We start from the raw sequence: 129,293 nt of genomic DNA on the forward strand, positions 1-129,293 counted from the left end.
ATTTTCTTTATCTTGCCAAGCACTTTAAATCACCAAGGGCATGTATCATTCTAATTTATTGACTCTCCACCTCTTACATCTTTTCCAAGACATGCTGACCTGCCCTGGGTAGAAACTCCTCCTTGAGATTTTTATCAGTTCCTTTTACCGTGCAGTTTATATTAGCAGTGCAGCCCTGTGTCCTTTTCCCTTTTACACTGCACCTGCACATTGGGCTAAAGGCTTTAGGCACTTTCCTGCAATAACTCCGAAATCTCTTTCCCAGTCATTAGGGTCTGCAGCACCTTTCCGTTTAGCAGCTATTTCCTCTTCTGGTCCTTTGCTCTAAGACCTGCTATTCAACAGTCCTCTGCATTTAACCAGATGCTGAAATGATCTAAATCCTTCTGTAATGGGCTGCAGTGTGCTCTGACTCCTAATTTAGTATCATCTGCAGATTTGGAATCCCTGCTTTCATGACCATTATCCAAGTCATTCCTGTTAAACAACAAAACCAACAGCAGGGATTGCAACATGCCTCCCCCGGGACAGCCTCTTTCTAGCTCGCAGTGGTTTCACCGACATCCGTCTTTTGCTCCCTGCCTTTTCAGCCAGGGCTCAGTCTGCTGTGCCAGTTTTAATTCTGTGACCCTGCATCCTAAACACAAGCCCCGGATTGGAAGCTTTGTTAACTCTTTCTATGCTGAAGGGAGAAGGGCATATCGGGTGCACCTAGGGTGACCAGAGCACCACACTAAAATATCAGGACACATTGGGGTGCCGTCAGCCCCGCCCACAGTCCGCCCCCGCTCCTCTCAGGCTCCACCCCCACTCTGTCCCAGGTCCCGCCCCCTTCCCCACTTGGCTCTTCCACCGCGCCCTTCCTCATCCCCCCGCTGGTTTGCTGTGTCCCTCCCCAGTCCCCTGCCTGCTGCTCGCCTCCCCGCCCGGTCACTCGCCCGCCCGCCACTCTGCCTGCCCGCCACTTGCCTCTTCCCCCCCCCCCCGCCCACCACTCATCTCTACGGCGCCAACTTTCCCTCTCCCGGGTGGGTGCTCGCCCACCCCCCCACCTCTTCCCGCCTCTGCACCATCCTCGCCCCTCCCCCATTTCACCCCCTTCTCCCAAGTCCTCGCCCCTGCCCTGCCTCTTCTCCGCCTCCTCCCCTGAGTGCGCCGTGTACCCGCTCCTCCCTCCTCCCTCCTGGAAAGCGCTAAGCGCTGCCAAACAGCTGTTTAGTGGCGGGAAGTGCTGGAGGGGGGGAAGGAGTGGGGACACGGTGAGCTGGGGGAAGAGGAAGAAGAAAGCAAGGAGGGGGGAGCTTGGCTGCAATTTTTCCCCGTGGGTGCTCCAGCCCTGGAGCACCCACGAGGTCAGCGCCTCCCTCCCGCTGGCCTTCTTACCCGAATATCAGGACAAATGGTGTCCCAATCGTACATTGATCAGGACGCGGGACAAACGGTTAAATATCGGGACAGTCCCGATTTTATCGGGACATCTGGTCACCCTAGGTGCACCTAGCAAAGGAGTCTACCATGGTGGGCATATATTCTAACAGTCGATTGTGGTCTGGAGAGCTGCTGCAGGAATCCATCCGTGTACCAGCTTTTTAAAATCGAAGTCAGTGGAACTCCACCGATTTACACCAGCAGAGGTTCTGGCCCTAAATCTATGCTGTCCTGTTCAGCCTATTATCTAATTCAAAGACAAATGCCCTGATTCTCCCCTACATCTGAGAATGGCGGCCGCAGGCAGCCGGTTGCAGCAAACTGATTCAGAATTGTAGAGCCCCAACACCACGGGTAGGCCTAATTTACAACAATGGGCGTAGCTGAGTTCTGCTTCACCACACCCCCACCCTTCCTGCCCTGCCAATGTCCCGCCCCTAGGCCTCCCCTTCCCTCCGCTTATGATGGGGTGGGAGTGGGGTGGCTGGCATATGAGGTGGAGTGGCTGTTGGCCAACTCTCGCTTTGTGATCTTACACCAGAAAACCAAGGCCCAAACCCTTAGAATATTAATTTTCTCAGACCTGTTTATATATGTTTAGAATTGGGCTCAAGTTGCAAAATTCAGATCTGGATTTCAACCACCCCAGAATTCTGGAGTGTTAGGATTTGGAGTTTGGGTATAGGCTGTTCTCTGTTTTATGTTTCACAGACATATAGAGAGGCAAGCGCATGGGCATTTGGGACAGCATTTTTATGAGAACGGGGCCAGATATTTGTAAGGATGTCTGAAATGAGGAAAAACTTTGTTTCAAGCAAGAAATTCAGACCAGGTTCACAGAAGGACATTAACATTTCAAGCAAGTTTGGAGCCTGTTTTGAGTGAGTCTGGAACCCTGAATTCTGAGAAAAGTCTGAAGCCTGAGTTCTGAGTGGGGACTGAGTGAGTGGGACATATTGTCAAATGGCAAGACCTTGACCTATGTTTCGAGCAATGCCTGGGGCTGTGTGTTTTGAGGAGACTGGGACCTGAGTCCTAAGTGAGGCCTAGTGATTTAGTTCCAAACATGGCATAATTTCAAGGGGATCTGGTGTGAAAACTGGGTCTACAAATTGACTCTAATTGTAAAAAGTGAGTGTAAGTTTATAAAATGTCACAATAAACGATAACAACAAGCGTTGATGGGAAAAGAGGCAAAAAAGTGCCTGAAAGACTAAGTCAGTCTAAACAAAAAGGCCTCCTGATATAATTCAAGGACTATGTTAAGATCATGCCTGGTAAACGAGAACACTGTGTGACACCAAAAAATAATGAGCCAAAACTGGCGTGTCAGAAACTAGGCCTTATTTTGTCCACCAGTTATGTGGGAATGGGCTATTCTGCCCATCACTGCCATTTTAGGTTCTTAAAGAAAGACGTTGGGGGGAAAAATTGGCTACTGAGGTGAGCTTCACCATCATGGCTGCCACCCCCAACCATCTTCGGGACCCTGGACTTTCTTCATCCTAATCCTGAAAGATGTCCTGACCAGACCAACCCTGAGAGGGACCCAGACGACACCACTGCCTCCACCAGCTCCAGCTAAATCCCGAATACCACCTGGGATATGAGACTTTCTCCCCCTCCCCAACCCCCACCCCACCCCAGTGTGTCTTTTTCCTTCCCCACCTTATTTCTGCTCTTCCCTATCCCTCTCCTTTTGACTTCTGTCTAATATGAGTCTGGCTTAGCCAGCAAAGACTGTATATTTTGCAACACTGCTGTAAGCCTGTGACCAGAAAGAGGCAACTAAAACCAATGTCCTAAACAGCCTGATATTGGTATAAGTTTGACAGATCTCAAAGTGGCCAATTAAACCACGTGCTCTGCGTATCTTTCTCCAACAATGAGGGTGCAAGGGAAAGTCAACACCAAAGACAGACGTTGCATTTTCTAGCTTTGTCATTCTTTTCCCTTCCCTTTTGGGTTGTGTTTCTCTTGTTTTGGCTTCTAGGAAACAGGATTGGACAACAGCAACAACACCAGCTCTAGCCCATCTTCTTCTCTTTTCCCCAGAAAGGATAATTATTACCGCCTTTAATACCATCTAAAAGACTGTCAAACAAGGCTTTCTCCCCCTCCTTTCTTTCCAGCTAAAGGGCAAGGGAACAAGGGATGTTGTGAAAATGAAAACCTTATTCCATACTTCACATTTCAAATGCTTTACCTGTTTTTCCTTCTTTTCTGTATCTTTAATAAAAGGTTAAAAAGGATTTTTAATGGTGTGTTTGCTGTGATACTAAGCAGGCTGAGGTTTCTGTGTACCAAACCTTGAACTTTGTTTAAAAACTGTTTAATGTTGAACAGCAACTGGGTTATGTTAACACCTTCAGCCCATATAGTCCATCTAAATTAATACAACAGATCTAAGGTCCAACTTTCAGGTGAGTCCTCAGCCCGTGTTGCAAGTGGGATCTGGGCTGTTTCCTGTTCAGACTCCATGCAAACTCTGTGTTTCACATGGGTTCAACATGATGCTAGGCAAACCTTGGCGGTTTGGCCTGAATTCAGTTTTCAGTTTGGGGCTATCTATTCCTTACTGCCTCAGCCTGAGAATGGCATCATTCATATATTCTGCTGGGGGAGGCTCAGCCGGCCCAGAGATTTTTGTTTTCATTGTGGTCTTGACAAATTCAGAAAAGACCCCAACAAAAAAGCAAAGGTCTGGCATAGGGGAGGGCAAACTATGGCCCGTGGGCTGGATCTGGCCCGTCAGGGTTTTCAATCCAGCCCATGGGATTGCCAGCCCCATGGCGCAGCGGGGCTAAGGCAGGCTCCCTGCCTGCCCTGGCCCTGTGCCGCTCCTGGAAGCGGCCGGCACCATGTCCCTGCAGCCCCTGGGGGAGGCAGAGAGCTCCGTGTGCTGCCCTCGCCTGCAGGCACTGCCCCCCGCAGCTCCCATTGGCCAGGAATGGGGAACTGTGGCCAATGGGAGCTTCGGAGGTGGTACCCGCAGGCAAGGGCAGCGCACGGCGGAGCAGCCTGCCCCACCCCACCCCCAGGAGCCACTGCCGGACATGCTGGCCATTTCCGGGAGTGACGCAGGGCCAGGGCAGGCAGGGAGCCTGTCTTATCCCTGCTGCGTGCCGCTGCCACCCTGGAACTACTCGAGGTAATTGGCGTGGGCCCAGAGCCCACACCCCGAACCCCTCCTGCTACCCCGCACCCCAACCCCCTGCCCTGAGCCCCCTAATCCCCTGTCTTGAGTCCCCTGCCGCACTCCTCCTGCATCCTAACCCCCTGCCCTGAGCCCCCTCCCACACCCGCTGCTGCACCCCAACCCCTTGCCCTGAGCCCCTGCCTGCACTCCGCACTCCCTCCCACAGCCCCACTCCCTCCCGCACCCCAACCCCCTGCCCCAGACCTACATTCATGGCCCTGCATACAATTTCCCCACCCAGATGTGGCCCTTGGGCCAAAAAGTTTGCCCACCCCAGTCTAGCAGGTGTCAAAATTAGAGGAGGCCCAAGAGAGTTTGGTGAACTTGGCTCATTTCTGGTCTCAGCAGGGTTGATGCAAACCCGTTTTTCTGTATGGATGCTTAGTCCCAGAGCTCTGCTCTGAGCTTACGGTTTGAACCACAGGCACTGACTCAATGGGCGCTCCGGGGCTCAAGCACCCATGGGAAAAAAATAGGGGTCGCCGATCAACTGTTTGGAGGCTGGCAGGAGGCCCTCGAGAGCGGCGGACGGGCGGAGGGTCTGGAGTGGGAGCGGGAAGAGGCAGAGCAAGGGTGGGGCCTCGGGGGAGGGGCTGGAGCAGGGTCAGGGCCTTGGGGGAAGGGGCGGAGCTGGGGTGGCGCACCCACTAGGAAAAATAAGTCAGCGCATGTGGTTTGAACAATCCTACCCTTCACCCCCAAATTAACAGCAATTCTCTGCCAGAGACAGCATGTTTTTCCTAGGTTTCATCCCAAGTCAGAGCCCCCACACTGGCTCCTACTACTTCTCAATGTACTTGTGATGGCCGGGCTCCCTCAGTTACCTGCTTCTCCCCGAGCTAACCTCAGAGGCGATTCCACCCTACAGAAGAGATGCTCTGAAAAGACAATAGCAGCTCAGGCTGTATAACCTTTCCAGAAACTCCCTGGCAGCTGAGTGGGGGGCAAATACACATGGCGCACGAGACCCCACCCTGCATCTAAACTTTCCTCCTAATGTGCTGAAGCCCAGCTATGTGGAGGGCCTTGCTGGGATCTGGGGACATGGGCTAGTCAGTGCAGGAGAATCGGCTGACCCTCATCCTACTTGGCATGGGGAAGATCTGCAGCAGAAGGACAAACCAAGCAGTGAAGGCTAAGAGGCCCCCACCCTGACTGGACAGCTTCCCAAGGGAAGAGACCATCCTGCAGTATCTCCAAAGCCAAGCACACGGAGTACAAATCCGGTGTGTTTTTTTGCTTTCCTTTGAAACCTGCCTCCATTAAGCCACCCATTTGGTCTCAGTGTACAGGAACCCATTAATAACATACGGCCAAATTCTCTGCTGGTGTAAAATTGGCTAACCCCACTGAAGTCAATAGAGCTGCTCCAATTTACATCAGCAGAGAATTTGGCTCCTTCGCATATGCTAACCTAAAGCGAATATACAGGAGAGTTTAAAAAAAGGTAACACAGAGAAAGAATAATTCATTATGACAATTTTATGTATAAAGCGTACTCACCCTGCCCAGAACAAAATGTCAGAGCCATCAATCAAACAGTTAAAATAACGTACAGTTAAAACCATTCCCAAATAGGCAATGTGTTTGTGATTTACATTCATTAATAGCATACGGTATTATTTGTCCACAATCGACAATGGGTTTGCTTCTGTCCAAGACACAAACTGCAGACAGTCCCAGCCCCAAAGAGTTTACGGTGTAATCGTCAAACTGAAAGGACAGCATATGCTGGAAACCCAGAGGAAGTGTGAATTTGATTGTAATGTTACTCTGTTGTTGGTTTTGTCCCAAATCTGTTGGCACCATCTGTAAAGGCAGTCTTTAGAGAATTCCAGCCGCAGGAGTTGAAGTGAGATCTTGTATATCATAGATTCATAGATTCTAAAGCCAGAAGGGTCCATTATGACCTCTCATGTAGCACAGGACATAGATTTTCACTCAGCCGTTCCAGGATCAAGCCCAATATCTTGCGGTTGACCTAGAGTGTATCTTTCAGAAAGACATCCAGTCTCAATTTGAAGTGATGGAGAATCCACCACTTACCTAGGTAAATTGTTCCAATGGTTAATGAGCCTCCCTGCTGAAAATGTGTGCCTATTTCCAGTCTGAGCTCCCAATTCAGCAAGCTACTTTTAAGCGCAACTTGAAAGGAAGTTAATAGGAGTCTGTCTATTAGCTTCAATGGGAGTTAGTTCGAGCTCAGAACATGGCTTGCACCAGTGTAGCGCTGTTAATTTCAGTGGTGTTACTCCTGATTGATGCCCACGTGAGCGAGCTGACACCCAGCACTGTGCAGCTGGAATGCTACCCTGGCCACCTCTGAATTCTCACACTAGACAAGCCTGAATGATGTGGTGAGCCAGATGGGGAACACATAGAACCACCAGCAGCAGATTCTTCTCTTCTGGATGTTTAAAAAAAAACCAACCCAACCCAACACCTCACCATTAAAGCTGTTTGGCATCAGGACAGCTCAACACCTTAGGATTAAGTAGCATTGATCCAGCTTCCAAATCCTGTTCACACCATTCCCCCAGGCAACACCACTTGCAGAACTAATAAATAAATAAATAAATAAATAACCCTCACCCAGCCCTCCCTAATGAAGGAGGGTCCTGCCGACCCGCTGGAATTGTACTCTAGATTTATACAGCTGAACCCTCAGGGTTCGTTCTCTCCTGGGTGCTGTTCCAAAGCCGGCTGACATCAATAGGAGTATTTCCCTTGACGTCAATGGACTTTGGATCAGGCCCCCTACAAAAGGGATTGTGCATATTATAAGCTTTGGCGGCAAGTGGCGTTCAAACAAAACAGTCAGGTGACCTGCATTCTATGGCTGGCTCTGCCACTGATCTGCTGTGGGACCTCGGGCAAGTCACCTCACCTTTCTGTGACTGTTTCCCCTCCCACCTTTTGTCTGTCTTGTTTATTTAGACTGGGGCAGGAGCTGTCTCTATGAGCATGAACAGCGCCTAGCACAATTTGAACCCAGTCTCAGGAGGGGCCTCTAGATAATGTGGTAACACAAATAAATACAAATCATAAGTTAAAAATAAATATTAATAACGTCTTCTTTGATTATAGGGAGATCGCAGTTCTCCCTGCATTCATCTGGCTCGGAGATTTCACCATTTTGCTGATAAAACAGCGTCTGACGGTTTATTATGATTTTACCGACAGTCGGGTTTTGTTGCTGCCCGTGAGTTTGACCATAAAACCCTGAAATTCCTTTGTGTCAGTCAGCTCGGCCTTGTGGCTCTTGTTAAGATTATTTCGGGTACTTCTCCTAGCCAAGCTAACATGCTGCACAAAGTTAGTTCTTGATGTATCTTAATATATGCAATACTCCACGCTTCAAAAACATATATAGGCTGGTGCCTTGCTCCCTTTCCCAGCCAAATAGCAACCAGGCCCCTGGCTGCAGCCCTGCTCTGGCTTAGGGTAATGGAGATTGCAAACTGGAAGCTGAAAAAGCAGCTAGGGATAAACATAAAGGGCTTTCAGATTTTCTGCCAGTGCATTATGCAATGTACTACAGTTCAGCTAATAAAATGTCAAAAGTATGTCCGTGCTTAAAAAAAAGAGCGAGAGGGAGAGAAAAATTGGAAAAGAAGCTTCGATTGCAGCCAGGAGGTTGCGTTTTTTTAACCCAAGACCGGAGTTTTAATTTTGTGGGGAGGGGGAATTTGGAAGAAACGTTAAGATGAAGCAAGAGGAAATAGCAGTCTCTGTCAGTTTCCTATGAAGGAATCAGACACATCAAGGGCTGAGGTCCCTGGTACTCATTAACACCCTTCCCCACATGCTATCTCTTGAAATTCCTTCACCTCTTCTCCTGGGGCAGCCAGGACAGCAGCTGTGAGTGGCGGTCGGCTGTTTCCCAGGTATGATAATGTTCCTGCTGGGCTACATTTCTGCAGTGCAGTTTATCCATTGCATGCCTCAGAGCACTCCTTCTCCACCTCCTTCCTAACGCTGCACCCATTTCTGGTGCCCAGCTTCTGATCAGGGCCGGCTCTATGTTTTTGCCGCCCCAAGTAGCAAAAAAAAAAGCCACGATCGGCGGCAGCTCTACCGCTGCTTCATTCTACGGCGGTAATTCAGCAGCAGGTCTTTCGCTCCCAGAGGGAGTAACGGCCCTGCCACCGAATTGTCGCTGAACGGCCGGACGTACCGCCCCCCTCTTCATAGGCCACCCCAGGCACCTGCTTGGTACGCTGGTGCCTGGAGCCGGCCCTGCTTCTGATGTACCATTGCATGGGTGCAAAGAAGCACATGAAGCACTCACCCCACTCCTACCCCCACCTTCATTGCATGGTCAATAAGGTCAAACTATAATACGGGTTCCTGTGAACAGGGACTGCCCAATCTTCGCTCCCTCTGGGAAGCAGATCCCCTGGAAAAGAGCAGAGAGGGCCGCTCGGCATGTCCCTACACATTGACCCTCAAATCATTGGGGGAGCACTTTGCACCATGTTAATGGCTGGTGCAGAGCATGGTCTGCTTCTGCACTAAGCAGCTCTTGGAGAGACGGTACCACGGGAGACAGTCTCTCCTGGGGTTCCCCTGGGAGAACTGCAGCTCAGAGAGGCCCCCAGGCACTTTGTTGTGCATAAATCACACCGTTTAGCCCTTTGTGACTTACTCCCATGGCAAAATGGGTACCAGGTGTGCCAGTGCTACCCACATCCATGGCCTCCTTTCCATTGGCCAGGACCAAGCTGCTGGGGGAAGGGATTGAGTGTAAGTTTCCTCCCCATCAGGTACTGCTTTGGGAAGGGTGGGGGAGAGCGAGCGAGGGAGGGAGGGGGTGTAGTAAGATGAGGCCCTGAAACATAAACCCTTGTATCAGAGGCCCGGTATGAGGCCTAAGGCCTGAACTAAAGTAATGGTCAAGACTTTGCTAACATAAAGCAAAGTTAAATTGTGAGCCAGAGGCAGGCCCTGCTCGCAGAAGCTGGCAAGAAAAGGGCTGATGTTGCAAAAATACACATACCTAAAACGTACCAGAACACTCGGATACTTGCACATTCCACACAGATAACAAGGAACAGACTGACCCATCCTAAAGATGGGCAAAAGGGTAATATGATGGATAGAGTTGTTTTGTTTGACCCAACATGTACAAGGTGAGAGGCGGCACCTTACTGTGTAGAGCGGTTGTACCTTGCTACGTAGAGGGGTTGCACCTCAGTACATCAGGAATGATGTGTAACTTGTTTGTACCTGTGTATAAGAATACATCCCTGGCACGGTGTCTTTGTCCGGGCCAGGGGGCAGTGGAGTGTCCCGCCACTGACTGAGCTGGTCCATTGTCAGGGGGCACATATTCGTAGTATGTCCTGTAGAGTCTGCGGGGAACTATCACTGTGCTTCGTTTGACTATAAACCTGGCCGGGTGCCTTCGTCACTCTGTATCAGTGACCTGTTCTCCTTTCTATTGACCACTTCCCCAATTCTCGTGTCACATGCAAACTTTATCGGTGAAGAGCAACAAGAATGATTAAAGGTCTTGAGAACATGACCTATGAAGGAAGGCTGAAAGAATTGGGTTTGTTTAGTTTGGAAAAGAGAAGACTGAGAGGGGACATGATAGCAGTTTTCAGGTATTTAAAAGGGTGTCAGGAGGAGGGAGAAAACTTGTTCACCTTAGCTCTAAGGATAGAACAAGAAGCAATGGGCTTAAACTGCAGCAAGGGAGGTCTAGGTTGGACATTAGGAAAAAGTTCCTAACTGTCAGGGTGGTTAAACACTGGAATAAATTGCCTAGGGAGGTTGTGGAATCTCCATCTCTGGAGCTTTTAAGAGTAGGTTAGATAAATGTCTATCAGGGATGGTCTTGACAGTATTTGGTCCTACCATGTGGGCAGGGGACTGGACTCGATGACCTCTCGAGGTCCCTTCCAGTCCTAGAATCTATGAATCTATGATTTTATTTTTTCTTCCAGATAAAAGTGTTGCAGTTGCAGCTCTTAACACCTGGAATAGACTACACTGAAACAAGACCATTGGGGCCTGATGCTAAGAAACTTTGAAGCCCCGATTGTTAAGAAGCCTTGTCAGAGGCACACGGAGTGAACATTAGTCTGCAGCTCTACACCCAGTACTGAAGTCTGTCACCCGTTCCCCTCCCTTAAAGGAAGTTGATGCCCAATGATGAGCTGCGGCAGCAGCTACCACACCATCCCTGTTCATGTTCTAAATCACTAAGTGTCCTAGATTTGGGCATTTAATAGGGAAGTAATTCTATCATGGGTTTTCTGGGAGTCAGCGGTTCTGTGATCTTCCATCTTTTACTTACAGTCCATCTCTTTGTCTTGTTCTCTTATCCTACCAGAGTGGAGAAGTAACCCAGCCATAAAGGAAGATGCTGCTGCCTCTGCAGGGGGATGCATATTTTGCTGCTGCCTCATCCCTTGCATGGTTTGAGGTGTGAATATTTTGCCTCTCACCCCTTGCACTAGGGGGTGAGTCAGCTCAGCACCTGGTCCATGCTACCTCTGAAAGGACCTCTGGAGAAGATGAGTTGGCTGTAGGAGGAGGGCTAGGCAGCTCTCTGCTTTGCAGTCAGAGGCAGGGAGGTGTGGGTGAGCCCAGGAGAGTGTGGAGGAAAGACACCCCAACCAGCCATCCCAAGGAGAAGGGTACTGCCAACCCCCAACGTTCAAAAAACATGAGTAAGCCTCCCAAAATTATGAGATTGGCTTAAAAATCCTGAAATTTAAAAAAATAATACACTTGGGATTCTTTTTTTTTTTTTTTTGCCTTCTGGTTTCAGATCTGTTAGCATGGATTTGCTTCACGATTTCATGTGTTTCTCCACTACCACGAGGGCTATGTACCTCTTTTAAATGAAAGCAGGGATTCTTCTGTAGTCACATGACTCCAGGAGCTGAATCTTTATGGCAAACACTGAATAGCACCAGACTCGCAATAAAATCATGAGAGTTGGCAGCGACGGTGGCTCATGGACTGGAGGGTGGAGGAGCTGTCCGTTTGTTTCTCCGTGTTGTGCTGCTGGGGGAGTGACTGAAGCAAAGAGGGGAGTGTGAGGAAGATGAAGATTATTGTTTTGCTTCTAACTATATCTCCTGGTATGGAGGATGCCTGCTACTAAGAGGTGATGTAAGGAGCTGCACAGAGGAAGCCATTGGCAGTGCACAAGAACAAGTTTTATTGGCTCTAAAAAACCCAAGGTGAAGGAGGAATGGCTCATTGGTCTGGGATGGGGGAATTCTGGGTTCAAATCTCTGCTCTGCCACAGACTTCCTGTGTGTCCTTGGGCAAGTCACTTAGCCTCTGTATGCCTCAGTTCCCCAACACAGGTCCCAAAGGGGAGACAAGAATCATCAAGATAACCCCACCCATTGAAACATCATAAAGTGACACCCATATGATTGAGTTGGTTACAGGATACATAAAGAACATAAAAACAGACCAAAGGTCCATCTAGCCCAGTATCCTGTTTTCCAACAGTGGCCAGTGCCAGGTGCTTCAGAGGGAATGAACAGAACAGGTCATCATCAAGTGACCCATCCCGTTATCCACTCCTAGCTTCTGGTAGTCAGACGTAGACAAAACCCAGAAACTCTGTTACACATTATTTAGCACCACCTCCTGGCAGTTATCTATTAATTGTCTCTTCCCATATACAGATCTCTCCAATGTATACAATAGTTCTATAACACCCGTCACAAGGAACATAGTAACTCTGGCTGCAACCAAACTGTGTCTTGCAGGAGGCAGCAGGACTATTACAGTCTTTCCGTCTTCAGACCAAATTCAAGCTGATTTCAATGGGAGTGATACCTGTGTAACTGAAACCAGAATGTGGCCCCTAGGGATCAGTATACATGTTGAGGGATATCTTCACAATGGAAATGGCTGGAGACTGAAGGCTGAGAGCCTGACACAAAGCCCACTGAAGTCAACAGGAGTTGCTCGCTTGTTTTCTTAAATGAAAGACGAGATGCCTGAAAGGTTAAGCCACCAAATCATCAACGAAATATTTCACCACCACAGCTGCTCCCAAAGAATCAAGCAACTAGCAGGGGGAAAAAAACCCATTCATAACTTTTTTGGTTTTAGAACAATTTTCTTCAAACCTACCCCGGGTGTTCGTTCTGAAGAACAATTAAAAGCAAGAGGAGTTTGAACTCGTCAATCTGAACTGCTTCTCGTTATTTTCCTTTCAAAAAATGCAGAGACGTTATAGATACTTTTTCAGAAGTCAGGGGCTGTGTCTAATTTTCAAGCTCACCCAACCTGCTTCGGACTTTAAAAGCAGAATTCTTGATGGGCTCTGGAGGACTAAGCATGAAAGATTCCAGGAAAAAGGGGTTTTGTTTTGTTTTTTCAGAATCGGGATGGGGTTGTGTCGAAACCAGGACATATCATGGAAGCTGGGCTGCAACCTTAGGAGCTGACCTTCCTTCCATTGACCTCAAAACAAGTTTTTTTCTGCTGGCTTCAACGAGAGCAGAATTAGGTCCTTCACTGGTCTGATCTTGCGAAGTTTTGCCCACTTCCTGGAAGGCACAAAACTCCTTCTCCCACATTGGAAGTCAATGGGAATGGAGGACGCAAAGCAGGATTTTGCCTATATAATTACAGGGCTAGGACCAGGGCCTGAAAATATTATACCATATATATTACATACTGCGCTGCTCTATATAAGTGCACTGGACTTTTGTGACGCTTCAAGCTATGCAGAGTAAAGCAGGAGCTTTGGATTCTTCGGATCCAGACCTCACAGTCAGGGAAGCGAGGGCCCAGATGGAGCAGCGAGCAGAACATCAGGTGGAAGTACAGTGTAGCACAAAGCTGATTGCTTCCTGATGGACTGGGCTGCTCCACTCTAGATTAGGGGCTTACGAGTGGAAGTTGAGAGTCTATACGGCAGGGTCTCGGAGAGTCTATATGCCCTGGGGGAGGGAGAAAATCCTAGAAGGCCATGAAGTTTTCCTTCTGGTAGCAATATTTTGATCTGTCTGGGACCCATTTAGCCTTAATCCGCCACTGGCTTAATGTCCTGAATTTCATCGCCGAGTAGGAGCTATAGCTTCATTCCAATTTCATTACACGTTTCACAAATCCGTAAAGCTTCAATGATGATATAGCCATCAAAGGCTCCAGGGCTTAATGCCACGGCTTCAATGGAACATTAACATGAGCTTGCTTCTTTCCCTGCATTATTTCCAGCTGTTCTCCTGGTGCTCTATGGAGTGGAACCAGTAAAATCAATTCCATTTCTCTTTCACTGGCCACTGGGAGAGTGGGGGTTGGGAGGGGGGGGAGTTTGCTTTAGCTGGCCATAAACTGGTGCTTGCAGGGCTGCTAACCAAGAACATTTTATTTGATAAAAAAGAGGCCAGACCAAAAGAACATACAGTGGGATCCTTTAGCACCTGGGAGGAAAAGTGATCTTCTACCATTTCCAGAGAATATCTTATGAGATTTCACCGAGACCTTGCTAACAGGGGGCTCCTCATTTCTGGACTGATAATGGCAACCGTCCATCTCCAAAGATGATGGCGTAAACTCCAAAGCATTTCGGTTACTGTGTGTCGTGCTGTGCATCACAAGTGGCTAAAAAATCCAATTCTTGAGTGACGGTCCTTCCACAAATGGGGCAGGCGTAAAGCACAGGGCCAGGAGATGAAGCCTGGCACTTGTAGTGCTTGAAGCCTGCTGCGCTTTCCTCTTTGTTCTCCTCTGTCTCAGCCACCTCTCTTCAGTCTCCGTGATTCCCTGATGCAGCAGGGCCCTCCACTGTGACCCGTTGCTAGCTGCATCTTCCCAGCTTACAGTGTCAATGTGGCAAGTTTTCAATTCCTTGTTGCAAATGTCATTGAACCTGAACCTAGGTCGGCATTTCTCAAACTGGGAGTCCGGACCCAAAAAGGGGTCGTAAGACTATTGTAGGGGGATTGCCAAAGCGGCAGCTGCTGGCCGGGCGCCCAGCTCTGAAGGCAGTGCTGCCGACAGCAGCAGCGCAGAAGTAAGGGTGGCCTGGTATGGGACGGGGGGTGTCACTTTTGGAAGGGTCATCACAACCTGAAATATTTTCAAAGGGGGTCCCAGCAAAAAAAAGTTTGAGAACCCTTGGCCTAGATAGACCCATTCACTTTGGAGCATCTGCAAGTTCTCCATAGAGGAGAGCCTTTGGAATGCATCCAGGGTCCAGATGACCAAGCCAGCAGAGATGTCTGTATTTGATAGTAGTGATTACACTTGGTAATTTTGCTTCCTCAGTTACTTCAGTATTAGGAACTTTGGTTTCCCACTTGATATTGAGAATATATTGAAGACGATGTGGAAAGTGTTAGCCCTCTCTCATGCCTGCTGTACATGGACACACGGTGATGGGCACCTGTCTCTTTTCACTGAGGGCCTGGGCTGTCTCTCACAATGCTTTGCTAGTGACAAGCAGCAAACTCCTCCAGGTGTTATTATCATTCAGCCCCCAGCGTTCAGAGACACACCCAGCTAATTTGCATAAATGCTCTCTACTAAACCACTCGTGAACTATACAGAGGGAGACATCAGCAAATCCCCTTAGCCCTCAGTCTTTCACCCCAGAAATGTACCGTCTTACACAGCTCAAGATCTTCTCTTGAACAATGCAAGATATTAATTAGTTCACCACTTCGTCAAAGAATAGTGGATATGCACCAGCCTTTGTAATCTGAGCAGATTCCCCGAGCACTTCAGACAAACTCACTGGTAAAGATAAAACATTACAATAAGTTTATTAACTACAGAAAGATAGATTTTAAGTGATTATAAGTGGTAAGCATAAAGGTCAGAGGTAGTTACCTACGAAAATAAAAAGGAAACACGCATTCTAAATCATAAACTTTCAGACTCAGCGAGAGCTGAATCAAACAGCTTTCTCACCCCAATAGATGTTACGGGCAAGTTACAGTTCTTAATACACAGGCTGAGTTTCCTTCTCAGCGTGGGACCAATCTCCTCAGTTTGAAGTCTTAGTCTTCCCAGCGGTCTTGTTGCCTTCAGCATAGGTGGGAAAGGAGAGAGGTGGTCTCAGAACACCACTGTCCCTTATTTCAGGGCCAGCTCCAGGGTTTTTGCCGCCCCAAGCGGCGGGAAAAAAAAAAAGCCGCGATTGGCGGCAGCTCCACCGCGCCGCTTTCTTCTTCGGCCAGCAGGTCCTTCCCTCCAAGAGGGACAGGGACCCTCTGCCAAATTGCCGTTGAAGAGCCTGACGTGCCGCCCCTTCCCCTTGGCCGCCCCAAGCACCTGCTTGCTCAGCTGGTGCCTGGAGCCGGCCCTGCCTTATTTTATACTCAGTTCATGTCTCAAGGAAGATACTGGCCCAGACATGTCATGGTGGGCCTTGCTGAGTCACAGGCCATGTCTACACTGCCACTTTACAGCACTGCAACTTTCTCGCTCAGGGGTGTGAAAAAACACCCCCCTGAGCACTGCAAGTTTCAGTGCTGTAAAGTGGCAGTGTAGAGCCGCGCTCCCAGCACTGGTAGCTACTCACCTTGTGGAGGTGGGTTTTTTACAGTGCTGGGAGAGAGCTCCCAGTGCTGGTGCTGCGACTACACAGCCGTGGCAGTGCTTTAACGTTGCTAGTGAAGACATACCCACAGAGCTGAGCGATCCCCATTGTGTGGTGCTTATGCAACTGTCTCTTACAGAATTGTAAATCTCTTGTTTACAATTCCCTGGCTGGTCAATGTGCTCCTGATGGTCGCTTAATGCCCGTTTGGGTGTGGGTCACCACCTCTGTTGTCACTGGAGAGCTAGCAGTGGGTGTCTCCCAAACTCACAACATATTTCAATAACAACCATATAGAAAAATCTCATAACTTCATACACAATAATAATATACATATTGTGACAGAACAATTAGTTTTAGCAGATGACCTTTCATGTGGTACCTTACAAGAAATGCTTTGTATGAAATTAGGGCTGTCAAGCAATTAAAAAAATTAATCGCGATTAATTCCACTGTTAAACAATAATAGAATACCATTTATTTAAATATTTTTGGATGTATTTTACATTTTCAAAAACATGGATTTCAATTACAACACAGAATACAAAGTGTACGGTGCTCACTTTATATTTATTTTTTTACAAATATTTGCACTGTAAAAAAACAAAAGAAATAGTATTTTTCAGTTCACCTAATACAAGTACTGTAGGGCAATCTCTTTGTCATGAAAGTTGAACTTACAAATGTAGAATTATGAATAAAAAAACTGCATTCAAAAATAATACAATGTAAAATTGTAGAGCCCTTAAGTCCACTCAGTCTTACTTCCTGTTCAGCCAATCGCTCCGACAAACAAGTTTATTTACATTGGCAGGAGATAATGCTGCCCGCTTCTTGTTCACAATGTCACCTGAAAGTGAAAACAGGTGTTCTTATGGCACTGTTGTAACTGGCGTAGCAAGTTATTCATATGTCCCTTGATGCTTCAACCACCATTCCAGAGGACATGCATCTATTCAGACGATGGGCGCTACTCGATAACAATCTAAAGCAGTGAGGACCAATGCATGTTCATTTTCATTATCTGAGTCAGATGCCACCAGCAGAAAGTTGTTTTCCTTTTTTGGTGGTTCGGGTTCTGTAGTTTCCACATCATAGTGTTGCTCTTTTAATGACTTCTGAAAGCATGCTTCACACCTCATCCCTCTCAGATTTTGGAAGGAACTTCAGATTCTTAAACCTTGGGTCGAGTGCTGTACCTATATTTAGAAATCTCACATTGGTACCTTCTTTGCATTTGGCAAATCTGCAATGAAAGTGTTCTTAAAATGAACAACATGTGCTGGGTCATCATCTGAGACTGCTATAAAATGAAATATATGGCAGAATGCTGGTAAAACAGAGAAGGGGACATACAATTCTCCCCCAAGGAGTTCAGTCACAAATTTAATTAACGCATTATTTTTTTAACGAGTGTCATCAGCATGGAAGCATGTCCTCTCGAATGGGGCCGAAGCATGAAGGGGCATATGAATGTTTAGCATACCTGGCACATAAATACCTTGCAATGCCGGCTACAAAAGTGCCATGCAAATACCTGTTCTCACTTTCTGGTGACATTGTAAATAAGAAGAAGGCAGCATTTTCTCCTGTAAATGTAAACAAACTTGTTTGTCTTAGCGATTGGCTGAACAAGAAGTAGGACTGAGTGGACTTGTAGGCTCTGACATTTTACATTGTTTTATTTTTGAATGCAGTTTTTTTATTCATAATTCTACATTTGTAAGTTCAACATTCATATTGTTTTGTTTTTGAGTGCAGTTATGTAACAAAAAAATCTACATTTGTAAGTTGCACTTTCAGGACAAAGAGATTGCACTACAGTACTTGTGTGAGGTGAATTGAAAAATACTATTTCTTTTGTTTATGATTTTACAGTGAAAATATTTGTAATAAAAATAATATACACTGTGATTTCAATTACAACACAGAATACAAGATATATGAAATGTAGAAAAACATTCAAAATATTTAATAAATTTCAGTTGGTATTCTATTAGAACATAAGAACATAAGAATGGCTGTACTGGGTCAGACCAAAGGTCCATCCAGCCCAGTATCCTGTCTACCGACAGTGGTCAATGCCAGGTGCCCCAGAGGGAGTGAACCTAACAGGTAATGATCAAGTGATCTCTCTCCTGCCGTCCATCACCACCCTTTGACAAACAGAGGCTAGGGACAGCATTCCTTACCCATCCTGGCTAATAGCCAGTAATGGACTTAACCTCCATGAATTTATCCAGTTCTCTTTTAAACCCTGTTATAGTCCCAACCTTCACAACCTCCTCAGGCAAGGAGTTCCACAAGTTGACTGTGCGCTGTGTGAAGAAGAACTTCCTTTTATTTGTTTTAAACCTGCTGCCCATTAATTTCATTTGTAGCCCCTAGTTCTTATATTATGGGAACAAGTAAATAACTTTTCCTTATTCACTTTCTCCACATCACTCATAATTTTATATACCTCTATCATATCCCCCCTTAGTCTCCTCTTTTCCAAGCTGAAAAGTCCTAGCCTCTTTAATCTCTTCTCATATGGGACCCGTTCCAAACCCCTAATCATTGTAGTTGCCCTTCTCTGAACCTTTTCTAATGCCAGTACATCTTTTTTGAGATGAGGAGACCACATCTGTATGCAATATTCAAGATGTGGGTGTACCATGGATTTATATAAGGGCAATAAGATATTCTCCATCTTATCCTCTATCCCCTTTTTAATGATTCCTAACATCCTGTTTGCTTTTTTGACTGCCGCTGCACACTGCGTGGACGTCTTCAGAGAACTATCCACGATGACTCCAAGATCTTTTTCCTTATTCGTTGTAGCTAAATTAGCCCCCATCATATTATATGTATAGTTGGGGTTATTTTTCCCAATGTGCATTACTTTACATTTATCCACATTAAATTTCATTTGTCATTTTGTTGCCCAATCACTTAGTTTTGTGAGATCTTTTTGAAGTTCTTCACAGTCTGCTTTGGTCTTAACTATCTTGAGCAGTTTAGTATCGTCTGCAAACTGTGCCACCTCACTTTTTACCCCTTTCTCCAGGGAGCAGAATAGGCACCTGGGGAAGGGATCCCTGAGATAGGGTTTGTCAGTAGACCAAGATGACTTCAGTAGCCCAAGAGGGCAGAAGAATTGTTCAGTTTCATTTGGACTTGTTTACGATATCCTGGAAGGGGTTAGAACTTCACGTGACCTAGCTGGAGAGCTGGGCCACAGAAGACCTGGAACCAGAGGCAGGCGTTGTGCAGGAGCTGAAGGTATCAGCAACACCCCGCACTAACAAAAGGGGGCACTCCAAGGGTGAGTGAGCCCCACCACAAGGACCAGTCCCTTTATCAGACGAGAAAGGGAAGTGCAGGAGGGAGGGGGCTGATGGGAATTGTAGGCGCCTGCTTAGCAAATCCATCATATAGAACTTTCCTGTCTGCAGTCCAACAACCCATCTTTCTGTTGTGAGAAATTAATGGCTTCTTTGGTGCAGGACAAAATTTGTATTGACTTAGTGAGCTGTGAGCTAGCTACTTATAACCATCCATTTGAGAAAGAGACGTTTAAAAGAAACAGTGACTGGGATAGAAGAGCTCAGGGGACTGGTAATAAGCTAGCAAGCCAATCCCCTTGGATCAACAGTTCAAGTCCAGTGACCAAAACTTAACATCTGAAGGTGGCTGTGAGATGAACTGACTTCAGTCTGATTCCCAGTGAACAAGTGCCCCTGTCATTCCAAATCTGGCAGCCTTGTTGGCTGTCTCTGCAAAGAGGCCTGGGGTTGAACAGGTGCACACACTGAACCATCCTGGCCCTGCAACTCAGAGTCAAGCAACAGCGGCAGGGAAGTCTTGGGGGGAAGCTTAAATATTTACTATTGCTCATGCTGTCAGTGTATATTCTGTAGGCAAACGGAGAACTTCACTCTCTGGGGCTCACAAGTCCCAGACAGATTTTTTTTTTTTTAAATGTGGTCTGCATTCTCCAATAGATGATTTCATAATCCCTGTCAAAGGTTAGACCGTTTTAGCATGAAGTCATATCAGCGGATCTTGCCTACTGCACAGAGCCCGTCCCCATTGGTAGATTTCTGCACTAGTTGCCTTGTTTCATTGTAGCATATGGTTTTATTTTTGAGTGTTTATTATGGTATCTTGAGTATCTTATTATGAAAGAGAGGTAGAACTATTGCTTATGACCGTGGTCCCAAAATACAAGAAAAATATCTCTCTTTAAAAGGGATCTTATTACTTCGTAACATTGTATTTTAACATCATGTGCTTGCCTCTTTGGCAATAGTAAAGACACAGGCACAAACAATTTTCAGTTGTTTAAAACACAGAAATGAGTCAAGTGACCCTGATGACCCCATTCCATGGGATTCTTGTCAAGAGCACTTCACGTCTAATGATAGTAAAGGGGGGTAATCTAATTTTAATAATAACTATTATTATTATTATATTTCACTTAAACCGTACCTTTCATCCAGGGACATCAGCATGCTTTACAAACATTAATTAGACATATCTCCATGAAACCTGTCAAATATTATCATCCCCATTTTACAGAAGTGTAAACTGAGGCTGCAAAAAGTTACATTACTTAAGTCTTGATTGTATAGAGCAAAACCTACATTCACTTCAATGGAACGGGATTGGGCTCATAGAAGACAGCCTGGCTCCCACTCCTCTGCTTCTGCCCCCAGTTACACCCTGGCAATCCAATTGATGTCAAAGGAATTGTCTGGGTGTGACAGGGCAGAATTTGACCACTGACTATGAGACTAACTAGGAGCAATGTAAAAATGGGGGGGGGGAGAGGAACTTCTCAGAAGAGAACATTTCCCATTGACATCAACGAATGCATGGGATTTGGGGGATGGACACAGCTTTGAGGAATGAGATTTTTGTGTGTGTGACCCTTGTAGGTGAGAACAGGAAATGTTTTTGTGGATTTCATCCTGCTCCTTCAGGGGCTTGTCCCTACTGTCCTCACAGCAAGAGCTGTCCTCCCATTTTTTGTGTCTGAATGTCAGTCTCCACCGAAGAATCGAGGGCTTGAATAGTAGGGAGTGTTTCTACTTCGCACTGTGAAGGGCATTGATGGCTGCCACAGAAGACTGCTACCTGAATGATACATGGGCCTGAGTGGGGCCGTGAGTCCTTCATTTCATAAGCACTAAATTTCACCCATGAAAATAAAAAATAAAATTAATGGCCCCCACTCATATTACGTTTGGAAGGAAATTCAAACGTGCCCAAATGTTCCAAGAATGTTCTGTTTTCTCTCTACCTCTTCATCCAGTCATAACTGACTAAACTATTTTATATGCCTTTGGAACCTGGCCCAGAAAATGTGTGGTTTCTTAAAATATATATGTATATATTATTTTAATACCAGCCAATACCTTCTGAAATGTAGGTGGCCAGAAAGGCATTGGTTGGCCTTTTCTCATTTACCTATTTTTAAAATGAGTTGACGTTCTTATATAAATTCTGCATAAGCTTCATGGAGTTTTAGTAGTAATATTGAAAGGGCATGTCAACAACCCCTTAGCTACTTATATCAATTTGAGATAATAAAGAAGCTAGCCAGAAGAATCATATTTCCAGAGGTGGGTGCGGTGTTTTTTTTGGTCAGTTGTGCAAAATGGGACATGTTTTTTAAAAAAAATATTATATTTTTTTTTATAAAAGAACTAAGCATTCTGAGGTCAAAAGGAAATTTGAAAATGGAAGCATAGGTCCTAATTTACTTTAATATTTCCTGTGCAAAGCCTTAAAGTTAAAGATTGATTTTTCCAATAAGCATTACAAGCATAATGACCTGGAGGTATGATAACAGATCGCATACCAGATGCTGAGAAGTGGGAAAAGAGCTGCTATCATTAAAACACTTTGCTTGTCCTTTATGCGGGAGAAACATACAATAGTTCTGATGGAAAGGGGCAAATTCTGAGACCCTTTTTCCCGCTGACTTCATTAACATTAATCAGGATCTATTAGGACAGGACATTGGGAAAAAAAATCAAATTCAGTTGCAATTTCAAAGGGATTTCTTTTAGGCAGGATGTAGAATTCGGCCACAACATTGCCATCAGAGCTGGTCAGAAATTTTTTCTTGAAAGTGTTTTTCTACAAACATGCCATTTTTATCAAAACGTTTAGGAAAAAAAAATCAAATTCAACAACAACAAATTTTTTGGAAAAAAAAAAAATTCAAACAAACAGCATGTTGAAAATGTCAGAATGCCCCAGTTCAACATTTTCGGAATGAAATGTTTTGATTTTTCATTTTGAAACAACTTTTTGAAACAAAATAGTTTATTCTATAAAAAATATAAAAAGTTGTAAAAGGTCAACATTAGAACAAGATGGTTCAGTTTCATCAGAGCAAAATATTTCAATTGACCTGAACCACATTTTTTCTTGAATTTTATTTCATAGGAATTATTAATTAATTAATTTTTTTTTTAAATCACAGAATTCTCTGCAAGGTTGAAAATCTGATTCCTGCCCAGCGCTAACGACTAGTCAAAAGCCACAGTGATAATGCACTGGAAGGATTCCCATCCTTTGTCTTCAGTATTGCAAACTCTTAGGATATGTCTACACTGGAAAAATAGACCCACAGCAGTGAGTCTCTGTGCCTGGGTCAGCTGGTTCAGGGTTGTGCTGCAGAGCTAAAAACAGCAGTGTAGACATTCAGACTTGAGCTGGAGCCTGGGCTCCGATTGTGGGGAGGGGGTGGGTCTCAGAGCCTGGGCTTCAGCCCAAGTCTGAATGTCTACACTGCTGTTTTTAGCCCAGCAGAGCAAGCCCTGTGAGCCCAAGGCTCTGAGCCTCACTACCACAGGGTTTTTTGGGTTTTTTTTTAAGTGTAGGTGTGGGCAGGAACTATCTCTTACTCTGTGTTTGTACAGCACCTAGCGTAATGGGACCCTGATCCGGGTTGGAGCCTCTAGGCACTACCCTACTGCACATAATAATTAGATAGTCTAGCAAAAAGTGCCTTGATGACCTTTAAAGTTCCTTTAATGGCCTCAAAGGGGTCAGGACCTTCATTTCACATTGCATCTGAAAGACAGCCCCACTTATACCACTCCCTAATGTGGTGCTGGGGCATTGATTCCGTACTGACTCAGAAAGAGTGCTCCCTATTGAATCGCCAGCACCTCTGCCCAGCAGATCTTCCGTCTGGATCTAAATCTGCTTCATTTGTGATCCTGGATGAAATCACATTGGCAAGGTGGGATAGCATAAAGATCAGTGGTAGCCATGGGATGATCAAGGAGTGTGAAGCTCATCAAGAGTGTGGAAAGAGGGAGGGGGGAAATAAATGAAAACACATTAACATTTCCAATGAGCTTTGAAAATATTTAAAATGGAACTTGACTTCCTGTGAGAACCTCCAAAGCATTTAAAAATGGGAATCCGGTTTCTCACCCGCCCTATGTACCACAAAGCATGTAACAATAGGAACTCTGTTCCTACATGTTCCCCTACCAATGACCCCTGGAAAACCTCTACTGCTTCCAACAGGCTGCTACCATCATCCATTCCCAAGTAATATCTAAATCTGCTTTGAGATCGGTAATGATATTTCCTTAATTGTGCTGCAAGGTATGGTTTACATGTCTTCCATTCAGACTTCATTGCCCACCAATCAACAGATGGTTATTTCAAATTACATTCTAGGGACATGAGATTCTGATCTTTGGTGCAGCTTACTATCAATACAGGCTATGCTGAAGGTGATAACTTAATATAACTTTTCTGCATCCCTGTCATTACAGCTAATATGTATGCTTTGTTGTGGTTACTAAACAGTTTATGGTCTGCAGATTAGATACTGGTGATACCTGGAATTACCATAACTTCCCCCTTTAATATTTTATGCTAATATCTGAGATTTGTGTCAGGATGAAGTGGTAAAGAAACTATGCTTGGCTTCTCAGCTGAGGAGTGAATTTGTGGTTCCCTGTGGCAATGGGAGAGCCTGCTTTATTACATTTAAATCAAATCCAGTTTAGATCTTCCTCTTCTCAGGACACATCCAAGGCTGTCCTAGCTCTGCTGCAGAATATCTGGGCATGTCTACTCACAGATGGTGTGTGTGTGTGTACCGGGGCAGCGGAGCCTTCCCAAAAGTGGAGGTTAGGGGCCCCACCCCCTCCGTGGCCCGCCCCTCCTTCCCCTCTCGCCGAGGCCCCGCCCCCTGGCCAAGTCGGAGTGGGGCCGGGGAGCCACGGCCCTTCCACCTGCTCTGGGCAGGGGATCCGGGGGGCAGGGACATGGGCCGGAGGCTGCTCTTGCCCCCACTCCCCAATCCTGGGCAGGTGGAGGATCTGCAGTTCCGCATAGCTGCCTGGGCTGGGCTCCTGCTGCTGGCTGGCTGAGGGGCAGGGCTTTCGGGGGGGTGGGGGAAGGGGCAGGGGTGGGGTCCGTAGCAAAAAGTGGATGGGTGAGGCCTGTGCACTTTCAAAAATGGGAGGGCCATGGCCCCCTCACCCACCCACCCCCATTCCAGCACCCCTGGTGTGGACCCTCTTATCCCAGTTTAACTTGATCCCATCAGTTAACATAAATCAACTTCACATCAGACCTTTGGCTAAACCGTAGCAACTGTGTGTGTAGACTTGGCCTCTGAGTCTGCCCAGTTAACATAAGAACATAAGAATGGCCATACTGGGTCAGATCAAAGGTCCACCTAGCCCAGTATCCTGTCTTCTGACAATGGCTAATGCCAGGTACCCCAGAGGGAATGAACAGAACAGGTAATCATCAAGTGATCCTCCCCTGTCGCCCATTCCCAGCTTCTGGCAAACAGAGGCTAGGGATACCATCTCTGCCCATCATTGCTAACAGCCATTGAAGGATCCATCCTCCATGAATGTATCTAGTTCTTTTTTGAACCCTGTTATAGTCTTGGCCTTCACAACATCCTCTGGCAAAGAGTTCCACAGGTTGACTGTGCAGTGTGTGAAGAAATACTTCCTTTTGTTTGTTTTAAACCTGCTGCCTATTCATTTCATTTGGTGGCCCCTAGTTCTTGTGTTATGAGAAGGAGTAAATATCACCTCCTTATGCAGTGGGATAACGGACTAATTGAGAAAGGCAGAGAGGACGTCACTGGGCCAGGAGCCAGAGAGGATCAATGGGAATTTTGGGCATGAAACCTTCCACAGCTGGGGGACTCAGCACTATCCTTGGGTTCAGCAGGACTCCATGTGAAGTAAGAAGGGTGAGATTCATCCATCCAGTTCCCTCCTGGTGGGAGTCATGGGCAGAAGCTAACAGCAGGTACCCAGTAATACCATATAGCCACAGATCTGAGTAGGGCTGGCTCTTGGGAGATCCCTTCTCCCTTGCCACCCCATCTGTCCTGATAGGACAATAAGAAAGGAGCCTGTCCTGTAGCTGGAATTTCTCAGAGTATGTTGCCTCTGCAGATCCCCATTCTTGGCAGTGCATGACTTGATGCTGCGAGTGTGGGACCCGCATTAAAAGCAGTCACCATTAAGACCTCTTCCACGGCTCAAAATCTACTAAAGAAGCAGGGAAGGAGGATGGGTGAGGATGGAGTTGCAGAAGCAATATACCTAGAAAACTCCAGCTGAAGGTCAGTAACTTTCCTTTCTACCTGGAGAATATGGATCTATGACTTATCATGGAGCTCTTAGCTTTCATGTCACAAATAATATGGGGTTATTCAGTGAGGTATTCTAGCCTACTGTATTGTGTAAGTATTGCACAATTACTGTACATCATCTCAAAGGGTGCTGGTGTTTGTATGTCTACAGACTTTATTTTCTTTTGAATGTTCTTTTATTGGGCCTTTAACAGGAGTGACCTGAAGAAGAGCTCTGTGAAAGCTCGAAAGCTTGTCTTTCATCAACAGAAGCTGGTCCAATAAAAAGTATTATCTCACCCACTTGGTCTCTCTAATATCCTGGGACCAACAACACTGCAAACAAACGTTAACAAGAGGCATTTGAATTTGACTTTGAGTTAGGAATGAGAACAATCAAATTGCCTTCTCTACAATCAAAACAGAGTGAATAATGCAAAAGAAAAGCTTGCCCGGCATTTTTCTGCAGCTCTGGCATCGGTAGACCCAGTAGAAGTGTGATTTAGGGCAGTCGTGGCCAAACCGCAGCTCACGAACCACATGTGGCTCTTTTACCGTTGAAGAACTGCTCGCCGAGAAATTACAGTCCAATACACTTTGTGGCTAGAATTAATAGCACTACGAAATTTAAAAAAGCGATACAAATCATTGAAAGAATTTCAAAACTGGTTTTCACTCTTGAGTGAACTCAGTGGTGTGAGCGTGAGACCAACAGAAAGAGAAGCTCGAAAATGCGCGTGAGATCCGGAAATTGAGTCATTCTGCATTCAGAGGTTGTGCTGTGTGGACCTCCTGTGCTCGCAATCTCTCTGCATTCCACAGAATACAGACGTTTTTTACTGTTCCTAGGTTGCATTTGAATAGTTTTAGATTTAAGTGTAAACCCTATGTTAATTTAGTGGACGACAATGGCATCTTCAAATTGTAAGAAACGCAAATATGAAGAAGAAAACTGAAGTTTTAAGACAGAAGGGGAGGAAGATTTTGCATTCGCAGTTAAAGGTGGCAAACCCCTGTGTCTTATCTGCAATATATTGCTCACTCACTACAAAGTGAGCAACTTGAAATGTCACTATGAAATGAATCACAATGACTTTTCATTTAAATACCCTCTTGAATCAGTATTAAGGAAAAACAAGCTAACCGCATTAAAATTATGTTTACAGTCAACAGACACTACTTTCAGCGTTCAGTCAGGAAGCTGATACAATGACTGAAGCTAGTTTTGTTATGTCATGAAATATTGCTCATCCTAAATGTCCATATTCTAATGGAGAATTTGTTACGAAGAATATTGCAGAAGTGGTTGCAATTTTGGATCCAAGTAACACAAAACGTCAATGACTAATAAAGCAAATTCCAATTTTGCACCACACTATGGAGAGGCCTCTCTCGCAGACCAGTGCTGAAGTTGCAAGATGTAAATCATTCTAAAGAATTCTCTAGCATTCAGCCTACCTCTGAGCCAATCCACAGCTATACAAGATAAACCACAACTAGCGATATTGGTTTGCTATGTTTCTGCAGATGTAATTGTGAAAGAAGAAATATTGGACGTAGTGGCTCTAAAAGAAACAACACGCGGTGTTGACGTAAAGAATGCACTTGACAAAGCATTGAGAAATGGCGAGGTGCCACTGGATAAACTTGTCAGTGTTGTAACAGATGGAACAGCTGAAATGCTGGGGGGAAAGGTAGGCCTTATCGGACTCATTCAAATTGATCCCAAATTTCCAGAGTTGCTGTCTGTTCATTGCATCATCCATCAAATACATCTCTCAGGCAGATGCTTCAGGTATGAAAATGTTATGAAAACGATCCTAGAAATTGTCAATTTCATCCGCTCGAATGGGAAGACTCATTGACAGTTCAAAAATTTCATCGAAGAGCTGGACCTTGAAGACAAAAGTAACAACGTCTCTTTCTATTGTATTGTGAGGTGGTTATCAGCCAGCAATGTCTTAAATAGGTTTACTTGTGGCACCTTAGAGTGCCACAAATACTCTTGTTCTTTTTGCGGATACAGACTAACACGGCTGCTACTCTGAAACCTGTCATGAAATAGATTTGTGTAACTGTTGGGGGCCTATCAATGCTTTCTTTGAAGAAAAGGAAAAGTCCGATCCACCACTGGAAGATAAGCAATAGATGCAGGATCTGATGTTTTTCTCTGATATTATGCAGCATCTGCAAATTCTCAGCCTGGCACTCCAAGGGAAGGATAAGATTATTTCTGACCTTACTCAGAAAGTCTTCAGCTTCCAGAACAAGTTAAATCTTCCGCAAAGAGACATAGTGTCAAGAGACTTCAACCACTCTCCCCACCTCAAAAGTAGGGTAAACACAGTCCCTGAAATCGAAGTAGAAGATCACAAACTCGGGGAATACAGAGGTTAATTACAAGGACTGTTTGATGACTTTCAGACCAGGTTTGAAGACTTGCAGAAGTTGGGATCCTGCTTCACCTTTCTTGTAAACCTATTCATGGTTAATGGGATCAATGACGACTGTCTGATTCCCAAAACTGTGGTTACGGAAACATCTACTGTAGAAATGGAACTATTGGAACTCCAGGAGGACCAGACTCTAAAGATGGCTCTAAATCACAGCCTACAATCGAGTTCTGAAAGCAAGTGCCAGGAACAAAATATCCTCAACTCCAGAAGACTAGCGTGTGACTCATTTCAATGTTCAGCACAACATACTGCTGTGAATTGCTGCACTCCATGATGAAGTTTATGGAACATCGTGCAGTCTTTACAAATCAACATCTGACTGAGCTCCTCCTTCACAATGTATCAACCAGATTTCGGCTTATGACCAGGATGGTGACCCACAAGGCCTCTAGCTCTAGCAATATTTACCTGTGATATCATAGGCACCGACTGTGTGGGTGCTCCAGGGCCAGAGCACCTATAGAAAAAAAATTGTGTGTGGTCAGCACCCACCGATGGCCTCGCCAATCAGCTCCTTTCCCTGCCCCACTCCCCCAGTGCCTCCCACCCACCCGCTAAGGATCAGCTGTTCAGCAACAGGCAGGAGGCACTGCGGGGTGGAGGAGAAGCGGGGCAGAAAGAGGCAGAGCGAGGACAGAGTGTGTTTGGGGAAGGGGGCGGGGTGGGCCCTTGGGAAAAGGGGGGCCATGGGGGAGGGGCCTGGAGCAGAGCGGGGGTCGAGCACCCTCTTGGGAAATTTGAAAGTCTGTGCCTCTGTGTGATACCGTAAGTAGTATGTTAATATCTTTAAAAATGCATGCGTAAAGGTTATACGTGTCTTGCAGCTCTCGAATGTCTGAAGGTTATCATCTGCAGCTTGGAGGGTCAGTAAATTAGGTCACCCCTGATTTAGGGTGTTAAACATATATACACATTATTATAACCCTGGCTTAATCCCAGTGAGTTTGCTGCATTGATTTGGGGACCAGGAGTTAAAAAGTAATTTTGCATGCATGGCTATATCCTGGATTTACACACACATGCACAAACAGCATTTGTACGTGAAAAGGGAGCACATGCAAAAGGAGAGGCTGGGCTGAAAATGTAACTTTTGGGGTTTAATCAAAAGCCCATTGAGGTCAATGGAAAGATTCCTATTAAGATCAATGGGCATTGGATAAGGCCTTTAGAGTCTGCAAACCAGAACAAGAGAACTGGAAAGTGATTCCAAAAGTCTTAAAAAAAAAAAAAAGTTATTTAGTTCACGATACCATTGAACTTTTCAGAACTAAGACATTACAAAGAAAGGTCATTTCAAAGCAGTGGGATTGTTAGCAGGGAGTGTCTCTTTGGTCTGTGTTTGTACAGAGCTTGGCATAATGTGGCCCTGATCCATGACTAGAGTCCTTATGCACTACCATAATACACATGACAAATAGCTCTATAATAGAGTTGATGGGGAAGAAGCTGAAAGAAGCAGCTGGCATTTTAAATCACAGTGTAAGAAAATGTATTCTCTGAAGTTTTTAATAAAAACATCATGAGACTAAAATTTACTGCTATGTATACTAATATGTTGGTTTACTGGTTGAATAGCAAGACTAATGCAAAAATGTTTCTTCCCACATCTGCTCTTTCATCAATAGTTTAGGCTAGTCATCTTATTTGGAGCAGGGGAACAAGTCTCTGCTGGAGCAGAAAGACAAAATTTTAGTCGGACGGTTCAGAGTTTGTTTCTGTGTCTCCCACTTGATGATTGACGACCTCATCGTCATTATGTTCAATGTCCTCCATTTCATACATACTGTTACATAGGATGTAACTCTATAAATGTGGTCCTATTGTTAGTGAAGGCAAGTGATGCCATACTGGTACAATCCCAGCAGAACGGACGATTTACAGAATGGATCCCAAATGTTTATAAATTCTTCAGAATAACCTGCAGCCAATGCATTGTAGGGGGAGGGGTAGCTCAGTGGTTTGAGCATTAGCCTCCTAAACCCAGCATTGTGAGTTCAGCCCTTAAGGGGGCCACTTAGGGATCTAAAGCAAAATCAGTACTTGGTCCTGCTAGTGAAGACAGGGGGTTAGACTCCATGACCTTTCAAGGTCCCTTCCAGTTCTAGGAGATAGGATATCTCCTCTTATTTAAATGGCATTGGGTAGATAAATCTGCTCTATATTTAATTTGGGAAGCCACATGGTCCAGTGCTTATGGTACTGGACTGGGAGTCAGGAGACCTCTATCCTATTCTCAGTTTGACCTTAGCCCGTCACTTAACCTCTATGTGTTTCCATTTCCCCATCTTAATCAGGGCTGGCGCAACCCATTAGGCGACCTAGACGGTTGCCTAGGGTGCTACAATTTCGGGGGCGGCAGCCGCAGCGGTATTTCGGCAGCGGGACCTTCTGCTGCCTCTGTGGGGGGCGGCATTTCGGGGCGGGACCTTCCGCCGCCTAGGGCGGCAGAAAAGCTGGCAGCGCTCCTGATCTTAATCTTTCTTTGTATAGTGCCTTGAGAGCTACAGATAAAGGTCAAGTATTATTTAATCAATGACATTTAGATTAATAGAATAATAGAAATGCTGGGCTGGAAGGAACCGTAAGAGGGAATCTAGTCCAACTCCCTGCACTGAGGCAGGAACAAGTATATCTAGACCATCCCTAACAGCTGTTTGTCCAACCTGTACTTAAAAACCTCCAACGATGAGGATTCCACAATCTCCCTTGGAAACCTTTTCCAGAGCTTAACTACCCCTCTAGTTAAAAAGGTTTCCCTCATATCTAACCTAAATCTCCTTTGCTGCAGATTAAGCCCATTACTTCTTGTCCTACCTTTGGCAGACAGGGAGGAGTGAATATAGATTTCTTCTGTGCTTCAGAATTTGGCTCCAAATATTCATCTGCACAGCCTCCAACAGAGTTTGCAGAACAATTCTTTGTTCTGAATCAAGAAGTCTGATATTTGAGACTCGGTACCTCCTCTCCACTGGTCAGAAGCTAGTGGCTGAAAGCGCTGGTTGGCGGTAAGTCCCTGGAACCTGTGCTGGTGGTTATGATATAAAAGATTCTGAGAACCAAGCAGTGGAGAACAAGAATTTGGGCAGAGAGGTTAGTTTATTAGAAGATGTGGGAAACCCTAACCCTAGGCTTGTCCACACTTGAAAGTTAATTCAGATTATGGTAGAGTGTAAATGTAAAGTGCACTAGCTATTCTTGAATAGGTCCCTGTGTGGATACTCTTATTCCATAATAAGAGTGTCTTGTTCTTGTTTAGCTTAATCGACTTCCAAAGCAGATTAAACTAAACCAGAAGAAGGCACTCTGCATCAATGCCTGGAACCCCTGGACACTACAACAGTTATTGTTACTGTTTGCAAAGATGCAAAAGGGATTTCAAAGCCCAAAATGGGATTTTCAAAAGAGTGAAAGTGAAAATAAGTGATTCAGGAGCACAAGCCGCATTGATTTTCAATACGATTTAGGCTCTTTAGTAACTAGGGCCCAGATCCTCAAAGGAATTCAGGTGCCTAATTCCCACTGGTGATCTTGTAAATTCCACCTTCAATTCCTGTTAGAAATGAATGGGAAATGGGCATCCAAGCCCCCTGGCTGGCCTGGAAAATTCCACCCTTGAATTTTATTCTAGTTTTCACTTAAATTAAAAATAAAAAACCTGGCCCCTCGCCTTCTACCACACCTCCACACAAAGCACACACGTGCCCCAAAACACACACATGTATGCACGCACGCACACACACACACAGAGGCAAGCAAATGCCCACGCACATGAGGAAACATGAAGGCACGCATGCACACACACACCTTTCCTACCAAACCTGAATTCTAAGGCGCAGAGGCACCATGTGTGTGGTGGGGGGCCCTTTACAGAGGACCCTGGCCTCCTGCTGATCCATGCGGATACCTGGGTAGCTACCAGCTTTGTGTTCAGGCCCCGCAACCATTTCTGCAGCCGAAGTGAAACCCTTCCAGCCCTGCTGGGAGGAGGTGGGGTGGGAGAAGATCCCCACAGACTCTTCCCCCCGCCCCCAGCTGGCTCTAGCTGGAGGCAGTGAGTCAGGCCTCTGCTCTCAGTTAAGCCAATATAAATCGAGCGGCATCTCTCTAAGGGCAATGGCGCCAGTGTAAATGACAGCAGAGTCTGGCCCATGGGAAGGAAGCTGGTTTGCATTAGAGAGTGTTCCCAAGTGGAGCTAGATTTATTCAGTTACAGCCATGTTCACAGCAATCTGTGCAAGGCTAATTTCACAAAGCTCACTTAAATGGCTTTTTAAAGCAAACAAACCGCCTTTCAAATTTTCTTCTCCTCTGTCTCATCCCAAGCAACGCCGTCTCCTTAACAGCTTGACTGAGCAAAAAAATACGATCCCGTAGTGACTCCATTTTCCCACCGTATAGCCAAAAGAACAAATAAGAGACCCAGCTGCTAACCTCAAGCTGTTTCCTTGATTAGATGTAATGCTTTCTTTTAAAGAGAACTTTGCTTTTGGCTCTTGCTTTTCCCCTGGAGTCTTTCATGGGCAGGATCGACAAGGAGATGCAGAGAAGCATGTTCAGAGCTACCTTCTGATTTCACACTGGGCATGCAGAGACTTTGTTTTTCTCACCTCCATACTGACTGCAAGCCTCACATTGGGTCTACAATAAGAATATACTACTCCTGGGGGAATTCTGCACCACTGCACGTGCGCAGAATTCATGTCCCCCGCAGATTTCTTTGCTTCCCCGCAGAAAAATGACTTTCTGACAGGAAAGCAAACGGAAGCTGCAAGAGCATTCCCGCACCACTCCCTAGCTGAGCAGGTACACTGCTTCAGAAACCCGGAGCAGCCAGCGGAGAGGTAAATCACCACAGGGCTGGGGACACCCCAGCCAGTGGCTCCTACCCTGAGCCAGGATCAGCTGCGAGTCCTGGCTGGGATGGAGGCAGGAGAGGACAGGACTTCCTCTTCCCCTGCAAGGAGTGGCTGGGGCTGTGTCAGACCCACCCCAAGAAACTTCCCCCAGCTGCAGGAAGCTCAGCATCCTCCCCTGCTTCCTTCCCCCAGAGCTCCTCAGCTGTGGGGGAGGGGTCACTGTACGGGGAGCTGCTCCCCCATCTGCCCAACCCCTGTGCAGCCGGACCTCCCATACCCAGATACCCCCACCAAGCCTCACCCTGTACACCCAGAACCCCCTTTGCCCTCCATAACTGAACCACACCTCATTGAACCTAAACCCCTGCACCTGGAGCCCCCGGACGCCAGACCTCCTGCCTCCAGACCCCCATCCCTGCACCCAGACCACCCCGCACTTAAACCCCCACCCTGATGAGCCACACACCCCTGCACCACTCTGAGCCCCCACATCCAGACCCCCATGCCACTAACTCCCAATTAGCTGCCCCCAGATCCACACCCCACCAAGCCCCAATCCCACAGAACCCAACCCTCCCTGCTTAGACCCCCACACCCAGACCCCTCCACTGAGACCCAACCACTTTCACCCGGAAGCCCCTGCAGAGTCCCCTGCACCTGGAACCCCCCCCCCCATGAGCCTTTGTGCATTCAGATCCCCCCACACCTAGACCCCTGCCTGCACCCAGATTGTCCCACACAGAATCCTCTCACCCCACACCTGGATTCCCCCACACTGAGCCCCTTCACATTTGGATACTGCCTGGTTGAGTCTGCGTACCCCACACCTGGTGCACCTGGTACATAGGGGCAGGGCCCCAGGGTGTTTCTAGGGCAGGCCCAGGCTTTGTGCTGTGTCAGGATCAGGTGCAGCCTCACCACTGAGTCTGTGTCCCCAGGGTAGGGTGGGGAGGCTGCAGGGTGATCTCCCACCTACATGCAGCCAGTGGCCTGTGCTCCCCACTGCCATGCTGGAGACTCTACATTTATTTATTGACCCAAAAAAACTTTCAGAATTTTGCAGAATTTTAAAATATTGTGCGCCGCATTTTAATTTGTTTGGCGCATAATTTTTAATTTTTTAACGCGGAATGCCCTCAGGAGTAATATACAATACTCTTCAATAGGCAGCTGTAGCTTGCTGGCCATGCACTTAGCTGTGGTATCCAGGCCTCTGATCTTGCAACTACTTAAGCATGTGCACAAATTTACTCTTGGGAGTAGATCATGAATTTACCAGAGTGCAAGATCAGGGCCTAAGGTTACCCATTTGAAATCTACAAAGGCGCATTAATAATCAAATTACTGTGACACTGAAGCCACAGATCAAATCCAAGACCTTATTGCCAATCTATGGTAAATTACAACATAATCTTCAGCTCCTAATAGCCTAGTAGGAGTTCAAAACTGACCTTTCCCGTTTGCAAAGGGGCTAAATTGAATGTATATAGTAACAAATCCTTAGCCCCTCAGGACTTCACAGTTGTCGCTGTTCTACATGCCATGCCACTTTTTAGCTCCCCAGTTACAGTGAGGACAAACTTAGATGCTTCTGCTGTGAAAGCACAGGCACTACTACTCACTTGTAACTACTCAGGCTAAATGAGAATCTCCATTAGCTGACACCAGTACAGGGCCTATGTCATGAACCTGACCTTCTCTGTGGAACACATACACATGAGCCATTTCGCTGCGTTGTCATCAATGGGAGCTGTTGACTTCTGAAAATCAGCCCATGTATTGTGCCTAAATACGGATTCTGATGCCTACATCCATTTAAAAAATTTGGCTCTCTCTCAAAATGGAGCCCAGAGAAGGAACCCCTGCAAAGCAAAATGGTTCTCGCGAATCCTTATAAACTAGCGGCTGAGTTTTAGCATAGTTCTGATTTACTTTGCATTTAAGTTTCACCGGCATGATAGATGACAGAGTGAGCTTCATGGGGCATATGGAGTGAAAGGAATAACTCCCACTGGACAGCAGGAGATAACAGGTCTCTTATAATATTGGACCCAGGGGTCATATTCCTCTCTGGCATAACTCTGCTCAAGTCAGTGGAGCTATGCCAGGGATGAATTTGCCCCAATGGGCACAGAACTGCACATTAATCTCTGATGGCGGAAACATTATTTACAAGCAGTTCTGTTTTTCATTAGTTTCTGGATGATACAGTAGACACAACATCAGCACGAGAAGAGAAATTATAAGTGCTTTTCTTAATATCCTTTGATTCCTATCCTGCTGTCATACTGACATATTTAACTAGTCTCGTGAGATGATTAAGAAATCCCCTTTTGAAAATTTCTGTGGCCTCTCCCTTCCAATGGTATCTTGTCTGCCTGGTAACGTCTTGTCTTTTTCTTGTTTATTGCCATGCCCTTTTTGTTTTGTCTATTGTCTGTGGCATAGATGTCAGTGATTTGTTGTGGTTAGGTCATGTTCTGTCTTAGACAGGTCAGCTCCAGGCATAGGTGTATGAAACACATTGTTTGTTACAGGATTTATAAGGGAAATAAGAGCTGTATTATGACTGCACATAGGGCAGAATGTCTAATGGAAGCTATGTGTTCTGACTTGCATGTCTTTGGGTTTATCTACAACCCTGAACTCGATCAGTGTATCTGTGTCGGTGCAGATATTAATCTGACATTTTGATCAAGTATGCATTTCAATAAACCCTATAAAGAAGTGTGTGTGTGTCTTGATCTTGAATGTCCCTATATTTTGGAATGTGACTCATGCTCAGTCCTTCTAGCTCTCCCTCCATGCGCCATCCTAGAGACAGGGTCATATTAAAACCTCAACTATGAACACCTCAGATAGTTTGAGAAAATGGAGAGCCAGAGCCAAATTTCTCAGTAGACTGGCTGCCTCTTCAATGCCGAGTCTTTGGTACGGACAAGGACGGGACCCGAGCAGACTCATTTTTACCTGGGTAACTAGGGCTGCAATAAAATTTGAAAATCTCAGAACTGCATAAACAGGGCACATTTTCAATAATAATAAAAAAAGCTCTGTTGCTGAGCCAAAATCACAAGATTTTTAAATTTCAGTGTTCGGAAATGAAGATCAATCTTGACATCAAAACTCCATCTTGCAAAACTTTCACAAAAGTGAAATTTCACAGGCATAAAATTACCCCAAAATAGTTCACATAATTTTTCATCAAGATACATTCATGATGCTATACAGTGCTACTTTTATCCTAACAGAGCTCTCTACTCACTGTTCTTTATACACTTATATATATATATATATATATATATATATATATATATATATATATAGTAGGGAACAATTCTGCATTGTCAGGAGGCTGAATTAAGCCCTGATCCTGTCAAGACTCACATGTGCTTTACTTTGCACAGTGTAAGTAGCATTTAAGACAAAAGGTGCATATGACCATATGGTCATGGCACTTGTCACTTAGGCAATTTCCTAATGTCATTAACTAAGGCCCTGATCCTGCAAAGATCTAGCCCTGTACTTAACTTTATGCACTGTGAGTAGCCCCAGTCAAATCAATGTGGCTACTTACAATGCATAAAATTAACCGCATGCAAAAGTTAGGCATAAAAATTCACATGTGAGCACCATGTAATTCACATGGCCCATTTTACCAAGGTACCTAGTACCCCCAACCTGTCCTAAGGAAATATCATAATGCAATGGTTAATGTTGTTTATGTATGCCGCTGTCCTCTACTAGGCAAAATCAGGACTGTTCAGCTACATGACATAGGCCATGGACTGCTCTCGGCTATTGGAGGTTCTCATTTAACTCCAGTGGTAGGGGCCTCTGCTTTCACAGCAGGATTATCTGTCCCTATTGTCTCAGGGGAGATGCAAGTGGCATAGCATGCAGAACTGTGACAACTGGGAAGTCCTCAGTGGCTAAGGACTGGTAACTATATGGTGTGATTTAGCCACTTTGAAAACAAGAAAAGTCAATTTCCTGCTAGACTACTAATTTCCTGACAGACTATTAGGAGATGGAGCTCCTGTTGTAATGTATCATAGATTTGCAAGAAAGTCTTAGATTTGATCACCATTGGCTTCAACAAGCATAGGATTAAGCCAAAAAGGCATTTTTATATATTTAAAAAAATACAAGAAAGACTCAATCCACAAAAAGAACAGGAGTACTTGTGGCACCTTAGAGTGGATACAGACTAACACGGCTGCTACTCTGAAACTCAATCCACAGTTTACTTTTGATCTAACAGGCCATGGCATTGCATTTCACACATCACTTTACATGATCTAAATGCAATAAATAAATAAATAGGGTGAACTCTTTTTAAAGCTCCTTCATCAGTGACTTATTAACACACACAATTAAAAAAAGGTTGTTGGTTTTTAATTACAAATCCCATCCTTCCTCTTCTGAAATCTTGCCTACTAAATTTCAGGCTGGAGGAAATTTCTGTGTCTAATTTATAAACTCTCGGGGAGCTGGGTCTGTAAATGTAAACAAGGAGAGGACCTTAATTTCCTATTATACTGTTTGTACATTCTCAGCCAAAGTTTGAGTGAGCCTCCAGAAAACATGAGTGCACCCTGCCTGCACGCCTTAAACACTGTATTTATTTGCACATGCAAATAAGACATGTTAGCATTTGACTGCTCCCAGGAAAATTTCTGACCCACACCCACAAATGCCTCTGCATGTGAACGGGCATTATGGCACATGAGAGACTTGTCCTATGGACTGCACATGGGAGTGAGGGCCGCAGGCTCAAGCCTTAAAATTAGATCATCACATAGGATGGGCACTTAGCTGAGCAAGTATCAGTTTGTTCTCAACTCTGCACAGGACACACAGCCACAATGCAAGATTCAGAGGAGCTATGATTATGGGATGTCGCCCTAGAAGTATTAGCCTGATTGCAATTAAAGGACGACCCGGTTTTAGGATGTTGTATGTTACCTTTAATAAGGAAGACAAGTCACTGAGTGACAGCAAGCTGCATTCCCCCAGTTTAACAGCATGGAAGCAGTCAAATGCAGAGGTGTCTGTACTCTATCTGCATGTGCAAATACAGTGTTTAAGGCAGGCAAGCAGGGTGCACTCAGATTTTGCAAGCACGTTTTCTGGAGGCTCACAAAAATTGCAGTGAAAACGTACAAGTTGCAAATAAAAGCAGTGATACTGAGAGGTTTAACATGGACAGGTCCTTATGATACGTTTCAGGCAATGTAGACAGCTGGCTCGTTGGTCTAGGGGTATGATTCTCGGTTTGGGTCCGAGAGGTCCCGGGTTCAAATCCCGGACGAGCCCTTGTTTTGAAATACTTTTTAAGTCCCCTGCGGTGGGTGGCTGACAGTTTGCAAAACGCAGGAGCGCAGCGCTGGGGGTGGTGCCCGGCTGCAAACCCTGACAAGCTGCAGGGCGGCTCAGTCCCCCCAGCCCAGGCTGCAGCGTTGGGTGCTTGTGAAAAACAACTTTCGTTTTGGTTTTGGTTTTAAAACGCTTGGCGGGGCCGCCCGGACGCGCTGGGATCATACAGCGCCGGGGGATTTGAAATGTTCCCCCTCTCTCCCGGGGCAGCTTTAATAAAAGAGGGCTCGTCCGGGATTTGAACCCGGGACCTCTCGCACCCTAAGCGAGAATCATACCCCTAGACCAACGAGCCGCTGTGTATAAACCTTTCCTCCCCGCCTTCTATGCACATGTAGGCGGTAGCCGCACTGAACAGCGCATGCGTCTGTCCTCCCCCCCCCGCCCGCACTGGTGTCCGTGAGTGACAGGCCTCGGTCCCGGACGGGCTGAGGCAAGCGAGGGGAAACGGCCGGAGCCTGGCACGTGATGCGGGCGCGCGTGCAGTGGAGCTGAGTCCTCCCCCCCCCCCCTCTCTTGGTAGCTGGCTAGGGGGGCGCGCGCTGTCCGGTGCGAGAGAAGGGGGTCCCGCCGCTTGCACACTCACCTGTAGCACCTGTCCTCCCCTTTGCACACTCACCAGTAGCCCCTGTCTGCCCCCTTTGCACACTCATCTGTAGCGCCTGTCCCCCCCTTTGCACACTCACCCGTAGCCCCTACCCGCCCCTTTGCACACTCACCTGTAAGAGCTGCTTCCACTTCTCTTCCACGCGTACTTGCAAGAGGTGCCTTTCCCCGTGCACGCTCACCTCCAGAAGCTGCTCTTTCCCCCTGTCTTGCACACTCACCTGCAGCACATGCCCCTCCCTCTTGCACACTCACCCACGGGGGCTGCCCTTCCCCCTCTTTCTGCAGGAGCTGCCTTCTCTCCCTTGCACACACACTCCCAGAGAGAGGCCATGGGCTCACAAGCTTCATATATTAGATGCATAGAATTTCTGCTCCATGATGTGACTTTCCCTTGAATTTTCTTTAATTGTAATAATTTATTTTGTATGAGAGCTGGGATGAGTGAACTGCAATGCCTCCATCTTTCTGGAAATTTACAAAGCCAGCACAGAGGTAATTTTAAGCATCCTATTTTTTTACTCCCCTCCCAGTCTCCGTTATATCTCAAGTGGCAGTTTTTCCAGGCTGGTATGAAAAAAAAAAAAATCTCTGTCTAAATGTAGATTTGCCATACAGTCCTTTGCAGTCTGTCCTTCCCCCTTCCCCTGTCAACACCCCTCTGGATTAAGTTGTAGGCCCTGCTGATTATATGCAGGTCATCTTTAAGGGCAAGATCTTGCATTCCATTCTCATGCAAAATTCCCTTTGTCTTGAAGGCTCCTGAGTGGATTCAGTTTGCAAAAAAAAACAATTTGCTTTCCTCTACTTCCATAACAGGGCCCTGACCCACAACAGGCTGAGCACTTCTTGAGTGCATCCTCTGCCATCCCGTGGGTTTACCAGGTATTTTGCCATTTGCTCTGGCTGGAACCCATTGAGGAGTTCAGTGTTTTGCAAGATTGTAACGTCCGGTTGAGCCACTTAAGAGGATTTGGGAACCCATTCCCATTTTAGGCCAGCTTTGAAAATTGCAGCCTTGGTTTCCTAACAATTTGATGCTGCATAATTATATGAGACAAAAGTCCCAGCTCAAGTTGGCGTGCTCGAAGGAAACTATCCAGGCGAGTGCTGCCTGTGAATATGTGTGTGCTTATGCATGTACAACGTCAAATTAATTCAGAGTGTCCTTTCCCGTTGCTATGCATATGCACACATATGGGGGGTGGGGAATGTTAAAGCAATTAGAACTGGGCTTTCTTCTTTCAAACAAATTAGTTATGTACATACTTCCTGAGTAAATAGTATCATATAAATATTTATACCTCATATGTGGTCTCATAACTCAGGGGATGAATATAGATCCTACAGATGGAGAATAATTTGATTTATCCCAGCAGCCTGACACCATTTGTGGAAGAGGGAAGCATGAGCAGAGTCCAGACACATGAAAGGGAGCCAAAATAGACCTATCTGAAAGAGAGTGGGCAGGAAGCTCTGAAAAACTCTAGATCAAAAGCAGTATTTTTCTGTTTAAATAAATAAAAAAGTCACTGGGTGAGGGATCCCACTTGAGCTGCCAGTGATTCAGCCTTTTTAACGCACAGTCAACCCTTTATTTTGTATTTTTGCAAACTTACAAAATAAATTCTTTGCTGAGAGATTCGGTGGTAGGTTGTCTTCTCCACCTCTTTCCGATTTAACTAATTTGTGTGTGTCTACACACACACACAAATTTGTAAAGTTGTGAGACACACTTTAATATTTTTTAAAAATAAATTGAGTACCGTTGAAAGGTGCTGGGCTGACAGCCCTGGAAAAGGAAGCCCTCCGTTTTGTAGCCAGACAGGACAGGTACAGCAAGGAAGGCAGGGGTAATGCAAGCTTCCACCATGCTAACCAGCTTCCTGACCTGGAAGGACGACCTGTGTTGGTGGGAAAGGAGTTCATGCTACAGACTTGAAATTCCATCCTATGCAGGACTTACATTTGCATTCTGCATAGGACTGAATTTTACCTTTGGTCCTTAGATTCCTAGTTTTTAAGTCCAGGAGAGTCCATCATGATCATCTAGTCAGAGCTGCTGCATTATGCTGGCCAGATAATTTCACCCAGTGATTCCTGTATCAGTCCCAACAGCTTGTAGTTGAAATAGAGCATGTTTCTTAGGGCAGGTCTACACTACAGCAAGGATCCACACTTTGAGATTGATCCACTGACGGTCAATTTAGTGGGTCTAGTAAAGATTTCTGTCCAGTCGACCCCTGTACTCTATCCCTGACGAGAAGAGTAAGGTAAATCGACGGGAGATTTTCTCCTGTAGACCCCGCGGTAACTCGACCTAAGGTACGTCAACTGGAGCGATAGTGTAGACCAGGGGTCGGCAGCCTTTCAGAAGTGGTGTGCTGAGTCTTCATTGATTCACTCTAATTTAAGGGTTTGCGTGCCAGGAATACATTTTAACCTTTTTAGACGGTCTCTTTCTATAAGTCTATAATCTATAACTAAACTATTGTTGTATGTAAAGTAAATAAGGGTTTTAAAATGTTTAAGAAGCTTCATTTAAAATTAAATTAAAATGCAGAGTCCCCTGGACTGGTGGCCAGGGCCCGGGCGTGTGAGTGCCACTGAAAATCAGCTTGCATGCTGCCTTTGGCACGTGTGCCATAGGTTGCCTACCCCTGGTGTAGACATAGCCTTAGTAAGACATCTGGTCTCAATTTAAAGATTCCAAGTGATCAGGACTGGCTCCAGGGTTTTTGCCGTCCCAAGCAGCGGGGAAAAAAAAAAAAAAAAAAAAAAAAAGCCGCGATCGCAATTGCGATCGGTGGCACTTCGGCGGCAGCTCCACCGCGCCACTTTCTTCTTCAGCAGGAATGCGGCGGCAGGTGCTTCCCTCCGAGAGGGGCCCACCTCCGAATTGCCACCAAAGAGCCTGGCGTTCCGCCCCTTCCCCTTGGCCGCTCCAAGCACCTGCTTGCTGGGCTGGTGCCTGGAGCCAGCCCTGCAAGTGATGGAGACTATCGATGATGATCAATAAATTATTCCAGTGGTCATTTATTCTCACTGTTAAAAAATTTACCTTATTTCCAGTATGAATTTTATCGAGCTGTAACTTCCAGCCATTGGCTCTTGTCATGCCTTTCTCTGCTAGTGTAAACAATGTTCTGCTATCAGAATTCTTCTCCCCACATAGATACCCACAGACTGTGATCAAGTCACCCCATAACCTTCTCTAAAATAAGCAAAATAGATTGAGCTCCTTCAGGTCTGTCACTGTAAGGCAGGTTTTCCAGTCTTTGAATCATTCTTGTAGCTCTTCTCTGACTCCTCCAATTTTTATTGGCTCTGGAGAGGCTACCAACAAGGGTGCCCAGGTTTGCCAACTGTTAGTGGCTTTTGTGATTTGTCGTGTCCACAGGGCAAGACAACCAAATTGCTCTTCCTGATACGCCATGTCCCGTAAGCACAGTGAGCTACTCCCTGCTAAGTATTTATTGCTGACCTTTCCTCTTTAGAAGAATCAGTATGTTTCTTAAAAGCAAAAATTGAGGACAATAGAGAACATGCTCTAACACTGGAAAATGTTATGCTGTCACTGTGGAATGTAATTTCTTTTCTTTCCTCTTTACCCCTCTCATGTTAGAAGAATGCAGTGCTGAAAACGTGAAAATTTAAAACAAAAATTGTAGACGAGCTGCAGTTTGTTACACCCCCTTTCTTCTCAGCGCCGTTTGAACAAGCAGCCAAGTTTCTTTGGGCTGTTAAATGCTTTTACCTGCTGTGTCCAAGTCAAAAGTTAAATAATGTGTGAAAGGATGTAAAAGGAAAATAAGACACACAGAGAGCAAGAATCAGGGGGTAGCCGTGTTAGTCTGTATCTACAAAAACAACAAGGAGTTGGTTTAGGTGCCACCAGACTCCTTGTTGTTTTTACAGAGAGTAAGAGTTCCTCTTACGACAAGATAATTGTTACGCTCCTGGAAACAAATAACAAACTCCTCTTTTCTGTGCTTGTGTCCATGAAATCTTGGCAGACACAACTGAAGTTAATTACCTGCGTGTTTCTTTGTGCTTCTACTCTGGGGCTTGAGCCTGTAAATACTATGCGGTGTATTGCTTACTACCATGAGTGGCTGCTCTATTGAAGTTGAGGAGTTTAATCATGGGAGTAAGCACTATGGGCCAGATGCTTAAAGATGCAGGAAGGTCCCCAGATGCTTTTGAAAACCCCAGCAGGCGCCTATCTGTGTCTTTAGACATCTAAATACTTGTACAAATCTGGCTCTGTAGGCTTAGTCGTGCACTGTGGACGTCATTTGGAGAAATATCAGGCTATGTGTCCATTGGTAATTGTTTGTAGTATCAGGCCTTTGACAGCCAAAAGGAATTATATGGATGACATTGGGAAGATGAAAGGCCTAAGTTAAATACTTCCCAGTATTGAGTAGGGGTAGGGTTTCCAAAAGCACATAATACTGGACTAGCGTTAGGTCAGTGCTGGGCACTTCCCAAAATCCCACCCTAGTTGGGGCTCCGGAGCTCATAGCGATAGATATTTAGCTTGGAGCATTTGCTGTAAGAAAATATCTCAGTAAAAGTGTTTTTAAAAGACAAAAGTGATTGTGGAAATGACTTCTTGAGAAGGCTGGGAAATAATCCCACCCACCCACACAATGCTGAACTCAATGTGTCAATGGGCCTGCCTTTATCACATGCACACACACCAAAAAAAAAAAGTACAGGAGTACTTGTGGCACCTTAGAGACTAACAAATTTAGTCTCTAAGGTGCCACAAGTACTCCTGTTCTTTTTGCGGATACAGACTAACACGGCTGCTACTCTGAAACCTGTCAAAAAAAAAAGTCTATGGCTTTTGTGTACAGGAAGTAGCAAAGCAGACTTGCCAACAGGAGAAAGCTATATTAGTTAACTAAATAGTGTCATTGACACCTCTTTTCTTCTCAATGGTTGTTTGCTGTTCTTTAAGGTTAGAAAGCTTTTGCAGTTAAGTTCAGTAAGTTCCCATTCATATTCAGCTACCTAGTCAGACTTGCTTATTTATACCACAGTTGGGTCTCTTTTGTTGTTTGGAAAGTCAAGCACCTCAGGTGATGTTAGACTGTGGAGTCTATACACAACTCCTGCAAGCCCAGCTCCTTGGTGTCAGGTAACAAGTAATCTTTATTCTTCTTTTAAAGTGTTGTAAAGCCTTATCTTCAGATGAATTGGGTTAGTTTTAGTTGTAGTATTTGGGTATTTAATCTAAGCACTATACCCAGATGTACAGACACTCTTTTCTCAACCTATGTATTACATACTATTTTTAACATTAGCTTTAATAAAATTTTTGGGTGGATATGGATAGATAAAATTGAAAATGCTTAAAAGGCTCCTTTCTGCTTCTATTTCAAGACTGTGGTGCATGGTAATGAACAGCCTTTCTGTGGCACCTCTCCTCCCAAGATCCTCAAATGCTCCAGAAGCATTAATTCTCACAACTGCATTATTGTCCCCTTTTTACAGAGAAGGGGTTAAACCAAGGAACAAGATGTTAAGTGAGTAACCTTCAGCAAATCTCTCTGCAAGTCAATGGCACAGCCAGGAATAGAACCTAGGAGTCCTGACTCCCAGTCCCTTGCTCTAAGCAAACTGAATTGGCAATATTGTGTGGCTGGGGAAAAACAGACAGTCTGTTTACACCATCACTGACAGTAACTTTTACAACTGGTAAAAGAGATGGGTTGGGGGAAAGAGTTTTGTTTAGTCAAGTTTGGGACTGTGCAAAGCTTGATGGTTTGGGAGCCACGGGGCTATGAAAACCTGTTTTTTTTCCCCCCAATTTCAGTTTAGACCCTCCATGTTTCATTCTGAATTTTGGGTTCAACAGAAAACAAAAACTCAAAGAGAAACTCAACCAAAACTTCCAAATTTTGCTTGATTGTGAGTTGAAACTATGAGTTTAGCATGGCTTCCACCTGCAGCTGTAAATGGGACCCAGGCCAACTTGAGACTTGATCAGAGCTGGTGAACTTCAGCACATGTTTCAGTGAGTCAGAGTTTCAACTTTATACACACCTCCACTCTGAACTCAGGTGAGTTTTGCCTTGCTTGGACTTTAAGATCATTTTGCACATTTTCAGTTGTGGCCACAGCATTGTCATTGCTCCTTTGCTATTACAAGTAACATTTCCGCATTATTTTTCCTGCCTTCAGTTTCGATTGTCAGCTCCTCAGGGCAAAGAGTAAATCAGGGTAAATCAGGAGTTACCTACTCAAGTCAATGGAGTTACACTAGTGAAAAATGAATGTGATCTGTAATAAAATAATAAGTGTGCATTCTGCCTTGCCAGCTATTTAAACAAGCCACACCAAAAAATGTGCAAATAAATAAACAATGCCACACGCTACAACAAATTTATATTCCAGATGCCTTCAAGACTTCTTAGAAAAGACCACATGTGTTTTTCTAAAAACATTTCTTTTGGCAGTTTGTTCCTGGAAGACCAGGGGCCTGAGATGGCACAGGGGCTAAATGAACAACTCCTGTGGTGATAGTTACAAGGTTAGCTGCTGTTGTAAAGATTTCTAGGGCGCTTGGCAAAATAACAGAACAAAATGTTATTGAATTAGGTCTCAGATAATTTTTGAGTGATTTTGTTCTCAAGAGACAAAATATATCACAAGTTATTCGGCTCTTCCTATCATGCACAAATATAAAGTCCGTTAATACTAGACCTTTGGGTCCAGACTTTCTCAAGGCCAGATATATATATGTGTGTCCATTTAGTTTCAGCCCTGTAAACATTCCAGTCACTGTTCTAAATGCTGGAGGGATTTCAGAAATGCTTCTTCCACTGTGTACTGGAAGGCTAAAAACAGAGGGCCATATTGTACCATTGGTTTTTAAGCAGAACTCCCTAGGCGTTTTTTAGGTTCCACAAGAATTGTGGTTAAAAATGGTGGTACACACAGCTTTCTATATAACCTAAGAATTAGGAGCCTGATCATCAGTTTGTGTAAATCAGCAGTGGTGTGATGCTGAAGATGTGGTTCCTACACCAGAGTAAATATGTTGATGCGGAGGATAGGAGCATATTGTAACTTCGCTTGGGGCTTGTCTGCGCTACCATTTACATCAGCAAAATTGATGTCACTCGGGGTGTGGAAAAAACACCCGAGTGACAAGTTTCGCCAGCTGAGTCCTTGTGTGGTCCATCACGGCATAACTCACTAGTAGATTTTTTTTTTTTTTTTTTTTTTGAGCGACTCAATGGATAGCAGGTTGGTATCACTACTGTTGCAGGCTCAGTGGAAATCTGGCTTGGAATCACACACGGCCAACATTGGAGCTATAGAATCTCTATAATTTAGGCCTCGTCCACACACACAAGTTGCCCTGCTTTAAATATGCTGGTATTGTTAAAGCAGTACAATCTCCCCCTAAGGGTGGACACGGGTATGTGGGTATAAAAGGATTTATACTGGTATAGCTATTGCTATATGGAAAGGGGAATAAGCTATACTGGTATAAGGCATCTCTATAGAGTTATAACTGTGTCCACACTAGTTATTGTCCTGGTATAACCGTATTGGTAAAATATCACACCCCTAATCAACATAGTTGTACAAAAACTGTGTGTCGACCAGGCTTAAATCAACATGACCCATTGCAAATACAGAGGTCGGAAGTTGAGCCCAGACCAGGAGGAAGAACTTAAATGCTGTTGATGGACTGCAATCCTGAGTTCATTCCTTGCTTTCTGGCCTGTAAAACAGTACAAAGGCACTGATTGGAGCACCCACAGAAAAAAATGGTGGGTGCTGAGCACCCCCTAGCAGCCCCACCGATCAGCCTGCCCCTCCCTCCCAGCACCTCCCGCCTGCCGTGGATCGGCTGTTCCGCAGTATGCAGGGAGGCTGGGTGGGGGGGGAGGAGTGAGGGTGGCGCACACTCGGGGGAGGAGCAGGGAAGGGGAGGAGTGGGAGTGGGGCCTGGGGCGGAGCCAAGGGGAGCATCCCCCGGCACGTTAGAAAGTCGATGCCTATGAAACATTATGTCTTGTTGCAAAGGCAGCTGTGTTACAGTTCACTGCATCAAGATGGAGCATGATTATGGAAGTAAAATCATAGAAAACAGGTTATTTGAAATCTGAATGTGGACACTTTTTAGTAGGCTTGCATTATTACCATCCAGTCAGCTCAGTGTCAGTCAACTGGGGTTTTAGCACATTCTGATTGAGTCAGTCAGAAATTTGTAACAGGCTAGATGCTGAAAATGCAGGTAAGTTGGTAAAAGTGTATCCATATCTAAGGATGGAAACAAAAGAGTGGGGTACCTAGTTAGCTAGTAAGTTGGGTCCTTGATTATTGTGTTTCCTGTGTTTTGCTTATATACTTCCACGCTTTTCTGACAACATTTCTGCCATTTTATGGCTGAGAAAGACAATACGTATCATTGTTGATATTATAACAGCCCCAAAAGATCCTAACTGAGATCTGGGCTGTTCTGTGCTAGGCACTGTATATACGTATACTGAAGCCAGGTCTACACTGGAAAAGGTTTGCCTGTATAGCTGTACCAGCAAACCCTCCTAGCGGACTCATAATTTACACCAGCAAAAGAGTGCGTTTGTGGTATACCGTATACTCGTTCCCCAAGTGAAATAAGCTATCCCAGCAAAACCACTTTTATACTGGTGATAACCGTGTCTACACTAGGGCTTTTGCTGGCATAGAAATCCCACCAAAAATCACACCCCTCACCAACATTGCTTTACTGGCAGAGGTTCTAATGCAGACTTGGCCTGAGAGACAGTTCCTGCCCCAAAGACTTTATCATCTTAATAGACAACGACAGATGAAGGGAAGTGGGGAAAGAGGGGCACCAGATACTACAGTAATGGGGGGTATATAAGTACTAAAGAGGTATCAAGGTACAGAGTGATGAAGTCACTGTCCCACTGCCACATAGCAGCTCAGTGTCAGAGCTGGGAGTAGAACCAGGTAGCCTGACGCCTCAGCTAGTGTTCAGTCCGCTTATCTGCACTTCAGAGTCAAACACTATATGGTTTGTGTTTCACTTCATAGAAACCTCTCTGGATTTTTTCAGCCAGCGAAGAATCACAGCAGGCCTGTTCAGTGCAGAGGATCAGGCCCTCCATGTTACTGGAGAGGATACATGAGCCAGAAAGAACACATCTGGATATCACAGATCCCAGGTTGAACTTGTAGTGTGGGCAGTTAGAAAAAGTAACTTTTTCCTTGTAAACTGAGCAAAGTTGCTATGATGTCATTGAGACATAATAAACACAGAATCCCACAATGCCATTTGTATAGTCACTTTTCTGAGTAAAACCCCGCTTCAATATTACTTTCACTTGAACTTTAGTGTAGCTTCTACTTAATGTTTTAACAGTTTTATTACTAAAGGCCCCAACAGAAGAATGGGCCATTCCTAACCTCTTCAGGGTCACTGTCCTGAGCTGTGAATCTGCTTTGTCAGTAAATTCGCTTAATACCCCTTTCTTATGAACTGTTGGCAGAATACATTCTAACTCAGTTACCATCTGTTGGGTGAGTGCATTGCTAGGCAGCTTTATTCTGCCGAGTATTGATTTGATAGATTGTAAATGTATTCAGCCATGCCACCTTGTACTATCTATGTTAGGCACTTATGTGACTCCCACTTCCAATAATATCAGCACCTCACAATCTTGAATGTATTTATCCTCACAAGCCTCCTGTGAGGCAAGGCAATGCTATTACCCCCATTGTACAGACGGGTAACTGAGGCCCAGAGAGGCTAAATGACTTGCCTAAGGTCACCGCCAGGAATTAAACACGTGTCCTAACCTAGCACCCTAACCACTGGACCATCCTGTATTCTCGTTGGCGCTCGAAGAAAGCTCTGCACAATGAACTTTTGCTGGCATAGCTGGGATCCCTGACTGACAAAGCTGGGCTGGCAAAATCCCTAGTGTAGACACAGTTATACCGCAAAACTTTGCTTTGGCAGTATAGCTCATTTCATTTGTGTGCGAGGTGCGGGCTGGAATGGTGCGGGCTATCCAGGGAAAAGTGCAGTTTTGCTGATATACCTGCGCACTGTGACGGCTTTGTTGGTATAGCCACACCAGCAAGACCTTCCTAATGCAGGCTGGCTGCAATCAAAGCAAGGCCAGGTCAGTACTTAGATTGGAAGCCTACAAGGAAAACTGAATTGCTGCAGGAGATGCTGTCTCTTTTTATATGTTCGTTCAGTGCTTAGAACAGTGGATCCCTGGCCTCTGGATACTACTGGAATGTAACTATTAAAAACTAGTAACTGAGTGTTGCTGGTTTCATAGAGCAGCTGTCTGCCATGGTGGTAAAGCCCCAAAGATTGAACATATGAGTTTCACCCTTCTAAGTTGACAGTTCTATTGTTTCAGTGGGATGTAGCTGCCAGGGGAGGCCAGAGTCCTGCAAGGTGAATCTGTCCCTGCAGGGAAGTTGGACCGATCCATGGAGAGATTTGTAAATGAGGACTTGAATCTGGTTTGGTATTCAACAGGGAGGCCAGGAGAGAGTGGAGCATGGGGCAGTGTGTTCTTGGGTGGCCTGGGTTGCTGAACCGACAGCTGTGGAGTGAACCAGTTGTAGATTTTTTTTTTTTTTTTTTAAGGTCAGCAGGTTCATAGCTAGGTAAAAGAATTCAGGAACAAAGAACTTAGGAACTGACAGCTCAGAGGGTCATTCATCTGGCAGGATGAGGAGTATTTCCAACTAGTGACAAGGCAGGCCATCTGGGTGCCTAGTGTGGGGGATCCGGAAAGGTTTCAGGCAGGTGGGAGGCAGCGTTGCTGAGCAGGACCGTGTCCTCTAGACAAAGGATCCAGAATGCCCAGAAACCCTGCCTGATCTCCCTCACTAGCGCACGCAGCAGTCTGGCCTCCCAGCACTTAAAGCATTTCGTTCCCAGGAATCATCCACCTGAGAGCTGCTCGGTATTCTGAGGGTTAAATCAAATTTGGTTTTCATCCAAGACCTTGCAGCTGAATTTCAGCCCAGAGTGAGTTTTTATGGCTGAATTATAGACCCCAGAAAAAGGGGTTTATAATGGAAATTATGACAGACCCTTAATCGTAGTAGCAGGAACCGCGCCATTGTAATATACTTATAAACTGGCATTATCCTGCAGGGTATTATAAAAGAAAAAAGGCTGCTGCCGTGGTCTGCACCACCAAATATCAGTACAGGTTGGGGCCTCCGTTGGAGGAGGAAAAGGCTGTCTGCCAAAACGAATTTTGTTTAAAAAAATTTATCCCCTTCAACCCACTGTCAAATCCCATCTCTGCATAGGAGCAGGATTTAAGGTCAGTGTCTGGATAAAGCCTTTTTGCAGCCCTGAGAAAGGGAAAATAAATGCGTAGGACAAATACAAAGTGATGCCAGGTATACATTGATCAATTCAAGTTATACTGTACAAAATGACACTGTGTATATTGTAGAGAACAGTTCTGTGCTGACCCCAAGGGAGATGGCCTAGGTCAGTGGTTGTCAACTTTTCCATACCGCGATCCAATGTTATAAGAGAAAAAAGGTTCAGGGCTCCCACTCTCCCACCAAGCCATAAAGAAAGGGACCTGTTCACAGCCCTCAGGTTCCAAACTTAGGGTCTATTCTAGGTGACCAAATTAAGTTCATCTGCCCCCTCTAGGATCACTTAAATCAGGGGTCGGCAACCTTTCAGAAGTGGTGTGCCGAGTCTTCATTTATTCACTCTTATTTAAGGTTTTGTGTGCCAGTAATACATTTTAACGTTTTTAGAAGGTCTCTTTCTAGAAGTCTATAATATATAACTAAACTATTGTTGTATATAAAGTAAATAAGGTTTTAAAAATGTTTAAGATGCTTCATTTAAAATTAAATTAAAATGTAGAGCCCCCCGGACCGGTGGCCAGGACCCAGGCAGTGTGAGTGCTGCTGAAAATCAGCTTGCGTGCCGCCTTTGGCACACATGCCATAGGTTGCCTACCCCTGACTTAAATAATACAGAGCTGAATTTACTGTGGCTCTGGCAGAAATTGAATGCAGCAAATGATAACATAAATAAGTGGTCAAATTTTATTGGCTTATTCGCCGATGATTTCTTGAAAATGACTTATGGGAGCTATGATTTATGCTGCTCCAGGCTTTATCTGCTGCTGTCTTGGCTGGCACATCCTTATTACAGAGCATGATGGGTTTCAATTGACTTTCCCAATTAAATAAATTAAGACAAATATATATACTTTAATGGAAGAGACTTTATTGATGGCTAGCTTTAAACGCTTTTGTATGCAGCATAGACCCGATCCAAAGTCCACTGACTTCAGTGAGCTTTGAATCAGGCCTTATCTCGGCTTTTAAAAAAAAATTACTACCAACAATCGTGCAGTAGCCTAACTCCACAGGAATTTAAAATTAGGTTCTGTTTCCCCAAAAAAGCTTTTCCATGCAAGGCTTTTAAAGTTCAGCACCTCTGGGGAGGCACAGCATTCAAGATATTTTAGTAGCTGTTGTTTGAAGACTCAAGATATTCCTCCTGTAACGAACCTCCCCTTTTTTACTCTTCATGCCAGCCATCCCACCCTCTCAATATCTCCTAGCGAAACATTTTGCAATGCATCACACACTGTTTGTGGCCAAACACATTTTTGGCTCCTACATGTGATGTAGAACCTTTTTCCAACTCTTTAGACACTTTCTCAGATTGTTCCTTGCCAGACCTTTTTTTTTTTTTTTTTGGCCTGGTGGAATGAACAAGAGCTTTCTGCCTCTCTCTCTCTCTCTCTCTCTCTCTTTTTTTGAGTTTAAAGATGCTTTCTCCCACATGTGCTTTGAGCATGTCTGGCTTGTCACTTCAGTGTCTGTCTCAAATGCATTTTATTTCTCAAACAAACATTTGGTCCTCCTCCTCCTCCCGCCCCCATATCTTTCTAAAACAAAACAAAAACAAAAATGGAGCAATTACACATTATTTTTGCACCGGTGAGAATAAGATCACATGAAAGTGGGTAACACAAACATTATTAACTGGAAAAACATGGGAGTTGTCCTGCAAAATATTAGGATGACTCAGTTATCTACTTAGAAAAAATAATAAAGTGGCAAATTTAGGGACGTTGTTAGCATCAGGTCATAAACCACTGCTGTTATCACGTGTCTCAGAGGTGGGGAGGGGAGACTAGAGGTAGGGTCAGATTCTCAGCTGATGTAAACCTCAGAGTGTGACTCTGAATCAACTTTTAGTGCCTGATCCTGCCCATGGAAGTCGGTGGTTCTTTACCATTGACTTCAGTGAGTACAGGATTCCTAGATGTTCAGGGCAGAAGGACCACTGTGATCATCTAGTCCAGTGGTTCCCAAACTTTAACAACCTGTGAACCCCTTTCACTAAAATGTCAAGTCTCACGAACCCCCTCCTAAAAATGAGTATTTCCAGGGATTTTCTCCTTTACCTGAGTATAAATTATAAAAGCAGTGATCTTGGAAATATAAAATTTGTTTTTATGTCATGCTTATTACACACTATTAATTATTAATTATTTATAATTACACTATTTTTATTACATTATGAAAATGGCAACACTCTTCCAAGATCTTACTTCCGTAGCTTGTATCACTCTGAATAAGTCTGTTATAAGACAAGGCTCCTATGTTTCATCAAGGAGTATCAGATGTGAAACAGCATGAAGGTATTTAAGAAGCCAACTCAAAGAGTTCCTCCTACACAAGCATTCAGGTCTTGAGCAGTCCAGGCAAACAACGCACGTTACAACAAAGCTTAAACTTGTTCTTCATAATAACTTTAAAAACAATACTAACTGCCTATTTAATTTTAAAAACAGCAAAAAATATCCACCTCCCTTTCCATTTCTTATAAGGAGTCTTGAAGTTTAAATCTCCTCAGTGTGATAGATATGCTTGCTTTGATCTGCTTAGCTCTTGAAAGTCCAGGGGCTTCAGGCTGCTGGTCCCGTGCTGTCTGGAGTCCCTACAGACAGCTCTGTCTGCCATTAGGGAATTTTTTCCTGAGAACCCCCTGTAACATTTCGTGAACCCCCAGGGGTTCACGAACCCCAGTTTGGGAACCACTGATCTAGTCTGACCTGCACCACTCAGGCCCAAGAACCCTAACCAAGTAATTAATGCACCAAGCCCGTAACATCTCTTTGAACTGTGGCATATCTTTTGGAAACATCAGGATCAAGCCTTTGGAGATGATGGGCAGTAAAAGACAAATTACTTGTTTCAAATCATCTGTATAGACGCATTCCGTTTAGATGTACCAGCAACAAAATATGCAATAATATAGCTCTGGCCATTTCTCTACCTAGGTAATTCTATGATCCCTGACCCCATGGTATCTGTGTGATAAGTATTTAAAAATAGAAATGATTATTTATATTTTGCTAGCGCTTAAAGTCTCAGTAATGATCAGGGCCCTGGTGTGCTAGGTGCTGTACATACACATGGAGACAGTCCTTGCCCCAAAGAGTTTACAGTCTAAATAGACAAGTAGTGAAAGAGGAAACAGACATCATAGCATCATAGACTATCAGGGTTGGAAGGGACCTCAGGAGGTCATCTAGTCCAACCCCCTGCTCAAAGCAGGACCAATTCCCAACTAAATCATCTCAGCCAGGGCTTTGTCAAGCCTGACCTTAAAAACCTCTAAGGAAGGAGATTCCACCACCTCCCTAGGTAACCCATTCCAGTGTTTCACTACCCTCCTAGTGAAAAAGTTTTTCCTAATATCCAACCTAAACCTCCCCCACTGCAACTTGAGACCATTACTTCTTGTTCTGTTATCAGGTACCAATGAGAACAGTCTAGATCCATCCTCTTTGGAACCCCCTTTCAGGTAGTTGAAAGCAACTATCAAATCCCCCCTCATTCTTCTCTTCTGCAGACTAAACAATCCCAGTTCCCTCAGCCTCTCCTCATAAGTCATGTGCTCCAGCCCCCTAATCATTTTTGTTGCCCAGGAGAACTAGAACACCAGTTTCCTGAGGGCTAGCCCAGGGCTCCGCTCACTAGACTGTTCTTCTCAGTTACACTATGCTTATAATAACAGTCTGTAGGAGCTATAGCTTGATTAGTTGGTTGGTTTACAGGTGGCTGTGTTGGTTCTACGTATTTGTGAAGAATTAATTGAGGGAAAGCTAAGGCCCTGTCTAAGGAAATTTGAACTGCTGCAAATGCCTACAGCAGATGCACCAACCTGATACACAGTGAGACTTATACCGATGCAGGTTAACCCACTCATGTACCAAAGGTGGGCGTGCGTCCATTAGGGGTTTGCAGCAGTGTAATTCTTACCGACAGATGGCCTGTGTTATACAGGAGATTGGGCCGTTGATCACAGTGGCCTTTCTGGCCTTGGAATCTATGATGTTGTTACGCTGGCGTGACTTTCCTTCATGCAGACTGGGCATCCGCCCAAGGAATGAATTTTCCGTTTAGTTCTGAAAGTGGAGAGCTCCTTCTTTGCTCATTGCAGTGGACGATCACAATAACTGGCGCAGTTTGTCCATGCCTGCAGTGAAAGGGCATTTCTTTCTGGGGAAGATGCTACAATGATTTCCTTACAGAGGTGCAGCCACAAAGGGTGGGTGGCTCAGAGGATTCCAGGCATCTGCAGGAGGCCAGTGCCATCTGCACAGAAGCCCTGGTACCTGAGTACTTGCTAGTGTAACCCCAGTAGAGCTATATCTGGCTGTGGCTTCTTCCAGGGCAAAGGGTGTGTGTGGGGGGGACAGACACCCATAGAACAATGAATATGAGTCAGGGCTCTATGAACTGTTCCAGGGAAGTTTCACGGGGCTGGTGGGAAGACGACGTACATCCTCCCCTGTTCCCCTACCACCTCATGGACAGACACCGGACTTTGTGGAGAGCCCCCTACAGGGGAGAGGAGGGATGGTGCCATGGAGACACCCAACCCCCCTTTCTGCACAGAAGGGGTGAGATCCATGCTTGTAGGCGCTCACCACAAGCAGGTCACAGGGTCCAAGGCCTGGCCACGGCATTTCTAAAATTAAGTATAGGTTACTAAGGGTTGATCCTTGCTGCAGTCGTTATTCAGGTCAAACACCAACCGAAATCCTTCAGTGCGTGCAGCAGGGCTGGAGGATCGGGTCCAGTGAGTGGGGTCTGTCCACACCTTTCACATTTTCAGGCAGGTTTTAGAGCTATTTTGAACTTTACATGCTTGCAATACGCTACCTTCTCAGCCTCTCCATTCAAGGCTGAGGTCTTCAGAGACTTCCAGAGACATATTAGAGTTTGGCACATAAGAAAAGCACACCATTATTTTTCATTCTTGATTTACCTCAGAAATCTTGGAAGCCTTTTCTCTCTCCCTCTCCCATAGGACCTCAGTCAGCACTCTCCCTCCCCCAGCAACATGCCCATTGACCTCAGTGATGGGTGGGAGGGAGGGAAGAGGGGAATGTTGCCTAGTAAGGAGAGCTAAAGAGGGCCCGTATCTTTTTTCTCAGAATGTTACCTTGATGAATTACCTATAATTTTCCTGTCAAGCTCTCTTCTTTTTAAGGGACGCGATGATGGATTTCAAACACCGTTGCACTTCATCTAAGAAAGAATAAGAATCATGAATATTTACCCTGTAGATTTCCTTAGTTAAAATGAATATTTGTTCTGCAGATTCCACACAATTAAGTGAATACGTTGATACGTAATAGCCTGGGTTGCCTGAGAGCGGGAAGGTGTCCAAATGGTAGCATAGCAGTGCTACAAGGAGGGGCAAATCTGGAGTAACACAGTGGTGAATTAAGCCCCGAAACTTTGAATTGCCCACAGAAATGTTATGCTTTGGTGTGTTCCTGTTTTGAAAATGTTTGGCATGCAGAAGAACAATGAAATCCATCACGGCATTCCTTATTGTTCAGACACAAATAGTTACACACTTGGTTATGATGTCACAGGCGTACATGAACATCAATATTCTGTTTCACTTTCTGGTTGGTTAGTTTAGAAAGAGTTGTGTGAGTGCCTGAATAATCCAAAAGGGATTCTATGGCAGTGTTCATATGTATATGTCGAGGTGTGTAACTCAGATGTTTATAGGATGAACCAAACAGCATAATCAGATTTTTGTAAGTAAACAGAAACATTAACTAAACAGTCAAATTGAAATCAGGTAGTAGAACATATGCAGCTTCTGAGAAAAATCTGAGCTGTCATTAAAAGAATCTGCCTCCAAAATTTTCCAGGTAGTTTTGTCTAACAGTGAAAGTATGGTTGGTGTTACTGGGAAACAGCTTTTCTTCATTATTTCCTATAGAGAACATAAGAACGGCCATGTTGGGTCAGACCAATGGTCCATCTAGCCCAGTATCCTGTCTTCTGACAGTGGCCAATTCCAGATGCCGCAGGGGGAATGAACAAAACAGGGCAATTATCGAGACACCCATCCCCTGTCCTCCACTCCCAACTTCTGACAGTCAGAGGATTAGGGGCATGCAGAGAAGAACATAAGAATGGCCATACTGGGTCAGATCAATGGGAGTCAGGACCGATGTGTTTTAGCCTTTAAAGTGTGGGGCCTGATTTTCAGAGGCCCAACACCTGCAATTGGGGGCATGTTTTCAAAGGTGCTCACCGCCCAGCAGCTTCAGGCCATGTTTCCAAAAGGGGTCAGCTCAGTTGAAAAACTGGCCCCTTATTTGTGGAAAATCTGGCCCTGACTGTGTGTGCGGAGTGCTTGAAAACCTGTTCTTGCTGGGGTCAGCAGGAGTTTTGCCATTGACCTTAATGTGAGTAGGAGGGATCTAATGGGTAGCAGTGAGAGCCTCAAACAGCACGGGGGAGAATATAAGCTATCGCCTAACAAATTTAAGCAAGTTTTACAAGGGAAGACCAAATAAAAACCTAACTCTATCGTGTACAGTATATGGTTACATAGCCAAGGGTGTAGCTGATAAAGGATTTCCTAGTCCAAAATGTTCTAAATTTAGTTTTAAATTACAGTGTTTTGTTCACATTTAACAGTTATTGTTACTTTAAGTTATATGTTGCTGGTGATCTCCATTAACCTCCCCCACCTACGTCCACCACAATATACAGATTTCCCTGTATGCTACACAGAGAAATGTTTTGTTGAGGCAGGAAAACGCTGGACCACTTTGTAATTCCCCCACCTTGGTGCTGTATGTTTTACATTTCAGAAATTGAAGATGCAGCCAACTATGCCACCCCGCCCATGAGAAATATGGGCCCCAATCCTATAATGAAAAGCCCTCATGGAGCCCACAGCAAGATCAGAACCATCATTAATAACATGCACTTGTAACATTTATATGTGTATTCTTCAGGGGCCTGCTCAAGCGATTAGAATAAAGATTCTGTCACGAGTTCTAATATTTAAATGCCTTTTTTGGGGAGTGGGGGGAGGGGAGAGAAGGGGAGTGGTTTATTCTGCCAGAAAAACTGGCTTCAGATTTAACCAAGCTATTTAAAAAAGCTATTATGATTTCCAAGTTAAAAACAAATTGATTTTTTTTTCCCAAATGTACTTTTGTTCTAACTGGAAAATTATTTCCTAAACGGAGCTCGTCATTTCAGGGGCCAGATGTGCTCGGCCTCCACCATCAGGGCCAGAGTTGCAGAAGAGCTCAGCTCCCAGTTAGGCAACAAACGGAGTAACCAGATTTTCACAGGAGCCCAGCGTGTTTGGTGTGGAGCTGTTTTGAAAAGCTGTCCCTTACATAGATAAACAGGAGCTGAGCTCTCCGGAAAATCTGGCCTTTAGGCTACTCTGACCCTTAAGGCCCGGCTCTTGCAGTTTTGTGCAGGCAGAAGTCATTGTTGCTCCACAGAGATGCCTGGATCCAGCCACATGGGACAAGGTGGAGAATCGGGGCCTGAAAGAGAAACTAGCAGTGATAATGAAGCTTAACCAATGTGTCCTGAGCAGCCGCATTGTACGGTCTCACCTGTCATTCACACAGGATTGTACATCAGACAGGTAATATTTTCATGGATGAGCATAACGGGACAGTCTCATTCTTTTATGTGATTTTCTAGTCATGGTGGCAAAGTGATATTCAATGGCTCAGTCATTTTTTAACCACCTAGAAGTTCACTTTGGAGGGGGGCGGGGTTGTGCACGTCTGTTGTCCAAACATCTCAAGCTGCTTGACGGACACCCTGTGGTGGGGTCAATGTGCCCGCTGCACCCTAGCAAGGAAAGAAGGGTGATTCCTTGAACTGCAGGAAAAATACCTGTCCCGCCTTGGAGGGGCTGTTCAGGTTCTGCCCCTTGGAGAGAGGGCCTGACAGTGAGTTTTTTATTAAGGAAGGAGGCCTCTAGAAGGCAGTGTTTGGGGCACAGATGGGATCTTTGCTTCATGGGAGGAATATGCACTCCACAGACTCCAGGCTGAAAGGTCCTTTGCTGGCACGATCGGCATCCCGATGGCACAGAGCTTTAAAGAGGCTGGGCTTGATTCCCCCTCACATCCCTGAAGTCAGTGGTATTGCACTGGTGTGAATGAGAAGAGCACCAGACCCTCTGAGCTTAATCTACATTAGGGGGCTGGTGGTGTAGCACCCCTGGGGAACCAGGCCTGATTGCTGAAAGTTTAGTCATCCCTCTCACGGGGACTCTAGAGTAAAACCCCACAACTACAGTATATCTTGGTGTGTGGACACTTCTGTGGACCATTCAAGGTCAATTCCTGTCGTTGTCCCCCACTGACTCCACAGATATTGAGGGCCCTGCCCACTGGGAAAATAGCATGGCTCTATTGCACTGAGTGGGCAGGGGGAGGATTTGGGGGATTGTGTATGCTGCAGAGCCTGCTTCCACAGGGGTTCGCTCAGTGATGGGATCCATCAGCCATCCTTGCCTCCAGACCCTGCAGAGAGGAGCTGCAGAAATCCCCTGACTTCCCAAGCTTTCTGGGCAGATGGTCCCTCCTCTCTCCAGCCTTGAAGGAGATTCCCAGTATTCTCAGCATTGTTCCCCAAGCTGTGTGCTGGGGGCAGGAGTTGATGCTATGTCTCATCATAGCATCCCTTTAGTAAACAACTACCAATGCACAAAAAAATCAGGAAAACTGTTATTTAAGGGCAAAAGGAAGGGGGTGGGTGGGCAGAAAGGGTGTTATATAAAAGATAACAATCCTTATATCATAGAAGCATCTGCTATCCAAGATTTATGAGGTTTGATTTGGTTTTGTTTCATTCAAAAGCCTTCTTGACTCTTGCTGATTGGTAATCCCATATTTCCTTTGGTGGTTTTCTTGTTATAGAAGTATTATTGTAGCCATTTCACAGATTGGGTAAACTGAGGCTCAGTAAGGTTACATTTCTTACCCACAAGTGAACCAGTGGTATAGTCTGGAACTGAACCCAAGAGTCCTGGCTTCTGATTGGCTGCTGAACAGCTATGCTAGCTCTGTCCCAGTTCAAAGACTGTGGAAAATAGTGGCAGTCTCATTGTTTCCTTGTGCTCTCCCGTCTGTCTGTCTGTAGCCACCTGATGTTGTCTCATGTCTCATACTTAGGCTGTACATTCTTTGGGGCAAGGATTGCCTTTTTGTTCTGTGTTTGTACAGCACCGTGCACAATGGGGTCCAGGTCTTTGACAAGGCACTGCCACAATCCAAATAATAACTATTAATAATAATAAGGGAAGGACCACACCCAGAAAAAAAATTCAGACTTTTTAGAGTTAAGGACTAAGGGCTCAATTCTCTTATCACACACACTGGTAGAAACTGTAATAACTCCGTTGAACTCAGTGTATAACCAATGTGAGAGTAGAATCACGTCCCCAACCTTCAAAATCTAGGCAGCTTGTGGATTTCTGACATGATCTTTCACCTCCATGTTGGGCTTAGTTCTAGGAGGTTTAATACTGACTGTGAATTTCTGTATTTTAATTTTGTTTTCATTATTCCAGGGCATGTGAGTGGGGGGAGGAGGGGGAGAAAACACCACCCGTCACCTCATGAGGTGTAAGATGCTGTTTATTTTCATGAGGTGCCGCAGCTGCCTCATTCTCAAGAAGCTCTGCCAAGCAGATTCACAAGCAAATGAGTACGTCACCCAGGGGACCAACCAAAAGCCTTGTTTTTCACCCTAAAAGGTGAAATGTCTTTTAAGAAGGCCTTTGTGGAGTGTTAAAAATTAGATATTAAAAAAAAAAATTAAGGAAGTTCTTTTCTTTCTGCGGTCCTCTTTCCTTGGGCACAGCTGCGTGTTTGGTAAAGCAAGCCTCAGGCAGAGTGGGAGTTTTGCCTGAGGAAGGACTGCCATGCTGGGTCCTCTGTGTGTAGACGTTCTCACCAGCTGCTCCACTGAAAGGACAGGTCGAGCTGGGATCAGCTGTCTTCGAGTTCAAGGCCCCTTGCTTGTACGCCCCTGTGGTGTAATTTCTCCCGAAATCCTTCTCCCTCGGCTTTGTCACTTCTGGCCTCTACTGCTCTGTCAGACCTTGATCCCTTGCTGCTGCTACTCCTGCATCTCTGGAACAGGCTGTCCAACCCCTCTGCCCCTGGACTCCCCCCACTCCCTTTTGAAACCTACCTATTCCACCTACAGCAAGGAGAGAAAGGATTGTCCAATGGTGAGGGTGCTAGCTTGGCACACGGGAAAACTTGAGTCACTTCTCTGCGTTGCTACCAACTTTCTGTGCGACCCTGCGCAAGTCACTTCATCTCCATGTGCCTTAGTTCCCCATCTATAACATTGAGATAATGACCCTGCCCTACCTCACAGTGGTGTTGTGAGGATAAATACATAAAAGGTTGTGAGGTGCTTGGATACTATGATAATTGCTGGGTGGCATACTTAATATAGTCAGAACTACTGAGCTCTCAACTGTTCCCCGTGAAGGTGCTTAACAATTACCAGCCCTTCTTGGGGCTCTCATCTGCTTTTCCCCCCATCTTCTTGCTCAAGTATTTCCACTGCTGTTATACTCACCATGCTTGTGCTTTATGTAACATTCTCGTGCGTGAGACCTACCTCTCCCACCTCAGCCATCTTCCCCTGGATCACCGGCCACCAAATCAAACTCAGCATGGTGATCTCTTCCAGGCTCTCTCAGAGGTCCCGAGAGGGCCGGGCCACTTCCAGCTTCTGAGGCCTCTAGCCATAATAAAAATAACAAAAAAAATTATCTTTTACTAAATCACATCTCTTATTTGCTTAAATTTGCAGCTCTAAGCTGAGAGAGTGTGTCACATTTTGGTCTGATAGGGATGCGCATAAAAACAAGTTGTGAAACTTATCAAATGCCAATCAATTAACAAATGTCTAAATTTGAGGCCCCCTTTGAGCTTGAGGCCCAGGCCAAATGGCCCTCCTGCCCTCCCCCCGCCCCGATTGGCCCTGATCTCTTTCCAAAGCCCATTTCCATTGTTGTCAACAACTCCACTACCCTCCCTCTCTCATGTCCTCATGGATTTGTTTCTCTCTTTCTACCCTCCCATCATGGTTGCTGTGAGAAACTCGATTGTTATTTCTCCACCTCATCTCCACAATCAGCTGGTTCCTCTCCCTTCCCACTAGCACAGTCCTGGTTCTGGTCCTGTTCAGCTCCCCGTCCTGTCTAGCCCCCTGAGTCTCACCTGATCCACCAGCAGCTATGAGAACCATCTTCCTTGCTCACTGCTCTGACCACATCCAACTCCTCCTCACACCCCCTTGCTGGTTTTCTCTTGACTTCTGCATCACATTGAAATTCAATTGCCTCCCTTTCAGACCTTGCACCACTTAACCCTCTCTGACCTGCCTGGCTAAGCTGTATATCTAACCCACTCACTTCTCCTCCTTCTTCCACTCTTACTGCTGTGGTTTCCATGTAACCTCTTACATCCAGAATCCTCTTCCTGGTCTAGTCTGCCTTGCTTCCACCCTTTCCTCCTCCTCAAAACACACATCTTCCAGGGATGCTCTTTCTTAAGTGTTATCTCACACATAATAAAACATTAACATGCCCTCTGCATGCTGCTCTCAGCATGCTTTCAACTACCTTACTAGCTGCTTTCAACTACCTGAAAGGGGGTTCCAAAGAGGATGGATCTAGACTGTTCTCAGTGGTAGCAGATGATAGAACAAGGAGCAATGGTCTCAAGTTGCAGTGCGGGAGGTTTAGGTTGGATATTAGGAAAAACGTTTTCACTAGGAGGGTGATGAAGCATTGGAATGAGTTACTTAGGAGGTTTTTAAGGTCAGGCTTGACAAAGCCCTGGCTGGGATGATTTAGTTGGGGATTGGTCCTGCTTTGAGCAGGAGGTTGGACTAGATGACCTCCTGAGGTCCCTTCCAACCCTGATATTCTATGATTCTAAGAGCAACCAGAAACACCCTCTAAACCACTCATGTCATCCTCACCATCTAAGGCATCAGAGTCACAATCATCTTCCTTTTCTTCTCCTCCCCAATGTTTGTGATTATAGATTACAATAATAGAGCTGGTTGAAGTTTTCAGATTTTGTGATGGGGGAGGAAGAATTAAAAAAAACAATCATCTGTTTTTCCAACCAACTCTAGAGTTGGTTGGCAAAATTTGAAATTCAGCTAAGAAAAAAATAAATAAAGGTGTTTTCATGAAAAAGTTTCTGAAAAATGTTTTTGACCAACTCTAGCTGTAAATTCTTGGGAACAGGAAACCTTTTCTTTATTTGGTGGTACCTGTCATGTGTACACAAGGCACTGTAGAAATAATAAGAGTAAAATCAACATTCCGCACGTAATAATATTATCATGTGGGGTTATACCTATTTCATAAATTGCATTTATCACACACCTTTGTCCACCTCCCCTTCACTCTGCTTACAAATCAGTGTCTTCCAGGACTTATTCTAACATGCTAGCCCACTGAGCAACTTCACAACAGCCACCATTACAAAATATGAATAATCCCGTCACAAAAATGTCTCCTCCTTCCCCCACAAATGTGGAATTTCTCCCCACAACTTACACTGGCAGAAGCCAGAATGGGCAGTATTCAGGGTCTGGTACCAGTGCCAGTTTTAAAAGTCTGATATCTCATGAGCCCTTAGGGATAGAAATAGGTGCTATATGTTGTGCTAAAGGGCATGCTCCCTAACTGGACACTTGTTTCTCGTCCTGGAACAGCATAAGATATTGGACTTTGAAGTCATGACGTTTGTATTGTACCTATTTTAAGTACTTTTGTAAAAGATTTTAACATTTAATAATCAGTCATTTTTCTCTCCTTCAGGGGACTGTGCAGTTGGATGGATGGGTCTAATTCTCATTTACATTAAGGCCTCATTACACCACTCCAGCAGTGTATAGGGGCCTTGGTGTACATGAGAATTACACCCATAGTAACCATGTCACCTGGCTTTACAGGTGGAGGGATATGAAAAAATAGCTCCATTAAAAAGTCAAACTCTCAAATATTTTCAAAATCGCTTTTTTTAATGCCATCTGCAGAACACACAATAGAAATAAAAGAAATGTTTTACTGGCCCTCGTGTGCAATGACCTCACTTGTAGCAAACAGCATCTTCCATGCATGCTGATAAAACCATTCTACCACACCATCACAGTATACATAACTATGTCATATTAATAAACATTTACACAGTGCCATGATTTGGCACAGCGCTTTGGAGATTTTAAAACAAGGACATGGTCTCTGCTCTGGAAGAGTTCACACTCAGAGGTCACAATTCTGCAAATTCTTATACACATGTTTAACTTTATCCATGCGAGTAATCCCATTGAGTGTTTGTTTTTAGGTGGCGTGTGTGTTTGTGTGTGTGTGTGTCTGTGTGTGATGAACTATAGAGCCTTCCACATGTGCATTGCTGGTTCTAATTCAACCCAGGTCAGTAGTAACTAAAAGTTGTCATGGTCTGTTATTGGCTGTTTGATGATCTCAGTTCAGTTCTGGTAGTCAGGGATTCACACGAAAAACAACTCTCTGCAAAATGATTAGGCTCTTTGATGACAGTCTGCACAAGGGGTCAAGAACTAAATGCCCTTCTCCATAATAGGTTTGAGGCAGGGGGACAGAGTAGTGTGGGCAGCAGCTTGTGCTGCTGTTGCACCTGCGCTAATGGATGACCGGACAAATTTGGTTTCCAATCCAGCAACTTTCCTGTGTACTTTTTTTTTAAAAAATGCATAAAAATGAATCTGAAAATTCACAGTAAAATGACGCTGTTCCCCACTTCCCAGCCAACCCTTTGGGACTAACGCATATATTTACCAGAATATGCATCCAAGAGAATATTTGTCCTACTTACCTCTGTGCTAATAATTTTTAGAGCAGAAAATAAATACTTTCCAGATATACAATATACATCACACTGGGGTTAGGTGTCCAAATCCCATTGAGTTTCTATAGGAGTGGGGTGTCCAACTCCCTTGGATCAATTCTCTCATGGATCCTTTTCTGAAAAACCTCTGGAAAATATTGAATCAAGGTACCTTCCACATCTGTTTGTGGCCTTAAGGCTTCTAGGAAATGTCAGAGATCTTCATGATAGCTTTGTACAGCTTGAAGACATTAAAAACACAAACATTTATCCAGGTAGCTCTCTATTGGCTACACATCTGAAGAGAATCCATATTATTCCATCGAAAACCATATGGCCCAAATGATGTCCAAATCTACCTGAGAAAAGCAGGACTCAAAGAACTTCGATATTTTGGTAATAATGGCCCTGATTCAGAAAAGCATTTAAAAGCACATGCCTGAGTCTCACTGAAGTCCGTTTAAACACATGCTTAAAAGCTTTGTTGAATCAGGATCTAGAGAGCTGGTCTTCACAGGAAAGTTGTTCCAGAATAAGGTGGGGTGTGAATTTAAAGTGCAAGAACTACTCCAGGATAGCTCCCCAGGTGAAGACTCTTATTCCAGAATTATTATTCCCTGGGGTAAGCTAAATCAGAGAATGGCAGTCTTATTCTGGAAGCTACTCCGCAATAGCTGGCCTGCACAATTGCCCTGGGGAGAATCCAGAACACCAACTTGTTGACAATTAGATCTGAAGAGCTGCACAGTTTTGGAGGACAGCAGAATGCCAGGAAGTTAGAAAAATTAGGAGTCTCCATCTGTCCAAGTGCCCACCTGCAACTACCACCCACTCCCCCCCAAACATTTAAACAAACAAAAACAGACACTTTGTAAAGCTGGTGGCAGAATAAATAAATAATAGGGCGGCTTTGGAAAGTTTGGAGCACAGATTCCAGATGCTTTATAAGTCAGGTAGCAAAAATGGATAGTGATAATATGTGTTTAAATGCTGTATTTCTTCCTACGATAAAGCCTGGTAAAAGCATCATCACATACAAAAGCCTTTTCTCAAGGTATACCTCTAGGACACTCTTCTCATCCTACTTTAAAACTCAAACTTTTGGTCCTAAGACCCCCATGCAATGTGTTGTTAAGTATTCCTACCCCTCCTCATTCACCTGGATCGCACAGTTAGACTGATTGAGCAAAAGGGCATGGATATTACAGCAGTTGAGAGCCTTTTTGTACCAATTTGTTCTGAATTCATGGCAGACATGGGGGTTCCTAAATCCAGATTTGTCCTGTTCTGTAGGCACTTGAGGCCCGTTTGAAGTACGCAGTAATCTTAAACCCTCATTTGCTGAGACTGTCTTGAAAGAAAAAGAACCTGATGTAAAAAAAAATTGAACTTGCCATTGATTAAAGAAAGATCAAATAAGCGGAGTATCATGAAAGCTAAAGGTTGACAGTATGATTCAATAAAGCAGGGCACATAATATGCTTTTTATTCCAGCTGTCAAATTGGAACTTCTTAGCTTTATCAGAACAGGAAATCCAGTTAATAGACCTGTTCAGAACAACCAAATGAAAAATGTGGTTTGGTTTTATTTGGGAAGTCAGCCGTAAAGACAAGTAAACACTGGTCACCCTTTGTAAAGGTAACATTTAAGGTTTCCGGTTAAAATATTAACTAGTTATTGTTGCTAATCATTAACTATTCATTATAATAATGTAATAGCAATTTTAGTATTATTTCTTTGTAGTTCTTAGAACATATATTTGTAGAGGCAGGTAATTTTGAATGCCAAAAATCCTACTGCAAAGTATATACCACTAAAATATCGTGTGAGCTTTATCATTTTGTGTATCACCTAGGTTATATGAAAAACAAATAGATAAACAATTAATTAGAACAAGTAGATCGGAATAAAAATAAAGGAAGTTACCAGCTTCATACACCCAGTTTTTCCGTTGGGAAATCGACCCTTTAATCTCAGGGAAACTATGACAGTTCAAACTAAAATGTGTTGTGGGTTTTTTTTAATTGAACTTCAAATGTATAATGAACTGTTTATTATTAGGAATTATTGTATTACTGGAGTAGCAATTGTACTATGACTTTTCTGTGATAAATTGCATTGAGCAGGGCTACTGTTTGGTGCAGAAATCTGGAGAAAAGAGAAACTTTGGAAACACAATAGTCAAACTAGTCAGAACCTAATTCCCAATCATAATTGAGAGGCTCATCATTTCTTTCCTCCTGACTTTAGCTGAAGTTTATGCTAGTAACCCTTGTTTTGCCAGTTCCCCAACACTCCTATCTTTACCATAATGTTGTACTTAGTCCTTGTTTTGTAGGGCTTTCCAGGCAGATGTCTAGGATGCTTTTATAAAGTAAACATTTCCATGTTGGTCTTATTTGCCTTGCTGATAAAATGAAGTGGAACCAGCCCTACAGAACTCCCTTACAAGGAACTTTAAAGTCCCTTCTCTGTTTTCTAGAGCCTGAAACTACCTGCCGTCTGGTCTTAATCTTTTATTTACCAGGAGCGGGAAAGGAGTGTGCGTTTGGGGGGGATGATTGCTGAGAACACTGGAAAATACACGTTCTTTTTTCTGAATAGATCAAACAGTCATTTGTCCTGTTTTAAGCAGTAAATCCGGAGTGCTTTGTTATGCTAATACAGTCTGACATCACTCCACAGATCAAAGCCACTGGGACCCCATATAAGCAGGTTCTTAAGGCAGAGAGGGCAGAGGCAGACGCGCAGCTGGCAATGTGCTCATGACACACACACACACACACACACACACATTATCCGCTGCATCTTCACGCAGCCTTTCACTTTTGTCGCTCTTCCCTTCCCCTCCCCTTCTCTGTCCACCCTTAGCGGAGTTTAACAGCTTTTACCTCCGGCTGACCTCCAGTGTTGGGATCTGTATCTACAGTATTTTGTCTGTTGCTGCTGCAAAACTTTGTGTTTGCTGGGAGAAGGGGTCAAAGCGAAGGGGAGCCGGTGCAGCTTTACCGGGCAAGGTAAGGAAGGGGATTCTTGCTGGTGGGTATCGATTGATTCATGTCTAATCCCTCACCGTTAAACCTGGTTAGGGGCAGAGGGAACCAGATCCCCGAGTGGATTATTTTTCACTGCTGCCAGGGAGACGCAGGTTTGGCTTCCTCAGAAGGCGAGGACTTAAGAAATGTTCACACGAAGGACGCAACAGTGTCAGAGCTAAGGGAGAAAAACCCTCTAACTTCCCAAAGCTCAAACCAACCCCGAGCGGGGCAAAACGGCCATAGGATGGTCTAGCTGGGATCCCGTCTGGGGTGATGACACAGCAGAGCGCTGCGAAAAGAAAGAAGAGATTCAGAGCCTGGGACATGTTGGTGAAAGTTTGCTGCCAATGTTCAGGGGCCATTAACGAGGGACGGGCGGGTGTGGGTTTGCCTGGGTGCAAGGCGGGGGGTTATTAATGTGTTCCACAAACCCGAATTGTTAAGGGATTGTCAATGGAGATGGAAAATACAGAGCAGCGCAATCATTATTTAGTTGGGAATTGGTCCTGCTTTGAGCAGGGGGTTGGACTAGATGACCTCTTGAGGTCCCTTCCAACCCTGATATTCTATGATTATTATACACACATCCCCACCCCTTGCCTATCTGGTTCATCGCTTTGCAGCGTGTTTACCTTTAACGTCTCTGTGTGTGTGTGTACACATCACATAGCGATCAGCTCGGCTGTAATGTAGAGGATCTGTGCTGTAGCATACGTGACACACAATCACACGCCCTAGAATTTGAAGCCCGGTCCCTGGTTGGAATGAATGGGACAATAATACTATAAAGCTTAAGAATGACCCGGGTTGTTTCTCTTTCCCTCTTGGCGGACAAGCTGTGAAGTGAGTTTTAGGGAGAGGAAAAGGTACGTGAGGTTTTTGTGGTGTTAGTTATCATCATTATCGGTTTTCTGATGAGCGAATTTTCTTCAGCGCGGACGTAGCCACCGAGGAAGCGGCTGCCCAAGGCAGCTGGTCTGAAACATACACGGGCAAAGCAAAGCAGGACTTTTAGGAGAAAACAGGTCGGGTTTAGACAACAAGCCCCCTGCTGCTGGCTCGATCGGTGACCTAGGGCTCTTCGCCCTTGTAAACAACACGTCTGATGGCTTGAATAACTGTTTCCCCCCCTTGCCAGTTTCTCCTGAATTTGTAAATGTAACCTGTTCCGGAGCGAGAGGCTGGAAATCCGGTGATAATGATACAGGCTGGACCGGAGTTCTGGTCCGGACAGTGTCCGGTCTGGGCTGGGGGAATTCTGTAGAGCCGGGTTAGATCGCTCGCTCCCTTTCAGGGACGCTGTAAGAAATTTCACACTGAAGTCTGTGCTGTGCAGCAACTTCGTGAGAGACAGATAAGGGGTCTGAAATAGCCCCCAGGCCGCCCAGTGCATGGTCAGGATTCAAGGGTGAAGGTTTCAAGTGTGTCCTTGTTTTAAAAGAAAGATAAAAGACCCCGGAATAAATCTCTCGCTGTGCAGACGCAGGAGACCAGGGAACATGCCTCTCCGCAGAAGCGGCGCGACCGCTGCTTGCAACTTAATAAGAAAGGGAATAAAAATCGAGGCGGGTGAAATCCTGATCCAGTGGTACAATGTCACTTTCCCGACAACAGTGTTTCAGGGACTGGGTTCTTACGCCAATGGGGACACCCTGAAGGAAAACCCAAAGTTCCCGGGCGGGAACTCGCACGTTTAAACGGGTTTCCAAAGTGGAGTCCTCTCCTAGGGGATTAAAGAGTTGACCTTTCAAAGAGCGCAGTTTGGAAGAGAGCTTCAGGCAGCCCCAGACTTGGGGGTCAGGCAGGCATTGAATTATCAACATGAAGGGCATGATCCTTCCTCCTATTCTATTGAATGCCAGTGGCCAAGGTTTTCCGAAGTGACTGGTGATACCGGCTCGTCCAGTTTGGGGGTTGGCTGACTTGAGACACCTTCAAGAGGCCTGATGAGAAAGTGCACTAGTGCTCAGTAATTACTGAAAACCAGATTCCCCTCTAATGTGTATGAAGGGTCTAATTTGGGCATCCAAATTCACTAGCCACTTTTGAAACCTTGCCCGTTGACTTTAAGAGGAGCAGCATCTGGCACACTTGAGAAAAACCACTGGAGGTTAAGAAGAAAAGAAGACCCTCACTGTTGTCTAGAATGAGTGATGGGAGAAAATCCCGATTGCTTTATTACTACCGTTGTTACAGGGAGCAGGGCTAGCCCCTGTCTGGGAAAGGGAGGACTCGTAAGAATTTAGGACTCATGTGCCTTGTTTGTTTAATAAAAAGCAAAGAAAGGGGGATCCCTGAGATCTTTTGTTTGCTGCTGGACGCTTCTTTGAGACAATTTCGATTGTAATGTTTACTATGGGGCCAGAGTGGCGGGCACTTCCTTGCGCTCCAGGTGCTCGTGTATTTGGAAGAAGCGAGAAGCAAAGTTAATGAGGTGAGAATGAAAGCAGGAGGGAAGGAACAAAACACATTTGTTTGTAACAGATCAGACAGACGGAAACATGTGCAGAGCAAGAGCACCTCCATTAGTCAACACATGTATGTTTAATGTGTCTTTTTTCAGAAATATCTATCTATCTATCTATCTATCTATCTATCTATCTATCTATCTATCTATCTATCTATCTATCTATCTATGAAGAGGATTAGCTAAAACAGAGACCTGAGATTTGTATTTCTTCCCTCCCCAAGCAGATTTACAGAACCTGGGGTGAGGAGAGGAATTGAAACGGGGAATGAAGTCTTGCCATATGCCGGGTTAACCAGAAACATACAATCAGACTATAACTCAAGTCATAATTCAAGCCATACGTTTTGTCTGTCTGTTGACTGTAAAGGTTCTATCAAGAATTGGGGGGAAGGGAAACTGAACTTTTTCATGATTCATAAACCACTCCTTTGCAATTTGGATGATAAATGTCTCTGTCACCAGGATTCACAACACTTGAGTGTTAACCATACCTTTGTGCTTTCTCCTTGATTTCAGGGTGCTGTGCTTCAAAAAGGAACCACATCTAAACTGAAGGAAATACATTGTTCAGAAAATTGGGAAGATCCCCTTTTGAGAGTTGATTTCCTTCCGAAAGTGCGTGGCTGTGGAAAAATGAAGCTGAGTCTTGCAATATTTCTGTCTTTCATTTTACAGACTGGGATTTGCTCTGGAATAAAATGGCTGTAAGTATCTCTCTCTCTCTACATTTTTACGAGCAACACGTTATTTTTTAAAAAATCTTGTCATATTTGCTGTTGTATTACAGTCATGGCTTCAAGTAGAGCACTATTGGCTTTGGACACACTGGAAAAACATTTCGAGACTGATACTGCATTCCTTAGGGCACCAAAAGTCTCACTGATTTCAAGGAATGCAGGATCAGATCGACTACGACAATATGTATATGCTTTATTTCTAAAATGTACATCCTTTGAGCCCAGCTCTCCCCTCATTTACATCAAAGGAAGAACTGGACTAGCCTGACCCACTTAATGAAGCATTTAATGTCAACTTCTACCGAACACTTTCCCACCAGGCACTGTATCGGGTGGAGCACAAACTAGGAGTGATAGGGCAGGCGTTAAGATAATGCTGCCAATCTCTAGCCAAACGGAATAGCTGACAGATAACATGTTTTTGTGAACCCTTTACCCTTAGGATTTTGAGAGCAGCGTACTGACTATAAACCGGCTAGAGCTGTAAAGTCTGGATTGGGTTTCCCCCCAGTATAATAACCTGGCTCAGTGTGCAAACAGCAAAAGATCATTGACATATTTCTCCACTTAAATAAACAATCAATTAGCTGATTATCACAAAACAAACAAACAAACCGCTAGAACAGTCATCTGGTTTCACCCTCTATGTGGCTGGTGAATGATCTCTTGTTTTTATAGAATGTAAGGCCAGACAGAGATTAAATGAGGCAGGTTAGCCCCGAATGATCGCAACTCAGTTAGTTTCTGTGCCTCAGTTCCCCACTGGTAAAATGGGGCTAATAATCCTTTCTTTCTCCCATCTTTTTATCTTGTCTATTTAGACTGTAAGCTCTTCAGTGAAGAGACTGACTCTTGCTACATGTATGCACACAGGCTAGCACAATGGGGTCCCTGTCCCAGGGGGGCCTTAGGCATGATTGTAATGCAACTAAAATTCAGGGTGCAATAATACATATTAATATTGAAAAATAGGTTTTAATAGTATCAAACGCCACTTATCTATGCAGTACGAGTGGCTCACTGCTTATTGAGGCCCTGATTAACCACTTAAGCACATCCTTAACTTTAAGCTTTGACTGTCAATGGTAATCCTTATGTGCTTAATGTTAAATGATCTGCTAAAGCAAAGCCCGAAGCAATACACTCAACAATTGCATTGGGAGTGTTGCCTGAGAAAAGAGTGTGGAGCGAGTGCTGAAATCAGCCCTCCGAAAGGCAAGATTTAGGTTGGTTTCAGGGAAGTTCCGTTGCAGCACTGTAATCGGATCAACACACCAGGAAGACTTGAGGGGTCTGAAATAGCTCTGCCAAAAAAAAAAAAAAAAAAGGCTTTCAGCATTTATGTTATTAAACTTTCAGTTTTGGGGGGAGGAAAAAAATCAATCTAAGGAATGGCCTTTCCCCTCCAAATGTGTCCCCCTATCTGAATTTTAGTATGGAAGATGAAAGTTAAGATTAAAGTGACATTTGAAGTATGAACTACATCCAGATGCCCTGCTGTGCGCCAGTCACACCTGTTCGAACCCCGGTGGAAATCTGCACTAACTGTCTGAGTGCACTTTTCACAAGTGGAGGGCAGCCAGCTGCAATTTTAGAAATAACTGTTTTTTTAATTTAAGTTATTTTCACTGTCCTTCTTCACTCTCCCCCCCCAAAAGAACAGGAGTACTTGTGGCACCTTGGAGACTAACAAATTTATTTGAGCATAAGCTTTCGTGGACTACAGCCCACTTCATCAAATGCATAGAATGGAACATACAGTAAGGAGATATATACACACATACAGAGAACATGAAAAGGTGGGAGTTGCCCTACCAACTCTAAGAGGCTAATTAATTATAAGCAATTATCAGCAGGAGAAAAAAAAACTTTTGTAGTGATAATCAAGATGGACCATTTCAGACAGTTTGACAAGAAGGTGTGAGGATACTTAACTTGGGGAAATAGATTCAATGTGTGTAACGGCTCAGCCATTCCCAATCCCAGGATGGGGCAATTTGTGCTCAGTTACGCTGGTGTAACTCCATGGAGTCACTCCTGATTTACACTGGTGTCAATGAGAATTGTTTTGGACCTAAAGGGCCACTCCCAGTGAAGCCAGTGGGATTTCCTCCTGAGTAGTGACTGCAGGGCTGAGCGCCTAAATTACTTGGAGTTGATTTTGATTGTGCATTTTGATTTAAAATGTGATGTAAGGGGGTGGGGGATCAAAGCTTTGTGATAAACTATTTAGAGCTTCTATGCTACGTTTCAATTATCAGAGGGGTAGCCGTGTTAGTCTGCATCTGTAAAAAGCAACAAAGGGTCCTGTGGCACCTTTAAGACTAACAGACTAACAGAAGTATTAGATGTCTTGCATCTGAAGAAGTGAGGTTCTTACTCACGAAAGTTTATGCTCCCAATACTTCTGTTAGTCTTAAAGGTGCCACAGGACTCTCTGTTGCTCTATGCTACGTTTGTACATCTGTAAATTAAAAAAAGAAAGAAAGAGGAAAATGCAATAGAACATGAAAGGTAGCTATTTATTTTAAATTATTCTAATTATATTTATGGGTACTGTGGGCCAGATACTCAGATGGCATATATCAGCACAGGTCCACTGACTTGGGGTTCTGCCAAGCTGAAGGACACCAGCTGAGGTTCTGCTCCTATATGTATAAAGCCTGGACCTTGCAGAACAGTTACTTGCATGAGAAACTTTGTGCTTGGGAGGAGTCCCATTGACCTGAAGAGGATTACTCATGTGTGTAAAGCTATTTACGCCAGCATGGGTGTTTACAGGATCAGATCTTTAATTACTGTGCAGCCTTTTCAGAAACTGTTATAAACCCAAAGGTTGTATGCAGTGTTGTTGTAGCTGTGACTGTCCCAGATATTAGGGAGAGAAGGTGGGGGAGGTAATATCTTTCATCGGACCAACTTCTGTTAGTGAGAGAGACAAGCTTTCAGGCTTACGCAGAGCTGTTAGCTTGTCTCTCTCGCCAACAGAAGTTGGTCCATTAAAAGATATTACCTCCCCCACCTTGTCTCTCTAATACACCCATAGGGGAATTTTTGTTTTATGAATTTGTTTTTCCCGATAGATTCTTTAGACTGAGGGAAGGTTGTTGTTTTTTGGGTTTTTTTTTTTTTTTTCAAAATAAGATATCATCAGAGAAGCTGTGTGCATTGTCTTGCTGAATATCTGGCCCACAGTACCCATACATATAATTAGAATCATTTAAAATAAATAGCTACCTTTCATGTTCTATTGCATTTTCCTTTTTTTTTAATGTACAGATGTACAAACGTAGCATAGAAGCCCTATATATATGAACAATCTGCGAGAGCAGTGTTGCAAGGGGCCATCCTGCACCAGGGCTTTATTGACGTGATTTGTGATCAAGCCTTCCAATTTTTCCAGGGAAGTGTGAGAGTTGCCTAGCGGGCACCAATTTGCAGGCAAGCTACTTGTTCACGACTGTGACAAGTGAGGGGAGCACTAGAGGGCGCTCTGTGCAACTGCACATGTTGCATTGCACAGGCTTAAGACAGGTAACTCTCGCAAATGCATTGAACAAGGTGCACTGAGTCTGCTGAAAGCAGCAAAACATATCACCCACGTTTCCGAATTAGAACATTCACCCTTGTGTGAGAATTAAGTGGTGTTTAGCCTTTGTGTTGTGCCTCTGCCGAGGGGTGAATTTCACTCTAATGAAAGAACTAGTATAGAGGCCCAATCCTGTGTTCATTTTGCATGTGACACTTGCGCTGAAATCAGGGCTTACAAAACAGCTGCAGATTCAGGCCCAACCATATTTTCTTCTTAATGGGTGTGATGTTTAAATAGGCTCTTGACAACCTGTTCACTCGAGAGACTGATTGCCACACAGTAAATGGAGTTGTTGTGACACAAAGATGTGTTTTGTTGGCATTGCGACTTACCAAGTTCTCTGAGGTTTTCTCTTACAAAGACCTGTTTTCACACTCTCCTGTTATCTCTGACTAATTTATCTCTGACTCAAGCTCCCTGGTATCCCACGTTTTAGTTATTTAAAATGTTGTTGCCTTGGGCCTGATTCTGCAGTCCTCACTCCTGTACAACTCTCAGGGTAAAATCCGGCTCCCATCAAAGTCAGTGGCAAAACTCCCATTGGTTTCAGTGGGGCCAGGATTTCACCCCAGACTGAGTACAAGTAAGGTCTGCAGGATTGGGCCCCTTTCATCTGCTGCAAACGGGTTAGTTTAATCACCTTCCAGGATTTTCAGATGACATTTCTTTCAAGAGAGAAGGGGGGGAAAAAAGAACTTTGTTCTTCCTCTCAGTGGGCCTGAATCTCTCCTCCCACTGATGTAAATCGGCAGTAGCTCTGCTGTGGTATACGTGAAGGGAGAATCAGGACCGTTGATGCCAATGAGTGAGTTGCATGGGGAAAAAACTATAGGATCGGGCCCTCAGAGGGAGTTTTGCTTTGAAGTTTGCTCTTCCCTTTTTAGCCCTGCAACTGGGCTGTTGATTTAAACCAAAGCCAGAGAGCTAACCCTCGGAACCTCCTCTTTGCCGTGCTTAGAACTCTAAAAAACAAAACCACCAACCTTAATCTTCCTGAAATTCAGTTCAGATAGAAAGATTTAAATAAAATTACACTGGGAGTGTGTGTGGGAGAGGGGTGAAGGGTGCAACAAACTTCAGCAAAGGAGGGCTGGTGATTTTGCACTGGCTATCACTTAAAACGTTTAACCGGAAGGAACAAAGGGTTCATAGATTTAAAGGCCAGAAGGGGCCATTGTGATCATTTAGCCTGACTGCCTGCATCACATAGGCCAAACAACCTCACCCAGTAATCTCTGAATCAAGCCCGTAATTTGTGTTTGAGACTGAGCTATGTAGTACGTCTTTTGGCAACATCTCTGGTCTTGACTTAAAGACTGTAAGTGAAGGAGAAGCCACCATGTCCCTCGGCACGTTGTTGCAATGGGTAAATGAATACCAAAGCTTTTTCAGACAGACAAGTGGCATTTATAGAGTAAAAAATAAAACGAAGAAAAGCCCTAAAGTGAAACCTTACAATAAGAAGTGCTTTCCAACCTGGAACCAAGTTTGCCACTGCAAGCACAAGTCCATCGGCTTCAAATCCAAATCCCCTCTGAAGTTACTGCCAGCTGTGATTTGGCGGATCTATTGCAGAGAGGGGCCAGTGTGGCTTTGTCCAATTTTGTTTAGCTGCCCAGATATCCACGGGGCTCTAAAATATCCGAAAGTATGTGAAAGGATATTCCATTCCTCCTTTCCCCGCAGGTTCTCCCTGGAGAGCATTCCCCCATTCCTACAATCCAGGAAGACATGGCTCTGCTGAAACTGTACTGGGGCTGCCGATTTAAACCAAACCCAGAACCTCCTCTTTGCCATCTTAAGAGGACTCTAAAAAACAAAACCACCAACCTTAATCTTCCTGAAATCCAGTTAAAATAAAAAGATTTAAACAAAATTAGACCAGAGGTGTGAGGACGGGAGTGGAGGGGTGTGTGGGGGGGGATTGTGCAACAACCTTCAACAAAGGAGGGATGGAGATTTTGTACTAGATATAGAGCCTGATCCTGAAAAATCCTTACTCATGTGAGTAGCTCTTTGTCATGCAAGTAGTGCCAGAGGATGACTGATTGTGCCCAGGCTTCCCAAAGCATTAAATACTGTAGTTTATTCATATTTTAAAATGAATTTATTAAAACTGTCCAAGATAATTAAAAGAATAAACAAATGTCATGATCTGAGCATGCATCATATTTCCCCTGTAATTATGTTTATGGTTTTCTGTCAGTAGCCATAACTTCAACTGAAAGCCTTAGTATGTTTTATTTAAGGCTGAATAAATTTGGTTTGAAACCTGTTTACTTAAAGGGAAGGGTTGAATAAAAAACCCAAACCCTCAGTCCTCCTCAGCATCCTGGAGAATGAAGGATTGTTTAGGGTAGTAAAGGGAAGGGCAGCTAGAATTATGAAATTGTAAAAAGTGACATTTATGAAAGAAAACATCCGATAACACCCCCTGCTCTGGAGTCTCTGTGCAAGTCCACGCGGGAGAATGGGGGGTAATAGTGGCTGTGTCGCAATCTTGTGCCCCTCCGATTCTCGGGCCATCTCCTGGTGTGTACCCCAGCATCCTAAAGGCTGTGTTAATCTGGGCCACCTGCCCACAAGAGTCTGTTGCAACCTCTGGGATTAGATGGGGTGCAGGGAAATCCCCTCCAGGCCCCCTTTCTCTAGACATTCTCCCTCTGCCAGCAGCTGGGGTGGGGATGGAGGAGGAGCTCCTATGGAGACTCCCTGCCATCAAAGACTCCCCCTATGCAGTGGGGGCTCCTCGTAGGACCAGGTAAGGTGGGTTTTATTTCTTTGGGCCTCCCTTACCTCACAGTGTCTTTCTAAAGAGACCAGGGGCATGAGGTAATATCTGTCACCCAAAGAGGAGCTCTGTGTAGCTCGAAAGCTTGTTTCTCTCACCAGCAGGAGTTGGTCCAATGGAAGATATTGCCTCACCCACGTTGTCTCTCTAATATGCTGGGACCGACACAGCTACAACAACATGGCAAAGAAGCATTCTTCTAAGGCACAGCCGGCCTTTCCACCAATGACACCAACTGTCATTGTAAACGAGCAGGATAGGGAGCATAAAATGTCAGTTATGCTATGAAATAGCCCGCTGATGTGTCATTTCTGGAGTTATTTAAAATTAGATTGGTTGGGGACAAACCACTTGTGGCTGCGCAATAGAGATCAACCAAACCTGCAATGTCCGAGACACGCACTAGATCAGGGTTTCTCAACCCGTGGATCGGGACCCAAAATTCGGTCACCAGAATGTTTCAAAGGGTTGTGTGGCGGCTCCTGTCCCATGGGGCTGGCTGCTGGGCTCGCCTCCCTGCACCCTGCAGCCTCTGGGGTCCCAGCACCACTCAGGTCTGGCCCAGCCATCATCATGACAGGCCAAATTTGAGTGAGTGGCACTGCAACCCCATGGGCCAGGTCACAACTGCACTCACACAAATTTGGTCCAGTCAGGGGCGGGGCCAAACCTGAGCAGGGCTACAACCCCAGAGGTTGCCACGCCCGGAGCAGAGAGCCATGCCCAGCCAGCCCCACAGCACAGGAACTGCAGGAGCTGCCAGAGTGGGGTGAGTGCCAGGCAGGGCCCAACCCCGCCCCGGGCGCGGGGGGGGGGGGGTAGACGCCAACCGAAGCCACCCCATGGCCTCCACCCCCAGGCTGTTTACTGGGTCGCAACAGGCCATAAACATTTACAAATGGATCCTGAGCCCAGAAAGGTTGAGAACCATTGCACTAGATGACCTAACGTGTCTTTTGCATCCCTAATCTACGTGATATATAAATATGTATTTCATTCTTTGCAAGTGTCTCCAATAAATATGAGTTTTCTTTTCCATCTCCATTACTCTCTTCATTTTCCTCCTGACACTCAGAGATGTTTCCAATTATAAATTCTCGTAAGCTAAGGCATGAAGCTCAAGCATGTGAGTTGGTCACAAAATAGATTTCTGCATCCTGTGTTTTATTCATGGCCGGCTCCCCAGAGTGCGACTTACTCAACAAGAAACAGCGATTGCCTCCAATTCCTGAATTCCTCTCTTTGGATTTATAATGCATCCCTCTCTCTTTGCCTTACTGCAAATCCTTCCACTCTTCCTAGTTTCTTATGACTGCACGGTCACTTTGAAACATTTAGCCTTAAAATTCACCATCAATATCAGCAAGTGCTGTGGTACCACATTTCGCTATGAGCCCCTCTGTTCATATCACTCCCTTCCACTACACCATTAGCACTGACATAACCTGTGATGCTTTCCAGCCATCTTTTCTTTGCTTTCCCTTCATCTTCTGATGGGCCTCCCCTGGGCTGCAACATTTCTTCCTCTAAATGACCTCAATTTCTGCTGGCTGGGTCCCTGAAATGCTCTAGCTTCCTTTCCATATAAACATCTTGCTTTATTCCACATTGTTGCATAATGCTCACTCATGTGGCTTCTTCCCTGCTGGTGATAATCCCACTTTATCTGGAGCAATGCCATATTTCAGCAGGCTCCTTTCATGTCTCCGTGGTCCTGTTTTCCCAGCCATATCAAGCAACAGATCAAATCCGTTCTAAGTTGTCCCAACCTGAACTTCAGCATTTCGGACACACCTGTTTTCTCTCTAAATGAATCCAACCTTCCATGCCCGGTCGGGACAGTCTAGTTCTGCAAGCCTAGGCAGAACTCTTTTACTTGATCAGACTTACTGGGTATGTCTACATTGCAAAAAAAACCCAAACAACACTGCCCCCCCCCAAAACCAAACAAATCCACAAGGCAATGAGTCTCAGAGCCCAAGTCAACTGACTCAGGCTTGTAGGGCTTGTGCTATGGGGCTAGAAATAGCAGTGTAAATGTTCCCACTTGGGCTGGAGTGAGGGGGAGGATCTCGGAGGATCTTTAGCCTGAGCAGGAATATCTACACTGCTATTTTTAGCCCCGAACCACCAGCCCCGCGAGCCCAAGTCAGTTGACCGGGGCTCTGAGACTCGCTGCCACGGAGTTTTTCCACAGTGTAGATGTACCCAATATGTTTGTTTATTTTGCGGCTTGGAATATACTGCTTCCCGAGCAGCCATCACCCTTGTTGTATTTATGATTAGGTGTGATCTGAATCTCACACTAGTTTTGGCCTCTTGCCTAACTAGCTTTTGAGTCAGTTCCTGAGAGTTGCTGATAGTCACATTTTCAAGGGTTTTGGATGCCAAACTTTAGACGCCAAGTGGCAGATCTTTTGCTGATGGATCTGGTCCCAAGGGCCTGATTTTCCAAGTTACTAAGCACCTGCAGCTCTAATTGACTTTAACTCTGGATCTACCTGTGCCAGTCTTCAGACAGGGCAGTTCCTCCTTATAAGTAATTCATATGCTTATAATGAGGTGATGCATTATCTTCCCAGCTGCCAGGCCATATCAGTTGTGTCAACCCATGGTTATCTAGTTCCATATCACTCAGTATGATGCTCAGGTAACAGGAAATTCCTCCTCCTCCTGCCAGCTCATGAGAAGCAATGAGATTATTTTCCAGAGCTGCATGTAGGGACGTTATAGACAAAACCTGATAATGAAGAGCATGGTGAAAACTGACCAGGGATTTCTGCAAAGCACTCTGCTTAGGCTTACCCTTGAAAAGCAGGCAGACGTTTCAAGTGATGCAGAATGCTATCTATCAACCATGGGAACTTATCTGGCCTTCCTTGCAATAGTATCTGAGCTCCTCACATTCTTTAATGTATTTATCTGCACAACATCCCTGTGAGGTGGGGCACTGCTATTCTCCACAACTAGGGAACTGGAACACAGGAAAACTAAACTCCCAGCCCGAGGGCACAAAGGAAGTTTGTGACAAACAGGGAATTTAAGACATTGTTTGGGTTTTCGGGTTCTGTTCGTCTCATAGTTGCGGTAAGGGCCAGTTCCGTGAGATTCAAATGCGGATATGAATTCCCCAAGGGTGGGCATGAGAGTGGGGAGCAAAGAGCAAGTGTTGTGGTTTGGGCCCATCTCGAAATCTGTTTTGGGCTTTTTGTTTAAGTTGTGAATCACTTATCTGCGGTAGCAGTAAATAAAATAAATGTGCCCATTAATCAGCAAAACTCACCTAGGTGGACAGGGTAGTGTAGAATGAAACTGAAAGGCAGCACACTAAATACGGATAGAAGATACGTTTTATGGCAGCATATCGCCAGCCTGTGCAGGATTGTTCACCGGTTAATGACGCAGTGAGTTATAAACTAGTTTCAAGATCAGGAAGAATATTTACAGCTGCACTAGGTAGATCGTAAAGATACAAAGGCAGCCATGTTCTGTTCTTCAGCTGACCACCGGTGGGTGGCTAGGGATGAATCACATGCCCAAAGATGCTGCATGGCATAATCAGTTCCCTTGTTTTTCTTTCACTTGATGCATCAAATGTTGGCAACTGCTGGAGGAAGGCTACCAGAGTAGGTGGGCCAGTGGTCTATGGTGTATTGTTGCCTTCTATGTTGCTTCATGGTAATGTTTGCGCTGGTGTTTTTGGACTAGCTCTCAACTTTCTCCAGGATGCTGCCTTTCCATTACTGTCATTTTGCTGTTGCACCAGATTTTTGAAGATCTTGACACTAACTTATCTAAGCCTAATGGTAATTACACTGGTGGAGCGGTTTGCTTTAACTCAATGGTGAAGCATCTGTTTTGGAAACTCGATAGGTTTTTTTCTAGGCTAAGCAGCGGATTTCCCCCCCTGTAATTACATACTTGGACATTTAGCATAATCCTTTGTGGGTGTGTGAGGTGGATTCTGAATGCAGAACACTGATGGTGCCTATGTAGCTTGCTTTCTTAAAGCCAAAGGAAGATCTAGCTATCCGTTATGGAGCTGGTGGGTCATTTTCCAAGTGTTTGGGAGATCCTTCCACTAGCACACGGAAAATAGCTGTGTGGACACTGCAGCACCAGCGGAGGCTCAGGCTAGCCACCTGAGCTCAGATCCAGGGGCTAGGGTTGGCTAGTGTGAGCCCCTCTACAGAAGCTCGCTCCTAGCTGCAGGGTAGGCATGCCCAAAAGAATTCCCAAAGCATCTATGTTGTTCGATCCATGTGGCATTCTGAGAGCCTTTGGGTGGATTTAAGTGTTTTCCTTAGTTAAAAAGGAGTGGGGGGTATGGTGTGTCAAAGGCAAAGTGTTTGCAGGTGGTTCTTGGGTAGTCTGGCAGAGGAGAAACTAATGCCAAATGGAAGGTTAACTTTCTAATGGCTTTGGTGATGGTTTTGTTCCCAGAGCTTTGTCCAAGACTCCCTCCGTCCTTGCTCTGAATCAGACCCAGCACTGCAAGCAGCTAGAAGGCCTGGTCGTGTCCCAAGTGCAGCTGTGCCGCAGCAACCTGGAGCTCATGCAAACCATCATCCAGGCCGCCCGGGAAGTGATAAAGACGTGCCGCAGAACTTTCGCCGACATGCGGTGGAACTGCTCCTCCATTGAGCTGGCACCCAACTACCTGCTGGATTTGGAGAGAGGTAACCGTCGGCGCTGGCTTTGCAGGGCTCAGGGAGAAGTGAGTCCAAGGTGTGTGGGGGGAGGCAAGTTTTATCGTGCTGTGCAGAGGGGCTGGGGCCCTCGTTATATGCAGGGAAGGAACTGCATATCGTTCCTATTCTGCACACATGCTTATCCTGCACTCATCACTGGAGTAACACTCTCACATAGGGCCAGACCAAACCTTGCGCTGGCCACACCCATATCCCTCCCACGCCCCCTGTGACATGCGCCCTCAGGCCAGCCTGTCCAGCTGCTTGGGTCGCTCGCTCATAAAACCGAAGCGCCAAGGTACTCCTGGGTAGCACCAAGTTTGGGTTGTGTGGCAGAAAAGATTCCAGCCGCGCTTCTCTACTCTGCGTTTTTGAGACGTGTCTTCTCTGAGGCAGGGGCTGTGCAGGCCTCTCTTTGGAAGGTACCCATCATGTTGGCATCGGTGGCTGAGTTGCAGTTCTTCTGTCTTGCAGGTACAAGGGAGTCAGCATTTGTGTATGCCCTCTCTGCTGCAGCCATCAGCCACACCATCGCCAGGGCCTGCACCACCGGGGACCTCCCTGGCTGCTCCTGCGGTCCCATCCCAGGTGAGACACCTGGACCTGGGTATCGATGGGGAGGATGTGCTGACAACCTCAACTATGGTCTTGTCATGGGGTCCAAATTTTCAGATGCTCCCATGAAGATGAAAAAATCAGGATCACAAGCCCATAAGCTGATGCATCTGCACAACAGTGAAGTAGGGAGACAGGTAACAAACCAAAGAGAGCTACTGTCATTGTACAATCCTCTGTAGTGGTTGATGGCTTTGTGAAAGTTCAGTGTCTCTACCAGCTAGTTATGGAAGCAGGCCTTTACCCAGTGGCCTGTATAAGCATTGATGATATAATTCAGTCTCTAGAAATGTAAATTCCTTTAAGTACTCATGGGCATGAGCAGCAGAGAGAAAGGCGTGGTCATGTATCCTAGGCTGGGCACTGGGAACTCCTGAAGTCTTAGTTCTGGCCTGGACTGTCTGTATAAGGTACTTATGTGGCCCCTGTTACCACAGTGTCGGAGCGCCTCACAATCTTTAATGCATTTATCCTCACAACACCCTGGGCGATAGGGCAGTGCTGTTCTCCCCATTGTCCAGCTGGGAAACTGAGGCACAGAGAGACTAAGTGACTTGCCCAAGGTCACATAGGAAGTCTGTGGCAGAGCAGGGTTTTCAGTCCAGCTCTCCCAAGTCCCAGAGTAGTGTCCTAATGATTGGACCACCCTTCCTCTCCCACTGAAGTATCCTTCCTCTCCCTTTGTGAGCCTGGTGCATCACCTAACCTTTCTGCCTCAGTTTCTTCATTTGGATGACAGATGGGTTGGGAAGCACAAGTACAGGCTGGGTGTCAGGAGGTCCTGAGATCTAATCCTGGCTCTGCCAAGGACTCACTGTGTGACCTTGGCCAGGCCACTTCCCTTTCTCAGTTTCATCATCCATAATGTGAGGATGATGTTTTCCCCAGGATGTGTTGTGTGAACTAATTGGTTAATAGAAGTACTTTGCCCATGTAAAATGCCATGTAACTGGTAAGGAGTACTAGCTGTACGCTGAGTCAGCAGGGCGGATGCTTTTAAATTGTTGTGTCAGTGATGAGTGCAGTGTCTAAAGGCTTGTCTACACTTAAGCGGCAGCGGCGCCACTGTAGCGCTTCAGTGAAGACACCACCAAATAGGTACCCCACCTCCCCGAGAGGCAGTAGCTTTCTCCCGTCCACCTGGTGCTGTCTATACTGGGGCTTAGGTTCACGTAGCTGCATCGCCTAGGGGTGTCGATTTTTCACCCCCCCTGAGCAGCAGAGTTATACTGACCTAATTTCCTAGTGTAGACCAGGCCTGAGTGAGCCCAGAGATTAGTTTTCTCCAATAAAATTAACTTGCAAAGTAACCAATACCATGAAGGTGGCACTTTGCAGATGTTAACGAACGAATCCCCTCAACAGCCCTCCGCAAATGGAGAAATGGTTTCAGAGAGATTGGAGGGGAAACTCGGCTCCAGTCGCTGTGGCTGCAGAAGTTCCCTTCCAGTGGATTCCACTGCTCAAGAGGAGGCTGGATGCCTGGCTGCTTCGAGGGTGCACCCCCAGTTTTCGCGGGGTGGAGCTCAGCTGCAGGGCTTAGTGGGTGGGGGATAGGCAGGGGCAAAGCTGGTAGATCTGCCACTACTCAGATTCTCCTGTCCTCTCTCTCCCCAGTGGGCGGCTCTGGAGGCTGCTCCAGCCACTGTGCTGGGACAGTCTGTGTGGCGCACCTCCGCAACCATTCAGGGCACGTCTACACTGTATTGTAGACCTGGGTCTGTGGGACCCGCACCCGTGGACTCGTTTACGAGCCAGCTCTTGAACGTCCACACTGCATTGTAAACCTGGGCTTACCATGGTGGCCCCAGGTTTCCCAGCCATACAATGCATCCACATTGCACTACGCTGACCTTCTGACTCGAGTCTGTGGACCCAAGTCACGGTGGCACTCGGGCTCGGACCCACTCCCCTGCCAGGTCCTAGAACCCGGGTCCCGAGTGCTGGCTGACCCAAGACTGATTTGTGTGTGGACAAGAATGAGGCTTGGGCTCAAACCCGAGTCAGAGCCCCAGCTGAGTGTGCAGTGTAGACATATCCACTGTGGCTGGGGGAGAAACATCTTCTCTCCCTCCCCTGCATGTTTCCCAATGGCTGGCCCAGCTACTCCCGCTAGTGCCAGTCTCCTAAAATTTGCTCCTGAGAGACTTGTCCATGGCCACACAGGGAGTCAGTGTATGCGGAGTTCACAGCACTGCACCACATCTCTCTTTCTATTCGCTCCTTAATGTCTCAGTTCTAAAGGTTAAGCCCCTTTGGCAAATTCTTGTCTAGTGTAAAGGGACACGGCTCTGTTGATTCCCACCCCCAAAGAATCTTTCCTGTTGCCTTCTGGGAATTATGCAAACTGCAAAATCAAAGAAAACGATATAATGCATAATATAGCAGTTCTGTATTACAGCTAATGTGGAGATATGGTCATTGCACACGGAGTTGGATAAATCTAAGCTTTGAAATCTGCATTATCAAATGTATAAATATGCGGAAGGCACAAATTCCATATTATTTATTTGCAAATTACTTCAACTTCCAGCTCCTCAGGAGTTTAAAGGATGTGTCCAGCACTGTGGGAATATGATAGAAAACTGTGGCACCGCTCTGTGTGCTGCCTTAACAGGTGCCACAGTAAAAATAATATCCAGGCTGACAGCAATCTTCAAGCTGTGAGCTGTGTTTCACTTTGCACAGTAGGTACTTTAACCTGGTTGTGCAGAAACCAGAGTAGTGAATACTCTTTACTGCAATCCAGTTAGGACATTAATTTCTTAGCAATTCTGTGGGAGATTTAAGTAAAGAGAAGGCCACTTCATAACTCATTGTGGTTGTTTTTTCCATAGGCCCTGAAAGCCTCTCTTGAAATGAAATGTAAGTGTCATGGAGTTTCTGGTTCCTGTTCTATCAAGACCTGCTGGAAGGGTCTTCAAGAACTGAGAGACATCGCACAGGACCTCAAAAACAAGTACTTGTCAGCCACAAAGGTGGTACACCGACCCATGGGCACACGCAAGCAATTAGTACCAAAGGATATTGACATCAGGCCAGTTAAAGAGACAGAGCTGATTTACCTGCAGAGCTCGCCTGACTTCTGCATGAAGAATGAAAAAGTGGGATCACACGGGACACAAGACAGGTAAAGACTCACAAGTCAGATTTGTATTGTACTTTTGTTTTCAGCTGGTGCATAGAAGCAGTGATGTGAGCGTAAACATCTCTGTGCAGGTGGTATTTACTATCGGGGATGGTTGAAATGCCACTTACTGGGCTAATGCCAACCATGGAAACCAGCAATATGGTCCACAGCTGCCCAAGTCTTTAATGTACTGGAACAGCCAATGGGAACTACAGATCCCAGCATGCAGCACTCCAACTGGATGATAGATGGGCACAGTTTGGATCCAGCACCAAACTGCCTGCAAGTTCATGGTTGGTCAGATCCAGGGTTTTGCTTCTGCCCCATCTCAAACCTTGATTCATGCCGAGGGCTGTTTGGGATAAAATGGAATAATGTCTGCTGGGATCTGTAGTCTCTGCAGGATTGAAGTTGAAGGCAGCTACAACAGATTTATTTGATGCAAAGGGCTCTTGGAATGTAGACTCCCACCCCTGTGTTATTTGACTTATTTATTGAAATGCCACAGGACTGTAACGGAATGAACTTGTCTCTTGGGAAATGGACGAGATCAAGCCGCCTGGCTTAATGGTTCACTAAGCCCCTCTTATCTGCTCTAAACAATTACAGCTCATGTGGGAGCTGCTGTGGTGTAAGCGCTCCTCTCTTTGGGCAGGTAGGACTCGGTGTAATGCCAACACTCCCAAGCAACGTTAACAACCGAGACGTTGAGCTCTATTGCCAAGTCTCTTGGGTTTTTGATTCCACCTTTTTTGTTTTGAAAAATCTCAGCATGACCTGTGTATAGCTGCTGTTTGTGCTTTCAAGGAGGCACCGCAGGATCCCTTTACTACTAATGACTTAGGGCCATCAGTACTGTTCACATTTCCATCAGGCACAGCGGAGTGCTTGGGCCTTCCTACTCATGACACATAAATTCTATGCTACTGGAATCTGAGTACTGGTAAGTGAGTGGCAACACCTTAGCCAGATAACATGTACCCTGTGTGTGTATCCAGAGTGCTGTGGGAAATGGTGTTAGTCACTCCACAGAAATATTATTTCTGCTGAGCCAGACATGAACCAAGACCCCAGTAGGAGGTTATAAGATATGTGCTGCAGGGGGTGCTGTCTTTCGAATGAGACATAACAATTGAAGTCCTGACCACTTGTAGCCATTCAAGACCCCTTTAGTTAAGAGTGCTATCCTAGCTAGATTCTAGTCTGGATAATTACATTCTGCCTATCTCAGTCCTCGTTAAATACCATAATCCTCTTCACTCCCTGTCCTGGCCTGTTGTGCAGTATTGCTGTGCACGTTTACACAACTGCACCATTCCCACTCATCGGCACCTGAACCTGTATAAACACAAGATGTGTGTCCTTTTTGGCCAGGGCCACAGTCTGTTTACTCAAGGAACACCATTGTTGATGGTGATGGGCATATCACTGTGTATTGTGTAGCTGGTCCAGAGGGATTCAGTAGAAAGAAATGCCACTGTAACAGACACTAAATACATTATATACATATATCCTGCCAGTACATGGGCATCATATTGCAGAAGGGAAGAGACTACAGGGGAAATACACATCTGGGCATTGGGAGACATTCGTTTTATAGTGGCTTCTCTCTCCAGAACCATGGTAATTCCCTAGCACCCAGTTAGTGCACAGAACAATTCTGCAATGGCCTGCTGGAGCAGACCAGAAGATGCTTAGGCAATGCAGATCTTAGAAAAGATCTGTCTGATTTTCTGATACTTTACGGTAACTAGCTTTTCATATTGCCAGCTGGAACAGAAAGTTATAGCCAGGACTGGAGGTCCATGTTCTAGAGAGCTCACAGAGTTCCAGAAAAGGTACCTTATCCAAGCGATGCTGCATGGCAGACCACATCTACCTTTTCCAAGCTGGGATGCAAAGTTTCATATACTCCTCAGGTTTAAGATGGATGATTTAGTTGTGGTTGGTCCTGCTTTGAGAAGGGGGTGGAACTAGATGACCTCCTGAGGTCCTTTCCAACCCTGATATTCTATGATTCTATGATTCTAGTAATTAGCAAGTGAGGAAGGGATCAAGCAAGGGCTATTGTCATGAGTCCAGTAACAGCAGGGATTGTGAGTGTGGAAGAAGAGAAGCCACTGGAACTGCTATTGGTTGAGGCTGCAAAGGGCCAAGGTGGTAAGGCAGGAAGGAAGTGATGACTTTTGAAGGGAGCCCAGTAAAGCGATACCCTTTGTTCACAGACCGGGCAAGGTCGGTGTTGACTCAGAGGCAGGTGGGAGGAGGACAGAGATGGGCTGCAGTGTTGACTTGTAGGTGTAGCATGTGCTAAGTAGTATTATCAGCTGACTGTGTATATATAAAATAATTTTCACAGTTGTTAGTCGCTGCTTCTGCAGAAGAAGCCCCGTGTCTCAGAACTCGGCTATGTAAAGTACCATGTAATAGAGGCTTTGCTGTAGTAGCACAAAGAGAACAGGGGTACTTGTGGCACCTTAGAGACTAACAAATTTATTAGAGCATAAGCTTTCGTGGACTACAGCCCACTTCTTCGGATGCATATATATATATATATAACCCTATAGTAGCACAGTTTCTATGTTAAATTACCAAAGGAAATAGGTATAAAATCCCACAGTGCGTTTCCAGATCACTGCTGTTCCCCTCGGGGGTTGCAGTAGCTAATCCAGACCCCTTTTTTTTTCAGTTTTCCTTTCAAAGAGAACACTTTTAATATCTTCTCTATACGGTGGCCCCATTCCAGCCCGGCATGTAACTGAGAGATAGTGCCTAGTGACAGAGATGAGGAGAAAGAAGCAAAAACCAGTTGCTGTTATCTACAGGAAATATATATATGTAGTTTGCATTTACTACGCAAAGGTGTATAACATTCATTTGGAAATATCCCAAACAGGGTTTATTTGATAAGTAGGATCCCAAAGGCATCTTAATATTTTATTCCTTCTACACTTTAACTTTCAGAAGATCTTGCTATTTCCTTCAAGCCTGATTTTTTGAAGGAACTTGAAAGTGAATGTAACTAAAAGGAATTTCAATGAAGTCCCTCCGCCTGTTTCCCATCTCCTCCGCACCTACCCACTCTCACTCACTTTTTGGCCTCTTTTCTGGCCACTAGAACAAGAAAAATGTTTCCCTTCAGCGGTGCTGCCAGCAGCGCTCCATGGAGCAACAGACAGGAGGTGTTATAATCACACTGCAGCCAGGGCATCCTCTCCTTTACCTCACACCCCTCCATCACACACAGTCCATCCTGATGACCGAGCACATCACACCCCCTTTCCAGCTACAAACTGAGAGAACTCCAACCTGAAGTTTTTTTGGCAGATAGTTTTTCAGATCTGCTAGCTATGTTTAAAAGTGCACGGAGGAGACAGGCACACTTGCAGCTCCCTTGACAAGTAAGGCATTCTGTGTTCCCTCTTATTATTTTAGATTGCATTACATGAGCTCATTCCCAAACCCTTAACCCAAGACATATTTGCTAATTGTGCTGCTAACTTTGAGAGTCTAGTGAAATTAACAAGGCAAAGCAGAAAGAAAGGGGGGGAAAAGGGAAATAAAACCATCCCATGATGTACGGTGCTTTTAAAGAATCTAATTTTCATAAAACTCTAAGTGCAGAATTTATGAGGAATCTTTTTTCTAAATTGGATCATTAATTTTCAATACAAAAAGGGGGGAGGGACTTTTCTGGCTCACGTGGAAAAAGACGGGTACCTCAATGTCCTCTGAATCAGAACATGTTTTGATCATGTAAAATGGGAGGTTTATAGCCAACTTCTACTGCGCTGAATATTGGATTTCATTATATACTGTAGGGAACAATACTGCACTGGCTGACAGGTGGATGGAGTGAATAGCCCCATAGATCTTTTCTTTCTCTAACTTCTACAGTTATCTAGTTATCCCTCCCATTGCTTACACTAATCATGGAGTTTCGGGAGTGGCAGGGGAACCAACTTTCTTTGCAGCAGAGCTGTGTGAAATGTTTCACTTAGAACTGAGCCCAGGATTAATCAAAAGTCTTTCAATGAAATCTTAGGCCTTATTTTGAGTGAACCTGGGATCATTTGTCAGTCAAACTGGGCTATTTTATGTTTTTATGTTGAAACTAGACATGGTGTTGGATCAAAACCCACAGAAGTCAAACCTCATTCCAAGCCTGAGATCCGAACACTCCCAGACCTTTGACGTGTACAAAATCTGGAGCAGGGTCTGAATTTTGCAGTTTGAGTCCCTTTCTGTTAACCACTGTCTTGCAATGGATCCGTGTTCTTATCAACGTAAGACAGAGCACGTCAATCTATGAATCACTGCCACAGTTTTTATATAAAAGAAAAATGGTCTTGAGAGAAAATAAATAACCAGAGCAGCTGACACATGAAGAAGGTCCCCGAATTTATGACTGTCAATAACTAGAACAAGTTGAACCACAGAGAAAGCTGGTTTAAGGTTTCGGGGCGTATTTGTGAGAAAACACTCTATAACGTCTCTTCAATGAGGTATTTCAGAAAATTCATCATCCGTTTCAAATCAAAGATAAATTATACCAGATTATGAAACTGGGATCCAGTCTGTGGGAAAAGAGGCAAAGGCATTCACTTTCTTTATCATTAGGGTGCAATGTATCATATTTCAAATATTGGTTTAAGTCCCATCGGAAAGTGACTGAAAGGGAAATATTGCCAGGCACACAGAAGTCTTGTACTGCTAGAATCCCACAAAGATTAGTGAGCTGTTTATTACTGATCTGTCCCGGAACAGTCTTGGAGCGCAGCGGATGCTACTTCTCATTGCTGAGGGCGAGGTTTCTGGGCAGCAGAAAATCATTTTGCAGTTTTCTAGAGGCTAACTAGTAGGGCTGGTTGAATGCTGTAAAACAGGGCCCAGGAGTTCTCTGGAATTCTGAATGAGTAGCTGTTTGGTTTGGTCACATTTGTGTCTCGTGCCATCCCGCTGTTCATGAACATTAGCGCAAACAAGGTTTTCTTGTTTGGGGAATGGCTGTTTCTAGAACAAGCACCAGCATTTGCAGGTGGACAAGGGTATTTGTGTGTGAACAGCAGCACTTGCTACTTGTTATTAATTATTGTCCTGCTTAAGCTGTTTCAGTCATCCAACCAGGAAGCAGAAAGGATGTAATGAGGACCAATCATTCACAACTAATAATCGCACCATACTACTTGTCCCTCTAACATGCTTATAACTTGTATTAATCATTTATTAAACTTTTTAGAAACATATCATGCGTTTATATATATAAACTTTTCATAAAGCGTGACCCAGTGAATACCCATACTTATTTTGCAAACATCCCAGAGGCTGAAATTTGATTGTATAAGCCAGGGCAGAATTTGAAAAATATAAAAGTAGTGATATGCTCCCAAACTCTACCAAGTTCAGCCTACCTGAGACATCACTCACAATAGACGGTTAAGATGTTCAGATTATGAACATATATGCTATACTGGGTTCATTGGGCTTGGTTCTGCCTTGGGGGTTTGGATACACCTCACTCAGTGGAACTTGGATGCCCTCTGGGCTCTGCTATGAATTATTCAGCAAATACTTTGCAAATAATGAATATATTGGCGCCAAAAAGAGTAAGTTCACAAACAGGGAAAATACACTGGGTATCATATTCGTGATGAATAGTTAGCCCAGTTCTGCTAAATACATTCAGTATCTCTCTGCATCCCACCAGTAGCATGGTGACAGGCTCTGTTCATTCATACAGTGTTACATGGGTTCATGGTGTCTTAGAAGAATTTAAGTAGACAGAACCCTGTGTCAGAAATCAGACCTTGCAGCAGAGCCAGTGTCGAGCACCCCAATGGGCACAGCTGGCCTGTAGCAGGTTGCCTGATTGGCTACACTGCCTGGCTGGTTGGAAGGGTCAGCCACAGACTGGCTCATAAGCCCAGCAGTTGTTCTTGTTGTTCAGGGCTGCTCAAAGCGTTCGTGTGATAGCTCCAGTGCCTGCTTGTTCCAGCCTTGCCTCACTGCAGGTAACCCGGTTCTGATCCTTGGCTCTAAGTCCTGACATCTGACCTCTTGCTCTGACCCTTGGCTCCAGTCTCTGATTCTGGCTCTGGCATTTGGTCTCTGACCCTTTGCTCTGGCACATGGCCTCTGACTCTGGCTCTGAAACTGAGTTGTGGTTCCTGGCTGCTGACTCCCATTCTACCTGACTCTTGCTCCAACCACTAGGCACGACCATCCACATCCCAGTCACCTGTCACCCTGCCCTGCAAGGCTTACATCGTAGGGATCCCTTCCTGGTTTGCTGTACATCTTACCAGACTGCATTTGTTTTCACTTCTTCTAAAGGATGGGAGAATTAGCTGGCTCCTCTCTCTCTCTCTCTCTCTCTCTCTGACTCTCTATCAATTTGATACTACCACTCATCACTGCAATCTGAGTGCCTTCCACATAAAATTAAGAGCAATGGCAAAGGCCCTTGAGGACTCCTATTCTACTGCCAACACAATGGTCAGTTATGTCCGTATTGCTGATGATGGATCATATAAGGCACAGAGAAATCTCAGCTGGAACTAGAAAAATCTGCCTGTATAACCAGTAGACTGAACTGATGTGAGTTGGGCTCCTTTAGAGATGATAAACATGACAGCTCACAATATTGTGCTTATATCATTTATTTATTTGTATTACTACAGGTCTCAGTTGCCCTAGTCATGGACCAGGACCCCACTGTGTGAGGTGCTGTACAAACTAAGTTACCCCATTTTGTTTCTACTTCATAGAATATCAGGGTTGGAAGGGACCTCAGGAGGTCATCTAGTCCAACCCCCTGCTCAAAGCAGAACCAATCCCTAGACAGATTTTTGCCCCAGATCCCTAAATGTCCCCCTTGAGGATTGAACTCACAACCCTGGGTTTAATAGGCCACTGCTCAAACCACTGGGGTGGTTCCCAATTATTTCTGATAGCTCAGCAGTTTGAGCACTCACTTGGGATGTTGGAGACCCAGGTGTTCAGATCTCCACTCTGCCTAATTTAGAGCAGGGATTTGAACCCGCATGCCCCACCTGCTAGGTTAGTGCACTAATCATTAGGCTATAGGGTAGTTGAGTCAAGGCTTAGATCTTCAAAGCTGCCTAGGTGATTGAGACACATCGTGCCTATTATATTTTTATGGGAATTGTGTATCTAAATCCCATATATGGTTTTGAAAATCTCAACCCAAATGTCTTCCTCCCCACCCTCTGCCCCTCCTCCGCTCCCTCCAATGTCACAGTAGTACTAAAAGTAAGAGAAACAAATTGTCTTGTGGAATTATCTTGCAAGGGCTCTTTTGGCCTCTGGCTTTGGCCTGATGTATAAAATAACAATTTATATCATATTAAACATCTGTATTCTTTCCAGTCCATTATGAACTAGAACAGCTCCTTCCAGCACTCATGAAAATATGGAGTTATACAATTTTTAAAAAACGGTGACATGATTTTAAGTTTCCTGTGTGATACGTCATCGGAAACTAGCATAGAGCAGTGCCTAGAGCACCATCCCGCAGATTCATATCTACACAAAAGGACACGATAGCTCCCAACAAGTTATTCTAAGTCTTGTGACACAAGATGAGTAACTTCATGATGCAGGACAATGGGCCATCAGGCCATGATTTGATTTGACTTTAGAAGAGCTTGCTCCAGTTCTCACTGGACTAGCATGTACAATCAGAGTAATAATCTTTTATATTATTTATATAGTACCTTTCATCCCCAAGTGCTTTGAAGAAGTTGGGCTACATGCTACATACTCTCTGCAGCATGGGGCAGAGAGCAGTAAGGTGTGGCTAAAAAAGATGCATACCCACAACTAGGAGGAGAGCTGAAGCTCTGATGCATTCTCTACCCTGGGCCCTAGACACTGTAGAAGCCCTTCTACCTGGTCAGGGTTCCATGGTTTGAGGAGTGGGCGAGAGTGGCTAGGAGTGGGTGGAGCTAGACGCAGCTGCTTTCCATCTCATGCTCCCCTCTGGCATGGCTGGATTTCTAACTGGGAATCTGAGTGCAAGATCAGCAGGGACTCCTTGAAGGAGCTACAATCCTTCCTTTGCGGCAAGACCACTAGTAGGGAATACATGGCAGCCTAGCTCTTGAGGGAGCTCTGGTAGAGCATTTGGTCTTTACACTAATGGTCTTTTCCCCTGGGCGTGGTCTGGGATTCACACAGATCTTGGACCATCAGGGAGTTGACATAGTGGAACCACCTGCCAGTTCCACAGGGGGCCCAGAGTGAATGGTTCAGAGGATTCTCCATGTGTTTGTGCTTGTGGCATTTCTTAGCCTATGCTGTCTGTGGGAAGACTCACGTAGGTATAACCTGTGACCCTGTGGGTTCAAGAGTCTCTTAGGTCGTCACTGCAATACAGTCACTTCTGGGACGCGATGGAGCTGTTCTGAACCAAGGACTACTTAACAACAGTAGCCACAGACGTAAAGAGCACTATTGGGAAAATTTAGCTGGGCAGAGTATGAGTGAAATTTGGCTAGGCTACTGGCTAACCTCCCCTCTTGTTGCAAAAAAATGTCATGGCGTCTTTAAGGAGCACAGTTGGGTCTGGGGCTTGTTTTATGTCTCATCTGAGGTGGCTGGTGCATCATTTTCTATTGTTTTTGCAAATATTTCTAGGAATTACAGTGCTAGGTTCGAAACCAATGGGCCAGATTCTCACTTGCAGTGGAATTGCACTGGTGTCAATGGAATTGCACTGGATTTACACAAGTACAAATAAGGCTCAGTCTAGCCGGGTGGGATTAGAATCAGGCTCCGTGACAAGCCAACATCAAAGGATTGTTCCTGTATATAAAATATGATTTGTCTGCTAATTTGGACAAACTTATAGGTCCTGTCCCTGCTTGTCTTTAGCTACTCATACACATCGGTCCGGAAGAAATACTATAGGTACCAGCAGCTGTTTCAGTCTGTAAAAAGATTTGGGTATTATTCACCCAATCCCAACACTTACAACAGAGACCGAGATAGTTGTTTAATGATATTGACACAAAATCGTTCAAAAAGCATGTTTGGGGCAGAGGTGGGCTTAACAGGCTGAGGTTTTGCGAAATCAAAATCAGAATGATTCAGCTCTGAGCTCTTTGATCCAAAATGACAAAATGAAGGGAAGATTGGCATTCTCTTATAATGTGTTCTTTCCCCCTCTCTCTATGTGAGGCCAAGTGGGGGTGAATTTAGTTTTGGAAAACCCTAACTCTACAGGCAGTACAGGATTGGATTCCATTTGTATCCAAACCTTCAGTCTTTTGGTGGGAAGAAAGGAGGAGGGGGAAGATTTTAGATAAATGGTACCAGTTTTGCTCCCTGTCTAGTTTGGGGGTAACTTTGATCATAATGTGCTAAATATATCTCACTACAGAGCCATCTGAGTGTCCCTATAAGACATAGTGTCCCTGACACTATACTAGGGTATTGGTTCCATAACGACTCAGAGGAAAGAGTGACATCAAATCATCCATGCCACTTCCTGAAGCAGCTGTGTGTGTCTTGGAGAGCCCCATCTAAGTACTAGCCCCACCCAATTCTGCTTAGCTCCTGCTGAATTGTACAAGATGGCATGGATGCATCGCATACCCAAACATGTGAATTTTATGGCCTGTTATGAACTCATGAGCCTTGCAAAATGAATCCAGTGGCTTCAACCTTCCCAACCTCCGTCAAAGCTGACTAAGCCTTTAAAGCCCCTCCATAATGTTAATATTTATGTATTTGAACCTTTGCTCTAAATATTTAATGTATTGACTAATATGTTTATGAGGAGTCATTCTGAGGTTTCCTGTTGGAGGGGGCGCAGGGTCACAGGCGTATACGACACTGCCGCTCGTTCAACGTTAGGTAAACACACACAGTGTGGTTATGGACTGAGCTTTTGACTGTTGGTCATAACAATTATGAGCGGGTTTTGGTTAACCTACCAGAGGTTTGTAGATATGTACCCGCACTCCCAAGGTGGGGGAATGAGTGGGGAAACTTTAAAAATGGAACCTGGCCATGAATGGAGGTCAGAAATAACCAACAGAAGGTCGTACCGAGTCAGAAATAAATAAGGGAAGAACAAGAACAAAATTCCCAGCACTTCATTAATCCTATAACGTCTCATAAAGCATTACCTCATGAGGAATTCCTATAAATCACTTGGCTTCATTTCCAGCTGTTAATGGCGTGCTCAGCACAGGAGTCCAATTCTCCCTCCTCACTCTCCATTCTCCTCTCTCCCACCTCCCCCCGATCTGATGTAAAAATACTTCTGGCCAAAATAACCTAAGCAAAATGTGATTTAGAAAAGATGTCTGAGCAGTTTCCTAGGGAAATGCTTCTCACTTGATATTAGCGTCTAGAGGCTGCAGCTAAGTCTGGGGTCTGGTTGTGCTGGGTGCTCTAAGTACACGTAGTCAGAGTCTCTCCCCTAAAGAGCTTACATTCTAAGCACTCAAGAAGCATTATTGGTATTGTGCAGATGAGAACCAGAGTCAGAGCGAGATTAAGAAACGTGTCCAAGGTCACACAGGGAATCTGTAGCAGAGACAGGAGTTGAACTCAAAGTTTTTGAGTGGCCAGCTAGTATTTTAGCCATAAGACCAGCTTTCCCCATATGCTGGTTTTATTCACCATGGTGCTTTCTCACTGCAGTGTTTGATGCCAGCCTCAGAGCCAGGCAAAACTTGCACCACTTTACCAGGTGGACATGAACTTCCCACTACCCACATTTCAAAAGTGACTAGTGATGTTTGCATGCCCAACTTGAGACACCTTAAGGGGTGGGGGCTGGTTTTCAGGAAAGGCTGGGCATCTACCCTCAGAAAATCAGGCCCTTTTAAAGGTGTGTCAAGGTGACACCCAAAATCACCAGTTACTTTTGAAAATGTAAGCCAGCATTGTGAAATGATTCCAGCTGACAACCCAAGAGAACCATACAGAAGTACAGACTGACTCTCAGGAGGATGGGTTTAATTAAAATCAGAAGAAAGAAAAGGAATAAATCTGTATGATAAGCTACATGTATCATTCTGCACTACTCATGTGCCCCACGGCCGGCCATGAGATGGAATGTCAGAGCCAGGCACGGCCTGGTGTTTGTACATGGCTGTGAGATTCTCATTTGGAAGGCCCCACAGAAGTGCAAAGTATTACCCCAGGGCGATTAGCTGTAATGTACCTGACACAGTTGTGGCTAGACCATGGCTTTAAGACAGGGAGGTGACTTTCCCTGTCTCAGGAATTGTGCAGCTGGCCTCTGCAGTGTCTCAGGGAGTATGTGGTCCTTTCTGCACCCTTTCCAGGGTCGGCAGTGCTGTCGTCTCCGCTAGCCCAGTGCTGCTGGCCAATGTGCAGGCATATGGGCAATGGCACAAGGGTACTGACCTAGTCTCATCCCTCCCCACCCTTGCGGGGTTACTAGTGCTCTTGTTGGGGCTAGAATCTCCAGCGCTTGCATAGTAGGGGATTCTAAACTCCCAATTGACTTCAGTGGGCTTTGGCTCAGGCCCCAGAACACAGGGACTGAGAATTTATCTGGCTTCTTTGCAGGTGCGGCGTGCTCCTTGGGCAGATCCCCAGATAGCTTAAGCATCTAGTTAGCCCAGCTGAAGATTAGTCCCACAGCCCCTCCTCCATGCCTGGCACATCCGCACAAGCCAAGCCACAATTGCAGACACAGACGATTACTTCATTTCTAAACAGACTTTGTGATGATTTGCACTAATTCCCCCATCTCCTTTATTCCAGGCAATGCAACAAAACCTCCAACGGCAGCGACAGCTGCGACCTGATGTGCTGTGGCCGAGGCTACAACCCGTACATGGACAAAGTGGTGGAGCGGTGCCACTGCAAATACCACTGGTGCTGCTACGTGACCTGTAAAAAATGCGAGAGGACTGTTGAAAGATACGTGTGCAAATGAAACATCTCCCACTCGATCAAAGAGCTTAGATGCCAATGGCACCAAAGCACTATTCATAGAGGAGGAAACCTTTCCTGGACTAGATATCATTTATCTTGCAAAGACATGGACTTGGAGATGATATAAAGAGAATTCAATTACAACAGTAAATATAACATTGTTTTTTAAAATGTAAAAAGGGGAAGGTTTTCCCACCAATCAAATTCTTCCTGAGAAGACAAGAGGCTTAAGCCAAAACTCATTTTGGATCGTACCTTCTTGCAAAAACATGCCATATGGTTGCCAATGACATCCAGCTAACAAGTGCCTTTAGTACTGTAAGAAACAAAGAGAAACTTTCCCGGGGAGGAAAAACAGCTGTGGCTGAAAATAATACAGGCTAACATCTGCTCATGCATCCTACCACAAAGGGCCTGGATTCTCCAGTAGCCTACAGGACAATCCTTGACAAGGGATGCACTATAACTTCAAAGCAATCATTGTATTTGTTTCCAAAGACTAAATTTTTAGGACGGGAGAATCCACTCAGCATGATAAAGCCAGAAACATTCCTGGTTCTGCCCCTGAAACGAAAACACATGCAAATCAATTTAACCCTTTTCTTTTGTCCAGGGCTGAGACTAAAGTTATTGTTCTACCTAAGGACCGGAGGTCTTGTCCCTACTTAGTATAGGCTGCCAGGTGTCAAATTCAAGTATTCACAAAAATGTATTGGACCCCAGTGTCAATGTGATCCGGGTGTAGTGAGAGGAGCCCATTGGACACAGGAGCTGAGTGACCAGAGAGCAGCCGTGGGACGTAACGAAATACACAGTGAAGTCAAAGTAAAATGGAAATGGAAAGTCGACTCATGTGTATCCCTTTCCTCTCTCTCGACCATTGGATGTTACTCCCTAATTCACTGTTACTCCGATGCCTTGTCCCATCCAGTCCGAACATAAATATGGCACCATCCCTCCTCCCTCAACAAAGCTATAAACTCAGAGCCAAGAAATTGCCAAGACATCAGCAGTGCGGGAGGTGTGTTTACATCTTTAGAAATTCCAGACAAGGCGAGATGTCAGCTATTCTAAGCAGACCTAGCCGGAGTATGTGAATGAAATGTATGGTCCTGCCGTGACAACAGCACAGAACCACTATCTGTGGATGTACATATTTTATTTTGTATGCAGAACATACAGAAATATTTATAAAATATATCTTGTGCTTTTCTCTATTCTACTTTATATATAAATATATCTATTATAAACAAGCTTAACAATAGTATGAAATAAATGCTGAAATTACTCAACAGTGCAAAGAAAAGAGCTTATTATTATTATTATTATTATTATTTTATTATATCTAAATCTATAACATTGTCTTCTGCTTGGACAGATGTCTAATTTTCCGTTCCACCATTCCCCGTCTCCCCGGTCCATTACCTCCTACATGTGATCAGTTAAAAAAGATTAATCACAGATTAATTGAAGCAGAAGTAACCAACATTTAGTTGAGTGAGGCAGATGCATACACAATAGAAGAGAGAGAAACTATGCTGTTTTCGACAGGTTCTTATACCACCTTCATTGCCATAATACCTGAGTGCCTTCACATAGTGCATTACGCGACACGTCTAACATCTTTCCCATCTGGTTTGTTCTCTCTCACATCCTCTCTCCCGGGGGACAATTGTGTGCATGCTGTGGAGTGTTTTGTTTGGGGGGTTTTGATTTTTTTTTTATTGTACACACTGCTCTGTGTTTATATTAGAGAAGGCAAGATTGAAGAAGTGCATCTGGCATTTGGAGTGAACGGTGGTGAGTCTGGGATGGTGCTTAGTCCCTGCGGGAGTTTGTTCCACAGTCTGGGGACAGCACAGATGAGCTTTACCCTTATTCAGTGAGGGGGGGAAAAACAATAACAGGAACTGTGAAAATGGCAAAAGTGCTAAATGACGTTTTTGTTTCAGTTTTCACCAAAAAGGTTAGTAGCGATTGGTGTCTAATGTAGTGAATGCCAGTGAAAATGAGGTAGGATTAGGAGCTAAAATAGAGAAGCAACAAGTTAAAAATTACTTAGACAAATTAGATGTCTTCAAGTCACCTGGGTCTGATGAAATACATCCTAGAATACTCAAGGAGCTGACTGAGGAGGTATCTGAGCCATTAGTGATTATCTTCGAAAAGTCGTGGATGATGGGAAAGATTCCAGAGGACTGGAAGCGGGCAAATATAGTGCCAAGCTATTAAAAGGGCAATAAGTACAACCTGGGGGATTACAAACCAGTCAGCTTAACTTCAGTATCTGTTAAGTAATTAATTTGCACACACCTAGAAGATAATAAGGTGATGAGTAACAGTCAGCATGGATATGTCAAGAAAAAATTGTGTCAAACCAACCTAATAGCTTTCTTTCATAGGGTAACAAGCCTTGTGAATGGGGGGGGGGAAGTGGTAGATGTTGTATATCTTTACTTTAGTAAGGCTTTTGATACTGTCTCGCATGACCTTCTCATAAACTACCGTAACTAGGGAAATACAGCCTAGTTGGAACTACTATAAGGTGGGTGCATAACTGGTTGGAAAACTGTTCCCAGAGAGTAGTTATCAGTGGTTCACAGTCATGCTGAAAGGGTATGTTGAGTGGGGTCTTGCAGGGATCAGTTCTGCGTCTGGTTCTGTTCAATATCTTCATCAGTGGTTTAGATAATAGCACAGAGAGCATGCTTATAAAGTTTGTGAATGATACTAAGCTGGGAGGGGGTGCAAGTGCTTTGGATGATAAGATTAAAATTCAAAATGATCTGGACAAACTGGAGAAATGATCTGAAGTAAATAGGATGAAATTCAATAAGGACAAATGCAAAGTACTCCAGTTAGGAAGGAACAATCAGTTGCACACATACAGAATGGGAAGTGACTGCCCAGGAAGGAGTACTGCAGAAAGGGATCTGGGGGTCATAGTGGATCACAAGCTAAATATGAGTCAACAGTGTAACGCTATTGCAAAAAAAGCAAACACCATTCTAGGATGTATTAGCAGGAATGTTGTAAGCAAGACATGAGAAGAAATTCTTCCGCTCTACTCCGTTCTGATTAGGCCTCAACTGGAGTATTGTGACCAGTTCTGAGCACCACATTTCAGGAAAGATGTGGACAAATTGGAGAAAGTCCAGAGAAGAGCAACAAAAATGATTAAAGGTCTATGAGGGAAGATTGAAAAAAAATGGGTTTGTTTAGTCTGGAGAAGAGAAGACTGAGGGGACAGGATAACAGTTTTCAAGTACATAAAAGGTTGTCACAAGGAGGAAGGAGAAAAATTGTTCTCCTTAATCTCTGAGTATAGTACAAGAAGCAATGGGCTTAAATTGCAGCAAGGGTGATTTAAGGTTGGACGTTAGGAAAAACTTTCTGTCAGGGGGGTTAAGCACTGGAATAAATCGCGTAGGGAGGTTGTGGAATCTCCATCACTGGAAATTTTTAAGAGCAGGCTAGACAAACACCTGTCAGGGATGGTCTAGATCAGAGGTTCTCAAACTGTGGTCCGCAGACCACTAGTGGTCCATGAGCTCCATTCAGGTGGTCCGTGGATAGTCCCTTCTAAGGTGCGCACCTGGGCGGCCGCACACAAGAGAATGAAGGGCCACCCACCTAATTAGTGGAGTCGCGCAGGTGTGGCTCCACTAATTAGGTGCCTGGACCCTGGAGAAGACGCACATGTAAGATGAGGTGGTGGCCTTGGCGTGAGAAGAGGGATTGGGGGGAATTTGGGACATGTGGGGCTGCAGCGGACAGAGAAAGAGGCGACTTTCCCCAGCTCCAGGGTTGTGGCTGCCAGGGAGAGATAGCCCTCCTTCCCAGCCTCAGCTCTGTGGCTGCTCTGGCGGGGGAGAGACCAACGGTACAAACAACATTTGGAAAGATCCAGTGGTCCGCCGAGACCCTCAGCAATTTTCAAATGGTCCGTGAAAAAGAAAGTTTGAGAACCACTGGTCTAGATAATACTTATCCTGCCATAAGTGCAGGGGCCTGGACTACATGACCTCTTGTGGTCCCTTCCAGTCTTACAATTCTATGATTCTATGGTAGGCATAGGTGCTGGAGCTAGAGGCACAGGGGATGCTGCAGCACCCCTGACTCTTGAAGTGGTTTCCATTATACACAGGGTTTACAGTTTGGTTCAATGGCTGTCAGCACCCCCACTATACAAATTGTTCCAGCGTCCCTGATGGTAGGAAGTTTCAAGGTGCCTGAGAAGCAGAGTTGTCTACAATGGTCTTCATCCTGGAGCTTCAGTCAATCTCTTAGATATCCTGGGCCCAAGCCATTGAGAGCTTGACGATAAGGACTAAGGCCGTCAACATGGCTCTGTGTTCTGTCGGGGGCCAGGGAAGAGAGCAGAAGATGGGCGCAATGCGCTTGCAGCAGCCCACATTGGGGAGGAGACGCTGCAGTGTTCTGTACCAGCATGAGTGTCCCAGATGGCTTCCTACCTGCAATTAATACACCACACACACAGTCCCTAAAATAAATCTACGAATCTATAAACAGCAGCCTTTCCTGTTACAAACCAGACTCAGGAAGACACTGCAACTGAGTGGTATGCAATTTCTAAATCCCTTAGAGGGACAACAGAATTTCACTGACTGTCAAATACTGTATCATGCGCATAACACACAGAGGTCTTTTGGGAACCCCGTGAATGCTCCGGATTCTTAAATGCCTTGAAGCCCCACGCCCAGATTGCGGTTGATGCTACTGTGCCTTTGCACCACAGTGGGAGTGCAAAGGGGCTGTAAAGGCAGCTTGGCCAGCTAGCTGAGAATTCACCCATCCTGGGGGAGTCCCTGGGTGGTGCCCAGCCAACATGATGCCCCTTCTTTGCAGTCCCCATGCATGTAGATGGGGCCATGGCTGGGAGGGAAAGGGAGCATGTGTGGAGCGCTGCTTTATTTCACTGATCCCCAGCAGGTGTGACAACCCCTTAAGGACCATTGCAGTTGGCGTAACTTAGAGCAGCCTTTGGGGCAGGGGGATGTCACAGACGCAGGGAGCCAAAAAGGTGGTTTTACCCTCTGCTTTTCAGCTGCACTGAGCAGAGCGTATCCTCAGCAGAGAATTGAGTCCAGTGTTGGGCAAAAAAGGTGCTGAATTGATCCCCGGGTTGTTTTGTTATAAGCCTACAAAGCCCCATTGACAAAAGGTGTAACTCACCCCAGTGAAGAGGACCAATGCAAATCTCTGTGAACCACGAAAGCCCTTACGTCCAGATGGGCTCCAGCTGCACTTAATGGCAGGACCCCCAGTGCCTCACTGGGACCAGAATTTGGCCCATTACTTGAGATTTAAACTGGCGACTCGACTACTTTTTAAAGTTATTTTTAAAAATTCCACTTTCTCAGAGGGTCCCTATAAACAGGGTGTCCTGATTTAAGACAAACACATTTGCTTAGATTTTAGTCTAGAAGGGCTTTTCTGTTCCTCTGTTGATGTTTATAAGGGGCTTTCAGAAAGGGAAAAAGTAGCTGACTAGACAGGTGAAAATGACTATGCACAAAACGCCACCAAATGCACAAAGGCACCACACTTCTCCCCCCCCCCCAATGTCTTTCATTGCTCACTACCATAGGTGTTACATGTACAAAATTTGCAGACAGAAATGCAATTGTCAAGTTGATGGTGTGGCCCTTTAAGAAGAAACTCACTGGCGGCAGAGAGATTTGTACAGACTTTCTTGACTAGGATAAATTTCACCCACAGAGCATCGGACGTCACCTCTAATGACAAACCAAATTCAGCAGTCCCTGCTTGGGATTTCTAGAATGGTAATTCCCATCTCAGAAGAATCAAGGTCAATGTACTATGGTTTGCCAAGATTTAAGTAAAATCCAGTTTGCACATATATCAATACAGTTTTTTGCATCCCAAAAAATACTACTCAGGTAGGTTAGAGGTGCCCCATATTTCAAGGAATTAGTCAACATGTTACACATCATGCCTGATTCACCATTCCATGGCATCAATTTTATCTTGGTGTAATTTCACAGAAGTCAGTTTCAATGGAATTATTCTGATGAAAAATGGAGTAAATGAGTGGATAGTCAAATTCTCTCTATTATAGATAGATATAATAGAGTTTGATTTATATATATATATATACACACACATACACAAAATTAAGTGCAAAGTAAAGCACTCAAAGAGATTTATTCAGCCCTCTTGTGCACATACATTATGATACAGTCGTTAATTACATGATCACATATTGGTTTTTTCCACAGGACCCTGCCTCAATCACTGCAGAGGATGGATGGGACTCACCGAATGGCTAGCTATTCAATATTTCTTTGTATCCCGAGATGTGGGCCCGCCCCCGCCTTATTTATTGAAAACCAGGCATTGAATACAGAATTATTAATTTTTTCATGGGCTTTTCTATGTAAAGAATTTACCATCACAATGCTCTTGTGAGGTAGGGAGATCTTATTACCCCTGTTTTACACCTGGGGCCAGAGGCACAGAGATTAAAGCCAAAATTGACCAAAGCATTCACTAATTTTGGATGCCAATTTCAAACACCTAAGGCCTGACTTTTCAGAGTACTTAGCATTTTTCTCTCACGCTGTATGTTCAGAGTACAGTTACCATTGACTTCACTTGCAGTTGTGTGGGCTTCCCACCAGACCTCAAGAGTACGTCTCCACAGCAAAAAAAGCCCTGCAACAGTTAGTCTCAGAGCCCAGGTCAGCTGACTCGGGCTCACACTACAGGGCTAAAAAGAGCCGTGTAGACATTTGGGATTAGGCTGGAGCTCAGGCTCTGAAACCCAGTGATGGAGGAGGATCTCAGAGCCCCGGGTTCAGCCCGAGCCTGAATGTCTACACTGCTATTTCAGCCTTGCGGTGAGCGGCCGAGTCAGTTGACCTGGCCGCTGAGACTTGCTGCTGTAGAGGTTTTTTTTACTGCGTAGACATCCGTAGGTGTCTCAAGGCAGGTAACCAGAAAAGGAGGAACACAAAAGTAATCATGGCAGGTATGCATCAGAAGAAGTGGGCTGTAGTCCACGAAAGCTTATGCTCTAATAAATTTGTTAGTCTCTAAGGTGCCACAAGTACTCCTGTTCTTTTTGCGGATACAGACTAACACGGCTGCTACTCTGAAACATGGCAGGTTCGTGACTCCCACATTTGGGGAGGCTGGGCCTGAGCGCTGGAAGCTCCTTAGAAGTGTGGGGGGGGGGGGAGAGGGAGGGGGGCCCACCAGCACCGAGACCGTGGACCTGCTCCCTGCTCTACCCCAGGCCCTGCTCCTGCTCAGCCCCCCCCCCGAGAGATCCCCTGCCATCATGCCTCTCTGCCCCCTCCCTCAAAGGCCCCCTGCCCACCGCCCACACCTCTCAGGGGGCAAAGAGGCATGAGCAGCAGGGGCAGGCACAGGGGAGGGGCCGAAGAGTCGTGAGAGGCAGGCGTGGGGGGGGCCGCAGGGGAAAGGGGAAGAGAAGCATGAGCAGCAGACGTGGGAGGTCTTGGGGGGAGAGGCAGAGGGGTGATGGGAAGAGGAACAGTGTTTGGCAGGGCCGCGGGAGACGAGCGGGCTGTGGGAGCACGGCCTCCAGGTAGAGCATGGGTGGGGCCACGGTCCAGGCAGTGGTGCTCCAAAGGTGGCAAGCCGGCAGCGTGCCTCCAAAGGGAAGGGCACCGCATCTTGTTTGGGGAGACTTAGCCTCCCCAAGCCTATTATACCCGCCGCCCATGACAGTAGTGGCCCTAGGGAAGCGGTTGGTTTAATTAACTTGCCCAGCATCCAATAGGAATTCTGTAGCAGAGGCAAGGAGAGAATCCAGTGCTTCCGGGTGGCATTCAACAATTTAAACCACAAGATCATCCTCTCTTTCCCTGCACTCTCATGCCTCATTCACTGCACACCTTCCAACTTTTGTAACAAATGAGGCAGAGGTCTAGATACTAAAACCTCCTTCACTACACACTCTTAATGCAGCCACAGCGTACCGTCCATTATGTGTACTGAATGAGGCAGGGGTCACAGGGGGAAAATAGCATGTGATCATGTAATTAAAGACTGTATCATAATGCAAATGCACAAGGGGGCTGAATTAGGGTTACACAGGCAACCTTAATTTTGGCATTTCCTAACGGCTGAGTACGGGACTTTGCAACCTTAATGTTCTATTAAAGTAGTTTTTTAGGAATGTAATTCCTTGATTTTAAAAAAAACAAACCGAAAAAAGAAACTCTATAATATGGAACCATGTTGGCTGCATTCTGCCCCACGCACAGCCAGTCTCCGCCATTATCACCCTGCAGCCTGTCTCCACTTTCTCTTACCGCCTCTCCTCTACACTGCCTGGGACCCAAGAGGGAAACTCTGAAAGCACAAGACAGACAATCTTTCTACTCTCAGTTCTAGTACCTGGCACTACAGCTGCTGAGAAGAGCAATTGAAGGGAAAGTAATGGTCAGCTCTTGCAGCCTTGGGATGGAGCACGTGTAACCCCAGTCATCGGCAGGTGGGATTGAACCAGGAATCCTTGGAGCTTAGTGTATGAGTGTCTACCGCAGGGGTCGGCAACCGTTCAGAAGTGGTGTGCCAAGTCTTCATTTATTCATGGTAATTTAAGTTTTCGCGTGCCAGTCATACATTTTACATTTACAGGGGCCGGCGGATGGAACCCCAGACTGGCAGCGGGCCGAGCGGACCTGGGGCTGGGACCCCGGGCCGGCAGCAGGCTGAGTGGCTCAGCCCACTGCCGGTCTGGGGTTCCGTCTGCCAGCCCCGGTCCCAGCCGCCGGCCCCGCTTAGCCTGCGGCCAGCCAGGAGTTCCATCCAGGCTGGCAGCGGGGACCCCAGGCCGGCAGCAGTGTGCCACAGTAAATCAACTCACGTGCCGCCTTTGGCATGCGAGCCATAGATTGCTGACCCCTGGTCTACCGCATGAGCTAAGAGCCTACTTGCTGTTAGCAAAGGCTGTAGAGCAGACTCATTTTCTCTCTCTCTCTCTAAGTGGTCTCGGCGCCACTAGATGGGACTAGGGTGACCAGACAGCAAGTGTGAAAAATCGGGACAGGGGGTGGGGGGTAATAGGAGCCTATATAAGAAAAAGACCCTAAAATCGGGACATCTGGTCACCCTAGATGGGACAGAACACCACACCAGGATGTGTGTGGGTTATACATGCTCAGTGCAGATGGAATCGTTGGAGACTTTAGCTGCCACACAAGTCTCTAGTGAACGTGTGTGAACTGAGATTTTTGTATCAGAGGGATAGCCGTGTTAGTCTGGATCTGTAAAAAGCAACAAAGACTCCTATGGCACCTTAGACTAACAGATGTATTGGAGCATAAGCTTTCGTGTGTCTGACGAAGTGGGTATTCACCCACGAAAGCTTATGCTCCAATACATCTGTTAGTCTATAAGGTGCCACGGGACTCTTTGAGATTTTTGGAGGCTCATAACTGCCAAATCTCAGTGGATTTTTCACAGGCATAGCAAAATGCACATCCCTGTCAACAGGGCTCCCCCCCGCTCCCAGCTACACAAATTTATAATCCCTTGCTCCATATTACAGAAGGCACTAGAGCTTCTCAACAAAATGGTGGTAAGAATTTTTTTTAACATATGCAAAACACATATTTTTACCTACTTTCATTTTTTTTTTTTTAAAGATAGTTACCCAGTGTGAGGCATTTCAACCTAAATGGTTCAAGCTCAGCAAAGTAATGAGCAATTGAGAACAGGGACTTATACTGGAAAGTGTTAAGCAACCTTAACTTTAGGTTGTGCCGCCAGCTCTGCCTCTAATAACTCATTTAACCAGTTCCTCATAGCTGGTGTAAATTGGTCACATTCCATTGCCTTCTGTGGAGCCATGATGATTAACCCTAGCTGGGAATCTGGCCCGTGATCTATAACTATATCCAATGTAGTCTCACAAACATTTTTATTTCAGAATGTTAAAAAAGCTGTTTTGGAAAGAAATTTGTCAGTGGCTTCATAGCATTTGTTTGAAATATTATTCAAGCTTTAATAAAATGATTTGTCCTTAACGTTATTGTGCAAATCCTGGGGTTTAGCTCTTTTCATGGATCCAGCTGGCTCTGTATTTGTGGTGTTTTTTTCAACTCCCTTTTCATCTTATGTTATTTAGGCTGCGCTCCTTGTCTACATGGATTACATTTGTTATAGAAAACTCCCAACCGCTTGTTTATTTTAGACTGCAAGATGGAAAGTGCCTTAATCATACTACAGCAGACAGGGCAAGGGTGTTCCACACCCAAATACAAAAGGCCTTTGACGGGGGGGGGGGGGAAAGGCAAATCTGAATACAATTAACAATGCCTTTGTCAGGAAAGTGATAAAAGAGTCCCAGAGGGAACATCCCTGTTTCCTGTTAGAAAACAGACCCTGAAGACAACCACTAATGTCTTCTGAGTTAACCACTGTTTGGTGCTTGCTTGAAAAACACATCCAGCCACTTTGCTCTTGCTGCTGCTATCTGCTCAGCAAAAGGTTGAAAGGGAAGATCTGGAGGTATGTGGTTACCCAGCTACTGGTGAATACAATTCTGGATTACCACCCGGGTGCTTTTTCTTTACCTTCCGACGCAGCAGCAATACAAAGCAGAGATGGAGGCAGCTCCTCCTCCCCTGCTTTCTCTCAGAGCTTGCTGCAAATATGTTTCTAATGGAATCATTCATGGCATCAAACAAAATCCCAGCAGGAAATGAAGCTTAGTGCAGTGGAACTTTCGTGCACTGTCTGGATTCATTTTTTTCCAGCTTAAAATCTCACCATGCGCGTCTCTTTATCGCAAAAGGCTGCAACGAAACCCCACGCTGGCTTGCTGCCGATTTTACCCACCAACACAATATTTGCATTTCACTGGTTGGGAAGAAGGACATGAAACGGTGTAGCTGTGCTTGCCGATTTATTACTGTGGTCTCCTGATCCAAAGGATGTGAAACATTGACCTCTGAAACAATGGGACAAAGAATAAAAAACGAGGGCCACACTTAGGAAAGAAAGAAAAAAAAGCAGGAGGCGGAACAGGAAGCTTGAAATCCATGTGGAATTAATGACTTTAACAGGTACAGCGTGTTTCTTCCCTAGGACCAGTTTCATTATTCAGAAGGCATTGATTAAACATCTCAGCAGAACTATGGTTTATTCATTTAGCGTGAAATTCACCCTGTCGAGGGGGAACAACACAAGGTATATGTACACCACTTAAGACACGTCCTATCGTTAGGACTTATGTGGTGCATATATTGCTGCCAACTGCCAGCGTTCAAAAATCCTGAGTCAGGCCCCCAAATCATCAGATTAGCTTAAATACCATGAGGTTTTTTTAAAGTACATTTTGGGTTCTTTTTATTTGTCTTGTACATGACCTCAATACAAGAATAAGTGAATGAAATTTTATGGCCTGTGTTCTGCAAGCCGTCAGACTAGTTGATCTCATGGTCCCTTCTGACCTGAAAGACTATGTATCCTTCTGGTTATTCATCCTTTTGGGTTCACATTTTCAAGCTTTTCGCCACAACCCATAAGGGCTGGAAATTTCCAATTCCATATAAAAATGGTAGATGAGATTCTCACATAGCCACATGACTCTAAGAGCCGGGACTTTAAGAAAAAACACCAAATAGCACAACACTTGTGACAAAATTGTGAGAGCTGGCAACACAAGACCTTGTACTGCCCTCTGTACTAGGATGAATTTCACCCTTAGTAAATGGATTAAATTTCTTTTATATTATGCTGGTTCTAATGGTGACAGCATTGATTTAAGTGGGACTATTCATATGATTAAAATTAAGCATGTGCTTAAATGTTTTGCTGTATCAGGGCCAGAGTGGTCAGCACCATAGGTGCTGGCTTCTAATTTTCCCTGGGAGTGCTCAACCCCTGCTCAGTCTTGGCCCCCAGCCCCCACTCCACCCCTTCTCCTAACGCCCCACCCCCTCCCTGCCGTTTCCCGCCCCTGCTCCACCCTGCCCACACCCCAGCCCTTCCCCAAAGGCCCCACCCCTGCTCCACCTCGCCCTGCCTCTTCCCTGACTCTTTTCGCCCCCTCCCCCTAGTGCGCCCCGTCCCCATTCTTCCCCCTCCCCCTCAGCACCTCCTACACGCCGCAGAACAGCTGTTCCTCAGCATTCAGGAGGCGCTGGGAGGGAGGGGGAGGAGTTGATCGATGGGGGCCACCGGCAGCCAGGAGTGGGGGGAAGGAAGGGAGCTGGCTGCCAGTGGGTGCTAAGCACCCTCTAATTGTTCTCTGTGGGTGCTCCAGCCCTGGAGCACCCACGGCGTCAGTGCCTATGGTCGGCACCCTGGAGAATTGAGTCCTACAAGGGGAAATTACTGATATCTCAGATCTCTTTAAGTGGAAACTGTTGGTAAATGCTGTCCTTTGGAAGTGGAAACCTGCTAGACTTTTAGCATTCTATATGTTAGAGTCGGGCCCCAAGTCAAAGTTCAGATCTGATTCAATTGAATTTTCTGAGTGTGGGGATATTTAGATTGGGCGTCCCATTTGGTCCAACGTAAAGCAAACCCTACATTGCGAAATACAAATCTGGACCCAAAAACCTTCAAAAATTCAGTAAGTTGGGGACAGAGGGAAGGGATGGTTTCACAACCAATGTTGCGGCCCATCTCTACTGTTTACAATTAAAGAATTGCTATTCTCCGTCAAACAGTGTTGTTGTCCAATTTGTTATTTGAATAATATAAAGTTCATTCAAAAGTATTATCTATGTAACCTTTCTGGCAGGCGCCAATGGGAGTAACAAAGGCCAGGTTCAAACTGTCCAGGGGGTCCTTTGTCTAAAATAAAAGTGTGGCTCGAGCACCTACCCAGAGCCATACTTCTATTCTCGCTCTAAGAAATTAAAATACAACCTCCCTGTTCACCTTCCTCTTGCAAGCACTCAGCAGGCAATTGGGAATAGGGAACTGGAAGTATTTTTTTTATTTGGGGAAAAGGGAAAACAATAGAAACACGTTAACTTTCTATGTATTTACACACAAGAAAATGAGCAGCCCACATCCATGCATCAACCCCCACAGTTCCAAACAATCACCGGATTTAAGGAGGCCTGGAACTCTTAGTCTCACCACGACCCCTACATACTTAAAACTTCACTCATGCGTCCAACTAGACTCGGCGGTCGTTGAGGCGCGGCCTTCCTCCATTGGTTGCCCAGAAAGAACCACTCTGCCAGTGCCTATGTGCCGCTACTGTAGCTGGGCTGGTGGGCCAGGACACTGTGAAGTCAGCTCTGTAGTGCATCTATCAGCGGTGCTACACAGTCACCTCTGCACCACTTGTGGTCCGCTAATGTCTTACTTGAACCCTTCCTGTATTGTTGTTTACACTGGTAGCAAAATCAGTAGGGAAACATTTACCTCCTGGGACAAAGAGCATATTCCAAATGATGAATTGTAAAAAGCCAAAAGAAACTTCAAAGAATAAAACTGATGGGGTTGAATAACAGAAGCTGAGACGGAAAAGACCTATTGAGCTATGTAGACCTGCCAGCACAGGATTGTTCATTATAGAACATTTCCTAGTGCTTTAATTGGTCTCATTTGGAACAGTGACGGGGGTTACCCCACTTCCCTTGGGCGTCTGTTTGACAAGCTGGAAACCTTTCCTGAAAGTCAGCTGAAATGTTCCTCTAATTTCATCCTTTTATCCCTTGCTATGATCCCTTGGGCCAGTCTCAAAATTCATCTCCATTCTTGTAGCTTAAACCCTTCTAATACTCTTAAGCACTTATGTTCCTCCTTTAGCCACTGTTTATACCAGCCCAAGTGTATGTCAGGAATGAGCTAGGGAACCACAAAGAACATGCGTTTGAAACAGTCTGGAGCAGCAAGCTCAGGCATTGAAGGCATCTCAAAGTGCCTAAATGACCCAGGCTGGCAGGAGGCCGGGCCCCAGCAAGTGCTCAAATGGCAGAGCAAGCCCGGTGTCTTCTTCCCCAGGTGGGACGTGAACTCACACAGATGCACTTCTGAAACATGGGTCCTCGCTGACCGAGGGCAACCACTGTGAGTGGGTGAGCAGAGAGGGGCACAGTAGAGGAACTTTTGGTTGTAGAACTCAAAACAAATGAGGCAGAAGGCTCTGCCCCACGCACTCTGGGGTGGGTGTCCTGCTCACAGTTTTAGGTTTATGAATCCTGCTTGTGGCATTTTCCCTAATTAATGTCAGGTGACTTCCCTCCTGTCATTAAAAGTTCCTGTGCTGGTGAGTGGGGAAGTATTGCATCTCAGAGGCGCCCAAGGGCGGTGTGTAATTTCCCCAGGTTACTGAGTGGGGGCTCGAACCGGTTCAGTGTTGTGTTGTGTTGTTGGAAAGGAACCCCTGGGTAGTGAACCCAGCCCTGGTTGCTGCCGGCTCCACCTGGCAGAAGGGTTACAGATACAAACCCAGCTATATAGCATGCAAATATTCCCAGTGGCTGAATACTACACTGGAAAAGAAACACATCATTGTATGGGTTGAATGTGCTGCCCTTTTTTGTGCCATAATTCCTAGTGAAGTTGAATTTCACCTGGTCTAGAGCTGAAACGTCGTAAAAGTTTCACCTGGTTTTTATTCAAAACTCTGGCCAAATTTTGGACTGCAACCTGACCTAGGCTTTGGATTGCAATGAAATCCAGAACCAGTGCTGCTGGGTTTCACAATCAGAGTTTTGCATAGCTTTAGCCAGTGGTAGGTAACACAGCTACAATATGTTAGTGATCCAGCCCATATTTATCATCATCCTGTAGCTGGGACTGACAGGAAAATAGATTAAAGTCATAAAAACAGAGGAAGAACATCTTCCCACGACGTTTTTTTAAAGGGCCGAAGTTTTCAACTAGGATTTGCCATGACAGATTAAAGTACATTTTCAGACTCCGCTTCTTAATGGGCTACATCTGCTTAATGTAATTTTGCGTTTGAACTGGGTGTCTTGTCAGGAACAGTGCCGTCTGAGCTGCATTCAGCAATATTCACTTTCCCCGGAATCAGATAAACTCAGCCCAATAAATTAATTTTACTGCTCTCCTTATCACCCTGTTATCATCCCGAGTGATTTAGTTTGTGCTTCACAAACTGAAATGAAAGAAGCCAAACTCCCAAATTGAATAAAAAAATACTTTTTTTTGGAAACACTTAATCTAATGATGGATAATTATTGTGAGCTCTATTTTTTCAGGATGTTTTGTTCAAAGGAATCTATTTCGTTAGGAAACTGGTGCCCAGTCCTCAGCTGGTGAGAATCAGCAGAGAGATTTATAACTGTTAAGGATCTGACCCTTGGTGTTTTTAGTATGTCTGTCTTGTGACGTGCACACAGCTGAGATATTATATTAGCCACAGACCATTTTTTTAAACAATATCAATACTGTTTTATTTTATGGAGCATGTTTCATACATACTATATCCTAAACTCCTTCACATAACTAAGCAACATGGGAGGAAGGATGGTTCTGTGGTTGAAACACTGGCCGGCAATATTAGTTCAAGCTCCCTGTTGAGCCATGGGCAAGTCATTTAACTTTGAGGTGCTGAATGCTTCTTATGACATACTGACAGCTCAAATCCCGTAGAAGGCAGTGGTAGATAAGGGTACCTAATGAGCCAGAGGAGGCACTCAAAACCTGGCAGGATTGGGCCACAGGTAGGGAGGTCAAAGTGGCAGGAGTTGGAGATAAGTCTCTAACCACCCAAGGTGAGATTGTGCAGAGAGGAGCACAGTGCTAGATGGGTGGAGAACCGGAAAATGTATCCGGGCTTACCTGAAAATTTGCTTTCTTTGAGCAATAAGGTCCACAGATCCATGACAATGGATGCATCAACCTGCCTATTAGAGAACCTGATATATCAGGTACTGGCAGCAGGGGAAAACCTGCCTCCTGAAATTTCCTCCAGCTGAGGTAATTTTTACAGCCAGGATGATACAAATCTGCTTTCCAAAAGTAGAGATGGTGTTAGATATTCTTTGAGGAAAAACATGACAATTTCTCCTACTGCAGAGCATGGTAAATTCCACCTGATGACAACAAACCCAAATCCTTGGATGTCCATTTCCATCTCTGTTCTGGATGACCCATTTGTCTCCAGGGTGGGCTGGATCTGTGGACCTTATTCCTCAAAGAAAGGACATTTTCAGGTAAGCACAGAAAATGTTTCCTATTCTTCATGCTAACTTCAGTGAGATCCACTACAATGAGATTTTCATAGCAATGTGCCTCCAGGCTGGGCAGCAGGATCATCCTTGAAATATGGGCATTCAAAGTTAGGTATATGATATATTAATATTTCGTCCATCTTCCGCTGGAGACTAAGGCATGGAAAGGACTTTTCCACTAAGGCATTGGCTAAGACTGGATGACTGATATGCAGAATTTGGTGAACTATATTCAGGAGACAGGATTACTCTGCCCTGAGATCGTCCGTGCTCCTAAGAATTGGACTTTGATGCTTAATGAAAGGAGGACTATCTACCAGATTTACTTAGGGAATGAATGCTATGGCAATTGTGCAGACGAGATAGTAGCCATCTGGATTCCACTCAAATGGATAGGGCGTAGAATGACACCTCCTACAGGGGTTCAATCTGGGCAGGGCTAGAACAAGCAGGATGAGGTTCCAAGGTTGTCCAGTATGTCCGTGTGTGGTGGCAATAGCATGGATGCCCTACGGAAGTGTTCCATGCTGGGATTTGTTCAAAAAAATCCTTTTCTTGACCATGCTGAGAACATTATACAATAGAGACTTGCCCGTTGTGCTTGGGCACTCTTATACACCCACCACAAAGCCCTCCTGCAGGAACTCCAGCCTATGTTTCACTGGTTTAACCATGGACTATGGACTTTTTATCAGCCAGCAGAATAAGGTCTATTTGTTGAATTCTCTTTTGGGGTCCATGAGAGCCACAATCCCCTCAACCAGGTGTTGATTTTAAATGTGTCTGAAGCAGGACTGGTTTGCCATAGCAGATCTCCTCTGGGAGACAGGGACCTCTGCCGATCTAATGCTAGGTTAATCAGGCCTGAGAGCCACACACTCTTCAGCCAGTCTCACTGCTGCTCTCCTGTTCCTATCTTTTGTATTGTCCTGGAGAGCGGTGGAAAAGATGGAGAGATATAGGGAAGGTGGGGCAGAGACTGGAGTGCACTGGGACTGGGGGAAGGGTGAGGTAGAAATAAATAAATGGAGAGTCAAGAGCCCCTTACTGTTTTCCATGTCTGGGTCATTATAGCCATCTCCCGCGGGGAGGAGGTGGAGGCAAGGCTTGGCGACCTGCAACAGAAGCTGGGAATAATAAACCTGGACAAGGGCATGATGACCTGCAGCAATGGCTAAGGAGGACAACCCACTACTTTCCCAGTCTTTTAGGCATGGCAGGAAGCCCATATCCCTCCATTACAACATCTCAGGGAGCAGGAGGAGGGATGTATAGTTATAGCTTGTCTAGAGCAGGTGCAGATCTCCTAAGAGTAGTTTCACAATCCTCAGTATTCTCTTGCCTGGAAGAGTCTGTCTTTCTTCTTCTTTTTTAAGTGATTTGGGCAGCTGGCCTTCCTCACCTACATAGGAAGAAGTCGCTTTCTGGGAGTGTGTGTATACACACCCCTTCAGGAATCAACACATCCATGGCCTAGTCTTTTCAGCACTGATCTGCCACGCTGCACTCTGTGAGGTGAGCAGGGGAACCCAACATGGAGGATTATCTGCCATGGTGCGAAGGTGAGCAGAGGAACTAATGAAGTGGCCCTCTGGGTGGCTAGAGCACTGGACAGTGACTTAGGAGACCCAAGTTCTAGTCCTGACTCTACAGAGTGAAGAACCTGCCCGAAGCCTGGGAGGGACAGAGTGGTCAACTGGGCATGCCCCAGGACTGGAGCCCGGAGGAGCACTGTGCCAGGGAGGAATCTCCCGAGAAGGACAAACTACAGCTGAACCCAGTATCACTGCTGCCCAGAGTTGTATGGGGCTGTGAGTACTGGGGCTTGTAACTTTGCATTGGAAATAAAGAGGGAGGCTGTAGCTAGTTAAGTGGGGAGATTGTCACTCTGTGTGGCTTTGCAGAGAGTGGCAGAAGAGGGGTTTGTTGGGGAAAGTTTTACTGGTGCCGAAGACGACCAGGAGCACCCAAGACTCATCACAGGACTTGAACTCTGCCCAGGACTCCTGAACTGTGTGTGTGGACACATTGCTCAGTGTCTGCCCTTTCAGACTGTGCTACCACTGGGCTTGTGGGGCCTTGTGTTGAATGCAACCCTGTTTTAGCTCTCCCCTGTATTTCCCCCTGTTGTTTTCCTCCATTCATCCCTCTGTGAATATCCTATGTTCACTGTACTATTCTGCCATCTGTGTTCACTTTGGGGGGGTTGAAACAGGTGCCCTGGGGTGAAGGGACTTTCCCTGCTCTGTTCCTGCACGCACCTTCTCTTAGCCAGAGCTGCCTGCAGAGCAGATTCCATGTTGGCCACCAGGGTGCTAAAGTTACATAGAGGGGGCAGCAGCAGGAACACACTGGGTCCAAAGGCCCCTGACCACGTTCTCCAGTGTTGGTAGTACCCATGGTGCTTGATCTGTGACCTCTGGGGAAGAGATGGTTGAGCTCTGCAGCCAGAGGGGCAGTTGCTGGTGCAGGTGATCGGGACTTGGGCGCCATCTTCCATCTGGTGCACTGCCCTTCTGGCTTCGCCCCACTCATGGAGATGGGGCTGCCTCTCTCTGGAGCTAGTTCTTTTCCAATCCTGCCTGGCTTCTTTCCTGCAGGGGCAAGATGACCTCACTCAGACTGAGCTATGAGGGAAACTGCTCTCAGTCAACAGAGCTGGCCAAGCACCCCAACAAGACATGCGAGAAGTGGGGAGCAGGAGACACAGACCTTTCCTTTCGCCTCTGGCTTTTCGCAGCCTAGCTCGCTCCCTAAGCCTGCAGGGGCACCAGCCGCTGCAAGTGTCTCAGAAGGGGAAGCGGAGCAGAGGGAGCAGTCTCCCCAAAACTCAAATGCAGCCAGGGGGACACGGGTGGGAATCAGACGGACACGTCATGGAACCGAACTGTTAGTCTAAAAATTGGGAATAAAGTTTGGAACTTCCCTCAGAAAAGCTGTACGGCAGGGAGGGCTGGGGAGCTGCCAGCGAATGACAGGACTGGATCTGCCCCCAAGCTGCAAGCGGGCTGAAGTACCCATTGTAATGCAGCTGTGGGCCTCAGGACAAAGAAGAGAAACGCTCAGATAGCGCTGAAGGGGGTGGTATTTCATCAAATACCTAGATGAAAGGAAGATAGATTGGGCCTGATTCTCTACTTCCTTGGACTGTGTGCGGTCAGGAACACAAAGGGGTTATAAAATGGCATCAAGTTAGAATGGTGGCATTTTACAGCCTCTCTCCCTTTGCTTTGCACCAATGTAAGTGATTAAAAAGAATATCAGGCCCATAGCGTTGATTTGAGTTTGTGACATAGACTGAAGCAAGTCCGAGCAGGGTTTTAAAACCAAGGTAAGCAGTTTTGACCTGAATCTTGAAATGAATGGGAAGCCAACAGAGTTATCTGAAGATGGAGTGATGCAGATTGGACTGGATTGCTCTGTCTGTGTGAGACGGCAGGTAGTAGCCTTATGTACGTGCTGGAGTAAGGAGGGTTGGTAATTGAGGAGACCCCAGAGAAGAAAGTTCAACAATCAAGGCAAAGGGGGATGGAGTTACAGATTGCTTCTCAAGATTGTGTTTTAAAATATAATCTGATTGTTTTTCAAGCCAAAAGGTTTCCGGCCTTGGGGGTTTCGGGCGCTGGAGGTGAAGTGAGGAGACATGTGTAATGGAATTTGAAAACCTTGCATTTCAATTCCAGGTTTCAAAAATGGGTCAGTTTCAAGAATGACTTTTGTAGTTTCCACTTTGAAACCAGACTTTGGGGGAAAAGTCGCCTGTTTCCACTAACAACGGAGCCTAATTCTGAGCAAAAACCAAATTCAATTTCCAACATCTGAAGTTTGGAATTCGAAGTTTTATTATGGACGACCATCGGTTTGCGTCAACAATGTGCAAAATGTCAAGTTTTTTCACATTTTCACCGTGGAAGCAGCCATTCTGTAGACATAACATGAAGAATAAGAGTTCCAGAGGGCAAAATGGCCCAGAACGATGTGAACAAATCCTGCCGAAATGTCACTTTCACACAGCTCTAGGAATTGTACTGCCATAGTCTCACTGATCGGTGCTCCATGAGATGGTGCAGAGGGGAATGGGCCCATGACTAGCTCATCCCTGCTTCTTGGGGGCACTGTACACCTGGTCACCACAAAGGAGAAGTCCCTGTGCTCCCCACCAACCACAGGGACTGCAACTGTGACAGAACCTTGCATGAGCTACACAAAGATATGCGGGTGGGGGGGCGCCAGCATACCCATGTCAGGTCTGCCACAATCTTCCCCATTGTATTTCCTTTTAATGCAGGGCAGCCCCTTGCATCATTTTGTGGTGTGTGAGCACCTAGGGAACAACCAGCTGTTCCCTAATGACTGTATTATCAGGCATCCCAGTACATGGGGTTCTAAGGTGCTCTGTGCTTCTAGCCCTAATAGAACAGCTAGCAGCAGAAGGAGGGACTGTCTCCTGGCCTGACCAGCCTTTGGTGTACTAAGGGGGGAGTGGCATAGCCTGAGTTTTCTCCTGAAACACCTTTAGGAAGGGGAGCAGCCAGCAGGCCAGCCCATGTCTGAGGAGGGCTCACGCCCCAGTCTACTGAAGACAATAGTAAGGTTCAGTAGCCCAAGGCAAGTGGGACAAGTGGGGGTTTTCCTGGAAATTTTGGGGCTGCAGAATCCCAAACCTCAGTGCAAGTCAGCAGGGTTGGTCCCAACCCTAGGGACCCGTTTGCAGCCCAAGCCAAACACCTCAGCCCTAAAGCTGTCCCAAGGGTACCATGAATTGACACTATTTGCCTTATCTGGAATGGGTTGCAGGGGATTTGCTGAATGCAGCCTGATTGCCATGTGTCTTATGATGAAAACTGTACTGCAGCCATTAAGATAGCATTGGCTCCTCCAGATGTGACAGTAAATCTGCACAGGCGTACATTTTAACAGCCTGCTAGCTTAAGAAGACATTTTATGATCTGGATGTATGAGGTTGTTTAGTGTCGGAGTAAAAAGAAATGGCAAACAGCTCCTACTAAATCTTTGTCTGAGTGTTCACTAGCCAGGCTACGGGTCAGAAACCAGTATGGGCATTTGGGATGTATTAGGCCATCTTTACATCAGAGTAGGGGCTAGATCATCAGCTGGTGTAAATCAATGTATTATTATTAGATTTATACAAAATAAGTGACTTACACCATATGTCGATAGATTCCAAGGCCAGAAGGGACCGTTGTGATCATCGAGTCTGACCTCCTGTATAACAGGCCATAGAACTTCCCCCAAATAATTGCTTTTGAACTAGAGCAGATCTTTAGACAAACATCCAATCTTGATTTTAAAAATAGTCAGTGATGGAGAATCTACCACCACTAGATTGAAGTCCACTATCAAATATTTGCTCCCCAAGTAGGAATTCCTAGACTGTGATCAAGTAATTCCTTACTCTTCTCTTTATCAAGCTAAAGAGATTGAGCTCCTTGTGTCTATCACTGTCCAACATGGTTTCTAATAATTTTTGTGTCTCTTTTCTGAACTCTCAACAGTTTATCAACATCCTTCTTGAATTGTGGAGACCAGAACTGGATGTAATATTCCAGCAGCGGTTGCACCAGTGCCAAAGACAGCGGTAAAATACGCTCTCTATTCCTCCTTGATCTTCCTGTTTCTACATCCCAGTATCGCAGTAACCCTTTTGGCCCCAGTGCCACCCTGGGAGCTCTTGTTCTGCTGATTATCCACCATAACCCCTAGATCCTTTTCAGAGTCACTGCTTCCCAGGATAGAGTCTCCCACCCTGTAAGTGCGGCCTACAGTCTTTGTGCCTAGATGTAAACGGACATTTAGCTGTATTAAAACACCTATTGTTTGCTTGCGCCCTTCTTACCAAGTGATCCGGATCGCTCTGAATCAGTGACCTGTCCCCCTCTTCATTATTTACCACTCCCCCAGTTTTTGTGTCACTTGCAAACTTTGTCAGTGATGATTTTATGTTGTCTTCCAGGTCATTGATAAAACAGCATTAGTCTGACAGGATCTATTTCCCATAATTGGCATTAATTAGATTACCCTCCTTTAATTCTTTATTAATCAAGTCCCATATCAGTGCTTTCTTGTCCAGGAGCAACGGCAGACTGACAGGCCTATAATTACTCAGATCATCCCTTTTACCCTTTTTAAACACTGGCAAAACATTAGTTTTCTTTATAGTGGATCACAAACTGGACATGAATCTGTAATGTGATGCAGCTGTGAAAAAGGCTAATATTCTGGGGTGTATTAACAGGAGTGTCAGATGTAAGACATCAGAGGGAAGTCACTTAACCTCTGTGCCTCAATTCCCCACCTGTAACATGGGGATAATAGGACTGCCTTGCCTCACAGGGTGGGTCGTGAAATTAAAGATTGTGAGGAACTCAGATACCAGTTAAGTACCTTAGACAGATGTATTTTGTGACATGAGACTGGTTCACTTTTGTGATCATACTGAAAGTTCTGAACCTGACACAAGGAGAGAACCCAGATGTGATATGAATACAGGACTTTTTGCTGGTACTTTTTGACATAGAAATATGACCATCGAAGAGAGGAAACAGTGAAGACTTACCAAGGCCCCTTCAATCACCCATTCGCTCCTACTGGATGATTCCACCACTCAGTGATTCAGAAGGTGAAAATCCCCTACCAATATGCCTCAACATTTCTTTTAGACTTCAAAATGTGATGATCTGGTAAGACCTGTGGAAGCCTGATCAAGAATCAGCCTGGTCAAGTACACTTAAATATCCATGGTTAAGTGTCCACTACAGCTGTCATAACTATAAAGGGAAGGGTAACAGCTGTCCTGTGTACAGTACTATAAAATCCCTCCTGGCCAGAGACTCCAAAATCCTTTTCCCTGTAAAGGGTTAAGAAGCTCAGGTAACCTGGCTGGCATTTGACCTAAAGGACCAATAAGGGGACAAGATACTTTCAAATCTTGGGGGGGTGGGAAGGCTTTTGTTTGTGTTCTTTGTTTGGGAGTGTGTTCGTTCTCGGGACTGAGAGGGACCAGACATCAATCCAGGTTCTCCACATCTTTCTAAACAAGTCTCTCCTATTTCAAACTTGTAAGTAAATAGCCAGGCAAGGCGTGTTAGTTTTCCTTTGTTTTCTCAACTTGTAAATGTACCTTTTACTAGAGTGTTTATCTTTGTTTGCTGTACTTTGAACCTGAGACTAGAGGGGAGTCCTCTGAGCTCGTTAAGTTTGATTACCCTGTAAGGTTAATTTCCATACTGATTTTACAGAGATGATTTTTACCTTTTTCTTTAATTAAAAGCCTTCTTTTTAAGAACCTGATTGATTTTTCCTTGTTTAAGATCCAAGGGGTTTGGATCTTGATTCACCAGGAGTTGGTGGGAGGAAGGAGGGGAATGGTTAATTTCTCCTTGTTTTAGATCCAAGGGGATTGGATCTGTGTTCACCAGGAGTTGGTGGGAGGAAGGAGGGGGGATGGTTAATTTCTCCTTGTTTTAGATCCAAGGGGTTTGGATCTGTATTCACCAGGGAATTGGTGAAGGTTTTTCAAGGCTTCCCAGGGAGGGAAAAATTGAAATGGTGACAGCGGAACCAGAGCTAAGCTGGTAGTTAAGCTTAGAAGTTTTCATGCAGACCCCTACATTTGTACCCTAAAGTTCAAAGTGGGGATCCAGCCTTGACAACAGCTATCTACCCTGAGGTGCAATTAGTTTCCTTACATCTCAGTAATGATGGATTTTACCTCTTGGGGAAGAGGATTCCAAACTTTGATCACTCTCTGGGACACAAAGCCCTACTTGTCTTTAATCCAAAATGTGGAGATTTCAGTTTTCCAGGAACACCTTGTTATTATTTATAGTGCAGCAACATCGAAAGGCCCCTACTGGGATCCAGGTCCCATTATACACAGTGCTGTACATACGCATAGAGACAGTCCCTACCCCAAAAGGCTTATGGTCTAAACAGACCAGAGAGGACACTTTACAGGTGGAGTTCTGAGGCACACAGACAGATTTAGGGACATGCTCAAATTCACCCAGGGATACTGTAGCAGTAGGGCCGGCTCTAGGCACCAGCAAAACAAGCTGGTGCTTGGGGCGGCACATTTTTAGGGGCGGGATGGCCGGCGCCAGAATGCCGCCCCTAAAAATGTGCCCCGGCCGCCCTAGCTCACCTCCGCTGCTGCTGCCACGGCGCGCGAAACAGCTGATTCGCGCGCCGCTACTCGCCCACCCTCCCAGGCTCTCAAGCCTGGGAGGGAGGGGGAGATCCCGAGCGGCTGTTTCGCGCGCTGCTGCTCCCCCTCCCTCCCAGGCTTGAGAGCCTGGGAGGGAGAGGGAGAAGAGGCGCCGAGCCGCGGCCACTCGGAGTCTCCCCCTCCCTCCCAGGCTCTCAAACCTGGGAGGGAGGGGGAGACTCCGAGTAGCCACGGCGCCGCTTCTCCCTCTCCCTCCCAGGCTTGAGAGCCTGGGAGGAGGAGGCAGGGCTGGGGATTTGGGGAAAGGGCAGAGTTGAGGCGGGGCCGGGGGTGGGGTAATTAAATGGGGGGGGCGGCCAAAATTGTTTTTGCTTTGGGCGGCAAAAATCCTAGAGCCAGCTCTGTGTAGCAGAGACAGGAATTGAAGCTAGAGCATCCGAGTTCTAGCTCAATGCCTTAACCACAAGACCACCCTCCTATACATCTGCAGGTTGATGCTCAGTTCAAACAGCTCATCATCCACCAAACCATTACGCTTCAGCAGCTACAAAAAGATCCCGTCGTACCTTTCTCTTCAGCAAACAACACAAGCTGAAGCTCTTGTGACTGTCATTACAGCCAAGATGCTCACTATCTTTGATCAGCGTGATTTGTGTCTCTAGTAACCATACAGTTTGTTTCGGAGTCTTTACTTTTGAAATCCCTACAGACTTTAACATGTATTTCATGAGAATCGAATGCTGGTGAAAGATGCCCAGTTGACACTGTTAAGAGTGAAGTCTTCGTTGAGTTATTTCTACACTGCTCTTGGAGCATGTGTAGACATACCTGAGCTAGCTTTAATCTAGCTAGCTCGGGTGCCAGTAGCAGTGAAACCATGTTGCAGCTTCACAGCTATTCGTACCTGAACTAACTAGATTAAAGTTAGCTCCGATATGTCTACACATGCTGCGATCACGCCTCCGATTGCCAGGTAGACACACCCTCTTTCGCCAAATAACAGGTACAGCATGGGCAGTGAAAGCTTCTTTCCACAAAAGTGCCTCAGTGCTGACCTCTAGGGAATTAGTTCTGCTTGGCCAGTTGCATAACAGCCAACGAGGGGGATTAGCAGTGGAGAGTTTGGGTTTGTGAGGTAGGGTGACCAGAGGGCAAGTGTGAACAATCGGGACAGGGGGTGGGGAGTAATAGGAGCCTATATAAGAAAAAGCCCCCAAAATCGGGACTGTCGCTGTAAAATCGGGACATCTGGTCACCCTATTGTGAGAATACATGTCTTCTTGGTACTGAACCCAGGCCAGACAGTGAGTCAATGACAATTTTTGCCCACTACCAAGCTGGCCTCGATTTGACTCAGCAACCAAAAGGCTTCATAGCCAATTGCTAATCCCCCAAACCATCCAGTCTATCCCCTCCTACCTGTTTGTGCAGCAGTCAGCACAATGCCTGCCCTTCCCCTGCCCATCTGACTGGAGCCCCTGGGTGCTATCCAGGGCTGGCTCCAGGCACCAGCCCAGCAATCAGGAGCTTGGGGCGGCCAAGGGGAAGGGGCGGCATGTCGGGCTGTTCGGTGGCGAGTCCCTCTCGGTGGGAAGCACCTGCTGCCGAATTCCCACTGAAGAAGATAGCGGCGCGGTGGAGCTGCCGCCGGATTGCCGCCGATCGCAATTGCGATCCCGCCTTTTTTTCTTTTTTCCGCAGCTGGGGGCAGCAAAAACCCTAGAGCCGGTCCTGGTGTTATCGTAATACAAATTAATAATAACCCTCTAACTCACAGTCAGATTGTACCTTAGAAATGCCACACACTTTCCCAGCCTTTAGGAATTTCCCCAAATCCTACCCGTTCAGAGGAAATTCCCTTGTTGCTTATTTTATAAAAATTCAGCTGCTTCTTGTATTGTCCCTTTACAAAGATTATCTCAAGGATTTCCCCTCAGTTCAGGGCTGCAGCTTGTGCAATCTTGACCTGTAGTATGAAGAGCGAAGCCAGAGAATAAAATACCAGGGCACAGCATCGTCTCCAGCTAATATTCCACTGGGGTCAGCTAAGCGACCAGAAGGGAAATCCCTGCACAAATTAAGGAAATTGTAATACCTCTCTTGTTCTAAGAGGCACTCCCATCAGAGTCAGGGCTCACTTCCAAAAGCATAGGCTGGCCTCCAGCATCAGGTCATTGTTATTATGCAAATATTGACTAGTGTTGAAGGAAATGGCAATAAAATATTGTCAAAGGAACAGAAAATATTGAGTTTGGGTTGCAACATCTGAAGCCAGAGGGTGAGGGTATTTTTGCATCAGCGAGGTGACTGTTGCAAGCCAGTGGCAACAATTGAATTTTTTTGTTTTAACTGAGGAGTTTTAAGAGCTGGCGAAAATTATGGAAACACTAGCTAGTGTATGGAAACTTCTTATTGTCCAGGACTTGGGTCATGTAATGATCCCAACAATGCTCCAACATATACAGCAAGACTAATAAAGATCTACCTGGCAGGAACAAGAGAAGACTATTACACATTACGGACTGGCCCCACGAATAAAAGGTCTGGTTGGAATAATATTGGGAAAAGATGGGAACGCTGTATATAATGTTGTTCATGAAAAAGGCAAAGCGCACAACCAAGAATTATGAGACAGAAATTGTGTAATGGGATATATAGGGCAAGGAAGCATCTGGTGCAAGGTTATGGGCCAAATTCAGAGGTGACGCATCCGGTGGTATAAGTTACACATCGGTGAATGCAACCGAGGTTAAATGCATGTAAGTTACCCACGGAGGGTTCAAGAGGAGGTCTGTGTAGGCTGTACAACCCCGCTGCCTAAGGGGACTGAGTCTGGGTAACATTTGCCCTTCAGGTGAATCCATGTGCCTGTGCAGCAGAACCAAATTAACTCCTCACAAACCGGGCTAAAAAACGTTGACAAGTTTCCTTTATGCAGAAGCTGCTATTCACCCTGAACTAAAGCGTGGCTATGGCAGCACCTTATGTTATAATATGTAAATATTGAGGCTGCTCAGTGCCCGAGCACACCAAATCCTCAGGGTGCCAGCAGCGTTCCCAGTGTACTACAGCCAGACATGGCTAAGGGAAAGGGTATTTACTAGGCTGGAAGGAAAGGGGAAGGTTGCAGATACCCTAAGTACAGAGGCTTAAACAATCACAGTTCAAGGTCAGCAACAGCAGTAAATGTTTGGGTCCCTGGCAGGAGCGCCGCCAGCTTTTCTGTCACCCTAGGCGGCGGAAGGTCCCGCCCTGAAATGCCGCCCCCCACAGAGGCAGCGGAAGGTCCCGCCGCTGAAATACCGCCGCGGTTGCCGCCCCCAAATTGTAGCGCCCTAGGCGACTGCCTAGGTCGCCTAATGGGTTGCGCCGGCACTGGTCCCTGGGGCAATCCACTTGAGGGTCAGGGCTCTTCAGGCTTCATGACTGGGGTGTCCTCTCCTGTCCAGTTTTATTCAACCAAATAGAAGTTTGTGTTTTTCCAGGCCAGGCTAGGTTAGTGTCTCTCATGGGAGTCCCTCTGCACTTGCTCCCTGCCCAGCTGCTGCTGCTCCCCCCTGAGTTCCATTCTGACCTGCACCCGGCTCTGATGTCCAGCAGTCACACCCTGTCCACTCACGGCTCTGTGCGGCGCCTCTCTGCAACCAGCTTCTCTGCACTTCCTGGCTCACCGTGCCAACAGAGCCCTGCCACTTCCTGGCTCAGGACGCTTCCCCAGCCAGGGGAAAGGGAAATGCAGTGGGGAGAGGGCCAATGTGAGTTGTAGTCACGAGCTTAGTAGAGAAATCACAAGAGCATATATATATATCAGCGAGAAGTCTGCCCTCAGTTCTAGTCAGGTAATCCCACTGAAGCCAAGAGATCAACCAAGAGCGGAGTTTTGCCCTGGGGTAAGGGCTACTTTAATTTATATCCTCCCTTTCATGCTATACCCCTCGCCTCTGGGCCTTCAACATGTCAATTACTCTAGCTTGAAGTCCTGTATGTGACAACCACCTTGGCAAGTAGATGTCAAAGGAAGGTGTTTGCCAGCGGCTATGTTCGAAATCTCCATTCATCCAAATATGACTTTTCTCTTTGCCCTTTACATGCGCGCGCGCACACACACACACACACACACACACACACACACACACACACACACACAACCGTGAGCTACAAATACCTGTTCAGCCCTATAGTGGTTCCAGAGTATAGTAAGGATCTATCCACATTGGACACACTTTAATGAAAGGGTCCCAGAGGAGATGGTGGGGACAGGTGGGTCATTTTTGCCATTCAGTTTCCTTTTATTTGCGGTCTTTCCTTTTAAATTTTGTTCATGGTTGTTTCAGTTAGTATTAGCTTGTTTTTCCTTCCTTGCTTCTCTCACCAGATGATTCAAATGCTCAGAAAGCTAAAGGCTCAATTTTCAGCCAGGCCTCCATTTGGCTTTTGCCTGGGTCTGTGAAACTTTGCATATGCACTGAAAGTTGATAGAATCTAGCACAGAGGAAGGATGACCTTGCAGTTAAGGTCTAGCCTCAGTTTTTGGGTGCTCAATTTGAGACACCTTAAAGGGCCTGCTTTCCGGAGGGTGGATACTGAGAATTTTCTTAAAATCAGGGTCTTTTAAGATGTCTTAACCTGGGCACCCAAAAAACGAGGCATCCAGAATTACTAGCTGCTTTTAAAAAACGTGGCCTATCTCTCTGTGCCTCAGTGCTCCGTATTTACAATAGGGATAATAATCTTTTCTTTGTCTGCCTGGTCTATTTAGATTGTAAACTCCTTTGGGCAGGACTTAACAGAATGACGGTTTGCTATTGGTTGTGGACACTGTGCTATTGTAATAAAAATAATGCACATTAATAAAGGCCTGCATTGCCCAGGGAGAGTTGTATGCAAGAAAGAAGCACATTTGGCTAAACAGGTTTTGCATGTGCAGATTCTATCACTTGCACGAGTGCACCAAAAATACACATCTGGTGGTGGTGGCGGTGCATGTCCCTGACTGCTGAAAATCAGGTCGTACCAGACAGCTGTCAGTTATTTTTCCTCACATAATGAATGACATGCCCTGCTGGGGTGTGGTCCAGTAACTCTTACTCATGCAGTAACTCCTTTCTTTATGTGCAGTGCCCTATTGACACCAAAGAGACTACTGCCATGAGTAAGGACTGCAGGATCAAGCCCTTAAGACCCATGCAACTGTTGCAAAAACCAGGCAGGCAACCCATAGATATCTCATTACACCTGCAAACTGCAGAAATAGCCCTATTAAATCCGCAGGTGGGGTAGCACCCCTTAGGCCTGGTCTACACTACGGGTTTAGGTCGACTTTAGCAGCGTTAAACCGAATTAAGCCTGGACACGTCCACACAACGAGGCCCTTTCTTTCGACTTAAAGGGCCCTTTAAACTGGTTTCTTTACACCACCTCCGACGAGGGGATTAGCGATAAAACCGGCCTTTGCAGGTCGGAATTGGGGTAGTGTGGACGGAATTCGATGTTATTGGCCTCCGGGAGCTATCCCACAGTGCTTCATTGTGACCGCTCTGGACAGCGCTCTCAACTCAGATGCACTGACCAGGTAGACAGGAAAAGACCCGCGAAGGTTTGAATTTCATTTCCTGTTTGCCCAGCGTGGAGAGCACAGGTGACCACGCAGAGCTCATCAGCACAGGTAACCGTCATGGAGTCCTCCCAGGATCGCAAAAGAGCTCCAGCATGGACCGAACGGGAGGTACGAGATCTGCTCGCCATATGGGGAGATGAAGCAGTGATAGCTGAACTCCGTAGCAGTAAAAGAAATGGAAAAGTATTAGAAAAGATCTCCAAGGCCATGAAGGACCGAGGCCATAACAGGGACACACAGCAGTGCCGCGTGAAAATTAAGGAGCTAAGGCAAGCCTACCACAAAGCCAGAGAAGCAAACGGAAGGTCCGGGGCAGAGCCGCAAACTTGCCGCTACTACGCGGAGCTGCATGCGATCCTAGGGGGTGCAGCCACCACTACCCCAACCGTGTGCTATGACTCTCTCACTGGAGAAACACACAGGGAAGACGGTTCGGGGAACGAGGAAGATGACGATGGAGGTACTGTAGGTAGCTCACAGCAGCAAGGAAGCGGAGAAACCGGTTTCCCCAACAGCCAGGATCTGTTTGTTACCCTGGACCTGGAACCAGTAACCTCCGAACTCACCCAAGACCCTCAGGGCACACAGGAGACCTCTGGTGAGTGTACCTTTGTAAATATTTGTAAACATTACACATGGTTTAAAAGCAAGCGTGTTTAATGATTAATTTGCCCTGGCAATCGCGGCCAGTACATCTACTGGAAAAGTCTGTTAACGTGTATGGGGATGGAGCGGAAATCCTCCAGGGACATCTCCAGAAAGCTCTCCTTTATGTACTCCCAAAGCCTTTGCAAAAGGTTTCTGGGGAGGGCTGCCTTATCCCGTCCGCCATGGTAGGACACTTTACCACGCCAGGCCAGTAGCACGTAGTCTGGAATCATTGCATAACAAAGCATGGCAGCGTATGGTCCCGGTGTTTGCTGGCATGCAGACAATATCCATTCCTTGTCTCTCTTTGTTATCCTCAGGAGAGTGATATCATTCACGGTCACCTGGTTGAAATGGGGTGATTTTATTAAGGGGACATTCAGAGGCGCCCGTTCCTGCTCTTCTGAACAGAAATGTTCCCCGCTGTTAACCATGCGGTGGAGGGGAGGGGTGAAGTGATCATCCCAGAGAATCGTGTGTGTGTGTGTGTGGGGGGGGGGGGTGGTTTACTTGTGTTTGTGCCGCATGTTAACCGGGAAACTGCAGCCCCCTCCTTTTACATTGAAACCCCATTTTAAATGGACAACCCAATTCATCCTTGAGATGGGAAATGCGCTGCTGTTTGCAACCTTTCCCGCATGTTAAGAAGGTTAAATAAGCCAAAACACTGTGGCCTACGATGGCTGCCTGCAAGCCGAAATATGCGACCTTGTAATGAAAGAGTGTACCCATTGTTCCCTAAAATGTGTCTTTTTTAACCACCTCTCCCTTCTCCTCCACCAGCTGCAAATGTTTCTCCTTCGCAGAGGCTAGTGAACATTAGAAAGAGAAAACGTAAGACGAGGGACGAGATGTTCACGGAGCTGCAGATGTCCTCCCACGCTGATAGAGCACAGCAGAATGCGTGGAGGCAGTCAATGTCGGAGATGAGAAAAGTCCAACATGAACGAGAGGAGAGGTGGCGGGCTGAAGACGATAGGTGGCGTCAGCTTGCAGACAGACGGCAAGAGGCAATGCTCCGTCTGCTGGAGCATCAAAGTGATATGCTCGAGCGTATGGTTGAGTTGCAGGAAAGGCAGCAGGAGCAGAGACCGCCGCTACAGCCCCTGTGTAACCAACAGCCCTCCTCCCCAAGTTCCATAGCCTCGTCACCCAGACGCCCAAGAACACGGTGGGGGGGCCTCCGTCCACCCAGTCACTCCACCCCAGATGATCGCCCAAGCATCAGAAGGCTGGGCTTCAATAAGAGTTAAAGTTTTAAAATGCAGTGTGTCCTTTTCCATCCC

The 129,293-nt window shown here is 45.5% G+C and overlaps 1 protein-coding gene, 2 long non-coding RNA genes and 2 other non-coding genes across 8 annotated transcripts; 3 read left to right on the plus strand and 2 right to left on the minus strand.

Moving 5' to 3' along the window:
* Window positions 1-38,344: 38,344 nt before the first annotated feature.
* Window positions 38,345-38,416, plus strand: TRNAP-UGG. Its single transcript has one exon. It is a non-coding gene; the product is annotated as a tRNA-Pro (tRNA).
* Window positions 38,417-38,699: 283 nt separating this feature from the next.
* On the minus strand, window positions 38,700-38,771 carry TRNAP-AGG. Its single transcript has one exon. It is a non-coding gene; the product is annotated as a tRNA-Pro (tRNA).
* Window positions 38,772-39,034: 263 nt separating this feature from the next.
* LOC117871302 lies at window positions 39,035-46,602 on the plus strand. Its single transcript, XR_004644197.1, has 3 exons — window positions 39,035-39,577; window positions 44,134-44,231; window positions 44,910-46,602. It is a non-coding gene; the product is annotated as an uncharacterized LOC117871302 (long non-coding RNA).
* Window positions 46,603-60,093: 13,491 nt separating this feature from the next.
* Window positions 60,094-68,841, minus strand: LOC117871305. 2 transcript variants are annotated; one of them, XR_004644198.1, is made up of 3 exons: window positions 68,562-68,841; window positions 61,088-61,210; window positions 60,094-60,417 (listed from the first exon to the last, which is right to left on the minus strand). It is a non-coding gene; the product is annotated as an uncharacterized LOC117871305 (long non-coding RNA). The 2 variants fall into 2 exon arrangements; XR_004644199.1 differs by lacking the exon at window positions 68,562-68,841 and adding an exon at window positions 62,459-62,581.
* Window positions 67,072-98,659, plus strand: WNT11 (Wnt family member 11). 3 transcript variants are annotated; one of them, XM_034759146.1, is made up of 6 exons: window positions 67,072-67,377; window positions 70,385-70,572; window positions 81,432-81,667; window positions 82,154-82,431; window positions 85,132-85,424; window positions 97,194-98,659. In XM_034759146.1, exons 1-6 carry the CDS (start codon window positions 67,126-67,128, stop codon window positions 97,366-97,368), a joined length of 1,422 nt encoding a protein of 473 aa, XP_034615037.1. In that variant the 5' UTR covers window positions 67,072-67,125; the 3' UTR covers window positions 97,369-98,659. The 3 variants fall into 3 exon arrangements, with proteins under 3 accessions (XP_034615037.1, XP_034615038.1, XP_034615039.1); XM_034759147.1 differs by lacking the exon at window positions 67,072-67,377 and adding an exon at window positions 67,982-68,264; XM_034759148.1 differs by lacking the exon at window positions 67,072-67,377 and adding an exon at window positions 68,331-69,832.
* The last annotated feature ends 30,634 nt before the right edge of the window (window positions 98,660-129,293 follow it).

Source organism: Trachemys scripta, chromosome 1 (genome assembly GCF_013100865.1).
Source record: "Trachemys scripta elegans isolate TJP31775 chromosome 1, CAS_Tse_1.0, whole genome shotgun sequence".
Taxonomy (NCBI): Eukaryota; Metazoa; Chordata; order Testudines; family Emydidae; genus Trachemys; species Trachemys scripta.

Excerpts from the sequence above, each read along its gene's own strand:
- WNT11 (XM_034759146.1), top strand. The coding sequence starts at position 67,126 with ATGACACACACACACACACACACACACACATTATCCGCTGCATCTTCA. Across the intron at positions 81,668-82,153 it reads CCTGCTGGATTTGGAGAGAG|GTACAAGGGAGTCAGCATTT; the intron begins GTAACCGTCGGC and ends TCTGTCTTGCAG. Across the intron at positions 82,432-85,131 it reads ACAGTGAAGTAGGGAGACAG|GCCCTGAAAGCCTCTCTTGA; the intron begins GTAACAAACCAA and ends TTTTTTCCATAG.